General features: G+C 44.4%; 1 protein-coding gene across 6 annotated transcripts; it reads left to right on the top strand.

Moving 5' to 3' along the window:
* The first annotated feature begins 6,486 nt into the window (after window positions 1-6,486).
* Window positions 6,487-121,025, top strand: ST6GAL1 (ST6 beta-galactoside alpha-2,6-sialyltransferase 1). 6 transcript variants are annotated; one of them, XM_058662135.1, is made up of 9 exons: window positions 6,487-6,808; window positions 37,119-37,259; window positions 61,708-61,882; window positions 99,754-99,893; window positions 104,306-104,960; window positions 108,751-108,848; window positions 116,273-116,371; window positions 117,509-117,683; window positions 119,572-121,025. In XM_058662135.1, the coding sequence occupies exons 5-9, from the start codon at window positions 104,357-104,359 to the stop codon at window positions 119,811-119,813; spliced, it is 1,218 nt and encodes a 405-aa protein (XP_058518118.1). In that variant the 5' UTR covers window positions 6,487-6,808; window positions 37,119-37,259; window positions 61,708-61,882; window positions 99,754-99,893; window positions 104,306-104,356; the 3' UTR covers window positions 119,814-121,025. The 6 variants fall into 6 exon arrangements, with proteins under 6 accessions (XP_058518118.1, XP_058518117.1, XP_058518120.1 ...); XM_058662134.1 differs by lacking the exon at window positions 61,708-61,882; XM_058662136.1 differs by lacking the exons at window positions 6,487-6,808; window positions 61,708-61,882 and adding an exon at window positions 7,233-7,763.
* Window positions 121,026-127,777: the final 6,752 nt, after the last annotated feature.

Here is a 127,777-nt window from a genome sequence, read left to right as displayed (position 1 = left end):
TTTTGTGCCTCTGACTAAAGCACCTTAAGGGTGATGCCTGCCCCTTGTTTACCTTGATGTCTGTCTATGCTTGGACTCTGTTTGTCATCACTGAGCTCAATAAATGGGAACTGGAATTAAATACCATCTTGTCAAATAAAGGCAGGATCTCCTGTCACAATAACATTTCCAACTGCCTGTCCTTTCCCCAGGCACACAGTAAGTGGTTTACTGCAGGACTACTTATGATCGTGGAAAAATTGCAGGCAGCTGCAGAACAGTTGGCTAATTTATGACGTAGGTTGCTGACTGCCACTACTTGCTCCTTGCCAGGGAGTGTTCTATGCTCTATTCTTACAGCTAACTCATTTGCCCTTCAGAAAAAAAATTTTTTGAGGCAGATATCATTATTCTCATTTTACAGGTAAAAGAACGACCTCAGACAAGTTAAGTAATTCTTGAAGGCTCATGCGGCTGGAAGGCAGCAGAAACAGTATTTAAACTCAACCTGGCTGGAGAGTCCACACCTCAGTCAATTTGCTGATATACTCCTCAAATGCCTGCAGCAGCTGGGACTGGGTTGGGCTGCAACAGGACCCGGAAGTTTGAGCTAAGTCGTCCACATGACTGTCTTCCCAGTACTTGAGCCATCACCTGGTGCTTCCAGGGTGAGGATGTGCAGGAAGCTGGAGCTGAGAGTGGAACTGTGACTAGATCCCAGGCATCCTGAAAGCAATGCATGCATCCTAAGCAGCACCTCACTGGCAACACCAAATCCTGGCCCTGGGGCTGACACTTCTTTTTATTATTGTTATTGTTATTATGTTACCATACAGTTCCATAGACTTTTAGATTTCTGATTCCCGTCCCCAACACTCTTCCCTGTCTACTGATTTTTCCCTCTAGTGTTGCAATGGGTAGTCCTTCATGTAATTCCCACATTTCTACAGCAAATCTTATCTGCAAAACTGGAGGAGAGAGGAAACTATTAAAATTGATTTTTAAGAAGAGGAGAACATCCTATTTGTGAGTTTGGGACAAATCACAAACAGACATGAGCTGCAAGCATTTGTTAATTGCCAAGAGATTCTGTTTGACCTACATACACTCTTGCACAAAGCCTCAACCATTACTGCGGGTTATTCTGACATCATCCTCCACTGATAAGTGCACAGAAGGCAGCTTTCTGCTTTCGTTCCAACACAACCCGATCAAGGGAAGTCAATTTCCTGGATCCTTTTGAGGGAATGGATTCCGAGCATCTCTGCTTTGCTCCTATGTTTCCTGACACTGCTGGTACATCTGGTCTCCTGTGATAGCCCCAGGCAGTAGGGCAGCGGTTTTGGCAGCTGGAAGTTGTCACTGGCAGTTAGAGGGAAGTGTCCAGCCTGTGACAGCCCCAGAGTCAGAGATAGTATTCGAAGTTCCAACGCTCAGCTTAACAGTCGCTGGTTGACTTGAACAACTCCTTTTCTCTCTGTGTCTGTTTCCTCATTATAATAAATGGGGGTGATCAAGAGCCACCCCTAACTCTCAGGAGATTGTGAGTCTGCAGGGGGCTTGTGGGACTAAGATGCACGCGTTGAAGACCTGGTTTCACTGTCTTCATTGCCTTGGGGCTCCCCACTTTTTTTTCTCATATCTTGTGGGGTCACTGAGAGAGGTTTGTTTTTTCCTACAAGAGTAAAATTAGGGAGGGCACTTAGACAGGCAGAGGAGGAAGGGGCTATGGAAATGTGGTTCATGACTTACAGGAGCTGACTTAGAAGCAGGAGAACTGTGGATAAAGCCATGTCATCAGCAGCTCCCGGGAAGTCTTGCCTCACTGTGCTGAATATGACTCCATTCTGTCCTCTTAAGAGAACTTTAAGTGGATGGTACGGCGGTGCAGCAAGTGAAGTTGCTGCCTGTGCCAGTGACATCCCATCTAAGCACTGGTTGTAGTTCTAGGTACCACACCTCTGATCCAGCTCCCTACTAATGTCCCTGGGAAAGTGGCTGATGATGGACCAAATAGCCTGTGCCATGCACATGGGAGACTGATACGGAGTTTGGGTTCCTGGCTTTGGCCTGGTTCAACCCCAATCTTTGTGGCCATTTAGGAGATGAATCAGTGAATGGAAGAGCTCTGTCTCTTCCCTTCTCCTCTCCTCTCCTCTTTCTCTCTCTCTTTCTCTCTCTGTTACGTGTCTTTTAAACAAATAAATAAATATCTTTTAAAAATTTGGTAATGACATTTCTGTCTCATTGATGTTTTGGGGTTCAGATTTGTAGTCATCTTCCTGCCCCTTCTCTCTCATGCATGAATCTCATGCTATGATTGACCTCAAGGCAAGGAACTGTAGAAAAGCTTGAGATGACTTAGATCTACCAAGGTCTTAAGATTACTATTCATTTCCCAGGGGGGGCATTTAGTGAAAATATAGGGTGCTTTGCACACAGTCCATGGCTAGTATGTGGTAGCTATGACCACAATGAGCCAGGAGATCTTTTACTTAAAACACAAGTGGTTTGGGAATGCTGTCTTGGTTTCTCCTGGTATCCTCCCCAGTGATGTTATAAGGGGGTTGGACACTGAAGATGGTGGAGGTGAAGTCAATTCAGCTAAGTATGAGTCTGTCTGATAGGTTTATTTCTCTGACTTCTCATATCACACTATTCGCCCATATTCCCATACTTAACTTTGAGGTTTGGAAGCCAGAAGTTGTGGGTTTTTGTTGTTGCTGTTCTTTCATATATGTATTAGATTTTCAAAGGAAAGAGAGAGAGAAAGAGAGATACCCAAACAGCCTCAACAGCCAGAGCTGAGCCAAAGCCAGGAGCCAGGAGTCTCCTCAGCGTCTGCCACGTGTCTGGAGAAGGGTTTGGATGTCAGGATGAAGGTGTGCATGCACTTCTGTGCTCAAGCAGAAGCGGGGTAAGCAGGGAGAAGGCACGGGCTTTATCCATGGAACACCGACTTTCCCAGAATTAATATTTTCCACCTGTCTGTAGAAGACAATCGGGGACTTAAACCATCCTTTGCTGCTTTCCCAGGTCATAAGCAGAGAGCTGGGCCAGAAATGAAATAGTTGGGACATGAGCAGGCACTCATAAGGGATGCCAATGCTGCTAAGTCATGGCTCCAGCCCCTAGAGAGTCTGTGGGGCCAGCCATTTCCTTTATCTTGTGGTTGATGTCTCCCAAGACACTTGTTTCTAGTTTCCAGTCTCTATCTTCCAGGACTTTTTACCCTGCACCCACTCACCATGCACTCGCCCATCTGTGTCAGTCTGCTTCACAGTAGACAGGTGGGTGCTTAAATTAGAGATGCTATGATTCTATTTTTTTTTTTCACTTGAGCCGTGCAGACATAGTTGTGTGCACGTGTCTTCATCCTTAAGGTTGACAGCACTGAGGGCTGTTGAAGGGGCTTAGGGGCACCATGCTTCCTTCAGGTCCCCGAGCTTATCCTGGCATTGGGCAACCTTTGCACATGAGATGAAGTGAAGGAGACTTGTGCAGCTCATTTAAGGGTCTTGATGAACACCTATATTGGGGATGATGAAGAATTTGGGAAAAAGAAATTTCTACTGCCTCATACTTTCCTTCTCCCTGACACGACTTTCTACCAACATGACTACCAGTGCAAGAGTGCTATGAAAATAATGCCTGCAACAATAAAAGAAAAAAAAAGAAAATAATGCCTGGAAATGGATTATTGTAAGTGAGCATTATTTGTATTAGTAAACTGCCTGAAATGATGACAGAGAAAGGCAATTCCTGAAATATTATGTGTGGGCCAAGGTTGAACTTGGAAATGGGTGGAGGTGGTATGTGGAGTTTTAATTTGTTCAGGCTGTATGATGAATATACCTTATGTATCCATGGTCCATAAATAGGAATTCATTTTTTCTTATCTGGAAGTTAAAGATCAAGGCGAAGGCAGATTTGGCATCTGGTGAGAGCTTACTCTGCGATTTGCGGGTGGCACCTGCTAGCTGTGTCCTCACTTGGTGAAGGACCTCCTTAGCTCTCTCTAGTATCCTTCATAAGGAAGGTAATCCCACTGATTCGGGCTCTGTTCTTGTGACATGGAGATTTTCTCAAAGGCTTCACCTCCTTACACTGTCACCATGGGGGTAGAATTTCAGCATAAAGATCTTGGGGGCATATAGACATCTCAACCATAGCACAGCGGTGGGAGTGGGGGTTGCAGAATCATGATAGTGTCAAGTGGAAAGTTAGGGGAAGGAAGGCATGCAGCCTGGAAAAATAGGAGAGGAAGCTTCAGATGCAGGCTAGCCATGGGCTAGGGTGGACAGGACTATCTCTGACTAAGATCCCAGCTTCCTGCCTCTCCCAGCTCACAAGGCCTGGGCTGATGAGAGAGTAGTTCTCAAGGAAGGCACTGCACAGCGGCACCCCCCTGGAATTTGGCCAGGAGCAGTCTGGCCTGCCTGCATCCTTGCCTCAGAGCCCCAGGAACTTCTTGGGTTTGTCTTATTATCTCTGGTGATTATAGATAAACCAAGAATCCTGGATGGACCCATTGGGCTGCAGCTCTTTTTGAATAGGACAGGGAATCCTTTTAAAAGAGCCCATTTTCTGCTTTTAGTTCCTAAGTGGTGTTGAACAGAAAGTGATGATGAAGGAAATGACTAAGGATTTCAGTGAATGTGGGAGAGGACTCAGAATCCAGCTTCTTTCCTTTTCCTCTTCTATCAATGGCGACAAAAATCTCTGCCTCTCTTATGATAAGGCGGGACTACATAAAAAGCCAAGTGGGGGTGAACCCTGGGTCTAGCTGGTTAGGATGTTTATGCTTCATATCAGGGTATGGAAAGAAGCGAGCCATGGCTTAGGTGGTGAGGTCCCTATGTACCAGAGGCTGATGGAGTCCCCACCAGCAGACGGAAATGTTCTGTTTTTTTTCTTTTGAATAAGAAAACAAACAAACACATAAGGAAAGTACTTCTGCTTTCCAATGGTACCTATCATCAAGGTACTTTTTCTCTTGCCCTCTGCCCTTGTCACAGTTGTGCTCTTACTCTTGTGCAGTGATGTCAGCTGCCACTCTAGTCTCCTGGCTTGTGTTCCCTGTTCCTGCAAGCCCTTTTCCAGCATGATGCCTGAGAAACCAGTGTACAGCACAAAGATGCGTGGCATGACACTCCACATCATCTTTTAATACATGAAGTCTAAAACCTTCCATGCAGCTTCCCTTCAGAAACTCTCATGAGTTTGTCTGCTTCCACTCATTCATTCACACAGTTTACTATGCGTCAGGTAGCAGGCTCAGGGCTTCCCCAGAGAACATTCTCTCAGTCCTCCAGTTTACAGGTGAGGACAGGGAGGCTCAGAGAGGCTGTGAACCTTGCCCAAGAATGCATAGCTAGTAGGTCAGAGGATTGAACTTGCTAGGTCTGGAACCCTCTCTGCGTGGCGCTCTCTAAAAGAAGCAGCAGCAAGGCCTCCAGGGTAGTGGGGGAAGGGTCAAGGGGCAGAAGAGGCTAAGAACCCAGAGAGGAAACAACAAACAAACAAACAAACAAACAGCCTCTGGAGGAAGGGGACTGAGGATCTGTTAATGCAATCTTCCTTCTCCAGGTTGGGGTGGGGATGAATGACCACCTGGACTGGGAAGAGGAGCTCCGGCCCTGGGCTTGGCCTGCGTTCCAGACCTTGCCTTTCCTGAGGACTGGACTGCATTCCTCTCCCCTCCCTCCACTTTTACCTTCTCTCTGAGCACTCTATCAAGCCGACTGCCAGTAGACTTTGGTCTTCCAGTAGGTATTTGAGACAGGATTCTTGCCTTGGGGAGTCACAACCTATACTCTGGGCTAAGGAGGGCTGGAGTGGTGGCCTGCGGGCAGCTAGCGGCTGCCTTCTGTCCTGGGGAAGTGGCCTTGGGGGTCAGCAGGCATAGTCAGTAAGCAACCATGATGTTTGTTCAATGGACAGTTTTCCCTAACCTGCCTGGCTGAGCCCAGGTGGAAGACAGGAACTGCCTCCCAGCTTAGCTGGAGAGCCCGGTGGGGGTAGTAATCTCCCTGTGCATAAATTTCAGGTCACCCCTTCTCATCCTCCTTTAAGAGTTGTTGTCTTTAAGAGTGTCCACTACGTGCCATGCCCGAGGTTGGCACCAGAACCTATAAAATAGATTTGTTCTTTGCTATTCTTCCTAAGGAGAAGGTGAATTTTCAGAGAGGTCAGTGACTTGCCCAAGGTCATAGCACGAGGTGGTGGCAGAGTTGGAACCACTAAGCCCCACAGGCAGAGTGCCGGTGGAGGTAGCATTTTGGGGGTCCTTGGAGCCAAATGGCAGCCCCCTCTGCCCTGCCCGGTCTTGACCATTGGAAAAGCACGGATCTGCTTTACCTATTCCGCTGCACCTTTAACCTGAAAGCCTGCTCACTAGCGACCTCCGGAGGGCCCGGCTGGTTTGGGGCGTGTGCACCCAGGGGACCCACCTAGTCTTAGAGTCTGTATTTGCATAACGGAGACTGCTCGCTTCCTCCCCGCCCCTCTGGCGCGCTCTTCTTCCCTCCTTCCTCGGTCCCTTGCACGCCACATCCCCTGTCGCCCGTTCCCTCCCAGTGGACCCCTCCTCCCAGGGACTCCCTCGTGGAGCTCCCAGCGCTCCAGAGCTGTACAGCCTGAGCAGAGCGGGGATTGTGGAGGCGCCTGGGGGAGGGGAGTCCTAGGCTGGGCTGGGCTGGGGAAGGAGCCCGGGGCACTGCCCGGCGCTAACAAAGGGAGCGGGCTGCCGGCCGGCGTGGGCGCGGAGCCGGCTGCAGACATCGGGCGGGCGGAACAGCCGCAGCCTGCGCGGTCCCAAGCGCAGCCAGTGAGTAGGGGGTGCAGTGGGCGGCAGCGCGGCGTGGGCCCCCCAGAGAGGACTGGTGCTAAGGGACTCATGAGGAGCGCGGGGCGACTGGGCCCGGGGCGCGCCTGGGGCGCAGGGACCCGATCTGTCTATATCACTGCTGGAGCCGAGTTCCCCGTGTCGCCGGCCCCTTAGGGCCAAGGGTGTCTTTATTTCTGTCCAGGCCGGGTCTGTAAGTATAGGGGGAGGGCTGCCTTGGTTTCTGTAGCCTAAAGATCCACAACAAACCCACGTGCACGGGGCCTTCGGGAACCTTGCTTGCTCCAGGACACGGCCAGTTTGGGTGGGGGGCGGGAGTAATGGGGGCGGGACGCCTCGCAGGGTCTGGCTTCTTTCAGATCTTAACCGCTGCTTTTGCAGGTAAATAAACTGAGGTCCGTCAAGGGGGTAGGGGGAGGGAGCACAGGCACCATAACAAACACACGTGCACTCTGCCCTGGGATTTGGGCGCGCCGCAAGCCTTGTCCAGCCGTCCTTTGGGGTCGGGCCATTGTCTGTGCGGCGCGGAAGCCAGCGGCGTTGCTGGCATCTCTTGCTAGAGGAGCGCGAGGAGGACGTTCGAAAAGGTACCACTGGGGCACCAGACTCAACAGCCACACTTCAAAGGGGCAAAGCGAAACAAGAACGCAGTTACAAAAGAGGTTGCCCAAGCGGGGAGAGTGTGTCCTCGACCGTGGCGCTTTCCTCGGCGGGAGATGGATCAACTCCTCGCCTCCACCTCTAGGAGGATTGGTAGAGGTGTGCGTGAACTTGAAGGGTCTCTGTCCCCAGCCCCCAGCCCCCAAAGGAGCGTGCCCGGCACACCATTGTCCCCGCGCTCTGGCCACTGCCTGAGCTGGGAGACGGCGAGCGCCTCCCCAGCCTGCAGGAGGAACAGCGCCCAGTGCGGTCTTGGGTGTCGCCTGCGCCTAGCCGGGTAGGTCTGTGTGCCTGGACAGCTGATGTCACTGGCCTCTTAGGTTGTTCTGAGTTTTTACAGCAGGGCCGGCCTAAGGCTCTTTTTTTAGCTCTGTGTGTGTGTGTGTGTGTGTGTGTGCGCGCGCGGGGGGGGGGTGAGGCGGGGAAAGGGGGTGTCCTCGTTTCAGTTCTAAATTTATTTGGGGGGAAATTCTTAGGTTTGCAAACAGAAGTCTTTGTTTTGCCTTTTCCCCCCTTTGCTTACGTCTGCTTAGCAGAACTGGGTTGGCAGCGTTACGAGGGAGCAGCGAACGGATCGGCCTCTGGGGCGGCGGTGCCAGGCAGGAATCTGGCGGCAGGGCTGCGGCTGGACCTTGAGTGTGCTGTGCCGGAGGCCGGAGCAGACGTGTTCTCGCGCCGCTGCCTCCCTCAGCGAGTAGGGCAGTAGATGAACCTGCCCCTGCGGGGAGCTGGCCAGCTTCCAGCTCCGTACGACTCTGAAAGAGAGCATCTGGCAGAACTTTCTGCTTTCCCAGGCAGCAAGGCGAGGCCTGAGAGTCCAGCCCCTTGTCCAAGTTTAAAACTCGATGAAATCAGTAAAGCGGGACTAGATTTGAGTGTGTGTCTTCCACACTTCCAACCCTTGGAAGCAAAACCGGGGTGGTGCGGTTGACTTAAGAAGTAAGTGGCTTTAGGCGGAATAGAATTAAACAAAGAAAGCAATTCACATTGCGAACTGTACCCTTCGATGATCTCTTTCAAGAGTTCTTTATTCAGTTGAGGAAAGATAGATGTAGCAATTCCTTGCTCTCCTTGTAGCCTTCCAGGAGCTTCAGTTATTTTTCTCTCCCGACTGCTTTTTTCCCTTCAAACTGGAAGAGGGACAATTCTGGACACTTAGCTGCTTTGCCTCTCATCCTGGTGCCAGGAGGCCTTTGGGCAAAAGCATGAGCTGTTGACACCAATCGACTGGGGAAAGTGTCTCAGAGAGTTACTCCTGAGCCACCAGCGGGAGAACAAAGGCTTGTTTTCGTTGACTTCACTTAATTAATTAATTTCTTGGTGAGAGTCCCACGGAAGTAACTAATTATTTTTGGATTTGGCAGAGGAAAAGTTAGACAACCAAAAAAAAAAAAAAAAAAAAAAACAAACCACTATGAGGCGAAAGGGAGGGCAGGTTTCCCCAAAGTTAATGTGTTGTCTTCGCTCCTGTGCCTGTTATCTTAGAGTTGCAAGATGTTTCACTCTTGTAGTTCCACTTGGCACTGAAGTGTAGTTTTTTTTTTCTTTTTCAACCAGGATGCCAACCCAGTAAAGAACTTCAGAAATCTTGTGGCTGGATTCTGGTCCCTTTTGTTTTCCAGGTGTGAACACAGAAAACTTACTTGCCTGAAAACACCCACAATACACGCTTTACTGATAGAACTTCTTTTTGCGTAAAAGGGCAGCAACTACATTCAACAAGTCATTTTCGGCATCCCAGAGTATAGTCAGAGTTGTGATGGTTGTTATGACAACACTCCCTAGGTTGGAAGCTGAGTTCCTTACAGATTTGCATGGGTTTGGTTATTAAACAAAGCCAGGGATCCCAGCGGGAGATGTGGTGAAGGGGCTTATAGTCATCAGTGAGTTCACTTTCTGGGGTGTTCACCAAGTGGTTTGCTTTACTTCTGAACGGAACTCTCATATTCTGGGTCTCGTGTTTTTGCAGTCAGCTCCTTTGCTTGTCATGGTGAGGCAGATAATGGCAATGAGACGTCAGAACAGAGACTCCTTGCCTGTGCATGCTGCTTCACTTCATGAGCTCCTATTTTATGCTTTGTGCAGCACCTGCCCAGCCTTTGCAGAGCTATTCTTCTAGTGGGGTGGGCGTAGCTTAGGCCTTGAGGCAGGAGGGCACTCGAAACCTCTTCTCTTCTGTGTGATATCTGAACTGGCAGACTGTTTTCCATTGTACGATGTGGGAAGAATAATGCCTTTGAAACCCATGGAACACGTTACATTACACATGCTTGTAACTGGTCATGTTTTGGTAGGATGGGGTAGTCCTCAGCTTGGAAAACGGTGGGAGTGGGAGTAGGCAGTCTGCCCATAGGTTCAGAAACCTGCATCTCATATCTGCGTGCCTGGGCTCAACATCTTCCTTTGGTTCTTGACTCCACCTAAGGCTGACCTGGGAGGTAGTTGTAATGGTTCAAGTAACTAACTTCACTCATCATCCACTTGAAAGATCTGGATTGCGTTGCTACCTTCTAGCTTGGTGGGTCCAGTGCTGGCCATTATAAGCATTTGGGAGTGTTTTCTGTCTTTCTGACATTAAAAAAAAAGTGGTGAATGATGGTGAGAGAGCAACTTCATAGTGTATGCTCGAGTGCTGGGATTAGGAGGCTTGGCCAGACACAGAGGGATGGGAGTGCCTGTCCCACGCTGTGGAGGGGCTCTGAGTGCTCGGGAAGCTGTGCGACTGTGGGGTAATAGATCCAGTAAAAGACAAATTAGAAGCAAAAACAGAACTCTCACTGCTTCGTGAGTACTACCTTGAGTCCTTCCATAATTACTGACAAGCAGAAGGTTGGGGGTTCTAGAACTTCAGCCTGGGTTTACACAAAACTAGGAGATGCTTTCTGTGCCCTGAGGCATTGAGTGCTTTGCAAAGAGTCCTGGCCCAGCTGTACCATCCTTGCTGAGTACACTTCTAGATCTCCCTTAGAGACTAAGTGTCCTTATGGACCCATAGAGAATCATCTGGTGACCTCTTGGGGCTTCCATCTCTTCCTGGGTGAAGGCAAGAAGATGTGTTAATTGAGAGGGAAAGAGGTGTCTAAGAGAAAGTGGTTCTCCATGAGTGTGAGGATGTGGCTGTACTGTAAAATGGCAAGAATAATAAATTGAGAAAGCATCTGGAATAATACAGACCTGAGGAGTTGGGCAGATGGTCATCGCGAACAAAATAGTGAGGATTTTTTTTTTTTTGGTTACCCACAATTATACTTCAACTATATGACAGCATTCTGAGGCCTGTAGATGCACTTTTTGTAGGCTTATGTGGAACTATAACATATCAAGCAATAGAGTTACATGTGATTAAACTAGTGTGGTGATGCTTTAACTCATGACTATAAGGATGAGGTTAGCCTTATGAATCAAGGGTGTGATTTAAATTTTATTGTTCTAATGATTAAAACAAGCATGCTCCTCTTCACTTTAAAAATATGGGGAAATACAACAATAATTCCAAACAAAGACAATCACTGTTGAAACTTGGCTCTTTTCCTTCTGGGCATTTTATTTTTATATATTTTTATGGATCTGCTTCCTCTAAATGGTAGAGAGCATACAGTATTTGCAATGTGGTTCTTGCCTTTCAACTTCACCTCCTCATACATGAGTTTCATGGTTTGCATGCACATTAAAACTGCAGCCTTTCACTTGTCACCCATGTCAGCCACTCAACATCCCCAGGGTCCATCCCCAGGATCTGACCTCTCCCATTTCAGAGAAGGTTCGAGAAGGGCTGTGAGAGGATAGGCTCTGCCGTTCCTAACTCTGCCTCCAGCATTGGAACCCCATCCTGGATTTTTTTTTTTTTTTTTTTTTTAGCAGCAAAGGTACTGGCTACACTGTGGTGGGAGATGAGCCCTTCTGTTTTAGTCCGGTCATATGATCTCCATAAGCTTCTTTTAAAACCTTAGTTTTCCATTTCCACTGGGTTAAATGAGAAACCATGGTATGGTTTTTAAGTTCATTCATCATAGATTGAAATGTCTACTCTAAACCAAAGACGACTTAAAAGAGTTCAGCTTTCTGGAAGCTTACAGCCTGCAAGAGGATGCAGGGCTAATACGAGACGAGCTCAGGATGCTGTGCAGCCACGAGGCAGATGTTCATGGGACTGAGCAGTGGGAAGGTTTCCTGCACTATGGCCGCTGTTGAGCGGGGAAACTCTTCCTGATGCTTCCCTCTGGTACTTGACATTGTGATGAGCGTGCCTGTGAATGAATCTATTCGTTTTCCAATTTCCATGAGATAGGGTCTGCAAGATGGAATTACCATTTAAAACACTTCCAACAGTTAGCCCAATTATATAAACTCTTCAAGTCTGACTGTGTTGTGGGAGTGGTAGAAATTAAGAGTGCAGTGACTCAGGGTTTGAGTTCTTACTGATCATGAACTAGGCCATGCTTGTTTACTAAGCGTCAGTTTTCTTGCCTGTAGGGTGTAGGGCCCACAAAACTGTCATGTTAGAGGGAAGCTGCAAGCATTGGTTGAAGTCACAGGTAAAAAGGTCAACAGGAAGCTCTCCTCCACTGATGGCTTTGATGTTATGACTGGAGTTCTGCAGACCCTTTTAGCCTAGATGGTTTTTCTAACAATGGTAACAGAGCATTGTGTGGTTTGCTGTGGGGAGAGAAGTAGCAAGTTAATTGAAATGGAGCCTCCTACCAGGTGACAAATTGAGAGCGAAATCATTAGTGTGTGTGTGTGTGTGTGTGTGTGTGTGTGTGTGTTTTAAAAGCTGTTGATTATGGAAGAGTCCAAACAAACAAAATAGAAAGAAAAGTGCTGTGAACCCCATATCATATTATTTCACTTCAACTGTTATCAAAATCTATGGCTGGTCTTTAACCCATTCTCAACCCAGATGACTTTGAAGCTAATCCCAGCCTAGCCATAAATGCTTCACTAAGTCTCCTGATGCATATTTGAGGCATGGAGTTGTGCTGGCTCAGATCCTGTCTCTGCTGTTGCTGTGGCGCTGTGGGAGTGTGGGAGTGTGGGAGTGTGTGTATAGAATAGAGAGAGAAAGAGAGAGAAACCCAGAACTTTTTAAGTTTTACTGCTTGAGGAAGGCAACCCTGTTGCAATCAGGGTTACAGGGTGAAAGGGGCACTGAATTTGGAGGCAGGAGCCTGATTTTGAAAAGGGGCCCCACCCATCTCCAGTTGTATGCTTTTGCCAAGTCCCATTGCATTTCTTAAAGCCCAAAATCTGATGAGTACTGAATGAGGTCATGGATGCAGCAGCCCAAGTGGCTGACTATTAGTTGGACTTCAGACATGAGCCCAGTGTTTCCTCCCTGGGAAGCAGTTGTTATACGGGACTAAGGTCCCGGATTGACAGCTCGGTTTCCCCACAGCGCATGCCAGAGGTGTTGCTATCACCTCTTGGGCCGAAGATGAGTACTGGGCAAACAGAACACCCTGGGCCTACACATCCCCTTCCTGCTCTCTCTCACTCTTGAATCCCTTCCCTCAGCTCCTCTGCTGACTGGATGGGGGTGAGGGGCTCCAGAGAAGGTGCTGGTCCTACCATCTGTGCCTTGAGTGACAGGTGTGCTTGGTGGCATTTTTCTTCTGTGGGAAAAGATAGGCTCCCCTTTTCAATTCTGATGGATCTTGAGCTGCTTTAACTCACTGGCATAACTAAGATGGAATTTCTGCCTCAAATAAAGGAGGAAGGTTGATGTGATGTAGTATTCAAAGCAAAACCATCTCCTTCATTTATCATGGCTCTCATGAATTCAGGGCCAGGACTATGATGTGACATATGGCTGCTACTGGCTAGCTCTATGGTCCTAGACAACATAGATGCCAACCCAAGTTGGCATGGTATGTCCTGGGCTCAATCTTCAACACTCCCCAACCCCTTCTAGTTCTGATATCATCGAAAGCCATCTGTAAGAATGGAAGGATGTCTTTTTAAAAATGACAGAATTGTCTTGTAGGATACTTACGCAGGGTAAGCCATTAATCCCCTCTCTGTATTCTTTCCATCCTACTCTCTCTGAAGCCACTGTTAATTTATAGGTTAGTGTGAGTCCTCTCAGTACTCTTTGCCTGTATTTATATATGCCTTTGTGGTTATTTACAAATAGGTTTTTACAATTCAGGAAATGGAGTAAATTATACTTGCCACTTTACAACCTTGCTTCTTTTCTCTTACTATATGAATTAGAGGTATTTCTGTGTTAGTGTATACTAATTATTTCATTTTTATTTGGAAGGTAGATTTTTATAGAGAGACAGAGAGAGAAGGTCTTCCATCCTATTGAAAGGTTGCAACAATCAGAGCTGAGCTGAGCAAAAGCCAGAAGCCAGGACTGTCTGGGTCTTCCACATAGGTACTGGTTCCTAAGGCTTTAGGCCATCCTCCACTGCTTACCAAGGCCACAAGCAGGGAGCTGGATGGGAAGTGGAGCAGCTGGCACATGAACCAGCACCCATATGGGATGCCACCATCACAGGGTAGATTATTAGCCTGCTGTACCACCACACTACCTCCACTGATTCTTTTTTATGCCTGCATTGCTTTCCCAATTTGATTGTGTTTTCTTAACCAATCTTCTATTGTTAGATAATTATGTGTTCTCATAGTAATGTGTGCTGAGATGTCAAAAAACATGTGCAAAGATGACAGCAAGTGTCAGTGGGTTAAGCAGTGACTGTTTCTACCTCCTTGAAGGGTGACAAGAAAATGGGTGCAGAAACATTGAAGACCATGCTGTGGAAAACTGGATGGCAGAGTTCCTGGGAAGCTACTAAGAGGTTGGCTGTTGGTAGGAAAGGTGATTCTTGGAGATAGCGTGCCTGATTGTGTGCCCTCAGCCACCAGCGCAAAAACTGAGCTGCGTCATCACCTTCTCTTGCCTCTCCCCACAATCCAGGGCTGTCCGAGTTTGTTATTTTGTTCCCAGAGTCATAACTGGAGAATCTGAGGGAGGACTGGCAGTAACTGATAGGGAGGGAAGAAGTGCAAGGGAAGAAGGGAAGTGCTGCTTGCTCTCTAGCTTTGGAAGAGCGACTGGGACAGTTCTGCTTACAGGCTGGTTGTCCAGACTCATCTGGAGGGGCTGCTTCCTGGTTCAAATAAGGCATCCCCAGAAGGTGGGCCCCTTGGGTGACCAGGGATTAGCACAACCTGCTGCAGAGGCATTTGATATGGGTGAAGGACTAGAGTCACATGAAGTGGCTGCTGGGGAGCGAGCCGGGGTCGGTGGGGGTAGCTGGGGTGAGAGTCATCAGAAAGCAGATTAAGGACTTACCTAACAGACCAACCACCTGCAGCCACGGAGCCAGCTGCTGAAAGGTAGTGAAGTACCCATCATTGCATGTAGCCAAGAAAAAGTTGGAAGTGAACTTGTCCATCATCAGAGGACTCCCCCAGGGTAGGGGGTTCATAGAAGCACACACTGAGGCTCCATCCTGCAATCTAAAGAGTCAGTGAGTATGTGTCCTGAAGCAAATTGATATAAATTAGGACTGGGGGCTTGATGGTAGGGACGGGTTATGGGGAACAGTTTTTACCTGCTGCAAGAAGGTGAAATAAAAGCAAAGTCTTCAGAGACGTTTTCAACATTTTTTCCTTTGAATCTTGGCAACCCTTCCCCTGAGCTGTCCTTGGCTTCAGCTCTGCTTGACCTTACATTCATGAATTATTTCCACAGGAATAAATATATCACATACACTTCAGATGACCAGAAAGTCTGGCAACTGGAAAAGAACTACACGTCCCAAGAGGTGGACTGTAAATTTGTTTCATTACAGTCTTTCTAATTCTGCTTCCATGTCATGGTTTGTGGAGTTTCAGGCCGAGGCGTCAGGCAGCCTTAACTTCTGGAACATTCCACCTTTGGCTAACTGTCTAAGTTCCCCTGGAGTCGAATTGAGAGTGCCCAACCCTGTCCCTTTGTGTCCTGTAGGTGAAAGAAGTGCTTTTTGACTTAAGCCTTAGCCAGGTTTGGTAAAACAAGCATGGCAGAGTTTACCATCTAATGTGCCACCTTGTGTGTTCCTTCAAAGCAACCCTTGGTGTCTCATCACCTCCATTTTGCAGATGAGAGAACTAAGCTTCATGACTGACTAGAGGGTCCCTTGTGGTCTCACTGCTGCTGAGGGCGAAGCTAGGTGTTGGGTGTAGTCTGTTAGCCTCTTTTCTTGCATCTTGCTGCAGGATTTCCCAGTGCTGCACAGTGGAGGGGGTGCTGAGAAAGGCTTAGTCCTTGTGGCTAACTGAGGCCAAGCTGAATAATTCTTGCAGATCCTGATGGAAGCTTTTTATTATCCCCCTAAGGACATATGATGGAGCTTATGGGACAGTCATGTGCGGATAACATGACTTTCTAATCCCTTGTCCCTGTGCTCATTACCCTTTTGAGTAGGGTTGCTTGCGTCAGCAGTCTGTTTGCAGATTTTCCCCCTTGGCCCTTAAAGCTGTGATATTTGTGCTTGTTATCGAGTTATGACAGATGCCAAACACACCATTAGTGAATAAGTCTCGGGTTGGTGGGTACCATAGCTTGCCTCCCTTAAGTGCCTTTAAATTGTAATTGCAACTCAATATAAGTATTGTTAAGGGCTTATCTTGCAGCTGTGCTTAAACAGTTTCTTCTTTGATCTAGTGTGTTCAACTTAAACTTATTCATTAAATATTTATTGAGTGCTTATTATATGCTAGGTATTGGAAATGCCTGCAAAAGAACACACCTCGTGGATGGGCATACATGTGTATTCAACGTAACTGGCAGGGCCTTAGAAGTTCATTTGTAGACATACTCTTCATGTCACCTTTCTTCCTCTATTTTTAAACTCCTTGCTTTGTTCATTCATTCAATAAGCCTTGAATGCCTGCTGGTGCCATGTCCAGTGCTCCCTCCGATAAGATAGACAAGTAAGCCCAGCAGTTGTGCTCTTCTAGGGCTTAGTTGGGGTAGACAAGCACATCTTAGTTATATCTTTGGGGTGATCCATGTTGGTTTGGGCAGGCACAGAGAATGAGAAGGAAATACAGTGAGTTTGGAAAGGCTTTTTGGAAGAGGTGGCGGGTAAGCTGGGTCTCTGCAGTCATTGCTGCTGGCCTCTGGGGAAAGGGGTGGTGAAGGGAAAAGGGGCTGTGAGAATGAAGGGTGGAGGCTGAGGGCTGGTTTACTCTATGCCCAGGGGAGTGCTGGCAGCATGGTGTTCCTGGTGGGAGACGAGGTTGAAACCTATTATGTGCATTGTCTACTGTAATTTCCATAACCTTCCTGTTATTACCTCAGTGAGATAGGTGAGGAAGCAGTGACTTCACTGTGAGTGAATGGAGGGATTGTAAGCTTGTCTGCTACATCTGGAGCCCGTGCTCTGGGTCTTGGCCCCATGCCTACAGGGCCAGGCTGGGGAGCTCTGGCTTGCTTGATGCTTCTCTGAGTCTCTCAAGGACACCACCCTTTGCTGAATCCTCTTCCTGCCTCTTGCTGCTCTTCAACTTCTCATTAAATCGAATGACAAGTCTGATGTTGACAACTTCTTCAGTCTCAGTTCCAGTTTTTAAACTTCCTTCTTTATCGGCCAATCACTAGCCCCGAAATCTTCAAAGGAAGCCTATATATGGCTAACCATGTGCGACAAAGGAGAAAACAAAGGTTTATCTACCCTTTTATAAGTTTTAGGTTCATTGCAGAAGTCAGGCAATTGTGACAAGGTGATTTGAGAGAAGCCCTTGAATGGGAACAGTCAGCCTGGGCTGGAGAAATCTGGAACGTGTGGGTCATGAGCTCTTCCATTAAGGATGAGTTGGAATTGGGAAGGTAGACCCAGGGGAACAAAGCCATTCTGTTCCACTTGGTGAGGAATGAGACACCTTTTTTTTTAAAAAAAAATTTTTCTCTGTCCTTCAAAGGATTTCTGGGTTTGTATGACCTTTTCTGTAGCAGAGAGGATACGTTAACTCATTCAAAAGAAATCATTTTGAAAACAAATGAATGGAGAACTCCAAAACAGGGCCATGAAACTGCAGACTAAAACAAAAAGGGCCAATGCAGAGTGAAGAGAGAAGATTGAGGATACAAACAAAATCAGTGCCAAAAAAAAGGACCGGCTGGAATCCATGGAAAATGATGTAACTTTCAGTAGGAAGGCTTGAGGAAAATCATAGCCCACACTGAAAAAAAAGAAGAGATCAGAGATGTTAAAGTCTAGAAAACTGACCCCCCCCAAGAAGAGTTGGGGTCATTTCTGGAGGGTACTTGCCACTTTTGCCTCTGTTGTGTGGGCCAGCATCTGGGCTTCAAAGGAGGCTGAGAAAGTTTCCAGTTGGGTGCTGTACAATCTCTGAAAACTCAGATTGGGCAAGGTTTTCTGTTACTGAAAGAAGGAATCATGTTAGCTTCCATCTTGATCTACAGCAAGAGAGAGACTAGAAGTGAGTAAAGTACTGATGGAGTTCTGGGGGAAAGGCAATGGGCTCACGCACAGTAACATCGTACAAGCACAAGGCAGGCAGGCAGGCATATCTCATATGTACAAGAACTCAGGGAATTTGGCATGGATGAGCCTTTCTTGGGAACAACCAGTTGATAATGAAAGTGCTAACTTTCCCACCCTCACACTGTTGAAGTGAGGTGTGAAAGTGATGGAGTTAGCCTTTCAGTCAATTGTTTTTTTAAAAAAGGCAGTCTCCTTGCATCCTTCTCTCACCTGTTCTCTCCAGCCTTCATGCTCCATTTTATATGTAAATAAAAGAATATGCAAGGAATTTTAGTTATCTATCCTCCTAGCCTCTCTTTTTTCTTATGTATGGAGGATCTTGGGTGATTTTTAACTCTGTTTGGTTTTGCCTATTGATTGATATTTTAAAAATTATGAGCTGATCTTATTTGAGTAAGACCACTGGGGGTGTTCTATAAGGCATCATTCACTACTAATGCTGAGGGAGAGAAGGAAGGGTAGGTTGAGAAGCACAAAGAAAGGGAAAGACAATGTCTTTTCATGGGAGGGTATAGAGTCAATTATGTAAATATCTAACTCTGGGCAGAACAAAACACATTGTACACAAGATGAACCACTGGTTGTGGGGGCCCAGAGGATGATGGGGAAGGCGTCCCAGAAAGGGCAGAGTTTGGCCTGGGCTGTTGGAGGATGAGAGCACTGATAGGTCGGGAATGGGAGAAATGGTGCAGGGGGCAGCAGGAACACCAGTGTGGAGGAGTGAAAGTATGTTGGCCTGTCTGGGCGACCATGAGTCACTTGTGGTTGGAGCGCCAAGGATGAATGAAAGAATAGTTCATTCCATGCCCACAATGTACCAGACAGTACACAGATATCTTCAGGCTGCCCAGCAACTCTGTAGAGAGGTGGTCATTATCTCTACCATATGAATGAGGAGCCTGAAGGCACACATGGTGTGACTGTCCCAAGTTGTTTTTGTGTTGGTGCCCAAGGCTTTTCCACTGTGTTGTGACTTATGTTGAATTAGTTTCCTTTATGAAGTAGACATATCAAAATACAAATTCTTGTGAAGCGACTTTTCATAGGTAAATATTTTACAAGTAAATATTTTATGTATAGTTGACTTGTGTTATATAAGTAAATATATTCCACATGTTTATACAACTACATATTCCTATGAAAAAAATATGTTATGTATAAATTTTACAGGTTGATTTTTAGGTAAGTAGAAGAACTTCAGTTACGGTCTAGACTTTGCCAACTGGCAGCTGGATGGCCCCAGGCTTATTAATCATAATCCTAATCTCCTTATCCATAAAAGAGGATATAATTGTGACACTGCCCAGTCTCAGATTAACTTTCATGTCCTGATGAGATTGCAGCTGTGCCCAGGTGAGAAAGCATAGACAAGCCCCACCAAAGGGTTTGTTGTTGTTGACACAACCCCTGTTCCTCTGAGAGTGAGTGTGTGCACAAACACCCACGGGTGCCTGTAAAAACTCTTGCCATCACACATGGTCCCTGCAGGGTTGAGACAAACAGCTTGGTCAACAGACAAGAAACTATGCTCCGTGACTCATGTCAGATGGAGTGGAGTGGGATGAAGGGCCACTCAGGCAGCAGTGGGTCTGGCTCTGCACTTTGCCCCTGGAAGAAAGTACTCTTCCTGCCTTCCTAGGTGCCAGATAGGGTCTGGGCCAGAGCACTGGATGGAGTCTGGCGGACATCACTCCAGAGGTGAAGAAGGGTGTCCAGATATGCCACACTATGGGAAAGAGTATCAGAGGCACCAGCTGGGCAGGCTCCTTTTGGTGTGAGAGGCCCAGGAGGGACAGGAGGCAAGGGACTCTGTGGTTGGCAGAATCACCCGTGAGGACAAGGTGGAGCCCATCATTGGCAAAGCTGGGCTTCTGATGAAACACGCCCAGGAGGTCTGGCCGCCAGGCCTTAGCACTGGGCCACCAGAGCCTGTGGCGTTTCACATTAATTCCAGAAAGAATCAGGGTTGTTCTAGGGGTGGGGAGCTATGTGCTCTGGAGGTGGCTCGCAAAGCCCTTTTCACCAGGTGTGTCATTGAGTGGACTGCTGTGCAGAGACCTCAGCTGTTCCCCACTGTCAGACACACATTTCTTCCTCATTCTGCAGATCTCTGCTGTGGAGACCCAAGCCTTTCAACTTGGTCTCATCTAAAGATGAGTCCCCCTCATCTTCTTGGTTTTGCAAAGGACAGAGAAGACTTGTTGTCTCTTAGTGTATATGGGCTATGGCGCATCAAATTGGCTGCAGATGACCGTGGCCTCCAGGATGATGGGTACAACGCTTGTGTTTTGTTCACAGCCTGGGTCTCCATACAGTGGCCAGCCCTGGGAAGCCTTGTAAAGAGAGCTGTGGCTTGCTGACCCTCATGCTGGCCTGCTTACTGCCATCAGGCTACACCCAGGCACAAACGGGTATGTGCAGGTGCTCTAGGGAAGGGCCAGTGTAAGAGCAGCAAAGCCCCTAATGGGGAGCGCCTTGGGCCAAGGTGGGCGCTTCTGACCACCAGGCTGGTCTTTTTTTGCAATCTATCTATCAATCTGGCCTTGGCAGTAACAGCCAAGCAGCAATGTAGAAGAGGGGAAGTTCTGTGCAATGGTCCATGTTCTCTCTAAGCCCTGATGGGAGTCAGACTTGGGACCTTGCTCTGCTTGTCTTATTTGTTTGAGAACCGGAGTTGTAGGAGTTTGTCCCAGGTGAGGAGGGAGGGAGGAAGGCAGCCAGGGGCTCTGACAGGGTTGTCAGGTTGAGTCATCAGTTAGCTCAGGGCAGACTGCAGGGCTTGCCTTTGTCGGCTGTGCGGTGCCAGCACTGGGTGGAGCCTGGCTGGGGTCCCATGCTGGAGGTGGCTGATGACAGTGTTGAGAATAAACCCCTAGAAAGTGTTTCCTGCCAGAGGGCTGCGGTGGCGGCTCCCTTTTTTGCTCTGCACAATGAACATCTTATTCTAGGCCATAAATTTGGAGGAGGGAAAAGAACAAGGCAGAGAGCACGCAGACCTCTCCCAGAGAAATGTTTCTGCACTTGATGAGTCCTGCCCTTGTCCCATGACTCACAGTGGGAGGGCTGGGAGCCTCTTTACTGCCTGCCCATTGCCACTGCAAGGTCACCTTCCCCGGAGAACACTTATCATTTCCAGCAAATTCACACTGTGAACCCAGATAGACTTGGGTTTAAGGTTAAGATGCACCCCTTCTCAACTGTATGAACTTGGAAACTTCCTTGGTTCTTAGATTTTCAGCCTATGTTAATTTGCTACCTTATTGCACTGATGTGAGAACTACACGTTAGTGCTCAGCCAAGTGCTGGGGACATGACTGAAATGATCAATAAGCGGTGATTACCTTGACTTTCCCTGAATTTACTACTGGTTATCTCACTTACTGGTTACCCAATGGACCAGGCACTGTACTGCGCCTTGGAACCTTAAAAGCAACTGGGGTATAGCTTCTCTCTGGATATGCTCTCGGTTCCTAAGGAGGGACAACAGACAAAAAGAAACAAGAGGCAATAGCAGGTGCATCCACTTTACCTGTGTAAAAGGGTAAGAGAAGAGATGAAATGCCAAAGAGCTCTGAAAGATGAAGAGTTTTCCAGGCATTTGGGTGGGGGAGAGAAGACAGCAGTATAAGCAGACAGAAAGAAGGTCCCAGGTGAGATTTGCTGTAAGAACTACTCACAAGAGAGGGCAGGAGGTGACAGTCAGTAGAGGTTTCTTTGGCAGGTGAGCCTTCGTGTACCTAGTTAAAAGCAGGATAGAGTCTACTTTTTTCAGCAGGTGGGCAGATGTAGGTAAACAGTCAGCTAGGCTTGGTGGCAAAGACGGTGTTGAACTGGCACTTATCACAAGGCTGGATCAAGAACAGACCTCCTCAGGGGCATATAGGGGTAGATCAACCAACAGAAGTTGCAGATACAGAGTCCACTACAGTGCAGGCTTCAGGGTGGGAGGGTGGGAGAGTGGTCGGCAGAACAGAACCATGGCAGATGTGGGAGCCAGCGACTTCTGTAGTCTTTAGGAAGACTACTGACTCCAACTCTGATGCTCAGAATGAAATGCAATAGGGTCAGAGGAGACCTGCTTTGTGTTCAGGAATTACACTTGTGGTTTTAGTCATTCACAAGCAACTTCAAAACCCTATCAGTTATACAAATTCAGTGAATCATTTGGATGAGATAAAAACAGGGCTATATTTGCTACAAGGATGATGTGTGGTGCTTAGCTGATGTTAAAAATAAACATAGAAGCTTTATTTACTCAACTCTTACCATGTCTGGGCATGTTATGTACTTTAAAACATTTCATTTAATCCTGGTTAAATTTAGCTCCCTTTTATCCATCATTCTATCTGTCTAGCGTTTACCTTTCTATCGACCTGCCATACCTGCTCCACAAACCTGAGAGTGTAGAAAAGCATGCCACTACTCTAATTCATGACCGTGATTTTTTTTTTTTAGATTATGTTGTTAAAGGACTATTCTATTGTAATCATATGGGGGAAAACGGGGTGGGGTGTGGATGGGGGGAATTGGAGGGGACAATCCCTGCACCAATGGAACTGGATCATGAAAAACAAGGTCATTTATGTATCTACATATTTGAAAATCAGTTACAGAGAGTGAGAAAGAGAGAAAGAGAGCAAAAGAGGAGAGAGAGAGAGAGAGAGAGAGAGAGAGAGATCTTCCATCCACTGTTTCACTTTCCAGTTGGTCATAATGGCCAGGACTTAGCCAAGGCTAAACCTAGGAGCCATGAACTTCATCCAGGACTCTCATGTAGGTAATAGGGGCCCAAGTATTTGAGCCATCTTCCATTGCTATTAGCAAGGAACTGGATCAGAAGTAGAGCAGTTGGGACATGAACTTTCATCCAATGGGATACTGGCATTACAGATAGTGGCTTTATTCACCACACCACAAAACCATCATGACAATTAATGCAAGTGGATTTTGGTGTCAGGCCACTTTGCCACATTTCTTGATCTTGTGGGGCTCAGTTCTTCCTACCATTAGCATCACCTGGGAGAGATAAAAAAGTGCTACTGCCTTAATTACACCTCAGACCAATGAATTCCAAGACTCTAGGGGATGAGCCTGGGCATGACTATCATACTAAAAGCTCTACAGTTGATTCTAATGGGCAGTGATGTCTGAGTGCCATTGCCATTGTCTTTAACCTAGAAGATGGTGTCACATTGTTTTCTCTCTCTTCCATCCCCCTGTTTCGACATCTCCTTCCTATCTGTACTAGAGAAAAGAATTTTGAGAATTTTGTCTCAGTCTTATCAGGCTGCTAAAACAACACTGAGATCAATGGAGTGTCTTATATCAATTAAAATTTATTCCATGTAGTTCCTGACAATGGGCAGTCCAAGATCATGATTCAGGCAGATTCAGTGTCCAGTGAGAGCTCCTTCCTAGTTTATAGGTAGCAGCATTTTTTAAAAAAGAATTATTTTGTTTGAAAGGCAGATTCACAGAGAGAAGGAACCACACAGAGAGAGGATCTTCGTCTCCTGATTCATTCCCCCAAATAGCTGCAGTAGCCAGAGCTGAGCTGATCAAGAGCCAAGAGCTTCTTTTGGATCTCCCATGTGGGTGTAGAGGCTCAAGGATTTGAACCATCCTCTGCTGTTTTCCCGGGCTATAAACAGGGAGCTGGCTCAGAAGTATAGAATCTGGGACTGGCATCAGCATCCATATGGAATATTGATGCTGCAAGGCAAAGGATTAGCCTGTTGAGTCATTGTACTGGCCCTAGTAGCAACAGCTTGCTGTTTTTCTCGATTGGGGAAGGGTCAGCTAGCTCCTTTGGGCCTTTTTAGTGGAAACTCTGATCATGGTAATAATGGAGTCCTCCTGACCCAATCACCTCCCACAGGTCCCGTCTCCATCACGTTAAGGATTAGGATTTCAATGAAAGAATTTGAAAGGACAAAACCAGTCAAGACTGTGGTACCTTCCACCACCTCTGCGTAACATTCTGGATGATGAATTCTTTTAGCTCCTTTTAAGATGTCCCTCCCCAACCCCATTTGTGTATGAATCTTATTCCCTGTTAATTAAGGACATGACTCCATCAGCTCTGCCTTTTCTTTCAGATACTCTCTCTGTACTGTGCTATTCCGTGTCTGTCTATCTTCTGTTGTGTCTCCTACCTTCTTCTGCCTACATGCACGGGTACACACATCCTCTGCGGATCTCATCCACTCCCTTAGCTATTGCTTCATTTCTCTGCTCTTGAAGAGTTGTCTTCCCTTGTTTCCTACAGTTCTTCTTCCATTCTCATGTAATCCCAGTTTGGTTAGGCTTCTGTCCCTGCCACTCCACTAGATATGCACTCCACTGCGCATCGCCAAATGCAGTGTGGTCAGATCATCCTTACTGAAGATGCATCAGCAGTATGTATTCTCCTGCTTCTGAAACGTTCCTCTCTTTGTTTCTTTTCCTGCTGGTTTCTGCTCCTCAGCTTCTTTGACTGGCTCATCTTCTCTTGCTCACTTTGAAGTGCCCCTAGGAACAGCCCTTGAACTTGGCCTCTTCTCTTGTCTCTTTGTTCCTTGTTGATCTGTTACTGTCCGTGTGCTGACAACCTTCCATTTACATCTCCATTTCAGACCTTTCCCTGAACTTCACACTCATATATTCAACCATCTACTTAACAGTAGATGACCTCCTTGGGTGTCTGACAGACATCACAAATACAAGTCTGGTTGCTTTTGTCTGTAGAATGTATCAATAGATGATGTCTTCATTTTCCCAGTTGTTGGTTCCTAAAATGGTATTCAATCTACGTTCTTTCTCTCCTGTTATATCCAGTCTTTTGGCAAGCCATGTCAGTTATACCTTGAAAATGAATCAGGAAGCAGACTACTTATTTCTTTCACCAAATTAACACTAGCCCTACATAGCTGAATCTCCACTTTAGAATTTTTAGAGTAGCTTCACTGTGGATCTCCTACTTATAATCCTGCTTCTGTGGTTTATTCCTGACCAGAATGATTATTTAAAGATTGTATTGCCAAGTCCTTTCTCTGCTCAAAACCCAGAAAATCTTATTTCACTCAAAAGTAGAGTTTTTTAAAAATTTTTTAAAGATGTATGAAAGATAATGAAAGAGGAAGGTAGAAAGAGCTTCCATCTGCTAGTTCACTCCCCAAATGACTGCAGCAGTAAGGGCTGTGCCAGGCCACAACCAGGAGTCAGGAATCTCATCCTCTTTTCCCATGTGGGTGTCAGGGTCCTAAGCACTTGAGCCATCTTCCAGTGCCTTCCCAGGCACCTCAGCAGGGAGTTGAATCAGAAACAAAACAGCTGGGACTAACTGCAGCTGGGCTTTGTCTGCCTACTGTATATACCCCACAATTCTTACTGTGGAGTAGGAAAACTAGGAATATAAGATGTCAGTGTTGGCCCCCAAACCTGAGTTTTTAGAAGAGCCTCCTAGGTTTTGCACCACTTGACCTTCACAGTCTCATAGAGTTCATCTATTCCATCTTTTTTATTCTTGTTTCTTCTATGAGCTTTCGTTTATCTTAGAATTTTTGTACTTATGTTCCCTTTTTGATTGAAACACTCATCCTTTAGGTGTCTGTTATTTGCTCTGTCTCTTCCTTCAGGTTTCTGGTGTCACCTTCTTAGAGGTGTCCCTTGAGCGCCTGGTATAAGGTGCCTGTCTGCTTCCACCATTAACCCAGGCTTCTTCCCCTACCCCCTTATCCTGCCTTGGTGTTGTTCTTTCATATTATATCTGACCATCTGATTTATTTACTTAGTTTTTCATCTCACTAGGTGGTTTCCATGAGGGCAGGAACTTCACTTCTGTTGCTCACAACTATATTCATAGGGCTCTGAGCCATACCTCTGAAATAATAGGCACCATACATATTTGCTGTCTGAATTTAACTAAATCCTTACAATGATTAAAATTAGTTGGAAACCCAAAGATAATAGATAAGGAAATGGAAACTCAGAGAGATTAATTATTTTTCTTAAAATAACAGCTTGTTAGCATGGAACAGGGCCTCATATTTTCTAAGTATGCCTTTGTACTGTCTGCTTGTGGAGCCTAGACTTCCCCCAGTACCCAAGAACCTGGCCTTCACTCAGCACCCACGTCTCATTTTCTCCATGTGTCATTGCAAACAAGCAGCCCTATGGAGTCACAAAGTCTCTACAGAAAAAGTTGCAGATGTAGCTGCAGGTGTAGGAATTGCACACATAGCCATTGTTTCCAATTTCCCAGTCCAGAGATCTGTGAACAATCCAGTTTAACCCATTTGGTGGTGAAATTCAGTTATTTGTAAATCTATACCTGCAAAGTATTTCCTTTTATTTTTTCCCTTGATGACTACTATGTCTTTTAAGTACCTTTGCAGAAATATTCAATTTTTATCATCTTGATTGAGATCAAGCATGGCAGGCCAAGTTGAGGAAGGCACGTGTGAAATTCCAGGGGATATCAGTGGTAACAGCAGAAGCTTGCATGCTCATCTGTGAGACCCCAGATCCCTGTTCTTCCAATCTCCTTTCTCTGCTTCCTTCACACTGTGCTGCCGAAGCTGGAGTTCTCCCTGCTTTCCCTAGTGTTGCGATTACAAAACTCGTCTTGCATGAAGAACCCAAGAGGAAAGGCCTGTAGATATTGCTTCTTTGAGTTCTTCGAATACAATATCCAGATTACAGACCATTCCCACCTCCCAGTGATGCCCTTTAGGATTCTTTGACTTCGTGATGGTGCAAATGCAGTATGCATTCAGTAGAGACTAAAAATTTGGATCTTTTTCTGAGCCAGCGATATGTGGTAAGATGCTCTCATCATCTTGGGCAGATGCCAGCCCCACGAACAGGAGCGTAAACAACCAGTATTCTGCAATGAGCTGTGTGCTGAGCTGTGATGTTCTGTAGCTTAGATGTTTTAAGTGTCTTTTTGAATAGGATGTTTTCAGTTTATGATGGGTTTGATGGAATATGATCCCATTACAAATCAAGAGGCGTCTGCATAATCAATCACCTTCTAATGAGAGCTGTCACTTCAGCAGCCTTGTCCATGCAGACAGAGCATGCAATCAGCTTTGGAAAGTTTCAAATTTAAAACTCTTTCGAGCTAAGGATCAATAGATGTTTGAAGAAAGTTTGAAACGTTTAACACAGAAACGGACAGAGTCAACACAAGGACAACAACATAAAAAGAAACTCAAAAGAAAGGTAATCTGTCTCAAAGAGATCAGAGAAGATAGTAAATGAATAAAAGAAGAGCATTGTGCAATGCAACAAGAATGTGTTTTCAGAGAATAAGCAATTGAAAGAGTGATAGAAATAAATCATGGATCCGATGTGGTAGCCTAGTGGTTAAGGTCCTTGCCTTATACATGCCTAGAACCCATATGGGTGTCGGTTCTAATCCCGGTGGCCCTGTTTCCTATCCAGCTCCCTGCTTGTGGCCTGGGAAAGCAGTCAAGGATGGCCCAAAGCGCTGGGACCCTGCACCTGCATGGGAGACCTGGAAGAGACTCCAGACTCCTGGTTTTGGATTGGCTCAGCTCTGACCGTGGCAGCGGCTTGAGGAGTGAATCAGCAGATGGAAGATCTTCCTCTCTGTCTCTTCTCTCTGTATATCTGCTTTTCCAATAAAAAGAAATAAGTCTTTTTATTTCTAAAGAAAAAAATCAGTATAAGTTTCAGAATACAAAGTGAAGAAAACTTAGAGTTTTACAGAAGTCGAAAACAAAAGACAATGAAATGAAGCATAACATAGGGTTATTCTAAGAATTCCAACATCTAAATAGTAAGCTCACAAGAAAGAGAACAGAGACAGTGGTGGCTGAAAATGGCCAAACTAAGACTACCAGAAAGGAAATGGACTTCTAGATGAAAAAGCCTACTTAGATACCCAGAGCTGTGAAGGAAAAAGACACAGCTGAAGAATAGCTTTTAGACAGAACACACACGCACACACACATACACACATTATATATCAGAATAGGCCTCTGCTATCAGGTGTCTCCACAGCAACACTGGAAGCTAGAAAATAAGGAAGCCAGATTTATAAATGTTTTATCTTTTTAAAAATTTATTTGTTTGAAAAACAATGTTAGAGACAGCAAGGGAGAGAGTGAATGAACCTCCTTTCATTTGCTGGTTCACTCCTTAAATGGCCACAACCATGAAGGAGGGGCCAAGCAGAGGCCAAGAGCCAGAAGCTTCTTCCAGGTCTCCCTTGGGAACAGCAGGGGCCCAAGCAGCTGGGCTGTGTTCCACTGCATTCCCAGGTGTATTAGAAGGGAATTGGACTGAAAGAATTGGACTGGGATGCTGGCTTTGCAGGTGACAGCTTAATTCATTAGGACATAACATGGTCACCCAAAGCTATAAATTTTTTGAGATGATGTTATTTCCATGTGAGAATGTATATCCCAGCACAGTTTTCACCAAACACGAGGGCAGAATACACTTATTTAGAGATAAGTGAGAAGTCTCAATGATTCTGTTTGTCACACAGCCTCTCTGTGCAAGCTACTATGCATCAGAACCACATGGTAAACTAAGAGTCAATGCGATTTTCCTTTATGCCTGAAAACTACCAGGTCAAGTTAGAGTAGGAGAACAGAAAGTTCCAGAAAGCAGATTGTCAAGGAATTAAAAACAGAACAACACTGATTCGATGGTGGTGTTGGATTGTACCATGATGAATTTCATAATTTTGTACACAGATGGAGGACTGAGTTACTGACAGCAAGCAGAGGAGGCCCCAAAGTACTCCTGGAACAATATCTAAAAAATATACAAAAAAAAAAAAAGGATTCTAATACTCCTCATAGCTTAGTGAGGAACACTAAGTCATCTGTTCATGAGAATGTAACTTCTAGTGTTGACTCCATTAAAAATAGATAAATAAAAAGGAGAGCAACTCTGTTGGGGAATTTGGGTAAGAGAATAGGTAGATGAGTTGGTGGCAAAAAAAGAGAGAAATCCTCATTCTTTGTAACAGGGAGTTAATGAATAAAATCTAACCCAGAAAAAAAGGAGTCTTTGAAACAGGTGATATAGACATGCTGAGAGGAATGAGAAATAGATTAGGGACTTGGAAGTTGTGGCTTTTGGGCAGCAGAAAGGAAGGCTGTGGACCAGCAGGCCAGGACCTGTTGCTTCTCCTTGGAACACTTGCAGGACCACCGGACTCTCATAGTAGGATGTGTATATTGCTTTGCTGGAAAGAGGGCTCAGTGTCTTCCTGTGTGGGTCTTGCCATTGTTTGGGACAGAGAACATGGGGACAACCTGGTCAACTGCCTGAGCACATGGGACTCCCGTCTGAGTTCTTGCCTATGGCCACGGTAGAAGAACCTCCCGTTTCTGGTCCTTTGAAATAGATTCTTCCGCAATTTCTCTTTGATGTAGGACCTACTCGTCAATTTACTGTTCTTGACTGGACTCTTTTGGCCTGACTTTATCTTGCCTCTGGAGGAAATGCAGGTCCTTGCGCAGTGGGGTTAGGTGCGGAATTCTGCCTACACTCATCGTTGCTGGCTTTGTGCCTCAGCTCGTTACTAAAGCTCTTGCTACTACTTATGAAAATGGAGGAAATATTTTTTGCCTTAAAGGGTTGTGTGAAGAATAAATACGTAATTTAATGTACACAAAGTGTCTGGCACATAACAGTTCCTAAAAATACCTTAAAATGAAAAGCCTAAAGAACAAAGGGGCCATCTGTGTTTAACACTGGGTCAAGGACAGTAGCACCATAATGTTGGGTCTCGGCCCCATGCATGGGCCTTCAAGAAGGGGTGTTGAGCCCTGGTGTGGAGGAGTGGGGATGGGTGGATAGTTTTCTGATTGAAGCAAAGGTTCTTGCTGCACTTTGCCTGCAGTGTCTTCCAATTGGACTGCAAGGACTCAGCGAATTGGTAGAGACCCAGATCCTGGGATGTCTTATGCCCAGAATCTATAAAAGCTCTTAGCTAATTTCGTTTCCATATCCAGATGCAATCAGAACAATGCTGACATCTCAGCTCCTGTATGATGGCAATTTAGGGTGCATAAGTTCTACCCAAAGGCTTCTGCATGCCTGTTGGTGACTTTGCTCACTGAAGCCAGGGTCCTCCTGCATCAGATCGACTCATTCTCTGACTCTAGGAGGGCTTTCGTTAAGTTGCCCTGCACAGTGACACTGGACTGTGAAATTCTTTGGGTGTGTTTCCTTGGCTCAGCTTACATACTTATTTTGGTTCTGGGTGGATTCTGTAACTTTGGGCTCTGAGCCCATCATTAGTGCCTCACACACTGTCGTAAAAGTGAAGGGAACATTTGTGCTGGAGACAACAGAGGATTCTGAGGCCAAGGCGGCCTCTTATTGATCTGATTTCTTCCTTGGCTGTCTTCTGATGCTTCTGGCTCTGAGGGCAGGAGACAAAGGGATCAGCGGAGCTGCTACCAGAGAGTGTAAGTGGGTGGGTGGGCAGGTGGGCAGTGCAGAAGCAGATCGTGGGAAAGAGACCCAGAGCATGAGGAAGGGACTGGAAAAAATCTCAGCTAGTCCTCTGGAGAAAAGCTGAGAAGCCAAGTCAGGGAGCAGAGCTGTTGCTATAAGAGCACTGTGGGGATGTGGGTTGACTGGAAGCGGGGAGTGTGTGGGGTGGAGGCGTTCAGGTGGATCCTGTGGCCAGCTGAGTGTGTAATGCCCCGTAGGAGGACCCAAGGCATTTGTGTAATGTATGCAATTGATCTGTTTTCAGAATAGAAAAGTTATCAAGCTATACTTTGCATGTGGTCTTTAAGAAGTTTGTGGGGGAAATATGTTTTGTTTTTCAATTCAATTTCATGTTTCAAAATTTTTTGCACTCAAAGAAACTTTTCTTCTTTTAAGGTTTAGTGCTTAGGAAACCTTAAGGTTTTTTTAAAGACTGATTTATTTATTTGAAAGGAAGAATTACACAGAGAAAGAGAGAGAAAGAGAAAAAGAAAGAGAGAGAGAGAAAAAGAGAGAGTGAGATCTTTCATATGCTGGTTCACTAACCAAATGGATGCAGTGGCTGATACTGGGCTGGTTTGAAGCATGGGGCCACTCTGGGTCTGCAATGTGAGTGCTTGGACTGCATTCTGCTGCCTTTCCAGGCCATTATCAGAGAGTTGGATCAGAAGTGGAGCATCCAACAACTGAAGTTGGACCAGACCCAAATAGGGGGTACAATTCAATTTTGGTCTCCCACATGGGTAGCAGGAGCCTAAGTCCTCCAGCCATCACCTGCTGCTTCCCAGGGTTTATGCATTAGCAGAAAGAAGGGATCAGAAAAAAGAACAGGGACTTGAACCCACACAATGGTATATGAAATGCTTGGATCCAAAGCAGTAGCATAACTGTTCCTCTCTGCTGATTTATGAAGTACTCTGATAGCACTCTAGGGTGATCCATCCCACCCATTAGCTTTATCTATTTAAAAATCCAACCATGGCCCAGCGTGGTGGCCTAGCAGCTAAAGTCTTTGCCTTGAACACACCAGGATCCCATATCGGTACTGATTCTAATCCCGGTGGCCCTGCTTCTCATCTAGCTTCCTGCTTGTAGCCTGGGAAAGCAGTCAAGGACAGCCCAAAGCCTTGGGACATTACACACGCATGTGAGAACCGGAAGAGCTCCTGGCTCCTCGCTTTGGATTGGTGCAGCACCAGCCGTTGCGGTCACTTGGGGAGTGAATCAGACGGAACATCTTCCTCTCTGTCTCTCATCCTCTCTCTATATATACATATCTGCCTTTCCAGTAAAAATAAATAAATCTTTTAAAAATCCAGCCACAAATTTGGACACATGCTTATTTAATTAATTTTTAGGACTTTCAAAGGGACCCATATTATGGAGCAGCAAGTTAAGCTGCCACCTGTGATGGGTGGCATATGGGTTTGCCAGTTGAAGTCCTGACTGTTGTGCTTCTGATCCAGGTTCCAGCTAATGCACCTAGGAAAGCAGTGGAAGATGATCCAAGTGCCTGAGCTCCTGACACCCATGTGGGTGAGACTGACAGAGTTCTAGGATTCAGACTTCAGCTTGTCCCAGCCCTGGCTGTTGTGGCATTTGGGGAATGAATGGGCAAGTGACACAGTCTCTCCTTTTCTCTATATTATTCTTCCTTCCAAATAAATGAGTATACATTTTTCTTAAAAAGAGGTTTATTTATGTTGATTTAGAAGGCAGAGTGACAGTGTGCCTGCGGGGAGGGGAGAAAGGGCACGAGAGAGCAAGCTCTCCTATCCAGTGGTTCACTCCCAAAAAGCCTACAACTTCTGGGACTGGTCTAGGCTGAATTCAACATCCTAGAACTCCATTCAGGTCTCCTACGTGACTGGCAGGGACCCAAACACTTGAGCTGTTGTCTGCTGCCTGCCAGGGTGTACATCTACAGGAAACTGAATTGAAACCAGATCCCTGGCACTGTGATGTAGGAAGCTGCTGTCCCAAGCAGCTGTTTACCCAGCTGTACCACCAAATATCCTCCTCCATCCACCAGCAACTCCCCCTTTAAAAGAATTATTTATTTGAAATGCAGAGAGAGGGGGAGTTCTTCCATTTGCTGGCTCATTCCTCAAATGACCATAAGGGCTAGGGCTGGGCCAGGCTGAAGTCAAGAGCCACATGGGCACAAGTGCCCAACTGCTTGGGCCATCCTCTACTGTTTTTTCAGGCACGTGAGTAGGGGGCTGGATTGGAAGTGGGGCAACTGGCATCCACATGTGATGTGGGTGTTGCAGGCAGCGGCTTAACAAGCTGTGCCACAGCATCAGCTCCTGCCTCTTAATGATTTTTGGAAAGATTTTGAGTAGCCCTAGTGATGGAACCAAGCCCTGTCCTAGAGTTATAAATTGGCACTAAGAAAGTCCCAATGTCTTACAACTCCCTTAGTCTTTCATAGCCAGAGCCAGTTTGTTTTAAGAGACCAAGGCCTGTGCTATTGTTTGCTCACTTGGGCTCTCAGGCTGGGCTATTGGCAGTTTCTGTCCTCAGTGCCCAACTCTTGGGTTTGCATACCTTTGCTACATTGAACAGAACTGGTGAGAAATCCTGCTCTTACTCCCCGTTTCCTAACCTCAGATCGCTGCAGCTATAGGCCAGCAGTAGATTGATTTAGTCGGGGCAATGTGGTTGCAGCAAACAGAGATTGACCTAAATTCCGCCTACAAGGGGGTTTATTAAAAGGATTCAGTGGACTCAGGCTGGAATCAGTGCAGATGAGCCTTGCAGCTGCCTGTCACTTACTAAGCATCTGCCCTCATGGGGCATCACAACTTCCTGTCTGCCACTCCCTGGTAGGCAGTTTCTCACCTCTCACAGGAACACTGCAGCCCCATCCTTTATGCAGTGGGGGGTGTTTGCTTGTGCAGGTGCTGCTGCCACCTTTGCTGTAACTCCTGTTAACTGTAGTTTTTTCCCCTAGTTGCAGCTGTGAATTGCTATCACGATCATCCAGCACCTGGTTTCTGGATGAATTCTCCTCAAGTCCAAGTCTCACCCTTGTCCCTCAAGGGAGGCTCTGTGGCGAGTGGGGCAGGGTAGAGTGGGTAGGTGGCAAAACATGGCTATTTTAGCTGTGTGGGGCTGTCGGCCATCTCCCAAGGGAGTTAAACAGCAGAACTGGAGCTGTACATTCCATCTCAGGTCTGCCAATTGCCGTGGCTGGAGGGCAGGTGGCAGGCCAGGGAGGCTGGTCCCAGAGGGAAGGACATGCAACTTGGGTCCTCCCACAGCCGTAGGGCTGCAGAAACCCAGTAGTCTGTGTAGATAGAATATCTGAAGAGTCGTCCATTTCCTACTGAAGCTCTGGCCTGGAGTACAAGTAGGGAGACAGGAGACTGACTAGAGAGGTAGACAGGGAGTCTTCCTGTTAAGGAGGGGCTGAGCCAGCAGCCCAGGGTGCCCCTTCCCTGCAAGTGCTGTGCAGCTGTCCCCAGGAGACGCTCTCTGCTGGCAGCCCTTGCTGGCCGCTGCCTTTGCCTGTGTATGAATGTGGAGATCACCTGCCTGTCCGTTCTCCTTTGCCCATATCGTGATGCTGTCATCCAGTGTTTTGTTGGCATTGATTATAGACAACAGCAAAGTGCACAAGACCTTGAGGCGACATTTTTATTTTTCTGTCTCACCTGATACCTTTGTTGTTTGCCATATTGTGTCCCAAATCTCTGTGAGGCCTTGACATTTCTACCCCTTCAGATGGCTCATGTCAGCTGAATTTTATCTGATGTGAGTTCCTCTTAGCATCCACCCTCTCAGGCATGACTCTCATTGCCACTAAGGTTTCTGTCCTTGCTGTTCCTCGGTGGGTTTCTGAATTGTCTCCTGTGAAACGATTCTTGCTTTTTGGACCCCCTTCCTTTAGTCTTTGTTAGGGCAGCTCATTGCAGCATCACAGATCTTTCCTTAGACTTTGCTGAGCTGAATGTGAGTGAGAGCAGTTAAGGCAGACTCCTGGCACTTCACATTCATGTCCACTAGACATGGTGAGTGAGGATATGGATGGAGGAGGGGCCGGGGAAAGAGGAATGCCAGAGGAATGGGCGCATTTCTTCTGGGGAGGAGTTTCTAGGACAAAGTAGTCCTAGAGGTAGCATGCCAAGATTGTTCCAAATCTGAGGAATTTGGAAGCCTGACCTATCAAGTTGATTTCCAAGCCGGTATATGCTTGCAATGAGGGAATCTCAACTGAACTTGAACTGTGGTTATGCAACAGGTGGAGGAATCCACTGTGGTGGGAGGGTTTGGGGAGGGGTAGGGAGAATCCAAGTATCTATGAAACTGTGTCACATAATACAATGTAATTAATGAATTAAAAATAATAAATTAAAAAAAAGATAGAAAAAAAAGAAATTGTTGTAGCTCGTTTTTCCCCCTGCTGCTTTAGAGTTCATAGTTTTGGGGAAATCTTATTGGTTTGGCCTCTGGTAAGGTCTTTGGTCTTTCTGGTTGCATAACAACAAGGTCACTGATATTATGGTGTGGGCGTGTGAGAGAGGGAAAGAGCAGTTATTTGATGAGGAAGGAAGCCAAAGCCATCCAGAAGTGAGGTGTGGCCCTTTTCCAGTCGTTCTCATGAGAACTGACCAGCATCCAATAGAAATTACATTAATCCCTTCCAAACATAGAACCCTCAGACCTAGTCCTCTATACCCGCTCTGGCATAGGAATCAGCTGACCTTGGGCCAGCAGGCTTTTAACTGAGGTGCTATCTGTATTTCTCACACAGTATGCCAGTCTCTATACCAGTTTCCCTCTTGGAAACAAGTGGTGGATAACTAATTGTATTTTACTGTACCTTTGAAAATGAAACTTCTCTAAATTTATAGCAGGTGCCTGATCGTTACTTCGAAATCAATCATTCCCTACTAGCCTTTCCCTTGGTTTATGATAGATCATTGGCTTTAAGATTTTTAAAAAAGATTTATTTATTTTTGTTGCAAAGTCAGATACACAGAGAGGAGGAGAGACAGAAAGGAAGATCTTCCGTCCGATGGTTCACTCCCCAAGGGGCCGCAATGGCTGGAGCTGAGCCAATCCAAAGCCAGGAACTTGGAGCTCTTCCTGGTCTCCCACACAGGTGCAGGGTCCCAAGGTTTTGGGCCGTCCTTGACTGCCCTCCCAGGCCACAAGCAGGGAGCTGGATGGGAAGCAGGACTGCCGGGATTGGAATCGGCGCCCATATGGGATCCTGGCCTGTCTAAGGTGAGGACTTTAACCACTACACTATCGTGCTGGGCCCAATATTTTTTTAATGTGTGTTTTCATGAATCTGTTAAGTTGCAGTAGCCAACAATCATTGCACAAGTAAAATTGCATCCCCTTTGTACTTCCTGTGTGATTTGCTAGTTGAATACATTTTATATTTAGGTTGGATTGTGTATGTGTGGGTAAATGAAAGCTGTATCTATTTGATTTATCATTTAAAAATAAAGTTTCCTGGATATTTGATGCTTTTCTTCTAAAAAACAAAAAACAAAACAAAACAAAACAAAACAAAACAAAAAAACAAGAATCCTAGTCCTCTTCCATAGGCCCCACCATGCATCTCAGCATCGACACACTGAGAACCAGCTTAATAGTTCATACAACATTTAGGGCTACTCTAAAATTGTGGCGAAAGTAGTTATAAACTTGTCTAAAGATTTAGTTCAAACACTGCTTGTTATTGCAAAACAAAACAAAAACAAAACAACAAAACAACACTCTTCCCCCCAAAACCAAACCAAACCAAACCAAACCAAACCAAACTCTCAAAGCTCTCCCAAACAAAAATTGACCAGTTGCAAGTGTCCAGCTTTTGGGAGCTGGGTGCCATAGTTGGTATGGCTGTGTGCCATGCAGGAGATCTACAACTGAGGAAGCCATTAGAGTGGCATTGTAGAAGAGAGTTTCATGACACACCACTAGACCATACCTAGCACCAGGCCATGCTCATCTCTGCATTAAAAAAAAAAAAAGAGTCTGTATGACAACAAAATGGAACAAAGGAAAAAACCTGCTCAATCTGTAGTTCTGTTGGGTGGAGAACAAATGGATAATGTTATTCCTTCTACTTACTTAATTTGATGCTAAAATATATTGAATGAACCTAAATTTCTTTGGTCCAAGGAAAACAGTTACCTTAAAACTGAGTACTTTCCACTCAGATGGCTATGATAGTATATGGGTTGCAAATGTTGATGTCTGAAAGGATTTAGACGTTACATTCACACCTGTAAGGGAAGGAATGATGTATTGTGGGTCAAGGGAAGGCAGTGAGCAGATTTGATGGACTTGTGGAGGCTCACACCTTATACAAACACAAGACTTGGGCTGGCTCTTCTTTCCTTTATTCCTTACCACCAGTAGCAAGTAGCACCAGGATTCCATGGCTGATGCAAGAGTTTGTTTGTTTCATCTGCAACTCATTTTGAAACTGGGCAGCCCCAGAAAGGGTGGGTCTGAGTGAATGGATGACCCGCTGGGGCCCTGTAAAGGAGGTTGGTTGTTGGCAAGGAGGAGTTGGGCAGTGGTTGGGAAAGGGGCTTGGAAGTGGCAGGAGTCAGCAGGCCTGGGCAGGAGGAGGAGGAAGGGTACTCTCGGTGCTTCTGGTAATCAGACTGCAACGTTTTGCTTTGCTTGTTCCCCTGCAGGCAGGGCTAGAGCCAGTTGAGCACAGTTTGGCTGCAAGAACCTGGAGAGAAGTAGTGGACGTTACTGAGCCCAGCTGAAATGTACCGGCCCTTGGGAGCCTCTCCCAAGTCCTGGTGCCAGATCTCCAGTCCAGCACTGAGGTAAGATCCCTTAGACTCCAGCTTGAGCAGGAAAAGGACTATTGGGGGTGGGAGCAAGCATTCTTTCCTCTTCTAGGGCTCAGGAAAGAAGCAGTTGTTTCTGAAACAGTCAAGCCACCTGTTTTGGCCTAAGCCCACTGGGAGGCAAGGTCATTCCTGTAGGCAAAGATTTGTCAGAGCAGGTCTTTTGAAATCTTGATACTGATTCATATTTTCTCCATCGTCGGTGAAATCTGAACTCCAGCTGCACCAGATTCAGGTGAATGCTTAACTTCGTGCACCTGCTGTGCTCTGCAAGGGAAATTAAGCTCCTAGGAAACACATTCGACAACTCAAGGAAGGCAGGATAGAAATTAGGCAAAACACTCCAGTAAGCCGATTAAAAATGATTTCTGTTGCTTAGATATGTTCTGCGAATAAGGGCAAAATGTGCTCGTGGATTTCTGGAAAACTATTGACGTAGAAGCAAAGACAACATGTTTGAAATCTTGCCCCTGTTGGCAGTCCTTCAGGTCCTGCTCTGTGCAGGCTACTCTTTAAGCTGTTGCACCAGGTGGATTCCTCCTGCCTGGTGTAGGAAGGTGTGGCAGAAAGTACACTCAGCTAGGAGTCATGAGAAGTCTCCTCCAGTGTGGAAACTCTAGAGCTGGATTTGAAATATTTGGAGATTTTGCAAATTGGCTGTTTAAAAACTTTGTTTAAAAATTGGTGGTGGCTTTCAATCGAGCATAGGGTGTTGGTGTTGGAATTATGTCACAAAAGTGGACAAATGCTGGGAGTTGGGCTTCTGGGTGATGAAAATTCAGATGACACTAGCACATCTCTGGTTGCAATGGCCACACTGTCACACCAGGTGTGAGGCCTTGGGCAAGTCACTTCACCTGTGCGCTTCTTCATTCCTCTCGTACAAACAAGTACAAACAAGGAGTGCTCAGTGGGAGCTGCACGGATAGGCAAGAGCAAGATTTCTGTCCTTTTGAGCTCATGAAGACAGTGTCGAGAGTCCCCTAAGCAAATTCCAGCAAGCATGCTTTGCATCCTGGCCAACTTTCTGCCCATATAGGGAGGGGGCTTAATTGATGGAGAGAAGCTGACAGGGGTTCTCCCGTGGCAGTCTGTGGGTGACTGACACGCTTTCATAAAGACAGATGAAAACCCTCCATTTACTGACCAACATCTGGGGCATATTTCCTTCCTGGAAAAGTCAAGGAGTAGGTCAGAGAAGTGTAAAAGGGAAGCCTCAGCCACGCTGGATGTGAGAGCCAGGACTGAAATCAGAGCTTTTGACTCAGAATCTCCAATAGGGGTGAGGAAAAAGTGGTGGTGGGGGGGGGGATGAACTTCCTGCCAAATGTGAAATTTCAACAAAAGCCTCTTTCTTCTAGTCCCTGCTGTTGCTGCAGATTAGAGCTAATTAAATTAGCATAATGCAGCCCCAGCCTCTGGCCTCCTTCCTCCACTTTCAGATTTCCTGGTTCCCTAACCACTTGCAGCCTTCCCTATGTTGTGTCCTGGAGGAGCCGGGGGAGGCGTGTGTGATTGGTTAAATGCCAGTATATCTTTGTAAGCTTGACAAGTTAGAGAAGTGGAAAGGCATTCAGAGGCTATCTGGTCCCCGCCTTCTTCTTGAGCAGCCAGGTCACATACAAAGCTGGTGATTGTCAATGCCACCAGTGAAAGTATGTGCTCCTGGGGAGGTTGGAGCCTGGGGAGGGGGGCAGGTGACGCTTCACTCCAGCTACCAGATCATTGAACTCTTGGCATTCTCATTCCGAAGGCCACCTGGGTGCTTCAGCTGCCTGCTCTGGCTCCCAAACCCACCCCCATTTCCTTAGATTGCTTCCTGTACCTGCTGCCATGGCCACAGTGCAGTTCAAGCCCTCTGCTGTTCTGGCCCTAGGGCACTTTGTAAGATGCTCCTCCAGCTGGGAAGGAAGACCCCTTCCCCTTCAGGGCCACGTTGGTGTTCTGTTTCAGCCAAACTGTGGCGAGGAATTTGATGTGAAAGATGACAGTAAACTCTTGTCTCACAGGAAAGCAGAATTTTCACGTGGACAATTTCAGTGAGCAAAGCAAGATTTATTTAGGAGAGAAGTTTCCTGCCTTAGTAAAAGGGGTTGGGGAGGGCGTTCCAAAGGAGGAAAGGCCTGAGAAAATGATGAAAGTGGTGTCTTTTATGCACCATCCCACTGAGGGGGACAAATAAATCAGAGGGTGGAGTGAGAACTCATTCACAATGGGCATTGATCCTATCTAGTTCATTGTTCAAAACAAAAAGGCTATCGGAAAGGTGTGACTGGCCATCTCTTTGCTTTTGCGGTGACAATAACTCAGAGATGGGGATTGATATTTTGATTTTGTCCGTTGATTTCCTTCAAGAGGACTGCCTTAGAAAATGACCTTGGTAAAAATTTGACAGAGCAAGATACTATATTTTCAAAAAGTAGCTTCACCAAGGGATTGAGACCCTAACTATTGATTATCCGTCTGACTCACAAAACCAGCTAAGATTTTATCACTGAGGTCAAGTGTGTCCAAAGTTCATGGACGATTGTGTATTGTAAAAAGCTATGCATGAATTTCAATTTCTTTTTGCACCAAAATAATATTTTGCACTGTATTTTCTCACAAACTGTGTGAGACGCCCTTCTACTTACACGGAAGGGTGTCAGTTGCAGGTCAGTTGAAGGTTGCAGGCTCTGTTTTCTGTGCTGCCTCACGATTTCATTTCATTTGAGGCTATCTACCAAGGAGTCTACACCCTTGACTCAGATAGGGAAATTGAGCCTCAAAGGGATCAAGAGACTTCCCCAAGATTGCACAGCTCCTAAAGAACAGAGCTGGAAGCTAAGCCTGCCTGTGACCTCCAAGGTTTCTCAAAGCCCATGAGTGCTTCTTGCAGCAAGTATTCACCTGGGATCTCACCAAAAACAGTGCGCATGAGCAGAGTCTCTCCTTAGGGAGCATGCTCCCAACTCTGCAGCCACTTCAACAGCTGCAAACCTCATGCCTGGAGCTGTACAAAATGCTCCACTATTCCTCCCAGATCCCAAGGGCTTCTCCTTAAGGTGGAAGACAGCTTTGAGCCAAGGTGCACCTGTGGAGTCCCACACACATTCTTTCTGTACTCCAGGTGCCCCTTGGGTTGAGGTGCAAGGCCCCTGGACCCCCAGGGCTTCAGGTAGAAGCAGGTGGTCTTTCAGCCTCAGGAGCCCTTGCTGGGACCCACATTGGAAAGGATAGCCTTGGATTTCCTATGTAGCTAGGAAAGAGATTACTCCTCTGACAAGAGAGGTGTAATTTAGTTTCACAGATATTTACTGAAAGCCTACTCTTTGCTCAGCTAAGCATTCCAGGTTGTTGGGGCAAGAAACCTTGGCCCAGCTCTTTCTTCTGGCAGCAGCAGCAGGAGGAGGGGTTTTCCTACATAAAGATTGCAGAATGTTCTCTCTGTCCTACTTATCCTGGGACCCCTTCATCTCCAGCTTTTCCTTCTGGAATACAGAAGACAGCATTATGGCTCAAGTTGACTCTTCCTGGATTCCCAGGCGCCTAATGTGTAGAGATTTGGGCACTCAATCTGCCAGGTGGGGAAAAGATCAAAAATGGGGCTGGCAGTGGGGTCTGGTCACGGTCTGTGAAAGACTTCCCCAGGGCTTGGGAGGGGTAAGTTGAGCCGTCGCTGCATGTAAGTGGGGGTGCGTGCTCTGCCTCTGCTACTGGGATTGATGGGGGGCCTGGTGTGGTTTCATAGGTGATGGAGAATTTTTTTTTTCAGGTGTGGCACCTGCCCAAGTTTAGGAGGAGGAATTGTGTGGTTCAGCAGGGCACTCGGAGCTGTGTGTGTGGGCCGGAAAGGTTCCTGGGAAGGCTGTGGGTTAGCTTTTATGGTCTTCCTCAGAGGAAGTGGAGGCCCAGAAAGGGGAATAGCATGGTTTAGGCACCCGTGGAACTTGAGGTTTGTTTTTTTTTTTTCCTGAGACTGGCCCAGGCTGTAGAGGGATGGTTGTTCTTGCAGCAGGCACAGCTGGCTTGGCTGGCAGGAGAATTGGTGAACTGAAAGCAGTGCAGGTTTTCTCATTGATTCAGAAACCCTTTTCCCATGCTGTCCCTCAAACGCCCCCTCCCCGCTTTAAAGATTTATGTATTTTTATTGGAAAGTCAGAAATATAGAGAGAAGGAGAGACAGAGAGGAAGGTCTTCCGTCCAATGATTCACTCCCCAAGTAGCCACAATGGCCAGATCTGAGCTGATCCAAAGACAGGAACCAGGAGCTTCTTCTGGGTCTCCTACATGGGTGCAGGGTCCCAAGGCTTTGGACCTTCCTCCACTGCTTTCCCAGGCCACAGCAGAGCTGGATGGGAAGCAGGACTGCCTGGATTAGAACTGGTGCCCTACATGGGTGGGATCCTATGGCGTGCAAGGCGAGGACTTTAGCAACTAGGTTACCATGCCGGGCCCCAACCTCCTTCTTTACAGATCCTTTTTACAGAGATCTTAGAACCATTCTTCCTCCCACCCCCTCCCGCCCCGGCTGCCTCCACCTTTGTGCTGAGCATTTGCAGTGGGTGGAAGCATCACAACTCAGAGAACAGAATCCCCTCTTTGAAGTCAGTCTGTGGGTTTTGCTGGATGACCTAGGCTTTCTGACCCAGATTCCTCATGTGTTCAATAGGCCAAATAATGCTTACCTTGAATAAAGATCTGTAATCACTGATGTCCAGTTTTCCCCTAGAACAGAGAATGAGTTTTAAGTGGTACCTTTGTTATGTTGGTGCACTTTTGTTAAGGTCTAGTTGATAGACAAAAGCCTGCATGCGTTTAAATTGCACAGCCTGATGAATTTTGACATAAGCATACACTCAGGAAATCATTCCTAGTTCTGTTCTCCAGTGTGTCACCTCCCCCAACCTCTCAGAGTCTTCTTGCCTTCTCCCTTCCTCCTGCCACTTTCACAATCTGCCTCCCATCCCCAGGCAACCTCATGTCTGTTTTCTATCCCTATAAATTATTGTGCATTTTCTACATTTTCATGGGGTGGAATGATACAGTTTTCGTCTTTGACTCAGTGGGATTATTTTGACATTCATCCTTGTTGTTATGCTTGTGTCAATGGTTTATTCCTTATTGCAGAATTGTACCCCTTATTATAGATATACCATGCTTTATTCATCCATTCACATGTTGACAAGAAATTTGGGCTGTTTCTAATTTTGTGTCTTCTGTTTTAGATTTAATAATTTTTACTTGAAGTAGTTACAGAGAGAGAAAGAGAGACACAGAGATCTTCTGTCTAATGGCTCACTGCCCAAATGGTTGCAATAGCCAGAGTTGAGCCAATTGGAAGCTGGGAGCCAAAAGCTGCTTCTGGGTCTTCCATGTGGGTGCAGATGCCCAAACACTTGATCCGTTCTCTGCTGCTTTATGAAGGAGCTGGATTGGAAGAGGAGCAGCTAGAATTGTGACTGGTGCCACATAGGCTGCCTGCGTGGCAGACAGTGGATCATCCTGTGACGCCACCACACTGGTGCTCCAAGTTTGTCTTCTTAACATTGAATTGGAAGAGTTTCTTGTATGCTCTGCAGACAAATCTTTTATTGGAAATGCTTTGTAAATATTTTCTCTAATTCTGTGGCTTGCAGATGGTAAGAAACAAAAACAAATAATTACAATCTAGTTGAATGACGGCTTTGCACACAAGCGTAGAGGAGGAGCAGTAATTTTTGGGTGGGAAGTTACGGAAGCTGCTTGAAGATTAAGGTATGTAAATTGGGTCTTAAAGGAAATTAAAAGTTAGTGAGGTGAGGGAAGGGCAGCTTGGGGCAAAGTTCACATGTGCAAAAGCAGAGATGTGAAGTGGCATGACATAATCAAAACTGGGTCATCTGGCCTGGTTGAAGCTCTGGAATTTTGGATCAGAAGAATGAGGTCTGTGATCCTGGTCCTCTTATTTATTGGCTATGCAACTTTTTTTCATTAAAAATTCTTCCAATTATCAATCAGTTATAAATCTAAAGGAAGTTGTGTAGCTAGTACAGGAATTTCTGGGGCATCCTTCCCTTAGTTTCCTGCAGTGGTTTCGTCTTCATGATTACAGCACAATATGTAAACTAGCACTCTGGCAGTAGCATAATGTGTGTGCATCTGTGTTGTTCCTCATGGGTCTGGATTCATGTAACTTAAAGTGTACACTTAAAGTGCAGCACTGTTCCATCTCCACCAAGAGCTCCCATGTGCCATCCTTTACTGTCACACTGGCTTCCTTCCCCTGTTCTGCATGTCAACAATTTCACCCTTTTGAGAATATTATCTCTGTTTTAAGAATACAACAGGCTCTGCCTTTGGAGACTGGTACATGTCATTCCATCATAATGTCCTTGAGGCCCATGGAGATGTGAAGTGGGGTGGCTGAGTGTATCTGCGGTTTGCTCTTTCCTGATTTTTGATGATATCCCATGGTGTGAATGTTAGTCTAAATTTTGCCTGTTGAATTACTTTTTTCCCCCTTCAAACTGAGAATCAGAGAATAGTAGAGATGGAGGTAGAGTGAGAGGGAGTGCTTGTGTTGGTCTACACCCCACATGCCCGTAATGGCTGGGGCTAGGCTGAGCACAAATCTGGGAGCCAACCATTCAGTCCTGAACTTCCACATGTGTAGTAGGAAGCTTGAGCCACCATCTCTCCTCCCATGTTCTGTGTGAGCAGGAAATTGGAGTCCAGAGCCACAGTGGGGCATTGAACCAAGGCACTTTGGTATGGAACACCAGTTTCTTAACCACTAGGCCAAGTGTCCACACTGTATGTTATTTTGGTGATTACAAATACTATGGCTGAGAACAATTGTGTGCAGAGTTTTATGCGGAACAAAGATTTTATATGGGATGGAAACCCAGGGAAGCAGTTGCTGAGTTGCACAGATTTTTTGGGGGGAGGGTAAGATTTATTTATTTATTTTTGTTTACAGAGAGGAGAGAAAAAGATCCTCTTATCTGCTGGTTCACTCCCCAAGTGCTCACAACAGCTTGATTCAGAGTCAGGAACTAGGACCCTTCTCTAGGTCTCCCCCATGGGGATAGGTCCACTGCTTTTCCAGGCAACAAGCAGGGAGCTGGATGGGAAGTGGAGCAGCCAGGACATGAGCTGGCATCCATATGTGATCCTGGAGTTTGAAGGAGGAGGATTAATCAATTGAGCCATTGTGCTGGGTCCCCACGCTTTAGTTTTTAAAGGAAACACTGCACTCTTTTGCAGAGTGGTGGTGTTGTATTTACAGTACCACTGGCAAAGTGGTCTACTTCTTCCACATCCTTGCAGTATTTGGCATTGTCACCATTCTTACTCTAACTGCTCCAGTAAGTCTATGGGAATTTCTCATCTTGGTTTTCATTTGTATTTCCCCAATGGCTGGCCATTTGTCTCTCTCCTCTCCCCAGGCCTGGTAGTCTGAATTTGCACCCTCACAGCAGGTTCCCCACCTGTGGGAAGCAGAACTGTGTGGTCTCAGTTTCCCTCCCACGGTTTTCAGGGTTACCCTACAAGTGTGACTTCTTTGTTTTTTGATCTAGCTCACCATTCTTAGGCAAGTCTTCTTTATTTTCCTGGGTGGCCCCTGGGAAGTGAGATTTTATGGAGCTATATATTTTCCTAGGAAGGATGTTTTTACAGGTGAGCAAACAGCCTGTAAGTGATGGAGTCTTACATGCTCTCCACCCTGTCCCTTCCTGGTCCTGATGTGTCAACATTTGCATTTATGGATAGTTAAGGTGCAGAAATCTCTGGAGTTGGCCCAGGAAGACATGGGAGCATTGACAGTCCAAGGGCGGCTGCCATGGCCTCAGGCCCCCGACTGCATTTTTTGCTCTTTCTGCTTACAGAAGGAAGGACCGTTTCAATGTGCTGGGAAGAACAATGGCTGTTCTCAGTAACCAAGGGCTAAGTTTGTGGAATCAACATGTCATTTTGGTGCAAAATTTATAAGAGCTCTACAGTTTTTCACAATATGCGCTTTCGGTGAATATTATTACTATTTGAATTTTCTTTTTTTCATTATTTTCATTTTTTTCAGGGGGTGAATATTATTTTTAAAACAATTTATTTATTTATTTGAAGCACACATGTGAGAAATTATCTATCTGTTGATTCAATACCCAAATGGCCATAGGAAGCCAGGAATGGGAAACTCCATATGGGTCTCCCACATGGGTGGCAAGTCCTAAGTACTTGAACACCTGCTACCTTCCCAAGTACATCAAAATGAAGGTGAATTAGAAGCAGAGCAGCTGGATATCATTGCTTGGGTATGAGAAGCTGGTACTGTAACTAGTGGCTTAGCCTGATGTGATGCAATGCCAGTTCCTCCACAAACCTCTTCAAAACTTTTCATGTATTTCAATGATTATTACCAGGAAGTAAGTGTTATTATGTACATATTAATTCATTCAATCCCCACATGAATCCTGATTCATGTGCATATGCTATTTATTTCTTTATCTTATAGATGAAGAAATAGGAACAGAGGTTTTATAGCTGTTAAGGACTTAGGCAGGGTGACCATCATGGATGTCTTAATCATTATGTTGTTATAACTGGAGAAACCCTCTAGTAATCAGCTTTTCATTACTCTCATTAGACAACCTTAGAGGGAATGTCTTGGGGAAGGAAAAGGCCTCTTTTGGCTTACAGTTTGAGGGTCATACTTCAGATTTTCATTGGTTTTAAAATTCACAATACCTGCCTGGGTGGTGATAACCTTCCCATCCCACTCCGTCTACCCCTTCCTTTGCAGATGTTGGAAGTTAGCAAGGGGTTTCTGGCCTGGTAGGGCTTGGCTGGGACACCCTGGAAAGAGGGCAGAAGGGATATTTCCCAATTTCCAGGTTGTCATGAGGGCAGAATGGGAGTGGGGCCAATAAGTGCTCTGGGCTGCTCTTGGCTGCCTCTTATCACTCCTTGTCCCTTACTTACCCCTCTATCCCTCTCCCAGGGACCTTTGTCACGAACACACAGCTGCAGGGCCGGGCAGTATTGAAAGGAAATCGAGTGTGTGTGCCTTGCCCCAGTGTGGCCAGGGAAGTGTGTCCATTCACACAGCTGTTTACGTGAGCACCTGCTATGTGCTTGCCTCTGTAAGAGGCACTGTGAACAATGAACCGCAATCTTCAACTTCGCATAGTGTGTGGTCTGAAGAGAAGAATGTTCAATTGCAACACAGTCACATGTGAAGTCATGCGTGGTGGGGTGGAGGCCCAAAGATACTTCCTCAGGAAGTGATTCCTTGGTTTTGAACAACAGTCCATGGGGCACCTTTCATAGCATCAGTCAGCCTACGATGCGCTCTGTCTTGACTGTGGACTGATCTGATGCCTGGCCACTCCAGGGCACCTCCTTCGGACTAACATTCCAGACTGTTCTGAGAGGTTGCCCATGGCCAACCATTCACGGCTCCTTTGCCTGCTGGCAGGCTTGACTTATTGTTTTTGAGTGTGTTCATGACTCCACAGTTTATCACTCAGCTTAACACAGTGAGGTTTTTATCAGCTTACAGATTTTTAAAAAGCAACTATATAGGAGTACAATTGATATTTCACAAAATTGTACCCACCTTGGGGATATGAAATCCATTGCTTTTAAATTAAATATACTGAGAGATGCAGCCATGCTCAACATCACATATCAGAACAATCTCACCATCAGCTGGGTCACCTCCCAAGACAGAAGGTATGTGAATCATTGTCATTATTTTGTTCTGCAATGGGGTCCCTGCTTCCTGTAGGAGTATCTCAGTAATTAATTCAATTAGTATTTACTGAGGGTCTGCTGGAGCCCTCAGCTGTTCTGGGTTGCAAAAGGAAATTCAGAGATAAACAAGAGGCAGTGGCTGCTGCTGTGTGGCTGATGAGCTTGGTCCTGCAGATGCTCTGTTCTGTGTACCCTACCTGGGCAGATGGGATGTGGGGCCCTGCAGGATGCATAGATGTTTTCACCCCTTGGATTTAACTGAACGAAAGGCAAGCGCTTTGCTTCTCAGTACAGGGAATTACACCAAATTACTGGCTGAGCAGAGAAATGTGTTCTCCAACATCTGCAAATAGCTCTGAGCTTTGGCAGGCCTGCCTGCAGTATCTTGAAGAAAGAGAGGAAAGTGGCTGTTGTGCTCACAGGGCAGAGATTGGATAGGTGGGCTTGGAGTGCTGGTGCATCAGGGGAGGAAAAGGGTTTGTGCCAAGTCTGGGCAGCTGGCTGGGGCAGAACAACAGCAGATTAAGTGGTCTGGAACTTAGGGATGTGTTGCTTAGAGGCTTAGAAATAGGGTGAGAGGGATGGTCTTGTATGTAAAGACATGCAGTCAAACTGGAATGATGCTGCCTTAAGTCTGGGAATTGGAGATTTATTTCTCAAAACCTGATATCACAAGATGAATCTTGCATGAGGAGAGGCAGGCGGAAAGAGGTTGGAAGGTTGATGGGAGGTCTTTTGGTGAGATGTAGCCCCATTTTGGGTAGTAGGTGCAGCAAGGCAATAGAAGAAGTGGAGGGGAGACTGCCAAATGGGGAAGAATATTTTTCAACCCCCAGCCTCTTTTTGCAAGGTTCAAGCCTACCCTATCCATTTGTTTGCCTGTTGCATTTTGGTCCTTCAGACTTGACCTAGCCACAGCCCCACTCAGTAGCCTCCCCACAGCATTTTCCCTCTGGTCCTGCCAGCTTCCTGCTGCTACCCACTGCCCCTTGTCCCATTCCTCCCACCAAGGGGGAGGGGAAGAACAAAAATCAGCCAGGAGAGGCAGCAAGGACATAGTTCAGAGAGGTCTCCAGGGAGGGTGACCTATCCATGCTATGGACAGGAGTGAGGCTGAACATTGAAAGAAGGCTGGTACAAGAGGGATGCCACATGGATGGATGCCCCTGGACTTGCACAGCCCAGAGAATAGAGCATCTTGAACATTTTCTACCTGAGCTACTTCCCTTGCCTGGTCTTCATCCTGACCGTGGGTGGAACTGGTCACTGGGATGTCACTGGTGGCCTTGAAGAAAGCATTACATTGTGATGGTTCAGGGATAGGTGGGGCAGTTGCCCAGAAGAAAGTTTAACACAAGGAGTTGTGTGGGTATGACCCCTTGTCTCCCTACTGCCCATTCGAGGATAACACCTCAAGGTTGCCAAGGTCTTGTTACAGGTCCTGGAGTTGTTTGAAGACCATGGATGAAATCTGAACCCCTATCCCCACCTTAACAGAGACATAGAGAAGTCCCTGCGTTGGCTAGGGCTATAGAGGTGTAACAGTGCAGGTCTTTGCTTTCCTTCGATTTTTCATCTTCCATTATTCTGCACTCCTTTTATCAACTCACCCCTGGACAGCCCACAGCACTCCCACTAAGAATGGAAAGTTGAGGTTGAAGGCTGAACACTGAGGTCTGATTCTTGAAAGTCCACTTACTGAATGCTGTAACTACCAAGTGTCAATGTATGGGCTTTTACACACGAGTTTATTTAGTTTTCATAAGAACCACTCTAAGAATGTGTCAGTCTCCCATTTTCTTGATGAGGAAGCTCAGTTGCAGAGAGAACAAATAGTTTGCTTTATTTTGCGTAGTGGCTGTCTGGCTGGCTGGCTGCTGTTGTTGCTGCTGCTGCTCGGAGCCAAAGCCCAAGCTCCACCCTGCACCACATTGCACCACACCACACCACACCATACTACATCATATCACACTGCAGCACACCGCACTGCATCTCACCATACCACGTGTCTTTGCAGCCATCTAGCTTTTCTGCCAACCACTGACTGGGTGTCAACCAATGTGGACAAAGGGGACAAAATGCTGGCTGAACTGGCCCTGCTTTGTCCCCACCTTGTGAGGACAGGTGGACTCACTCTTCTTGAGGCCACCTGTGCTCTTTGCAGCCACAGTGTTGCTGTGTTCCATGGCTGTTGCTGAAATGAAGTTCATTTTCCAGTTCTCCACTTAGCCATGTGGACTGTTTTCTCTGTCCTGTGTCTCAGAAACATTTGCCAGAAACAGGATTTGCCCCACCTCTCCACCGCCATCTCTCCCAGACTCCCTCTCCCCTACCCCAGTTCTAGCCTCGTGGCTTTAGGGTTTCTTTGAGCTCCTACCCTCAGCAGAACTGAGTCACTTGTATGGTTTAGCCCTGACCAAGGTGAGTTATCTTGGCTTCTTCCACCCTGAGCCCCAGGGAGGATTGGGTCCTGATGTTTTCCCTTGTCATTGTAGACTGTTTGCCAGAGTTTGCGGAAAAAGACCTGTATTATTCATGCTCCCTGCTGGGAGCAGCTGTGCCTGGCCAGGTTGTCATGTGAGACCTCTGAGAAGCCCTGAGCTCCAGGCCCGCAGCTTTCCCTGGCCCTCTGGGTCAGCTGGGAAATATGATCCCACCGAAACTGCCAACAGCCCAGGAGGGCAGAGAGTGACTTGTAAGGGACTGGTCAGAGCCTCAGGTGGAAGATGCAGGAGGCTCCTCTGGGCTAGTGCGTCAATGGGACCGGCTAAAAGTCCCCTTGCCTTTTTTTTTTTTTTTTAAGACAATCAGTTCCATATTGTTTCCTTAATATATCTGATGTAAAAGGAGATTTTAAGGGAGAAGCCCCACCCAGTCTCCCACCCACCCCAGGTCCCAGATGTGGGGCATGCTCTGAGGGTCTTGCTCAAGTGGTTCTGATAGTTCAACAGTTCTGAATTGCTGCCACTCTCACCACTCCAAGCACGATGAGGTCGTTGGAGATTCTACTGATCGACATAGTCCATCATACAGTCTCTGTTTGCCCAGTATTTTCATTGCCAACATATAGCTGAGGTGGTTGATTGACTTGTTCTGTCCTCTGTCATTTGATGGTTGGTGTTCTGAGTCTGAAAGCTCGATTGGGGGGATCCCCAAAGAAACTTTGTTTGAGGTATTCCCAGACCAGATTCTTGTATGTACTAGCAAGCACAGGGCCCGGCACAGTTCATTGCCCTGATCAGCTGGTGGTTGCAATTGCTGGGTTGGTTCTGTTTCCATCCCTGTCTTCCACTAGAACCAATGGGTGTTTGTAGTCCAGCCTGGTTCTGCCCAGCACATACAAAGCCCTCACATAAACCAGTGGGAGCTGCAGCCCAGCTGGAGTGACCCACAATAACCCCAACCAGGCCTGCCCCCTTGCCTTTTAAGAGACAAACAAGGCTATTAGTGATCAGTTTGGTGGTATTGAGAGAGCTGCCATTCCTGTGGGTGGACCCTCTCCTTGCCACTTGGAATAGCTGATTTTAATTCTCAGCCCAAGAGTTTATGGTATGTGTGGCTCCTGTCTCCATTTACCAGATAATCAAATAGCCACAGAGAGGGCAAATAGATTAGCCAAAGTTATGTGGGTGGTAAAGGCAGTGGTGGGATTTGAACTGAGCTCTTCCTGGTTGTTGTGAGACACTGGACAGAATATTAATTTTCTGTGACTCAACTTCAGTTTGTCATTACCAAAGACCCAGCTCCTTCATCAGTCATCTTCATCTCTCCCCATTCCTGGTATTCCAGAGTGGACTTGACTAGGGTTCAGTGTCAGTGGGGCCAGGATATGTGGGGGTAGAGCTGCAGATCCAATTTGGAGCCATTGTCCTTCATTCACCAAAATGGCCCCTTTTCACTTCTTCATGGCTAATCAAAGTCTAATACAAGAGGATTTCAGAAAGCTCACAGAAAAATCAAATTAAAAGGTAAGTTTATTTCAGTGTAAAGTAATCTTGAAATCCATATACAACTTTTTCATAGCATGCGTTTTCCATTAACTTTTGAAAGTACTTTTCTTCATGTCATTTACTTGGTTAGAAAAGCCTCAGCTGGCCCCTGATCCTAATGGATCATGTGGGTTGAGAAAAACTTATGTCTGGAGCAGTTACCCTGTGTGGGCCTATTTTCCAGCATGGTAGTTCTCACAGCCTTACTTACCCCACAACTTCTCCCCAGCCCTGGGTGGAGTGTCCTGCTGTCTTGACTTGGCCTTGGATGTGCCTGCTAAACTCCTATTCATCCTTCAGAGTCCAAGATGAACTTCACCTTTGCTGACTTCCTTTAGGGTCATCCTTAGTTCCGAGTGACTGTATGGTTTGTCCTTCTTTGTTTATGGTCTTTGTCTTCCCTTAAAACATCAACAACAGGGCCTAGGCCAATATTGATCTTGTACTTGGGGTATGTTTGCAGCAAAACCTAACTAGACTCCACTGATCCCCTGAACATAGGGCATGTGTGTGTAAACAAATGTAGGAACACTTGTACTGAAGCCTACGGGAGCATGGGCAGTTCTGCTTTAACTGAAATGTTAGGTCAGGGGTATTCAGCAAAAGGAGAGGTAACGGGGCAAAGCCAGAGAGCTATGGCACTAGTGATGAGCTGATCTGTGAGCTAGGCACTATGCTGGCAATGTTATTGCCCACGACTCTCACAGCAGATCACAAATTCTGTGTCTGGCCTGCCTTTCAGGGGAGGAGCTCGGTAGGACAGGGCTGGGTCTAGACATGGAGCAGGAGTGGGGGCTTCAGGATGGTCCCGTGGAGAAAAGGCTGGACTATGTAGGAGAGAAGTATCAGCTGGCATGGGAAAGGTTTAAGGTGCACGGTCCTTTCTTGCTGTGGCCCTCTGGGGTGTGTTGCTGGCAGGAGTGGCTGTCTGATGCCAGTTCCCACAGGTGAAATCTAAGCATCAGTTTGGAGCCAGAACCTCGATTGATAAGTTGCTTCATTGCTTCATGTTACTGGTCCTCCTGTTTGTTTGATTCCTCTTTCCCCTCCTACTAAGGTTTATGGGAAGTCACTGGGTTTAGGCCCTTAGCACTTTGGAGAGGGACACATCTGGGTTTATATTCTAGTCTCAGGCACTGTAACTGCTAAATGCATGGCACTGAGAAAAAAAATGATAGGAATGTTATCTTTACGGGGTCGTTAGACTCGGTGGTGAAAATGACTCTCTGGAGAGATTTCCAGGTGCCAGGCATTTTGCTCAAGGGTTTATGATCATTGCTTCCTGAATACCCTGGAAGTATGAGAGGACTGCAAAATGTCTGTGGGAAAGTTGAATTAAAATCCATGCTCAACTGTTTCATAATATATACTTTCTGTGAAGTGTTTGAAGACCCCTCATGGATGCTGTCAGCATTTCGAAATCACAGATGCATACCTGAAGTTCGGAGGGACTAAGTAGCCTGAGGTCATACTACAAACATTGCAGAAACAATAGGGTCATGTCATGGAACCATGCTTGTCACACCTGAATCACTATGCCAATACTCCAGTTTGCCTGATTCTCACTTTGTAGACTCTTGTAGGAGAACAGTTCCCAGGCTTTTTCTCAGATTATGACTCAGCCCGGCTGCAGTGGGGCATGGACAGCGGTGGACATAATAGGCATGCAAGACGATATTAGGGCCTAGCAAGTCTAGGAAGCATTGTATTGTGTTTTGCTGCCTGTAAGATGTGGCTTATACTTGGCATGCAATCAATATTACCTGTTAGTGCTATGGCATGAGTTGACTGAAAGGATATCTTACTGTGAAAAGACATGAAGCTTTTAAAAAGATGGATAGTCCCAGGAGATCTTAAAGATACAAGTCAAGCAGAACTAGGTTCTGGGTCTGCAGATCTTTGAGTATATTCTAAAACTCTGACCACAGAGCTGTCTGTAAATGGAACAAACTGCCTTGAAGAGTCTCTGTTACTTTTCATCAGACAGTTGGCATCATGGTGTATTAGGGGTGGTCGGGACATGAACTCTCCTAGGGCCTGGGGCTCAGTCTGTGCCTGTTCTATGCTAGCATGCTGCAGTGTCCATCCAGGAAAACAGGAGAACTTCAGATGTTCCTGAAGAAGAGGGCGTGGCAGCTAAGTAAATGAAGGAAGGAACCCATCTCTGAGGGTGGAAGGTACGTGAGAGAGGAAGGAGGTGTTAAGAGAAAAGCTTTAAACAAGGTGTAGTTGGGGCTGGCTCCATGAGTCAATTGGCTAATGCTCCACCTCCAAGTGCTGACATCCCATACGGGCACTGGTTCATGTCTCAGATGTTCTACTTCCCATCCAGCTTCCTGCCTGTGTCCTGGGAAAGAAGTGGAGGATGGTCCAGGTGCTTGGGGGACCGGAAAGAAGCTCCTGGCTTTGGTTGGACTCAGCTCTAACCATTTTGGCCACTGGGGGAGCGAATCAGTGGATAAAGGGTCTTTCTCTGTCTCTTTTTCTCTCTGTAAATCTGTAAATTTACAAATAAGTAAATCTTTAAAAAAGGTAAATGTAGCTGTTTATCTGAGCAAAGAGTGGTTTATGAGTCAGGCAACAGTCAGGGCAGAAGGGGTTCAGAGGGCACCATGGCATGAGCTTTTATAGAAGAAAGATAAAGCAATGTATTTGACTGGCTGGAGTGGAAAGAGCCCAGGCAGAGGTTAGTTGGTGGCTTCTGATTGGAAAAGTCTCCAGTTTCGTGTGTTGCTTATGAGTAGGGTTTTGTTTTGCTTCTGGAGGAGCCTTGTTATAGAAGCCACCTCTGGCTAATGGCTTCCTTCTTGCTTGTTTTAGCAGAGGGATGACTGAGGCTGATGTAAGCAGCTCCTTCAGGGCTATCACTCCCTGCCCTGCTCCCAGGGGAGCCTGTTCTGAAGTCCCCTCTGCAGCCTTGGAGCCTCCAGACTCCTCACCATGCCTCCAGTGCACACACACACACTCCATCTTCCTCAGGGACTAATGGTTGCCAGATGTCTTTCTATGTCTCATTGGCAACCCAAGGGCAATAACTTAGAGAAGGAAGTCACTGGATACTGTCTCATCAGAGCCTGGACAAAACTCAGATTCTGCCCCTGTCCATTGACTGCATCTAATCTCAACCTTGGTGATGAAATTCAGTCACAGTGGTTTTCTCAAGATTCTTTCCCCTTTGGGTTTGGCATTTATTTATTTATTCATTTATTTATTTGTTTATTAAAAATTGCATTTGTTTGAAAGCTAGAGAGACATTGAGATAGAGCTCATCCACCTGCTGGTTCACTTCCCAAATGCCTACAACAGCCAGCAGGAAACTTATGTTGGAAGCCAAGCCAGGATTCCAACTGAGGCATTGTTTTATAGGCTATGGGCATCCCAAGCCATGTCTTAATTGCTGTATCCAGTACCTGCTGCTCAACGGAAACTTTCTTACAGACCAGGAGCAGTCTATAAGACACTGCTGAATGATGAAGGAAGTCCCCTGAAAAACTTGCCTTCTTCCCTCCCTGAGAGTCATCAGAGATATTTACCTGGGAATTAGAACCGATGTAATAGCTGCCACTTTGAACGTTGATGGTTGTGGGGTGCTTCTTGTATCTCTTTCATTTTTCCTCTCCATGGATTATAATCGTAGCCATGCTGTGATCCAGGTCCTGCTATTCCTATTTTACAAATGGGTCGGCTAAGATTTGGAGAATTCAGCTAAGTTGCCCAGTTAACAGAACCAGTAAACAGTGGAGTTGGACTATTAACCCAGGTCTGTGTGGCTCCCCATTTGGGAACTATTATACATGTGTCATATTACTTTATTCACATAATGGGAAGTTTGTTTTTTGTTTGTTTATTTTTTGTTTGTTTGGTGAGGAAAAAACTTTTCTAATCACCCTAGCTGATGAGAGCAAAGCTATCTACAGATAATGTCAAAGGGATGACATTCACATTTAGTCATACTTAATCTTTTGAAATGGGAATAACCATGGCCTTCCCCTAGTCAGCTCTTGGTGATTGCAGCAGAGATTGATTGCTGATTGCTTAGGCCTTTCACTGACGTGTGAGAATGGTGAGAATGGTAAGAATGGTGACAAGCTGTGGGCAAAGGTGCTGTGGCTTAGAGACAAAGAGGTTGAGGTCCAGGAAACTGACTGCTGCTGCTGAGAAGTAGTAAGGGCTGGGCAGGTGAAGTGGGAGGAAGACGGTATAAGCTGTGTGTCATTTAATTAGCTTGAAAAGGAAAGTTTCCTGAGTCCTTCCATCCCTGTGTGCTCTGCATCTTCTAGAGCACAGAGTTCATGTGTTAGGAAAGCAAAAATCCTGCAAGAGAGGCAGAAGAACTCAATGGCTTTCCCAACCCCAATTTTACTTTTGGTAGCTGTGTACACATATTTTTTTCGATTCACTTCATTCTTGTACTCATGTTAAGATCCAAGTTCCTCAATGCTAGTTTCCTTTTTGATGGCCTAGTTGTCACATTTCCTTCCAGCAGTATTTTGGCTTCCTATAAAAGCTTGGTAGACTCAAACATCACCAACTGTCTCGCCCGTTACTTCTCTGACTGCTGGTGATGTCTCCCATGGTTGGTGTGTGCACAAAAACCCTGCCACCGTGGGATCCTGATTCTCCTTGTATAGTATGGTCACTAACATAACTCTTTGACGATAGTGGGCTTCTGTGTCTCGGGATCCTGAATTTGTCTACCAAAACTCCTCGAGGGTGTGGACTTTAGTTGATAGGGAGATAGTGAGGGTTGTGTTTTAATTTCCTACAGTGTCCAGCAGATAATAGGTTGTCCATAAAATTGTTTTCCTGTCAGTTCAACAAATGTTTATTGGATGCTTAATATGGCCTGGGCAGTGGGCATAAAGGTTTCAGGAGTGTGAAGTTAATTATTATTTGATGCTTTAAAAGCTTAAAGTTTTAAGGCAAGACAGACATGGAAGCAGACTAGAAGATTTGGAGGGTATTTTATGGGACAGTAAGCTAAGCAGCTACTCACATGCCATGAGAACACTAATTAGGGATCTAGTTATTCCTCTTCAAATCCAGCCCCCTGCTAATGCACCTGGGAAAGGAGAGTGTGAGAGAGAGAGGGAGATAGGTAGATAGGTAGATAGATAGATAGATAGATGATAGATAGATGGATAGATACCTGTATTTCATCCATTGGTTCAATCCCCAAATGATCTCAATGGCCAGGGCTAGGCCAGGCCGAAGCCATGAGTTCAGATCTCCATTCAGGTCTTCCATGTAAGATACTTGAGATAGTCTTCGTTGTTTTCCAGATTGGAAGTGGAGCTACTGGGACTTGTACCGTGCTCTGATATGGAATACTGGTCTTATATACAGCCACTTAGCTCACTGTTCTGCAACTGTGGCCCCAGAAGGATATTTAAATTTAATAGGAATTATAATTGAGAGTTAAGTGAAATATATTGGAAACACATATGTAAAATAATACAAAATGAAAGAGATTGATGTAAAAAATTTTCTTTTGAGTAGAAATACTCATGGAAGAACTCCATGACCTATCAGTTTGGTTAGGCACTTTAATGGGGTTGTGCTAGGAGAAACGAGGGATTAGGATGGACAAGTAGCCATTCTAGGACTACACAGAGTGAAGGATGAGTTGAATATTGGATTAAAAAAAAGACAAGGGGATGGTATTGTGGTGCAGCAGGCTACATTGCCAGGTGCCATGCCAACATTTAGGTCAAGTGCCTGCTACAGTTTTGACTAGTCCACTTCCCATTTGGTTTTCTCTTCATGTGCCTGGGAGGCTACTGGAAGATGGCCCAAATGCTAGATCCTTGCCACTGTTATGGGAGGCTAGAATGGTTTTTAAGACTCCTCAAGACAGCTTCAAAAAGTGAAAGAAAAAATAGAATCGAAAGATAAGTTTATTTTGCGGTAAAAACATTAAAGTCTGGATAGTTAATATAATGTACAAGGTAATTCACATGAATTGTTTCGTTTCTCTTCAAACTAAGTCTGGAAGACAGACAGTTGCTGTCATTTCCTCCATTCTACAGGTGAGGAAGTGGAGGAGCTACACAGCCTGTGCCGGGTCACATAGCGAGGAGGTGGCTGAATCAGCTGAAAACCCATGCAGCTGGACTGGTCCCTCCCTCAGCTGATCTAGACCACCCGAGGGCCCTCCTGCTGATGAATCCCACATTTCTATCTGCAACCTGCTTTGTTCCCTGGTCTCTAGATCTCAAACATGCTGACAGTGCAACCTGAAACGACAATACCTCTGACTCAGCTTCTTAGTTTCTCCACCTCAGGTCTACTCTCCCCTCAGCTGCTTGTTTCCCATTGAACACATTTTTGCAATTGCCTGGGCCCCAAGCCGTACAATCATCCCTGATTCTTCTTTATGCACACCTGCAAGGTTTTCAAAGCACATTTAAAGTCGATCACCGTTCACCAGCCTTGCTGCAAACCTGTTGCTTCATACCATGAGTGTCTGTCAACAGGGTTACTACGCTGTGGTCTCCTGGGTATCTTCTAGTTCCTGCCCCCACACAGCAACCCAAAAAATCCTGAGGTCAAAAAAAACCCTAAGTCAGATTAGGTTGTTTCTCTGCCCAAATCCTAAAGCGGCACCCTTTTTACTCAGTGAAAACTAAAGTCTTGACATGACCCATAAAGCCCTACCCAGCCTCCTCCATGCCTTTGTGCCTGTTTTTCTACAGCCCTCTCTCTCTTTGGCTCCCTTTCTAATACACACTGGGGCGTTCCTGCCTGGAGACCTTGTGTGGATCCTTCCACCTGCTTCTGTTGCCCTTTCCCAGCTATTGCAGGGCTCACTCCTATAGCACCTTTCATTGTTTGCTCAGATGTCCCCTTCTTGGACTGCCCTTTTGTTCAGGGAAAGTGCTGTAGCCAACTGCTTTCTATGTTCCTGCTCCCCACGCTTGTCCTAGGCTCTCCTTGGTTCCCCAGAAGCTTAACCTCTTCATCTTTTTAAAGATTAATTTGAAAGGCAGAACAACAGGCAGATAAAGAGAGAGAACCTTCACCTGCTGGTTCATTTCCCATATGCTTGCAGCGGTCAAGTCTGGGTTAAGTTGAAGTCAGGAGCCTGAAACTGCATCTAGGTCTCTGGGTGGCAGGAACCCAAGCATTTGGGCCATCTTCCATGCCTTCCCAGGTGCTGGATTAGAAGCAAATCAGCTGAGACTTCATCCAGTGCTCCCATATGGGACACCAGCTTGTCAAGCAGCAGCCAAATCTGATGCACACAACACAAGCTCACTCAGCATCTTTTTTTTTTTTTTTAAGGTTTATTTTGTTTTTTTTATTGGAAAGTCAGGTATACAGAGAGGAGGAGAGACAGAGAGGAAGATCTTCTGTCCAATGTTTCACTCCCCAAGTGAGGGTAATGGGTGGTGCTATGCCGATCCGAAGCCAGGATCCAGGAACTTCTTCCAGGTGTCCCACACAGGTGCAGGCTCCCAAGGCTTTGGACTGTCCTCGACTGCTTTCCCAGGCCACAAGCAGGGAGCTGGATGGCTGCTGGATGGGAAGTGGAGCTGCCGGGATTAGAACAGGCAACCATATGGGATCCTGGCGCGTTCAAGGCGAGGACTTTAGCTGCTAGGCCACTCAGCATCTCTTAAGATACTAAATAACATGCTGCTTTGTTTCATGCAGTTATCTGAGTCTCCTTCAGCTAGAATGGAAAGCTCTAGGAGCAGTGCTCCTTCTCTGTTTTGTTCACTGTTACATCCTAGGCACTAAAACTTGTGCTGAACACAGAACAAATAATATATTTTTAAATGAAAAAATGTACAACTTAGTTTCCAAATAGTCTCCAGCTTAAATTTTTTTTTTTAAGATGTGATCTCTGTAGTCAAGGGGTAAGGGTGCCAGAGGGAGCTGACTATGAGGATGGGAGGATCCATGTACAAGGTGCACCAGGTCTCCCAAGAAGGTGGAAGTCCCAAGGCTGGTGGAGAACAGGTCACTGGAGCAGGGGGAGATGGGAGTTGGGGCAGGAAGTGTCGAGAGCACCTGGAGGGTAAGTGGAGGGAGTTTGACCAGACTCTGAGAAACCATGACTGAAGAATGGGTAGGAGGCAAGTCTGGATTTTCCAGTTAGAAAGGCCACTTCTGTGGAGTGCTGTGGCCTGACTTCAGTTATTTCAAGAACAAGCTGAGTGGGGGGAAGTATAAACAGTTCAAGACACCCTGCCCCGATGAAAGCAAGATGAAGTTGCTGCTTGAGGAAGTGGTTTGTTTCAGGGATTTTTTTTTCTTTTATGTGTGGTTGGGGAAGTGGGGTTGGGGAAGTGACACAGTAAGCTAACAGCATCCAGCCTGGCTCATGCAACATTCAAATGATAGCTGACTTGTGCCTTAGGCAGTTGCCACTGTCTAAACTCCTATCACGGTGTTTGGCACATAGTAAACCCATAGTAAGTTTTTGTTGAGACAAAAATGAATAGTGTAGAATAGTGTAGTGCTGGATTCCTAGAGTGTCTGATAAAGGGGGATGGCATTTGATCAACCAACTGTTGGGGTCCTTCTCTCCTGAGTGACACACTGTATGTACAAATCATAGTGTCCTTGTTACTGCACTCTGGTTGTGATTTTAGGAAATTCATCTTGACCCATGTGATTAGAATGAGGAACTCACTCATGGTGCTTCACAGTTCTGCAGAGGTGGGAGGGAGAGGAGCAAGAGAGTTGGCTGAACATGGCAAAGGCCACTGAACTCAAAGCCAGAGCATGGGGCCAAATCAGTTCCATTTTACATGACATTGAGCCCCCTCTCTGGGAGCTGGACAGTGACCCAAGATAGTCTCCTTTGGGATTTTAGAAAAAGAATAATGTCAGGAAAGGGGGCTGGGGAGAAGGAGCTGAGGCTTGCAAAATTATTTAGTCCCAAAGTTTATTTTTTATTTTCCTTTGTAAATAAGTGGTATGAAAAGAATGTAGGCTTAGGTATTCAATGGTGGTGAACATAATGTTCACAGCTGTCCCAGGAAAAAGCAGAACTATTCGACTCCTGTTTTCCTCTAACCTTCGTTAAAATGATACAGATTGGTAAACTGCACAGGAAACAGTGACAGAAAAGATATAAAACCATTCAGCTTATAAAATATTGTATGCTTTGAAACTGAGCCTGGCACACATGCACCTTGCAGCTACCCTATTGGGCAAAGAGCATTAGGTTAGTGTTCTAAGTAGGTCATGGCCAACAATGGGGTAAAGGACTAGAACAAGTATTTGGGAGAGAAAATAAGACCAATGCCAATGAGGAGTGAGTCCAAGAAATGTGGATCTGAAGACAGCCAGATTCCCTGGTGCCTAACACAGAGTCTCATTTTTTTGGAGAATCTTGAGAAGTGGTTATATATTGAAGGGAGTGTTGGTTTGAATGGGCTACCAGGACCCTAAGAAAACTTGGAAATGTTTTTCGTTGAAGTTCTGTTGAAGTCCTCAAGGTCTTATTAGAGAAGGAGAGAAACATACTGGGAGAAGAGTAGAATTTAAATGTTCAAAAGGGATAATTACAAACTAACAACACCAGGCAATAACTGAGATGACCAAAGTAAAATGCATAGCACATAGTGATAATTATGATTCTTACTGGAAATGTTAATTATCATTTGATAAACATATGCCTGCAGATTCTCTGCACCCTGGTACCTGAGACAGAATTATGTCCAGATTATTTTAATTTGAGGTTGGTGTTGGGAAAATCTGTGGTTTTCTCTATCCAAAACATCCTGTTCTGTGAGGTAATATCTTCCTGGTTGGTGGTCATGCCCGGCATCTGAACCTCCATTTTAGCTGCTCCCTGTGGTATCTGCACCATGAAATTTGCATTTGGCCCCATAACCTGTATTTGAAAGACAATCTCAAATAACCCTTCAAGGTCCAGACATTTTTGTGTAAAAGAGAAATATGGAGAAACTGTAATGTAGGTGACCTGTGATACGAATTCACTTAGAACTCTTCTGTTAGACCACAGACATCTCTAGATACTCAGTAACTGAGGGTTTATATTCTCCTAGACAAGACAGAAAATGTAGATTGCCTGGCAGTTCCAGTGGCTTGAAAGTACTTCTTTAGCTGTCATTAAAGGATGCTGATTTGTATTGTTCGCGGGGAGAGTTCCTTTCATCAACCCTAACCTGTGATTTGGCTGAATACATGAAGGAATGCTGATCCTGTTCCTGAATAATGTAAATCCAGCAGAGGTAGCAAATACTGCCAGAATTGAGATTTTTCTATAAGCTTGGTAGGATGTAAGAAGCATCCAGGGAAATGCTAAGGGCAGATTAAGACAGTGGGGAGGTGGACTGGTAGCAAATGGCTATGAGTTTGACTTCAGTGGATTGCTCAACTTAGAGTCGTTAGGATGAAACTACTCAGTTTACTTCAAGGAGATGTGGGCATCCTCCTGTTCCATACCAGATGAGTTGTGCCTGGGAAACATGCTTAGGTTGAGGGAATGATGTGGACACATAGGAAATGTCCCTGAGGAGGTACACAGGAAATTTAGGGGGCTCACAAACAAGATTATTTCAGAGGTAGCTTGAAAAAGAGAAATTTTAGAGTGGATACCATAGTCCTGAAGGATTGTTTTATGGAAAGAAGAACAGGAATTTGTTTTACTCTAGGGAATAGAATTGGAACCAGCAGGTAGAAGCTGAGGGGAGTAAGCAGGAGTACAAAGTGTGCCGTCTTTAATATTTGGTTCTCTGCAGATGGGCTGCCTTGGAAGAAGAGATTATCATTATGAGGTAACTTCAAAAAGTTCAGCGGGAAATGAAATGAAAGGATAAGGCCTGTTTGTAACAAACTTTGGATTCAACAACCAGATTTTCATAACATGCCATGTCCTCGAACTTTTGGAAAAGCTCTTGTGTTATAGCTGTGCAGGTATGCACTGACTGGCCATTTTACTGTTGCTGTTGAAGAAAATTAGCTTGTCAGGTGGAAGGCTGACCTGACTCCTTTTTCTTCTTCTCCTTCTCCTCCTCCTTCTTCTTTCTTCTCCTTCTTCTGTCTTAAAAAGATTGATTTATTTTTTATGGGAAAGGCAGATTATGGAGAGAAGGAGAGACAGAAAAGTGTCAATGATGGTGTTGCTTGTGATGGTTATTGATACCATATTTAACAACTGTATTCAACCTACCATGCATAGCCTCCTGACAGGAAGGATTTTATGGCTAGGGGATATCAGCATTGATGTAGCATTTACTGGTGTTCCCTACCTTCTTCACCAGTTACTCTCTCAAACCACTGCAATTATTTCACTCCAGGATTTCCCTTTTTCAGATTTCCTCTACAAATTTTTCAGAAAATAGCACAAACCAATTCCTGGCTTCTCTGAAAGCCACTGACTCAGATATTCTCTTTGGTTATCATGGTTGCCTATCTCCCTACTCTCTCCTTCCTGCTTCCCGGTCACCTGCGTGAACCCCACTGCCAGGCTTCTACCCCTTGTGCTTGGTGGTTACTGATTGGTTGTTATTTGCTCCTATTCCTTTCCACTGATGCTCTGAGTGTACAACACCAAAGGGGCAGAGAACACCTGGCTAGTTGCCTCTGCTGCACTTGAAACGATTTGGTTTTTCAGTCATGCTATGTGTTCATCTGCTCTTGGCTGCAGTGTGACTTTCCCAGTAGACATCCCATTTGTGCTTCATGTATCAGGGCATTCAAAAGTCAGTCTGCATCTGAAAGCATGTTGAGTGCCTGGGCTTCAGAGATGACTAAGATGTACCTATGGCTAAGACAGCACTCCTATTATATCCTCATGGAAGAGGCAGTGTAGAGACTGGGGGAGAAACTCTGTGTCAGACTGCAAAAGGTGCCAGGGAACACATAGGAAGGCTCAGATCCACCCTGGGGGCTAGGGAGTTTTGACTCCTGATCCTGAACTACTTCATTTTTAACATGCTGTGTATACCAGATGCAGTGCTTCTCCCCACACACTGAGTCAAAGGACACGCGGGACACTGGATGACCAGCTACTGGTCTTTGGGTACCCTCTGCCCTTCTGAGGGATCATCTTGTCTGGTATTCTCTGGGCTCACCTGTAAAGCTGTGCGTTCTTGAGACGCATGCTCACTCCCCTGATGGCCTTGTTCCATACTGCAGGCAGTGAGCTGCCCACACTAGTGCCTCCACCATGAGCCCTACTTGCCTTACCCCTTTGCTCTGGCGACCCCACTGCTGCTGATGAGGTGGATGTTGAGCTTTTGTGCAGAAGAGAATTCCATTGAGTCATAGGACTGACTCTACTCACCTTCCTTTAATAAGAGCCCAGATCCTGTTCCCTGGCCACCCTCCTCATTCCTAAGGCTTCAGGGTAACCCCTCATAATCTTTCAGCTTATCTGCAGGTCCAACTGATATTGGAAAGGGCTTTTGGATGATATTTTACCCTCTCCGAGCCTCCTTATCTCCTGCTGTATTCCTATATGATCAAATCAGTTCTAAGGATGGGATTCTAGTTCTTCAAACTGAGCCCTCTTTGTTCTTTGGGCAACCTGGGACAGTTTCAGTATCTAGCCAGAAGTATCTTGCAAAATCCTAAATTTATAGGGCTGGCACTGTGGTAGAATATGTTATGCCTCCTGCAGAACTGGCACCCTTTATATGTGCTGATTTCAGTCCCTGCTGCTCCACTTGTGATCCAGTTGCTTGCTAACATGCAAAGGAAAGCAGTGGAGAATGCCACAAGCGCTTGGGTCCCTGCACCCACATCAGGACCCAAAATGAAGCTCCTGGTTCCAGGCTTTGGTCTGGCCCAACCCTGGCTGTTATGCCATTTGGGGAGTGAACAGATAGATCTCTCTCCCCACCCTCTCTCTGCATCCTATTTCACTTTCCCCCTTAACTCTGTCTTTCAAATAAATAGTAAGTCTTCAAAAATATATAAATTTACAATATGAAATGTAAATGTGAGCTCATGTCCCTGCATGAGCTAGAACATCAACACTTTTTTTGGAAATACAAAGGTAGGTTAGACATAGTCCTTGTCCTCTGACACTCCCAGCCATTGCAGGTCAGTTAGTCCCCTACTGCTGGCCAGCACCTGTAAGGTGAACCCTTTACTAACCCACCCAATACTTCGAGAGATTCTTTTTCTGGATGGTACATTATAACTCATTCCATCCCTAACACTCCCTTCCCCTGACATCTGAGCAACCTGCCAGCTGGCCTCAGTTGACCTGGGGTGAGAGCTCCCTTTGCAGGCCCTGGAGGAACACATGATGAGGAATCCAATTCTAGTTTAAGGTTAATCTCCCTGTTGTTACATGGTTGGACGGTTATTTTCATGAACAATTGGTCTTGCTAGTTATTATATGGCCACGTGGATCCAATCAACCTGATATAAATTATCTAGTGCTTTTGTTTATTTTGCTTGTGGGCAATAAGTCTTTTTGTTTTGTTTGTTTTTGTTCTAAGCAGAAAAGTCATTGCCTTTTCTGCTGTCTCCAGCATGGCTAATTGGGTCAGGTGGCCAGAGTGGCCGGAAGTGAACCATACACAGTACTGCTGCAGATCCACCAAAGTCATCACTGGGCTTATCGAGCAAGGTTTGTCTCTGCTTGTGACACCATTGGAAAGGGCTTTTGCTTTTTTTTTTCTTTAGTGTGAAGTTTCAGAAAATACAGGGGTATACTTAAACAGCTGTGCTTTGGAGGCCTCTTGTCCAGCCAGGCTAGCAGCATGGCGGGAGAGAAAATGACAGGCTGTGGAATTGGATATGGATTCTGGTGCTGCCACTTTCTAGCTGTGTGGCCTTCAGGAAAGCATTCCATAACGTTGAGCTTTAGCCTCTCCCCTGTGAGATCATCAGCCTGCAGAGTTCTTTCAAGTGCCAAAAGCATCTGGCACTGCACTTGGTGAGATACGTGCAGTAATGATGGGAAGGAAGATCTGAATCATAGCCATTGGCTATCAACTCCTGCCCTCAGTGCCACTGCATATGGTAGACATGCTTATCTTCCTCACCACAGGGTCCTTGTGATCTGAGCCACTCTGTATCCTCCCTATCTTCCCGTCTTTTCATCTGTGTATCTTCAGCACTAATACAGAGGCTGGTATAGCTTCCCCCTGGAGATATAAAACAGGAACATCCACAGCACCATGGCAATTTGACTCTACTCAAAAAGGAGAGGAGGGAGGAAGAAAGAGAGAGAGTTATTGAAGCCATGTCCACAGGTATGTTCAGTCAGTTTAAGTACACCCTGCCCCTGTGCAGGTGGAGAAAAGAACGAGGGGTTCCTTCCACCTGTGGAAGGTGAGCATCTCTTTACGCTGCATTTTACAGTGTTGTACTAAAGTGAAGATGATTGCCTCCATTGGCATCTAAAAGAAAGCCAGGGACCTTCTGCAAGGTTGGAGGCTATCCCAGCTGTGCTGGATGTACAGAACAAACTTCTGTAAGTGTATGTACGGGTGTGAAAACAGAGTATAGAATCTTGTTTTATGGTTGATTTGAAGTAGGGGAATTTTTTGTTTAAATTACATATGCAGACAGTGAACTATCCATATAAAATAATGTATTATTTTAACTAAGTTCCAATTCTGTTATGTATGTTTTTAGTTTACTTGTAAATATTTCATATATGGGAATAATATAAGCATTTTCTTCAAAAAAATAGTCTCATTAAAACTCTACTTAGAGTCTAGTGTGATGGCTTAGTGGCTAAATCCTCACTTGCACCTGTCAGGATCCCATATCGGTGCTGGTTTGTGTCCCAGCTGCTTCGCTTCCCATCCAGCTCCCTGCTTCTGGCCTGGGAAAGCCGTAGAGGATGGCCCAAAGCCTTGGGACCCTGCACCCACATGGAAGACCAGAAGAAGCTCCTGGATTCTGGCTTCTGATTGGCTCAACTTTGGCTGTTGTGGTCACTTGGAGAGTGAACCAGCATATGGATCTTTCTCTCTGTAAATCTGCTTTTACAATTGAAAAAAATTCATCTTAAAAACAAAAAACCCACAAAACTCTACATCTACATAGTTCATGTTATCACCTTATTTTATGAGTTGTTAATAACAGTGTTAGAAATTACTTCATGTTCATCTAACTCTTACATTTCATAATCATAATGATTTGTAATATTTGTTAAAAATAAACATCAAAGATGATATAAAAATTTTTCAGTTCATATGTTTAAAATGGCTTAGTGACTTAATTTACATAAAATCATCAGATATTGAGTCAATAATCAAATTTTTCCAATTGTCATTTGCATGGATGCTAGTGGGTATATATATTGTGAATATATATATATATATATATATAATGTGGGTGCTTAAATATGTATGCATATTGTTTATGCATATGCATCTATAATTTTTGAAATGGTTTATATTTATAATTTATTCAAATTAGAATCCAGTTAGTCTCTCTGCATTGCAATATATAAATATGACTTTAAAAAATAAATTTATTTATTTGAAAGGTAGAGTTACAGGGGAAAAGGGAGAGACTGAGTGGTAGTCCATCTGCTGGTTCACTTCCCATATGGCTGGGACAGGCTGAAGCCAGGAGCTTCTTGGTCTTTTACATGGGTAGCAGGGGCACAAACACTTGAACCAGGGAGCGAAATCAGAAGTGGAGCAGTCAAGGCATGACCTAGTGCCGACATTAATGGCTGTATCATAGACACATCTTCACTTGCTGTGCCACAACACTAGTTTAAGACTTTTAAGATTCTTAAAACAATTTTCATTGTGAGTTTCTATAGGAAGAGAGAATTTCCTCTCCTGGGAGGTGGAAATATATAGCAGGTAAGACATTGCTTCGGATGCCTACATCTTCTACCTGGATTGAAAGAATCTAGTCAAAACACAAGTCAGCTGTAGAGTTTCCAACTTCCTATCTGTCCACGAAGCTTTGAACTTTTGCATTTGCTGGGCAGTTCCTTCCTACAAACCCTTGTATTTTTAATAAGAGTTTGCAGCTTAGTGTAATTAGAAGCAACCTGGCTCTTATTTTGGAATTGAGAAGAAACATGTTAAAACACAGTTTTGTACTTTCTATGTTTCTTGGCCCTGGGAAGAGGTAGGTAGAGTATAGGTGGTGAAGAGGAACTTCCTGGCTAAAAGTAGGAACAGGATGTTTGGAGGCAGGGGCTCCTGCATTCACCAGCCTTTCTGTGCAACTAACTAGCTGAGTGCATGTGGTTGTCACAGGTAGTGGGTAGTGACTTAAGCTTTTATGAGCTAGCTGCATGCATCCTTGTATGGATGCTGGGGAGAATTTGAATAAGCAAAGGTGGTAGAAAGGCAACAGTGTTCTGTGCACAGGAAGATCTATCAATAATACATTGACTGCTTCATGCTTATTAACACCTTTCCACCCTCCTGTTTTGCAGACATCTGCCCTCCAGAGTCCTTTCTGGGGCCCAGGGCTTTCTTACCCTGTATGTCTCACTCTTCTGCTTGGTTCCGGCATGCTTGATGACTCCATCACAAGCATGGCCTGTGTGGCATTATCAACTCATTTGCAAAGATATCTCCACTTGGAGTCCCTCAGGCCTCTTCACTTAGTACACTTTTGAGAGTTGGAGGGCTCTGTGGCAACACTGGGCTTGGGCTGTGCTAGGGACAAGGCTGGTTGTTCTTGGGACACTTTTTTTTGAGACAGAGAAAATCATTAACAGTGCACGATGGAAGACACAATATTAGGGGACACAGGCAGGGCTGCCCATCTTCCTCACTGTGTGAAATGCAACCTCTGACCCTGATTTCTGTCCTTGGCAGTTTTCCCAGCACTGTCACTTGTGTTCTGTCCTGTGCTGAACGGGGTGTCATTACCCTCTGTTTGGTAAATGACTACGCTGTGCTGCAGAGGAGTGAAATGTCTGTTCAGAGTTGCCTAGTTGGTCCTGGTGGAACCATAGCAGGAGCTGCGTTGGACTGGAGCTGGGCTTTCTAAGTCCATTTTGCTTTCTGCTGCACTTTACCTGTCCCAGGATGGAAGAACTTGAGATGGTGCTGATGATGTGGAGTTATCTTTGTGCCCAGGGAAGAGGGAGGCAGAAGTAGAGAAAGAAAGAACACTGAAAGAACACAATTACTGTGACCTAGAGCAGTGTAACAGAAATAGAAAGCAAACCACATATAGATTGTATCTATTCTTTTCAGTCCTGGCCAAAAAAAGAGACAAATGATGACGCTAATCCTAATAATACTACACTTTACTTAACCCACTATATACAAAATGTCACTTTATCCTATGGTTAATATAGAAATTATTGATCAGATTTCTAAACATTTTTGACAGACAAAAGAGCGAGCATTCTTTTTTTATTTTTTTTGATTGGTAAGTATAATTTAATGATGATTTTTGACTAACTGGTAATGCTTTTTTTTAATGTTCCAATACTGTAACTTTCTTCCTTTATTTTTTTTTAATTTTAATTTATTTATTTATTGATTTCATTGCATTATGTGACACATTTTTTTTTTATGCACTGGAATTTCCCCCGCCCCTCCCCAAACCCTCCCCTCCCCCACGGAGGATTGCTCCACCTTGTTGCATTTCCATAGTTCAAATTCAGTTGAGATTCTTTATCATTGGAGGTTTTGACCAATCATAAAGTCCAGCATCTTATTGTCCTGGTAAGTTCAATGGCTTCTTGGTGAGACCATCTCTGGTCTGAAGGTAGAACCAGCAGAGTATCATCCCAATCAAGTAAAAAACCCAACATAACATTTACAACCATTTACAACATTATGGCATTAATTGACGTGGTATTGATTAACCAATATGTTACTAGGGAAATGCAGGTTCTCGACCGAAACCTGTGACTTCCTCATAGACATTTCAATTTTGGTTAATATTCAACCATGTTCTATATACCTTAAAATGGCTATAGATTGCTATTCAGCTGTCTCTTGTCTATTTCAATGTTAATATTTAGCATTTTATAGCATTGAAGCATGATTTTGCTAAACCTGGTTGTTTTTCGGGTAGTCTAACTCTATAACTTTAACAGGACAAATGTCAACAGTTTAGGTGAACGTTTTTGGGAGGGGTGTGCAGAGAAATATTCAACACCCCAGAGAGGAGTAACTGATCTTTCTGTCCCACCCAGTGAGTTATAAGTGCATCCTGGCTGGCCGCTTCCTGTCTGTTTCCAAACCTTTCCTAGTTGTTCTCTGTCTATCTATTCTAGTTTGTTTGTTCATATGTTTGTTTGTTATGAGGGGTTTCTGGAGCAATCCTGATGGTCCTTACAAAAGAGGGTGGGGACCCAAAGTTGGAATCAGGCAAGGGCCAGAGAAAGCTCCCCTCCCTAGTTCCGAAGGAAGTTTACTGTTCTTCTGTTTCTGCGGACTGCTCAGGGATCCCGGTTGTCGTTCCGATGACCCTGGATCCTGCAAGGCAGGAATTGGGCTTCTTCCATTGTAGGTCCAAATGGGAATGGATGACCTCAGAGTTCTTGGCCTCTGAAGGCACTTCTTTTCCCCCGTGGTCTCCTTGGCAGTAGGGATGTAGTCCTCGGTGGTCGTACTGAAAGTCCTTGGTGAGGCTCCGGGAGTCTTCAGGGTTGGGATACAAGCCTCCTCCTGTCCCCCTGCTCCACTCTGGGGTCCCCCCCTGCTCTATGCATATGACCTCCTGTTAAGAGGTTGTTAGGACTGAAGAGCGAGCATTCTTATCTGCTTTTTCACACTCTCAAATTCCTTAGGGAAAGCCAAAACTAAGCTAGGCTGAATCCGGGAGTTGGGAACACATTCCAGGTTTCCCACGTGCATTCAGAAACCAAGTACCATTGGCTGCTCCCAGGGTGCATATTAGCAGGAAGCTGGAACGGGGAGCAGTAACTGGGAATCAAACCCAGGTACCCTGAGAAGGGACACAGGTATTGTAACTGCTAAGCCCAACACCCACTTCTAATTAGACATTTTGCATTCCATGTCCATATGAGATCTTGACATTCTGGTGTGTCTCTTTATGCAGCACATTTCAATTTATATTAGCCACATGTGGCTCATGGCTCTTACCCTGGGCAGCACAGTCATGGGCATTTTGTATCTAGTATTTCACCATCAAGTATTTTGTAGATCACACGAAGAATTCAATCTAGTACCATCGAATAGCTAAGGACGTGAAGCCAGAGCAGCTAGGTACCCTGCCTGGAAGACCACAGAGCTGAAGTCTGGCTTGGGACTGAACCTTTTCTTCCTAAGACTGCCAGCATGTGGAAGGAGTCATTGGATCTGGGCCTGAAAGGATGGTGAATGAGCAGGTGGGCAAGAGTGATGGCCTCGATGTTGGGAAATTCCCTGTAGAAAAACTTGCTGCTGGCCTAGCTGCTGTTGTGGGCAGTGGGCAAGGGGGCTCAACGTGAAGCAGAGCAGCTGATTTCTGCCCTAATGGTTGAAGAGGCCCTCGAAAAGGGAGATGGCAGGTCATGGGAAAATCAAGGAGCCATTGTCATCAAAGGTGCAGGTCAAGGTTAGAGGACCCCTTTCATGACCTGTGAGCTTTCCTAGGAAGAGGGGACTTGAGCACTGCTCTCCTTCTAGAAAGAATGTTGCAGATTGTAAGTCTTCATGAAAGCTCAGCTGTGCCTGTTCTGCTGGTTGAATGGGTTTATTCTCCTCTCTGTCCATGCATCAGATGGTGTGGCATGGGCCCCGTGTTACGTTTTTTTTAGGAAGACCACTCTCTTCTAATAGAGAAGTGGTGCATTACAGGGTCATGTGCCTGCTTTGTGGGCAACTGGCTTGGTTCAAAGTTTCTCTTGTTTTTTTACTTGTTGTGTTATAGTAGCATGAAACATACATTTTAAAAATTCTGACATCCTGACCCATTACTGTAAACTTTATTTTATTCCCCTTTCATCATTATCTATTACAAAAATGTCTGTTTATTATTATTATTATTTTAAATAAAATAAAGGCAAACTATAGATTTAAAGTATGCCATCACAAACACTAAAAAATTAGAGAAAGAGGGAAGATTGGTGGGAGAAAGGGAGAAAGAGAGAGAGGGAGGAAGAGGTGGAGTAAGGGCATATCAATATATTCTTAGAATTTTATTTGAACCATATTGAATCTGTTAAAAAATCAAATTTGTGTAAAAAAAATGCATATCGGGGAAGGGGAGATTGAGAGAGATTGAGAGATCAAGAGATCAAGAGATCGAGAGATCGAGAGAGAGAGAGAGAGAGAGAGACTTTCCATCTGTTGGCTCACACCCCAAAAGGCTGCAAAGCCAGAATTAGGCCAGGTCAAAACTAGGAGCCAGGAAATTGATCTGAGTCTCCCAGGTGGATGCAGGACTGCAAGCACTTAGCATCTTTCGTTGCCTTCCCAGGCATATTAGGAGAGAGCTGGATATGAAGCAGAACAGCTGGGACTTGAACTGGTGCCCTGATAGGGGCATCACAGGTGGTAGTTTAACACTGTGCCATGATGTCAGCTTCTATGATTATAACTTAGTGTTAATAAAATGTTGATTTTATTTTCCCCTCGTCATAAATATTTCTAACTATGTTTATACTGCATATAGTATGTCGGGGATGTCACAGGGGATCCTGTACCATAATTCACTTGTTCCAATGGCTAGCAAATTTAGAATATTTTGAAGTTTCTCAACATTGTTGCTACATCTTACTAACCAAAGGCTTATGTTTCTTTTCTAGTTTTCAACTACATTTTCATAACACATACCCCAGCTTTGCATTTCTCAGCTAGAACACAATTAGCATTTTAAAAAGTATTGATCATTTTTGGGCACTGATTCATTTTTGCCAGCCGGAAGTTACACCTGAGTGTCCCAGTTTCATGCCTAACACTGGGCATGAAAATTTGTTGAATGTCTTACTAAATTTAACTGGGGCAAAAATGTGCCAAACATTGGGGTGTACTTCCCCACCTAGTTCTCAGAACACTACTGATGTCATGGACCAGAATGGCATGTGTGGCGCTACAGTTGGGAGAGGACTGCTGTTCTAGAAGAAGGCAGATTGAACAGTGTTTCTTTATGGTCTCATGGTGAAGGTCAAACACAAGACTCACAAAATTCAGGCTGCCCATGGCACCCCTGTCACCTCTAATTCCCACAGTGGCCTAGACACAGCTCAGTACTCCATTCTCAATCATACAGCCAGAGGGAAGGGGTCTTTTGCCTATTTCCTTTCAAGCTCCTGATTTTATATGAATCTGTCACAGTCTTTGGAGTCAGAGATATTTGCCTTTGGACAAGTTATTTAATCTATCTTTGTCTCATTTCTTAATCCAAAGTAGAAATGACAGTGTCTTCCATGTAGATGTCAGGAATAAATCTGCTCTATTTAAAAAAACACTAAGACGAGTGCTGGGTGCAGAATTAGTAATCAGTAAATGCACTTGTGGGTATGAACCTCATTTGCAACACTTACAAGGATAGTGCCTTCGGCAACTTACTGGCAGGAACTGGCTGCCAAGAAACAATCTGGGTCACCCTCATGGGTGATAATGACTCAAGCACTTGAACTAGCAGCTGCTACCTTGCAGGGTGCACTTTAACAGGGGAGCTACAGCTGAGAATGGAGCTGGGACTCAATCCCAAGTATTTTGATGTGGGTTATGGTATCCCATCTGATGTCTTGACTGCTGGTACTAATGCCTGCCCCCATGGGGATAATCCTTGATATGATAAGTGTTTGTTATTCACCTGTGAGCTTTGGGTTCTTCTGGCTTATCAAAATTCATCTGGGATACATAATCTAACCTAACATAGTACTCCTCACTGGGAACCTAGTGCATATTGGACATTATCAGGAGTTCTACAACTCATATTTTAAGCACTCATACTTTCAGGACTGATGTTCTGAGAAGTGTGGCTAGATGGTGAAGCCAGAGGCATGATTCAATGATCGAAGGAGAATTTGACAGGCGCCAAGAAATCTGGATTCCATCTCAACTGTGTCACAAGCTGGTGGTGAGGCCTTGTCCTTTGTTGACATCTATCTTCTCATCTGTGAAAGGGGGAGAGTGAGACCATATTCTTGGAGTATTCCCTGTTACTCCCCACCTCCAATATGTTGGCTCCTACCTGACATGTTTACACCCATGCCCAAGTTGCTGCTGGGAAGACAGGGTAGAGTCAGTCTTCTCTTGCAGTGATTCTCTGGTCTCCCAACACAAAGATCTTCCTCGTCTTCTAACGTGCCTCCTACCATGTCAGTGAGACAGGAGACTATTGCCCCTCTGTATGAGGTCCTAAAATATCTTGATGTTGGCCACTTTCAGGTAACTTATACTTGGAATGTATGAAGTTGTGTTTATTCATGTCCCCTCTTTTATTACTGGTGCCACTTGTGTCCTGTGAAGCTCTGGTGTGGGTCAAGTTTATAAAGATAGTCTCCTGTCTTCTGAAGATTTCTAGTTTGGGTTTTCACATGTAAGTCTGGGACTCAGATGAATTTTATGCATAGAGTGATGGACATAGAGTTCAAGATTTTTTATTTTAATGTATGGTTATTCGTTTACTTCAGACTCATTTATTAATAAGACTATCTTTTCCCTACTGAACTGCACCAACATCAGTGTAAAACACTGACTGTATAGGGGAACCTGCGTTTGGATTCTTTTTGTTGATAACATTTACCTTGATAACTATGTTTTTGTAATAAATCCAGTGAAGTTGAGTATTTTAACTTTATTCTCTCTCAAGATTTCCCTTGCTGTGTTCAGTCCTTGGTATTTCCTTACAAATTTTAGAGCTAGCTTATTGATTTCTGCAAAATGCCTTCTGGGGTTATGATAGAGAATGGGTTAAAGGTATAAGTCAAAATATTAGGATTTTACAAAGAACCAATATAATGTGTGATTGTGTGTGTCCAAATGTGTATTTATATGCATATATATGTGTAAAAAGTAAGGAATTTGTTTACGCTTTCCTGGAATATGACGAGTCCCAGGATTTGTAGTTGGACAATGGAGACTCCAGTCTCAATCTGAATCTGAATGTCTGAGAGCCTGGATCGCTGATGGTGTGGTGTTAAGCCAAACGCCAATGGGCTTGAGACTGTAGAAGAGCTGATGGTTCAGTCCAGTCAGGCAGGAGGAATTAGTTCTCTTTTATGTGTGGGATTGTCAGCCTTTTTGTTTTATTCAGGACTTCAACTGATAGGAAAAGACCCCCTGTTGGCAACGCCCGTGTCGCCACGTACCCCGAGCTGAGCGGAGGGACTAGGGTTACATGAAAACACAACGCAGTGAGCCAACACAAGGCAACACGCAGTACACAGAATGCGGATCGATGATAGATTGATCTTTATTGCAACTCCAGGCTTTCTTTTATACTCTGCTTAGCTCCTCCCAGTGTTTATCCAGTCCTCAAGTGGCCACCTTAAATCCTTTGAGTTCCTCCCAGTAGTGGCCACCCTAAATCCCTTGAGTTCCTCCCAGTGTTTATCCAATCCTCTAGTGGCCACCCTAAATCCCTTGAGTTCCTCCCAGTGTTTATCCAATCCCTTGGCAGATAACTTGACAAATAGGAAGCAGGAACTTGCGGTTAAGCCAGTGGCTAGATGTATCAGGCCAAAATTGCCCATCCTGTTACCCTCTGAGAAACAAGCTAAGCTGTGGAGTTAATCCTTGGGAGACCGGGGCCTGCAACCCCCTGCATTAGGGGAGGCAATCTGATGTGCTCTGTCCACTGGTTCAGACTTTTGTTTTATGTAAAACACCCTCAGAGACATATCCAGGGTAACTTTTGACCAGATGTTTGGTTACCAGGTAGAACAGTCAAGTTGATACATCTCAATTATTTTGGGAAATTGAATTTGTTTTAAAAAGTTTTTATTTGAAAGAATGAGAAGAGGTGAGTGCCAGGGAGAGGGATGCTTTCCATTTGTTGGTTTATTCACCAGATAGCTACAGTGAAGCTAGGAACTTGGAGCTCTGTCTGGATCTCCCACTTGGGTAAGTAACAGGGGCCCAAACACAAAGAATGGACCATAATCCAGTGCTTTTTCAGGTGCATTAGCAGGGAGTTTAGTCAGAAACTGAGAAGCTAAGATTCAGACAGGTGCTCTGGTTTGGAATCCTGCCATTGCAGGCAGTGGCTTAACTTGATGCGCCATGTTTATCCATCAAAAATTGGCATCTTAATAAAACTGTACCCTACAACTCACAAACATGGTTTATAATCCCATTAATTTAGATCTTTTAAATTTTATCTCAGTAATGTTTTATAGTTTCCAGTAAAAGCTTGCTTTTCTTTAATTAAATTTACTTCTTGATATTCAATATTTTAAACTGACATTTAATAACTACACATGGTAGTTGATATTTTGTTATGATGAATCTTATATATTCTCCAACTGTTTGAAGCTTGTGCTTTTAAAGAATTATAATGCAGGATTGGAGAAACATAATTCCCAATCCATCAGAACTATGGAACTGTGCTTCTGGACATAGCCATTCATCATTACTGAAACATCCTTTACATCTGTTGGCCACTTTATCATTGCCAAAGCATTTTCTTCCTTTGTTCTTCGCAGAGGCTCCCAGAAAGACACAGAGAAGCTATTATTTTCTCTGCTTTCATATAAGGTCATGGGACCTCAGGGATGTCATCTCAAAGTCCTATGACCAGCAAGCAGGCAGAGCCAACTCCAGACCCAGGATTTTTCCAAAGAGAAATCCTATTCCAACACCAAGGTCACTGTATTTCACTGTATTTAAAGGTGGCCTTTTTGGGACTGCTATTGTGCACACACTTCAAAGGGGCCCCGTATTACGGAGAATCACCTGCCTGTGGCTTCCCTAGAAAGAGAAGACAGCAGCGGGAGAAAAGCGGACCAAGATCACTACATGTATAGGCAGTGAAGTGGGAGGGACAACACTGTCACTGGAGTTCATTTTGTGCTTTTCATGAGGAACAGAAAAGGTGTCCTTTCAGCTGAGGCCTGTAGGCAATGGTAACTTGTACTGTCATATGCTGCATTCAGGGGGAACACAGCAAATGCAGATCTTAATTATCCAGAAATTAATTAAGGAAGAAGAGCCTCCGCTAGTGAGTTTTTCTTTTTTTCCTTTTGAGAAACTCATTAAAAATACTCTCAATGTCGGCCCGGCGGCGTGGCCTAGCGGCTAAAGTCCTCGCCTTCAACGCCCCGGGATCCCATATGGGCGCCGGTTCTAATCCCGGCAGCTCCACTTCCCATCCAGCTCCCTGCTTGTAGCCTGGGAAAGCAGTTGAGGATGGCCCAATGCTTTGGGACACTGCACCCGCGTGGGAGACCCGGAAGAGGTTCCAGGTTCCCGGCATCGGATTGGCGCGCACCGGCCCGTTGCGGCTCACTTGGGGAGTGAATCATCGGACGGAAGATCTTCCTCTCTGTCTCTCCTCCTCTGTGTATATCTGGCTGTAATAAAATGAATAAATCTTTAAAAAAAAAAAAATACTCTCAATGTCGGCCCGGCGGCGTGGCCTAGCGGCTAAAGTCCTCGCCTTCAACGCCCCGGGAGCCCATATGGGCGCCGGTTCTAATCCCAGCAGCTCCACTTCCCATCCAGCTCCCTGCTTGTGGCCTGGGAAAGCAGTCAAGGACGGCCCAAGGCCTTGGGACCCTGCACCCGCGTAGGAGACCCGGAGGAGGTTCCTGGTTCCCGGCATCAGATTGGCGCGCACCAGCCCATTGCGGTCACTTGGGGAGTGAACCATTGGATGGAAGATCTTCCTCTCTGTCTCTCCTCCTCTCTGTATATCCGGCTTTCCAATAATAATAAAATCTTAAAAAAAAATACTCTCAATGTGATGCAAAATGGAAAGAAATCATCTATCTCTTCTCTGCCTTTTACAACTTTTCTAACTTCTGTCTTTTTTTTCCCTACATCACTTAGAAGTTGCTGAGTGCCAGGCCCTGGGAGTGAGATAAGTGAAGTAAGTAGCAGCACTTCCTAGGAGCTTGCTCAAGTCATACAAGCTCTTTTGACTTCCACCAACAATCAGGAATACATGTCATAGTACTATAGTTACTCTAATAATGTTACCATTTTAAAAGAAATACTCATGGAAATATTTATGAATGAAATGGTAAGGCATTTGGGATTTGTTTTAAAATTATCTAGGAGATACAAAATAGGTAGGAATACAAGCACAATACAATGAATGGCCATCAGTTGGTAAGTGTTGAATGTAGGTCATGGGTCATTTATTATCTGTTGTCCATCTACATCTATCCTTTTTTTTTAAGATTTATTAATTTTTATTAGAAATGCAGATATACAGAGAAGAGTAGAGATGAAGAGGAAGATCTTCTGTCTGATGATTCACTCCCCAAGTGACCGCAATGGCCGGAGCTAGATGGGAAGCAGGGCCTCCAGGATTAGAACCGGAGCCCATATGCGATCCCAGCACGTGCAAGGCGAGGACTTTAGCCACTAGGCTACCATGCCGGGCCATCTACATCTACCTTTTAATCATTTACATTAGACAAACATTTTATGAAACACAATTTGCTCTTATTATATGCAGTTAATTATAATATTAAAAAATTTATTTTATTCTATCTTAAAATCTAGTTAGTGTACTCTGAATTGATTTTTGAGGCCTACTAATATAAAATAGTTCATGCTTTGAAAAATATTGGTATAATGAAGGAGAGGGAAATCCCCCCTCCAAAAGTGATTTTGATCAGTGAAAGTGTGCTTCTATCGTGCACACCGAGGGCTGTGGGAGCAGAAAGAGCTTGGGACTGAGCAACAGGGTCCAACAGAGCCCGTGAAAGCCTCACAGAAGTCCACAGATAGTTGGCAAAGAAGACAAGGCGCATGCAGACCTGACAAACAGTGTGGGAGATATCTGAGCCTAAGGATGAAGGAGAGGGCATATGTTGGAAATGGGAGAGGGAATTGGTCAGCCTCGTTCAATGTGGCTGAAATAGGTGGGCTGCTCAGAAGGGCCCGGCGTGGGAGCCCAGTGGCTAAAGTCCTTGCCATGCATGTCCCAGGATCCCATATGGGTGCCAGTTTGTGTCCCAGCTGCTCCACTTCCCATCCAGCTCCCTGCCTGTGGCCTGAGAAAGAAGTTGAAGACAACCCAAAACCTTGGGACCCTGCACCCATGTAGGAGACCCAGAAGAAACTCCTGGCTCCTGGCTTCAGACTGGCTCAGTTCTGGCCATAGCGGCCACTTGGAGAGTGAACTAGTGGATAGAAGATCTTTCTCTCCTTCTCTCTGTCTTGCCTTGTGCCTGTAAATATGAGTTTACAATGAAATAAAGAAAACAAAACAAAGACTGCTCAGAAAGGAAGGTTGGAGGGAAATGACCAAGATCAACTACTGTCTCCCTCTACTAGTTTAGTTTACAACTAAAAGCTGATGGAATGCAAATGGCAACTACTTGAGAACTCTGAGAGGTAATTGTTGACAGATAAGGATATGAGGGGTGACACTTGAATACAGACCTAGAGCCACACTTGTCACATATTTATACACAAGAGCATGGGAAACTTAAACTCCCAGAGGCAACTGGCCAGCTCTTGAGTGACCCTTGTGGCAGACACATCCAAGTGTCATTCAAATGGCTTTGAAAACTGAACTGAAGTTAGAACTAACACTCAGAAAAAGTGAGACACAACTTTCAGTCTCACAAAATAATATTCAAAGGTCCAGGATACAAGTCAGGTTGACTCAGTATTAAAAAACCAACAAAACAGGAGAAACAGTACTTAACAAAGGGAAAGACAACAGGTGCTAACCTTGAGAGAATGCTGCTTTTTCATCTAGTATTTTCTTTGAGCTTTACCGTAACCCTCCGAAGTAAGGCTGATTAAACCCGTTTCTCATGAGGAAATGGAGACTCAGAGAGAGGGCGAGACTTCTCTAAGAATGCACAAGTGGTTGGTTTGAAGAACTTGGGACCCCCTGAATGTGCCTTAGCTTCTGGCCTGTTCCATTAGTGTTGTCTCCACAGTAAAACTGTAACACATTCATATTCTTTTTGCTGTGGAGCACTGTTTGAAGTAGTTTACACTAAATGTAGCATGCAGTATTTTTGTTGAGATGAATCAAGTTTTCATGTTTAATCAAAGAAAAATATTGATTCATGGCACTCCCAGGATGTTCTTTCCATCTTCTCAGAAATGAAGAACTCCTCTACCCAACAGCAGCTGGGCCAGCATCAGGCTGTCTCTCCTCCGCTGCTCCTAGTAGGTAGCTCCAAGTTCACATGCACCTGCCAGTGCCTGAGAGTGCACCATCCGTACTGCTCATCTTTTCAGCAAACCCGTGGGAGAGATGATTTTGTTCACATTTTACGGATGAAGAAATTGAGACCTGGAGTGTTCATAGCATTGGCCCCAAATCCCTCATGTGGGTAATCTGACTCCAGAGCTTGGTTCAAGTGACATTTGGCATCAGGTTTCTGAACAGAGCCTTGTCTCAGGGTCTCTCCCCATTTCGGTCCTGGTCTCTTCAGCATGCAGGCTCTACAATGAGATTTTCTTGGACTTTTGGCCTTCAATCAAATCTGAGTTGAGATCATGGCTCTGTTTCTCTCTCTTTCTCTTTTTTATTATTTATTTATTTATTTATTTATTTACTGGAGAGTCAGATTTACAGAGAGAAGGAGAGACAAACAGAAAGATCTCCCATCTTCTGGTTCACTCCTAAGATGCCACAATGGCCAGAGCTCAGTCAATATGTTGTCAGGAGCCAGGTGCTTCTTCCAGGTCTCTCACATGGGTATAGGGTCCCAAGGCCTTGGGTGATTTTCAACTGGTCTTCCCAGACCACAAGCAGTGAGCTGGAAGGGAAGTGGAGTAGCCGGGATTAGAACTGCCATCTATATGTGATTCTAGTGCATGCGGGGTGAGGACTTCAGCCACTAGTCTACTGCTCTGGGCTCTGGGCTCTGTCTTTTAATAGCAGAGCGATTGTGAGCAACTTCCAAGTCTCTCTGAGTGTTTGCTTCTTCACTTAGAAAATAGGTCAGTGGCCAGTTTTGTGGCACAGTGGGTTAAGCAGTATCTGCAATGTTACAATCCCCTGTTAGAGCACTGGTTCAAGTCTCAGCTGCTCTGCTTCAGATCCAGCTTCCTGCTAATGTACCTCAGTGGCAGCAGTTGATGACCCAAATACTTGGGTCCTTGCCCGCCCCTGTGGTAGATCTGAGTGAAGTTCCTGGCTCCTGGACTTCTGCCTGGCCCAGGCTTGGATGTTAGAGCCATTTGGGGGAGTAAGCCAGTGGATGGAATAACTTTCTTTGCGTCTCTCCCTGTCACTCTGTTTTCCAAATACATAAATGCATAAATTTTAAAAAGTAGATCCAGCAGCTACCTTCCTAAAGGGAGTATTTTTGCAGGTTAAAGGAATTATTATTTTGCAGGTGGTGCTTGCCATAGTTCCTGGCACATAGTGTCCATCACTTCCTTTCAGGGAGCAGGGAAGGGGTGCTGTGAGCACTGTGTCCTGCATCAGGCCTTCCCTTCTGATGAACTCATTGGGCACCTAACCCAGCACTGGAACTTCGTTTGCCTCTACTCTGAAGCTCATCATCTGCTCTCTACTCATACCTAACCTGTGCCACCTGATGCTCAGGATAGCACATAGAGAAGTCCCTGTGAGCTTCAACTCCTTGTCCCCTCCTGTACCTGCTTGGTTGCCTCACACCTCTTGTTATGTCCCTTGCCATCTCCACGTCACTCCCTGCTCATCCTCAGGTTCTTTCCTAGAGATGGGGATGAAGCTGAAATCTCATCCACCCTTAACACTTCTTTGATCTCAGGCTGGCTGTGGGTCTTTCTTCCTGGGCTGAGATTCTTAAGCACCTGTATAGCAAGAAGAAAAGATCCACACGCTTGGCAAATAAGGCTGAGCCACAGGCTCTGACGTGGGCGCTGAGGACACAGGGAGAACCAAAGGGCTTGAAGATTCACTGTCCATGAGGGGGTAGATGAAGTAAATACCGAGTGAGGTACTTGGGTCGCTGTCTGATTTTACATGGTATCTGAGACCATTGGCTTCCTCAGGCCAGGAAGAATTAGCTTTCTCTTGGCAGGAGGAATTAGCTTTCTCTTGGCTGGCTGTTCTGAACTCACTGTTACTAGTCCTTAGTTGCATTGATTGATCTGAATGGATACAATCAAACAGGTAAGCTCTTAGTTTGGTCTTTTCTAGCAGGTGTGGGGTTGGGAGGAGGGTAGGTGGGTAGCCCAAAGGTAGAAATTTCCATCTCCTTCTACCATTCCCATACATCACATTCTGTGCCTAGATCAGCATGCAAGAGTTAGAACTATTTTTGAGGATTTGTTGTTGAGTTGTGGAAAGGGAAGCAGCTTGGCTTCATTGCCAGATATTCTTTTTTTTTTAATTTTACTTCTTTTTATTATTATCATTTTATGATACAGTTCCATAGGCCCTGGGATTTTCATTATCCCCTCTCCAATTCCCTCACCCCTCACTGAGTTCCCCTATTTCATTACTATAGTATAGTTCTTCATACACAGTCATATGTCCATCATTGTGGGCATGGACAATGGCAGAGAGTCCAGCATCCTATTGTAAAGATATAGTAAACAGTTTCATTGTAACTCCATCTTTGTCTGGAAGTAGAGATGCATACTACAATGCAATACAATACATAGCCAGATATTCTTTGGCAAATCCTAAGATCTGTCTTCAGCTGTCCACGGTTGGACGGTAGACTACAATGCTGACATTTATGAGAAGTTTCTGTTGATATAATTTGGAAGTCACACTAAATCCTCGTCTTTATTGCCATCATCTCATGTATTGTATGCAATAGGCCTAAGATGGGGTGTTTTGCTTGGCATGAAGTAGTGAGTCATTCTCACACTACTAGAAGACATATTTGTTGATTTCTGTTCCTGAATAATAGATTCAATATGGGGCTGTGGGAATTTCTACACCTGTTAAAAGCAATTTAGCATGAAGGGTGGACTTTAACAGGGACCGACAGTTTGATTTCTGTGGAAAACCAGAATTTACAAGCCAACAGTTAACTTCTCTCATTTCCAGATGTAGATTCCCCTGTGCCCTGGTTTTCAATGTGGGTGTGTGCTCTCTTACTCACTTAAGGACTGACCCTTGTCAACTTTATTTGGCACATGTTTTGCAATCACTCCTGGGGAAATTAGGCTGATTTATATAAAAATCTCAAGTAGTCATGAACCAAAACGGTAATGTTCTCAATGCTCTTCTATCATCAGGGAGCCAGGGCTGCTGGGAGAGTCACTGAGATACGAAGTCCAAGGTTTAACACTCCAAGAGTACTCTGGGCTTGGGGCCTTCCTCATGAACTGAAACTTTTACTCTGTGGTTTTTGGATATGGTTGAGGTGGAAAGCGCCCAGGGCAAGCAAGATGATTGTTGTCATACAAGCAATCCAAAGACAGGCTTTTAGGCACACATGGCCTGGAGTTTAAGTCTTGACTTTGTTGCATTCTAGAAGTCTTTTAACCTTGTTGATAGTCAGCTTTCTTATTCAGGAATTTGGCAGGACGACAGTGTCAGTCTCAGCACTGTGGGGCATGTGGGATGCAGTGTTGTAAGTACAGGTTTGGCACAGCCAGTGCCTAGCAACTGAGAAATCCGTGGCGAGTGCTTACCATGACTTGTCTCTTCCCCCGCCCCCTCCCTACAGCAAGTGTTTTATGTTTGTTGATGATTTTGGTTCATGTCTAATACTATTTTCTTATTTGTAAATTAATTACTTCAACAATTCTTCCCCGATCCCTTGACTCACACACACCCCAGACACCCTAGCAATAGGTGCTGAAAATGGACAGAGGAGGGGGTGTTGATAATCTCTACCTTTGTATGGCTCAGTTTGATTGGGAAAATAAGATACACACAGCACCTGAATGATCATACAAGAGTGTTTGCTTGGGCCAGGAGAGTGAGTAAAAGTCTACACAGATTGGGGACTGCACCCTGGAGAGACTGGGAAGTGTCCCCCGGGAACACAGATCAGTCCTGGGTCCACTCTTGGGTGTCTGAAGTGAAGGAGGGTATGATGAGTGAGAGGTTCAGGGTTTAGATAACTGTTGAATGCTAATAGCTGTGTGTTTAGTCCCTAATATATATTCAAACCTTCCATTGGTTAACATGCTCCACCAGGCACCAAATCAACAACAGTTAACATGCATGGTAGGAAAAGGCAGCAAGCGTGAATACTCCTGGAGAAAAAGGAGGAAATGAGATGGGCCAAGAGCACAAGTGGAGCTCCAGCACTCACCAGTCTGCTCAGCTGATGGCAGCCCCCTTTGCTAGACAGGTTGATCTTCAGCATGTCTGTCATCTCATGACCAAATGTAAGATCACAATCTGGGAAAGACAAAAGTGAAAAGCTCACTTCCATGCAAGGGTTCCTGGTTATTTCTGTGCTGGTACTCACTCACCTGAAAACAGACATGCATTATTTGGAAGAGGTAGTTCCCTTTAGGTGGGGATTCCAGTGTTGATGACAATTGGTCTGAAATTCCAAGAAATCTGCATTGAGAATTTGCTGCTACTTTGGTGATTTGGGGCCATTGTCTGGCAGAACGTTCTTTAGGTTGTGGGAAGTTCAAACTAAAAGTGCCTTAATGTCCTGCAGGCATGAAATGCCTCATCAGTTAGTCATGTCATACTGGGCTGAGCTGGTGTTGTCCATGCTGTAGGGCCTGTTCTCCCTCCCATCCTGCCAAGTCCACCCTCTCATGAATGTCCATGTTCTTTTTAGAAAAGATTTGTTTATTTATTTATTATTGGAAGAGAAGATTTACAGAGAGAAGGAGAGACAGAGGGAAAGATCCACCATCAGCTGACTCACTCCCCAAGTGACTGCAATGGCCAGAGCTGAAATGATCCAAAGACAGGAACCAGGAGCTTCCTTTGGGTCTCCCACATGGGTACAGTGGTCCCAAGGCTTTGGATCATCTTCAACTGCTTTCCCTGACCATAAGCAGGGAGCTGAATGGGAAGTGGATTAGCTGAGATACAAACTGGTGCCCATGTGGGATCCTGGCACATGTAAGGTGAGGATTTAGCTATTGAGCCATCACATTGGACCCAAATGTCCATGTTCTTCAAGAATTTTGTTGATGTTATTGGTCCAGACCAATTATATCAGAATCTGCTGAGGATAGTATTGAGTATTTAAATTTTAAAAATGCTTCTTAGGTGATGTTAATGCCCAGGCAAGGCAGATAAACTATGTTCTAAGTAGTTCCTTTCACCTTGCCTGGATGGCTGTGATTCTTGGGAGTGGGAGGGTAGGGGCAGTTCTGAAGACAGACTCCAAGAGAATACTTCTTTCTGCATTCATTTCCCTTTCTTCATTTGGCCCTGAGCTGAGTCCCAAGAAACGCATCAGAGCAGTAAATAGTTGGCACCTGGGTGATCTGAAGGAGAGGAAGTTGTATTCCAGTGAACCTGGAATTCAGGAAATGTCAAGGAATATTGGCCCTTTTCACATCCAGGTTGGTAACACTAAGGTGGAAGGAAAGACAAATCTTGGCATGACCTCAACTCTGAAGCTCCTGGAAGAAATACAATTAAAGACATTGGCAGACATTCTTGTCCTTACTAAAGACAGTTAAACTTGGATTGCAAGAAACACACTTGGGTTGTCAGACCGTTATTAGTAGCACTTAAGAGAAAATTCTTCATCTTGGGTAGTGTCAATAGAAATATGTCCCTCTTATGTTGTCACACAGCTTTCCCTTGCAGTTCACCAGGAGAATTCTCAGCTACTCATTGTGTTGCCCAGTATCTTTACCTGCTCCTCAGCAGTCCTAAGGGAGGGCTTCTTTCTGATGTAACTGCTGTTCTGTTTTCACTTGCTGTGCACTGAGAGGGAAGAGAACTGTATCTGATCTAGCAGTCACTACAATCCTGGATTGACATTACTGCTCTGACTTCTCCCCATCTGAGGCCATGTTTTCTGTTCAAGCATAGAATGGCTTCATCTAAATAGTTGGGTCTGTTGGAATAGTTGTGTAAGTAATTGTATTCTTAGGAAACCATACATTTATATTGTAGAATCTGTTTGGAAGAAGAAATGCTGAGCGAAGCTAGGCTATTGCTAGGATCAGAAAGTTTGATTGATTGTGGTGGACTAGATGCACCTGAATACCAACCCAGGGTCTCCAGAGGCCATGAAACACTCTTGGTATTTCAAAAAGATATTTCAAAATGGAAGAAGCACATTGTCCAAAACAAGTAGGCATAGCCAATGAGATCATCTGTCTGTGGTTACAGTAATAATCACATGCATGTCAAGATCGGACAACAAAATTTGATAATAAATACGAACTCAAATTCTTTAAGTGACAACATCTTTCAAAATTAGAGAATCATGTTGAGGAAGCAAAATATAGGAGATAGCCTTTTTTTTAAGTTATGGAGAGCTTCTTATTTTTTTTAAAAGATTTATTTTATTTTTATTACAAAGTCAGATATACTGAGAGGAGGAGAGATAGAGAGGAACTAGAGCTGCCGGGATTAGAACCAGCAGCCATATGGGATCAAGGCGAGGACCTTAGCCACCAGGCCACACTGCCGAGCCCCGAGCTTCTTATTTTATATTGCCACTGAAATGTTGGGATCAGCAGAGATGAAAAAAAATCTGTAGTTAATAATTCTGATGAAGATCTTAGACCAGAAGAAATAAATATTCAGAGGGACAGTATTGTTTTGTAGTGTGCAGTTCCTGTACTGCCTTGTTCTGCTTCTGATCAAGCTCTCGTCTAATGTTTCTGGGAAAGCAGCAGAAGTTGGTCCAAGTGCTTGTTGACCTGTTATCCATGTAGTTTCATCCTGGCCCAACTCTAGTCATTGTGGCCATTTAGGGATTAGATGAGCAGATGGAATCTCTCTTTTTCTCTCTGCTTTTCAAATAAATAAACAAATCTTAAGAAATAAAGCAAAGAATGGGACTGGTGTGGTATAGCAAGCTAATCTCTGCCTCTAGGACCAGTATCCCATATGGGTGCCAGTTCCACTTCCCATCCAACTCTCAGCTTATGGCCTTATATGTTAGCAGAAGCAGAAGATGGCCCTTGGGCCCCTGTGTCCATGAAGGAGACCTGGGAGATACACTGACTTTCAGCTTCAGATCAATTCCGCTCTGGCCATTGCAGCCATTTGGGGAGTGAATCAGTGGATGGAAGAACTCTCTCTCTTTCTTGCATCTCTCCTCTGTCTTAAATCTGCCTTTCAGATAAAAATAAATCAATCTTAAGAAATAAAACAAAATGAAGAGTTCGGGAAGTCTGTGCTAAAAAGTTCTGTTAGATAATCACCTTAGCCTAGAAGAGATAAACACTTTAACTCACATTTCATCACTGGTATTAAATAAAATGTTTAGAAAGAAGGTGTGTATATATTTGTGTGAGTGTATATGTGCTTATATCCACTTGCTTAAAAGTTGAAACCCTGTGTGGGTAGTGATTTATAAAGAGTGGCTCTATAAAGTGAAAAGCAGCAAGGTTTTACAGAGGAGCCAGCTGTCCCATGGCATGAAGAAATGCAAAGAGGAGTTGGCAGAAGTAGTATGTTTTTGGTGGGGTGTTTAGCTCTCCCTGACGTGAGGAAATAGAAAGAAGAGTCATTACCAGATTAAGTGCATCTTAGGTAGCACAAATGAAGAGCTTGGATGTCATGGAAGGGGGTGCCTATCATAGCAGAGTCTAAGAGGAGGTTGAGCCTCATGGGCTGCATTGTGGAGGTGCTGGGGCTGGATGAGATAACCAACCCTTGTGGGCAGCAGAGAGTCACAGTCTCTGGGGCCAGAAATCCTAGATTCGAAGGTCCATATGAGAGTGAGGTTTGCATGCATGTGAGAAGCAAAGATCCAGGCAATATAAATAGGTGTCATCAAGGTGACAAGCAAGTAGAGTTGATATGGTAGAGCAGGGAGGTTCTGCACAGGCCAGTTTTGGAAAGCATGGTCAGGTGGCAGGTTAGAATGATCCAGTTCAGGCTCAGTGCGGTGGCCTAGTGGCTAAAGTCCTTGCCTTGCACGTGCCAGGATCCCATATGGGCACCGGTTCTAATCCCAGCGGCCCTCCTTCCTATCCAGCTCCCTGCTTGTAGCCTGGGAGAGCAGTCGAGGACAGCCCAAAGCCTTGGGACCCTGCACCCATGTGGGAAACCTGGAAGAAGTTCCTGGCTTTGGATTGGCACAGTACCGCCCGTTGCGGTCAATTGGGGAGTTAACCATCGGATGAAAGGATTTTCCTCTGTCTCTCCTCCTCTGTATATCTGACTTTACAATAAAAAATAAAATAAATATTTTTTTAAAAAGGAATGATCCAGTTCACATCCCAGTTTGGCCGTTGACAGTCTTGAGCAGATGACTTCGTCTCCCTGAACTTTCATGTCTTCATTTATTCCTGAGAGTCGTTAATACTCCACCCCACAGGGTGAAAGCCAGGGTTAAATTTGGTAGCATACCTAAAATACTAGCCATCATTTAGAGCTCAGTGAATGGTGTGTGGGTCTTTCTCATCAGGATGGTTGAATTAATTTCTGGAAAGACCTTCCTGTTTTTACCCTCCCTGACCTGCTGCCTACCGCACTGATTCACAATGCAGTACCCAGAATGATAACTTTCAGACATTAAGTCAGCCAAGTTCTATTCAGAGTGAAAGCCAAAATTCTTACACACTCTGGGACTCTCCTTGATCTGATTTCCAACACCTCTCCAGACTCGTGGGAGACAACCAACTCCTCACCCACCCCTGCTGCAGGTCTTGACACTGTGTTCTTGAAATCTTCTAGTCATGCTCCTCCCTGCCTAGGAGTCTTCCTGCTGTCTCCATCAAGAAAGCTGGTCCCTCGGTAATCTATGGAATGGGTGGTGTGTGACCTGGTAGATTAAGCTGCTGCTTAGGAAGTCTGCATCCTAGGCTGATTGGGGTGCCTGGGATGGAGACCTCTCACTTCCATTTCTGTTAAAGCACCTGGGAGGCAGAATATGATGACTCAAGCACTGGGGTTCTGCTACCCAGGCAACTGAGGAGTTCCTGGCTTCTAGCTTTTTTTTAAGATTTATTTCTTTTTATTAGAAAGTCATATTTGCACTTCTCAAGTGGCCGCTTCCAGATCTCCCTTGCAGGTGCAAGGCCTCAAGACTTTGGGCCATCCTTGACTGCTTTCCCAGGCCACAGCAGGGAGTTGGATGGGAAGTGGAGCAGCTGGGACATGAACCCACACCCATATGGGATCCTGGTACATGCAAGGCGATAATTTAGCCACTGAGCCATGTGTCCAAAGGCATCTTTAAAAAAGAGAAAAGGAAAGAAAAAAGAAATCTGCATGACCTCTTCCTTCACCTCCCTCCAGTCTTTGCTCGAATGTCTTTTCAGTGAGACTCTAAGACCATCCAATTTGAAACTATACCCACCCTCCACCCAAGTTGTCCCCATCCTTATCCCCTACTTTAGTTTTCTGTACAGCAGTTATTTCATTGCAAGGCACCTCATATGTATTTCTTTTGTCTGCCTTTATTTACCTTCTTCTAAGAAGGCAAAGTGCTGGGGGATTAGAGTTTCGGACTAGTCTCCACACTGCTGTGTTTCCAGCCTGGCTCACAATGAGCATTTGCTGAATGAATGAACCTATTATGCATATTGGTGTGTGTTTTCTTACAGACCCTGGGATCCCTGCAAAGTAGACAAGCCGCTGGGGCCTCCAGTTCCTTTTCCCCACCACTAATTCTCTTAGACTATCAGGGCTTAGAGATCTTTTTAGAATTAAAAAAGAAAGGAAGAAAAGAAAAAACCTGGGAGAACCATTGAACTTGAAGCCACGGCGTCTCAACCATCCATGAAATCCAACACTCGGTTAGCAGGAGACACAGAGTGAAGAGGAATGCGTTGAACTCCATGAGAAAGTCATCAGCCGGATTCAGAATGCAGCACATTCTAGAGGCTGCCAGACTTAGTTTCCTCAACAAATACATGCCTTGAAAAAGGAAAAACACATAAGTACATAAGGGAGTCAGGAACTGGTGGAGATGAAAACGGTATTAAAATGGCCTGACATTCAAACAAAATGTGCGAATCTCATTTGAATCATCAGTGGATTAAAAGACAAATTTGAATGAATTAGTTAAAACTTTGAATGTATTGGATTTTGTGATCATAGTTAATTGTCTTATAGATTCATGTGTGTCTGGAAGAATCTGATGTGTGTATATGTATATGTGTGTGTGTGGAGGGGGATGGATTGGAAAGAATAGAGAATTAAATCTCATGCAATTATCTAAGGGCCTCTTGTCTCAGTTCTCCCCGCCCCCAAAAGGTTCAATTTTAGATGCCAGTGTTAACACATTCTGTACCCTGGATATCCTAGGAAGAGCCGGTGGAGAGTCACTGATGTGACACCTGACATTCCCTTTCAATGACTCCAAGGACGTGAGGGATGGCAGCAGGGGGTTAGTAAAGTTATGAGGAAATGAAACAGCCCTTCCAGAGTAGGAGGCTGACTTGTTTTTCTCTCTTACTGTTTGTAGTGTAGAGGGTGTGGTGTAGTGAGGGGAGTGGTAAGAAGAGGGGTGGTGTGTTGTTGGGGAAGTCCTTTTTATAGGCCCATTGACTTGCTCTTCTCTGCTTCTGTTTGATTTACTGAGCTGAGTACAGATGAGTGCATGTCTTCAGTGAGGTAAGCCTGGGGAGATGGCTGCTGGAGCTGGGGCTAGGGTCTGGGCATTAGAAAGCAGAGGAACTGGTACTTGGGTGAAGCCCAACATATGCTGTTGAAAAGATCAGCAAGCAATTCCACAGGTACAGGTCCACAGGGCACAGGGCTGGAGAAAGCAAGCAACTGGTGGCTGTGATGCCCTTGGCCCCAGCTCTGCTAATCCTGAATTCAGAACTCTCCTGACTGTTCTGAGGACTGTGTATGATTAGGGACTGATGCCCTCTACCTACCAGGGATGCTCCATGCCCACAGATGTCTGTTCTCCATGTTCTTTGCAAAATTCTTTGGTGTTTGAGAGGATGTCATTATCTTCTCCATCAGTCCCCAATAGGCTAATCCCAAGAGTCTAATCCCTGAAAAGTCTGAAAGAACTAGATCAGGCAAGAATGAAGAAATCCCCTTGATCTCAGGACTGTGGTGTGGGCTGGATCTCCCCTGCCTCGCTATCACACTTTTGCAGTCTGGCTGCTCCTCTGCTTGACACTTGCAAATACAGCTTTTTAGATGTTGCCAATCTTGTGGGCTTCCTGCAAGAATTTCTCACACTCACACAGCTACAAGTTTGTTTCCTGTTGCTTTTTGCGTTTCTGACCTATGCTCGCTTCTTGAGCAAAACAGGGACTTTTTAGAAGCATTTGACAGAATTATGAATGGTTGGGTCCATGCTGGCTCTCACTCAATAGAGTGCTCAGTGGCCAGGAGCCAAACAGTCTGGTCCAGCTCCCTGGAGGTGTTGGGCAGCTGGTGATAACTACTGCTTCAGGCAGCAGGTTACTGTAGGAATTGGATCAGCATTACCAAATTACGGAAGCTTTTCTTGAATAAAATACTTAGCACATGGCTAACACGATGATAGGAATCTATCCTTCCATAGCTAACACAATCTCTGTAAACTTTAAAGTATTATGATCCATACTTGCGAACACACAAGGCAAAGAAGTTGACTAACTGGCTCAAGATCATATCACCAACAAGCAGAGAAGCCGGAATTGTAAATGGAATTTTGAGATGACAGGTTGAATGAGTTTTCTTCAAAGCCAGAACCTCTAAAACTGTTGATAGTAAATGACTGTGTTTCACCCCTCAATTTCTCATGCATCAATAGCTTTGCTAAGTGCAATAAACATGGATTGTAGAATAACATAATGAAAAAGGGTTATCTAACACACAGGTGCCATTTTAAAAATTGTTAGATTCAACAGGCATATAACTGTTTTCTCAATTGCAGTAAAACTTGCTTATGTTCAATTCCCGTGCTTTTTGCATCCTAACCTTGAAATGCTTTCTCAGCCTGGCACCTGTCTGCAGATCTTGCTTTGAGTGGAACAGCAAGACCATCTCCTTCTCAGACTGAGGTATACCATGTGACCACTTGAATCAGAATCACCTGCAAAGCCTGAGTAATGAGCCCCACTCAGAATTTACTTGAATAGGAATGATTGAGACAAAATTCAGGCACCTATATTTTAACAATGCTGTTGTGCTCCAGGAACTTTCATTCTCTGCCAAGTGCTTCCCTCTTACACGTAAAAGATGAGAGGTTAAAAAGAGACGTGAACTCCACGTTTTATTTCAGTCCCCTTTTCTCACACAGTTTTCTTTTTAAATGTTTAAAGGCTTCCTTTCCGCTAAAACTCACAGAAACTGTCTTCTGAACTCACTGAAGTGCACTTCAGCAAATGTATACCAAATGTATACCAAGCTGCAGGGTGGACAGAGAGGAACTGAACCTAAGATGCGCACCGAGGGAGGAGGCAGGATCAGTGAGTGTAGATAGAGCCAAGTGAAGAGAGCCAGGAAGATGGCAAGAAGCCAGCCACAGAAACCCATTGATAAGGATAGCCAGGGAATGCGTGGTGTGGTGAGTTAGGATGAAGAATAAGGTTGTGGACAGCTGTGTGGAATACTACTGATCATTTGAGTCAGACACCTGCAGTGACTAAATGAAACAAAGATGGAGCTGTGATCATCTGCTTAGCAATGTGGAGGCCATAGAGATGGGGGATGCCTGATTGGCATGAGTTTAAGTGGCAATGGGGAGGTGGAAATATCAGATAGGACCTCTGGACAGTCTTTGAAGGAGTTTTACTATAAAGTAATGAGAAATGGAGCAGGAAACAGGAAGACAAAATGAGCTCAGTAAGTTTAAGGGGAGTTGTAGAGAAACTCCTAGATGTGACTTTCATAAAATCATATTTGCATGTATTTTTCATTGATCTTCTAGTAGAAAAAAAGTGGTTTATTGTAACTATTTAAAGCTCTCCCTACTTCTAAATGATATAATTATTTAAGATGAAGTTGTAAATTGATCATGTACTTTGACACAGCTTTATTTGAATATATCCAAAAAATGGCTCATTTTTTTCATAGAGGTTTTAGTCTGTTTTTGGCTGAAATATTTTAAAGTATATTTTATCTCTTATTACTGCACATGCATAGGACTTTTTAAAAAAGAAATATAACTATTATGTTACACTTAATAAAATGTACCAAAATGGTCTCATTGTCATATGATAATATATATTCAGGTATCTCAATTTATTGCCAAAGGTGTTTTATTCCAACTAAGATTCAAGCAAAAGCCACATAGGACATATTATGAGAACCCTTAAGCCATATTCTTCATTTTTATATTAATATAAAGAGAATAGATTTCATGTCATCTGTTTCATAGATACAACTCTTTAATTTTTAAAGATTTATTTATTTATGTTGGAAAGTCAGATATTAAGAGAGAAGGAGAGACAGAGAGGAAGATCTTCCATCCAATGATTCACTCCCCAGTTGACTGCAATGAGCTGAGCTAAGCAGATTTGAAGCCAGGTACCAGGAGCTTTTTCCAGATCTCCTACATGGGTACAGGATCCCAAGGCTTTGAGTCATCCTCGGCTGCTTTCCCAGGCCACAGGCAGGGAGCTAGATGAAAGTGGAGCAGCCAGGACATGAACTGGGGCCACTATGGGATCTCAGCACATGCAAGGAGAAGACTTTAGCCACTAGGCTACTGCGATGGACCCCATAGATACAATTCTAAGAATCTAATGATACTTCTCTCTCTGTCTCTCACTGTTCTTTCTTTCCTTTTCAATTCTCTGAAATATACCTCTAACTTATTTTATACTGAAAAGTAATGCTCAACTAAATATAACATTCAACAAGTGGAAACTACAAAGAGCACTGTTCCATAAGAGTATAGACAAAAGCTATAAACAATAATCTAATCACAGGATGTCAATTTCATTCTTGTACGTTAAGTTTTTGAGTTTGACTTATTTCACTAATAATAATGATCTCCACTTGCAAAAGACAGAATTTCATTTTTCTTTATGTCAGAGTAGTAATTCATTGTGTATAACTACCCTTTCTTCATCCGGTCATCAGTGGATGAACATCTGGTTGATTCCATATTTTAGCCATTGTGTTTTAAAATGCTATAGGCATGGAGTACAGGTTTCATTTCCTTTGGGTAAACCCCTATGCTTGAGATGATTGGGTTATATGATGGCCCTGTTTTCGGATTTCTGAGCCATCTTCCTACTTTCTTCCATAATGATTGTAATGGTTACTGATTAATTGAAGGAACCACTTCAGTTTTTTCATAGTAAGGCATGCTTATCTGATAACTGCTCTGTGGTGTTTTTAAAGTTATTCTTCAGAGGATTTCATAAAATCTGGAATTTCTTATGCTGACTTGACACTGTATAAACAATAAGGGTTTGGGCAAGAATTTTTCATAGCTATGCTGTGCTAGGCATAGTGCATCAGGTTGGAAGGCATGTGTTATCCGAGTGTCTTCCTGTTAATGATCCTGAGACTGATGAAGGTCAAGGGACGGCTACTCATGTCATGAGAGGTGTTGTGCTTTCATCTTTAAGCAAGGAGAACAGCAATATGCCAATGTGCTGATGAGAATGATCTTTGGGAGAGAGATACTTATTGATGCAGAAGGCAAAGGGAGGTTTTCTAGAATCATTGTCTAATTGAATAGGAATGTGTAGAATCTGCTGGGCAAGTACTGTTTGTTGCAAGTGTTGGACACAGGCAGTTAATCTATAGTAACCAGAGACATAGAGTTGTAACTGGCAGTAACGTAGGGGACCTCAAGAAACACTATTCTGATAGCTTCCTTTTTCTCAATGAACAAACCACTGGTTCATCAGGGAAGAGTAAAGATGATGGGAGGAAGTCAAAGGTCCTCTTGGAGAAAGATAGGTGAACAGAAAACTAGCAAAGGATTGATTGGTGGCAAGCTCTAACAACTTCCTGGCTGTTTGTGATGAACTTGAAGTGAACTCAGTAAGATCACTGTATGCTTTCTCCAGCCATGTTTTGCTGCATGCTTGCAGTGTAGAGTAGGAGAGAGAATTGTATTTAGCCAGCACTGGATTTTACCCACCCATGTGTAATAAGAAAGAGAGCGCAAAGAATAACGATTGATCTGAAGCTTAAGCTGGATAGCAAAGAAAATAAGGATTTGAGGCAAGTGAGGAACTACAAGAAGGTGGTAGGATGACCCACAAGATTGATGGAGTTGGGGTATGAGTTGGAATAAGCTTCAAAGATAGGGGTAATAATGGGAAAAGGGATGCCTAAATTGGAATTATGGAGAGAATAGTTTTGGAAATGACCAGGTCAGAGCTATAATCCTGGGATTGAGTGACTGATGTCACAGTCTTTGGCATAGAAGAGATCAAAGAGTAGTGAGATCAGGGTACAAACATATCCTTTAAATGTCATTATCACTGAAAATCACAATAAATAGATTGAAGAGAATTACACTGAATGCTGAATCCTGAGCTCAAATATTCCAGGAATGCAAAGGAGTGTTCTGGGTGGGGAAGAGGACAGCTGAAGCAAGTCAGGTGGGGTAATAGGTGGCAGAATCTGCAAAAGGTTGCTGCAGGGATGAAATGACTTGATGCAGGTAAGTTCTCAACACCAAGTCTGCCTATGTATAGTGTGGGTTCGACCACAGCTAACAGTTCTAAATCGGAGCCTGCGTGGATCCAGAGAACAGAGCTTCAACCACTGGGTTTAGTTGTTACAGGGAGGTGTTCTTTCATTTTGAGAATGTTCTAAGAGGCAGAGCAACCTGGGGGAGTGGTGGATTCTCTGTCACTCAATGTATGCAGCAGAGAGAGGGAACATGTGCAATGACAGTGCTGCAAAGAGATTGGTGGTGGGGGAAGGTGATTCAGACCGTTGAAGGTAGTGGGAGAGGGACACAATGGTGTTGTGACTGGGCATTACCTAGTTATAGCAAGATGAGGAGACAAGTTTTTTTTTTTTTAAGATTTTTTTTATTATTATTGGAAAGCCGGGCATGCAGAGAGGAGGAGAGACAGAGAGGAAGATCCTCCATCCGATGGTTCACTCCCCAAGTGAGCCGCAGGGGCCGGTGCGCGCCGATCCGATGCCGGGAACCAGGAACCTCTTCCAGGTCTCCCACTCAGGTGCAGGGTCCCAAAGCCCAAAGCCTTGGGCCGTCCTCGACTGCTTTCCCAGGCCACAAGCAGGGAGCTGGATGGGAAGTGGAGCTGCCGGGATTAGAACCGGTGCCCATATGGGATCCCGGGGCGTTGAAGGCGAGGACTTTAGCTGCTAGGCCACGCCGCCGGGCCCGAGGAGACAAGTTTTAAAGAAATTCCTGATTTGGTTAGGACAGACCTGTAAACAGATAAGAGTCATGTAGCTTGGAGAAGTTCTAAATAGGCACATTAGTTATGTTAATCTTACTTGAGCCAGGGAAAAGTGTCAGCATCCAGGGGCACTAGAGCTGATGCTGGGGACTCAGTAGGTGTGGGTCCATGTGAACAGGAGGGAAAATACAATCTATGTAGAAGGACTTCATGTATAAAGCTAAAAGGTGTGAATGTCTAGAATATTTGGAGTACCACTAGTGTTGCTCTGGGCAAAAGGCTTCTCTTCCCTACCTTATTTTTCCCATTTGCAAAATGTATATAGAAATGGCATCTACAGAGTAGGGGATGGCGAGGAATAAGTGATGTAGTCACAGTTACTGTCACATCCCATTGGGAGTGTTCTTTCTCTTATGTTTATAAGTAACCCTTTGAGATAGAATATGGTATTTTCCCCCATTTTACAGATAAAGAAGTTGAGTCATAAGGGATTGAGTAATTTACCCAAGGTCATGTCATTGATGAGAAGCATAATTTGGATCCAAAAGTTGTACTCTTTAATTTTTTTTAAGATTTATTTTCATTGTAAAGTCAGATTCACAGAGTGAAGCAGAAACAGAAAGATCTTCCATCCGCTGTTTCACTCCTCAAGTGGCTGCAACGGCCAGAGCTGAGCCGAAGCTAGGAGCCAGAAGCTTCCTTAGGGTCTCCCACGCAGGTGCAAGGGCCCAAGGCTTTGGGCTATCCTTGACTGCTTTCCCAGGCCACAAGCAGGAGCTGGAAGGGAAGTGGGGCAGCTGGTACACAAACCAGAACCCATATGGGATTCTGGGCGTGCAAGGTGAGGACTTTATCCACCAAGCCATCCTGTGATGGGCCCAAAAGTTGTACTCTTACCCACTAAGCTATAGCATGTCCTTAGCATGCAGCTAGTATTCATTCAATAAGCAGTAGCCACGGTGGTCATGATTGTGAGTTTCATATTCACTGAGCTGAGGTTCTGACATTGCCTCCACAGCTGGCTGCAGATCCCCCGTGCTGCTATCTCATCAGCAGCAGGGACTATTTTTGTATGACCCTCATCCCCACAGCTCGACTTAGACAGCTGCTCCTCCTTTCACATGGTTGCTTTTGGAAACCAAGAACGAAGAGCGATTTTTATCTTCTCAGAGGGCAAATCTTTCTGCAGAGGTGTAGCCAACATGAGGGAGGAAGGGCTGGGGTCTCTGCATTCTTCTGAGGTCTGTGGGCTGATCTTAAACATCCCAGCTGCCCACACATGAGGCAAGAGCAGCAAACCAGCATGCATGTGCAAGAGGAGTCATCCAAGTATCAGAGACCTGAGAGTCTTTTCCACTCAGGGATGTAAGGGAAGCAGAGAACTCTAAAGATCTGTGAGATCTCTCCTATTACTTCACTTAACAAACACTTATTAAGAGCCTACTATGTACTGGACTTTCTCATTTAGTGCCTGGAGATAATCACTGGCTATCGTAGTGAGGAAAGCTGAGCTTTTCCCTACTAATGGAAAGAGACAGACCATACTCAGATAACAAGAGAAGTACATGTATAGTTACAAATGCACAGGCAGTAAAGGAAACAGCTCTTGAACAAAGAGGCTGCTTGAAAATGAGTCCTCCTGTGTTGATAATAAAAGCTCTGAATTTTTTTAAAAAGTTTTTTTTTATTTGAAAGGCAGAGTTTCAGAGAGAAAAGGAAAGACAGAGAGAGGTCTTCTATCTGCTGATTCACTCCCCAAATAGTCACAACAACCAGGGTTTGGCCAGACCAAAGCCAGGAGCCAGAAGCTTATTTTGGGTCTCCCATGTGGGTGCAGGCACCCAAGCACTTGGGCCATCTTCTCATGCTTTCCCAGGCACATTAACAGAGAGCTGGATCAGAAGTGCAGCAGCCAGAACTCAAACTGGTGCTCCTACAGGACGCTGGTGTCGCAGGTAGCAGCTGTCAGTCCTGTGCAAGGGGTCTGATTGCCTCCCTCAGTCATGAAAGGCTGAAGCACTCCCAACCCAAATTCATGGTCTTCAAAGGAGGGTTTTTTGGGTTTCATGGGGTGAGGCCAATCATATCTTGCTTCTGGTTCTGGTTGTGCTAGATCCTTAAATTGATACGTGAAGTTGAAGTTGGAGTATCTTTGCAACAGTGTCCCCATGAGTTTTGCCTTAATTACTCAACTAATATGATAGGAACACAAGCAGTCAAACTGAAAAGAAAGAAACTAGTCTCTACTCAGTTTGCTCATTGGAAAAAGCTTTCTGGGTCTGAACCACACACTTTTTTTTAAAGTGTGTGGGCAAACATAGTCACATTAGTGTGTGCACAGGTAGTGTTTTCATGATCATGTATTTTCTTTCTTGTTGCTACATAAGATTGTACCCAATTATATATATTCTCTCAACTGGATGTACCATGATTTAATTACTGTAGGAAATTTAGTTGTTCACAGAACTCCACCATTATAAATGACTTTGTAATGAAAAACTTTATTATATGCATATTGCTCTTTAGAACTCAACAATCTTTATCTCATTAATCCATCTACAGTCCTCACCAAGATTCTGTAAATCAGTGTATTATATTACAGGTGAGGAAGCTAGGGCTGGGGTGCAAGATCCAGAGGTTAAATTGCCACTTGCAACTCATGTATCCCATATTGAAATACTTGGTCCAAGTACTGGATCATGCCTTCTGATTCAGCTTCTTGGTCATGCACACCCTGGGAGGCAGCAGGTAATGGCTTAAACAGGTGATGGCTTAAGACCTCTCTGCTGCTCATGTGGAAACCTGGATTGAGTTCCAGGTTCCTGGAACTATTACAGGCATGTGACTGAGGAGTGAGTCAGAGGAAAAAAAATCTCTCGCTCTACCTTCCAAATAAAAATGAAAAGCAAATAAATTTTTTAAAAAGAGGAAATTAAAGCATGTGCTCTTATTCCTTTTGAATTATTTATTCAGTCTTATTTCCTGAAAATATGGTAACTTGTTTAGTAGTCATGAGCTCTTAATTCTGTGTCCTGAATACTTTCTAGGAAGGCTTAATTAATTTCTACTGTTCTTGTGAATGTGTGCCATTTTTATTGCTGTCTGTTCAGCAATGAGTACAATCATTTTGAGAACGATTGACCGATATAAATCTTGTAAAGTTCTGTCTTAGAATTCGAGTAAGTTCTTGGAGTTCCTCTCAAAATTTACCATAATGTCATGCGTGTTAATTGTGTTTTCTTTCTGTGCATGTGTGATTTGTCTGTTCACACTGATTATTTTGGAAAGTCTTACTCTGCTAATCCTTTTTGTACCTTAACTCTGCACTTGATCTTAGCCAGAAGGCCGAGAAGTGATTGTACCTTAAATCTAATTAAGTATTTTATAAATACTTTATTTTCATAAATAGATTTATAAATCTGTTAAGAATTAAGTATTCTTAATTATATTTTAATATTTGTGTTTTATTAAAAACATGTATTTGAAAGAGTGGCAGAGAGAGAGGGAGAGACTGGGCCGGGGGAGAGCAGAGACAGTGAGCTATGTCTTCCATCTGGTAATTCACTCCTCTAACAGCCAGAACAGCTAGGGCAGGGTTGGACTGAAGCCAGGAATGAAGAACTCCATCTGAGGCTCCTACACGGGTACCAAGTGTCCAGGGACCTGAACCATCTGCTGCTGCCTTCCCTGGCGTACTAGCAAGAAGCTAGATCAAAAGCAGGGTATCCAGGACTGGAACTGGCTCTTAGAGATGAGATGTAAGTGGCTGCTGAGTCTGTTTTGCACAGCAGTAATCTCTAGTTGTAGTATTTTCTTGGTAAAGAAGTTGTTATTTTCTTGTGGTTGAATCTGTCAAATGTTTTCTTTGCTAATTTTCTACACTGCATGAAAAAGCAGAAATAGATGGCACATATAAAAGTGTGCTTTCATAATAATTCACAGAGTAATCCATATGTATTTTAAAAAATTTGGGATATACATAAGGTAACAAAAAAATTAAAGCATCCATTATTGTACTGTCCTGGGTGGCTCTTCTCCTCTCTCTCTGATTTATGTATTAACTGCATCTTCCCCCTGAATTTACGTAGCATTGAAATCTATTACACTGATTGAGCTTTCTTGTACCTTTAAATATCCTTTGAAAAAAAATTGGGAAATTTGTCTTGTTTATTTTGGGATTAATCTAATTGGTTTCTCTGATTCCTAAGCCAAAGATTAAACAACCTTTTTTTTTTTAATTGAGTTGGTTGATACACCCTTCTTGAACCTTGGAGCAGATTCTTACCTAGCCTGTCTCCCATTGATCTATTTCTGGTTTATCTAAACTGTTCACAGATCCAGGGCATTGCGTACCTGCAATAGGCAAGTCTCTCTCTGAGCCTTCAGGACCTCTTGGGTTGCACCTCTGCCTCCTGTTAATGTTTAACTCAGCTTCTGCCAGAAAACAGCTGTTACCTCTTTTCTTTGTTTTTTTTTCCTTTGCAGATGTTTTTGGATCATCCTGAGAGAAATGAGCCTTGGCCTCCAGATCCAGTAACGAGAACCTGTCTCCCATGGAAAGTTGTGCTACTTCCTGAGGACCAGGAGGGCCTGCAGCCCACAGGGAAATAAATCGCCCAGAGCAGGTAAGGGGCACATGGAAGCTTTGCCTGCAAACTATATTCCTCAGTGAAAAATTGAGCTATAGCGTTTTTCTTCAGGTTTTGGTTACAATATGTTGACTATAGCTGTGCTGCTTTTTTTTAAACTACGCATTTATCTTATAGTACTCTTTAATCAATGATCCGTTGAAGGGTTGGGCTGAGTGGATTGACAATTCCACAATCTAAATACAGGGTCCGACTTATTCTATAACTCAGTTGACTTTTGTTAGTATGTGCTCGATATCAAACCCTGGATTTATGTGGTACAGAGCCAATAATGCTGAGTAATTCTTCCCTTTGAGACTTTTCTCTTAGTTTTAGTGTTGGCTTGGTTTCCATAGATGACAGTGTGTGTTGTTTGTGTGTTCTTCCAGAAACATCACCATAATTGGAAGAAGTCATGCATCTAGTTGTGTTAGTTCAGAAATCTTTGGTGTCCTCTCTTTGTGTCTCAGGTGCTGTGCTGGGTACTGGGGTTTCAGAAATAATGCCAAGGGAAGTTCTCCAGCAGTGAGTCAGGCAAACAAAACAAGCATTACCAAGCCTGGCTTGTGAGCAGCAGGGAGCAGGGTGCATGCTGAAGGGAAGTTGAGCTCCAAGGAGGCAGAGCAGAGAGGTGATGCTATTCATAGGCAATTGGAGAATGAATGAGAGAGGATGCAGCAGTCCAAATGCCTAGAAGCTTTACAAAATCAACCTGGATGATTAGAAGACTCAAAGCTTGGTGTATTTTTCCAAAGAATTTGTGGAGCAAAGCTTGCTGTGTTTTGCTTCAGTTGGGTTGTATAGATGAAGCTTCTTCATTCTGTCTCTAGAACAACTTGAGCAGAAGAGTGAGTCCTATGTGCCTCTCTCTAGAAACTCCCTCCAGATGGTGGACTTGGAGACTCAACGCAGGAGATGGTGAGGGACTAAATAGGTCTTCCTGCTCTGGAGTCATAACAGAGCACACGCTGTGAAGGCTGGGCACCCCAGGAGCTTGCAACACTGATGTTGGGCTGTCTGGGGAATCTGTTCTTTCCTGAGAAAATCACCTTGCAGTGCAGGTGTGGACAGGAAGCCAACCTCTACACTTGATTGATCACAGCTCCTTTCTGCTGTCTCCTTTCACTCACAAATATAGAAATCAAGAAGAAAGATGCTCCCCCGCCCGCATTTTCAAGTTACTTATGCAACTTGGGAAATTACTTCCATTTCCAAAACTTCCCTTTCTGTGATTACAAAGTTAATAAAGTCTCTGGTTACCTCACAGTGTTAGAGTGGGTCTAACGAATCCTAAGCAGAAGGAAAGGGCTTCCCAGGTGTTGAGTCAGAGCGCCCTGGTGATGGCTGGGCAGGACCGATGGTGAAGCTGGCTTTTCTGCCCCTGTCTGATGGAGCATTGTCTCTGGAGACTCTGATTTTTTAATCCAATTTCCTCAGTGCTGACTCTACACTGTTCCTCATCACAGGCCCCTGACCCTTAGTGGGAAGACCAGGAGCTTTTAGAGTTAAACAGATGTAGCTTGGAATCCTAATTCCACCACCGATTAGCTCTTGACCTTGGAGAAGCCTTATGACCTTGCCAAATTTCCTTTTCTTTCTTTCTTTTAAAAAGATTCATTCATTTATTCATTAAAAAAAAGAGTTGGTGGGGTGGTAAAGAGAGATCTTCCATCTAGGGGTTTAATCCCCAGATGATCACAATGAGTGGACCAGGCCAAAGCCAGGAGCCAGGAGCTTCATCCAGGTCTCCCTCCCACATGGGTGGCAGGAGCCCACATACTTTTACCATTTATCACTTTCCAAGGTGCAGTAGCAGGGAGCTGGATCAGAAGTGGAGTAGCTGAGACTTGAATTGGCATCCATATGGGATGCTGGCATTGCATATATTAGCTTTACTAGGCATGCCACAATACCAGGCCCATCTTCATTTTCTTTCTTTTTTCCTTCCTTCCTTCCTGTCTTTTTGTTTTTCTAACATTTATTTCTTTTCATTGGAAAGTCAAATATATATATATATATGCATATATATATATATATATATATATAGAGAGAGAGAGAGAGAGAGAGAGAGAGAGAGAGAGAGAGAGATATCTTCCATTCACCAGTCCAGTCCTCAAGTGGAAGCAAGAGCTGGAATTGAGCTGATCCGAAACTAGAAGCCAGTAGTCTCCTTCAGGTCTCCCACATTGGCATAGGAGCCCAAGGACTGTATCTATCCTCACTGCTTTCCCACCCGAAAGCAGGGAGCTGGATCAAAACTAGCACCGATATGGGATTCTGGCACCCCAGGAAGAGAATTAGCTTGCTATGCCACTGTATGACCCCATTCTTCATTTCCTCAGATAGGGTTGCTGTACTTCCGCCCCTTGTGTTCTGGTGTGAACTGCAGGTAAAGTGTCTACCTGCAGTGTGAACTGCAGGTAAAGGCCCTACATACACTGCTACTTCCCTTTGCTTCTAGTTCTGCAGCTGTCACGTGGTCATGTGGTTCATTTTGTTGACTCTAAGAGGAAATTGAATGCCTTGATTTTCAGATATTATCACAAGCCCTCCTACCTCCCCCACTGTGATCTTAGGTCTGAATTCTTCATCTTGTGTGTATATTTTGCCACTTTCAAAATTTCAGCAGCCCAAGGTAGGAACTCATTCTAGTTACTAAGTTCTGGGACCATAGGAGATATCATTTTGGCTAGGATCCCAAGAACCTCATGAGCATCAGTAAAATAGAATCTCAGGTAAGGACCCTGCATTCAAGCTGAATAGTGGTTCCAGTGCTGCACTCTGTCGCGTTTCACTACCCCACATCCCCTTCACCTAACCCCCAGGCTGAGGGGTTGCTTCTTCTCTGCTCAGACCTTCTCTGGTGTCTTTGCATTTACCTAGTTCAAAGCCTGTTACCAACATCCTTCCAGTTGAACGTCTCAGCACTCTGTGAGATTTACAGACATAGATATTGACTTCCCCAAGAACACCAAGAATAAAGACAAGACTTCAGATTTTGTGAATAGCCAGCAAAACACCAAAACACCTTTTTTTTTTTTTTTTTTTTTTGCTCTGATATCTTTAGATGCAGACTCCATGGGAAGGCACCTTAGACTGCTTACTGGTAGATTATCGGTCCTCTGGTAAATGAAGGTAATTGCTTTATCTTATTATAGTAAATAAGGCTAGTGATCGGGAAAGAATTTGTTTTCCAAAAGGAAAAGATACTGTTTGAGTTCAAAGTGCTCTCATCTTGCATTCAGTTACACAATAAATTCTGAGAAAACAAAGTGGGTTTTTACCCAGAGGTAAAGGCTCTATTTACTTTAGTGAAATTTATTTTTCGGAACTTTCAGCAGTTCAGCACATGAGGAGAGGACATGGGTTATGGAATTGAGTGCCCTTGGAATTCAATCTCTGTGCAGCCATTTGAGGTCCTGGGCATTCCCTTAATATCTCATAGTATCAGGTTGCTAATGCATAAGAATGGAGATTGTAATTTCATTCCCATGACTTACGACTGCTAATGACCACAGCCTCTTTGGCCAGCACAGGAGGTGCCCATCATACTACATGATGAGTATGATGCTTCCTGGAGCTGCACACCATACTGACTCTGGATAGGGCGAAATTGGAAATGGTAAAATGCAAAAACATCTAATATGCCTAATACACTTTTATTTTAATTTTGCTAATTGGCTACCTCTCTGGTGTTACTGAGATTTCCTGTTTTGTATCACAAAATTGCTTAGTTTTCTATCTTTTATTTCCCTCATTCCATCTCTCTCTCTCTTTCTTTCTCTCTTTATTTATTAGATAGGACACTACACAAACTAGAATGTCATATTATGGAGCTAAAGTTTACTTTTCTTCTCAGAAAGTAGTATAAAATCACAGCTCTCAGAGAGGTGCACCACAAATTAAAGGCAAGAGGTCTTTTATGATTTTTTTAAAAAAGGATCCATGACCCCTTAGAATTTTAGAGTTTCCTTTCTGTGAGGTACACTGATCAGGCCTGCCCCCTCTTTTGTTCTGTTGTATTCAATTATACCTGCCTTCATGTACCAGAGGATCACAGTTTCTGAAACCAAATAATACATAAGATGTAGTTCCAGACCTCAGCAAGCTCACAGCACAGTCAGGCAGCTCGCCCAAGGCGGCCAGAAGTGACAAGGCTGAACATGGTAGTGGTGGAAGGATCCAAGAAGCATCCGAGGGCTCAGAGAGAAAGAGGAGAATGTCTGAGGGAATACTTGTGACATGCAAAGAACGAACTGAGTTTGATTGCAGAGTTGGAGGGAGGCAAACCGGGGTTGAGATCTGTCTCCTCATTCTAGATGCATGGATCGGCTGGTTACCTCCCCAAAGGCCATGTGTGGATTTTTGTTGCATCATTTCCCCCCACCCCCTTGTTTTTACTTTTGTAGGCTCATTCTCCTGCTCAGAACGGAGTGGCTTTCCCCAACACATCTTTCATTATGATCCATACCAACCTGAAGAAAAAGTTGAGCTTCTTTTTCCTGGTTTTTCTCCTGTTTGCTCTCTTCTGTACGTGGAAAGAAAAGAAGAAAGGAAATTACTATGATTTTCTTAAGTTGCAAACCAAGGTCCAAGTGCTGAACAATCTGGAGAAACTGGCTCTGGGGTCTGGCTCCCAGGCTGCATCTTTAAGTAACACCCAAAACCCCCTCAGGAGTGGCCAGACCCTTAATAGTCCCAAGGGCTCTGCCAAGGCCAAACCAGAGGCTGCTTTTCAGGTGTGGAACAAGGACAGCTCATCCAAAAACCTTATCCCCAGGCTGCAAAAGATCTGGAAGAATTATCTGACCATGAATAAGTACAATGTGTCCTACAAGGGCCCGGGGCCAGGCGTGAAATTCAGTCCCAAGGCCCTTCGCTGCCATCTCCGGGACCACGTGAACGTATCCATGGTGGAGGCCACAGATTTTCCCTTCAACACGTCTGAATGGGAGGGTTACCTGCCCAAGGAGAACATCAAGACCAAAGCTGGGCCATGGGGCAGGTGTGCTGTGGTCTCGTCAGCAGGATCTCTGAAAGCCTCCCAGCTGGGCCGAGAAATAGGTATGTTCCTAGGTGGTTTTTTTTGTTTGTTTGTTTGTTGTTGTTCTCTGAACCTTAAGTGACAGCCAGGGACAAAGATGCAAGTGTGGCTTGATGGAGCAGGAGCACATGTGCCTGGCAGTGTTTCCAACTGTCCGCGATGCTGTAGGGCAGCTGAAAGAGGTGGAAGTGGGGATATAGGCCCATAGCGCCTCTATTAGGGAGGATATTTTTAAGCTGTTTCACGATTGGTGTTGCAGATATTTTCATTTCAAAAAAGAGTTCTGCCACTATCAATAAGCAAAAACAAACAAAACAATAACAGCAAACTATCATTGATCTTTGAAAGTATTGAAAACATAGATGTCTACTGCGCTTTCAGGTTCTGAAAATCTGTTGAAGGAAAGATCATGTTGTCTTCTCCTAATGGGCTGATGTTCTGTTTTTCTCTTTGAAAATACTTGGAGTGGGAATTCTTAACTTGGGAGCTCTGGACCAACTGTAAAGGGTTTATGAGTCTGTAAAATTGCATGCAGGGGTGTCTGTGGATGAGGGGCATGTGTGTTTGTGTGTGTAAGACTGTCTGTGGTTTTTCCAGAGACAGAGTTCACAGTTGAGTCTCAGAGACATCTATGGTAAAAAAAAAAAAATTCGAAATCACTGGTCAACATTTAAAGATAGAAAGTTGATCCACATTTGTAGAGCTGTGCAACAGACAGCTATGGGTTTACTTAGCGCCTCTTTTTGTTGTTATTTGGAGAGAATCTGTTTTCCATCACTGTAAAATGAATCAGACTAAAACAAGCAAAGTGCAGGAAGCCTTGCTTCTCTGTCAGGCCAGAGGGACTGGAGCAGGTGAAGTTATTGGTCTCCATTTTTATTTCCTTCATGTGACTGCCAGGAAAAATGGTCTCAAACCAAGCACAGGCTCTCAAGGAAGAGGAGTTGACCCAAATTGGAATCTCTAGAGCAGAGAGAAGTGGTGAGATCACATTTTCTACCTCCCCAAACAGGCAGTGTTTACTCATAACAGCTGCCAAATGACCAGTTCTACCTGAATGAATGCTTTTGCCTTTTTAGTTTCTTTTTCACTTTGTTTTCAAGAAACTAAATGCATTTGATTTTTGTTCATCCACAATGGAACTAAATTTCATTCTTCCCCATTTTTGCCATATAATAGCAATGTTTAGGCTATGCCAGGTGGTAGCTGCTCCTTCTTCTTCATACCAAGGTATCATTGCCATGCCTGGTTGAAATTATGAATTTTGACACCTAGCATGAGAACTCTGAGAACTGTAGCTATAGTGTGGTTTTTATGCTAAAGGTTTCTAGTGATTTTTAAGTAATCAGTTTTTGTTTTTCTATTATTCATTTTAAAATTTTTATTTTTTCATTTGAAAGGTAGAGAAAGAGAGTGGTTAGTCAGAGATCTGCCTAGTCACTCCCTAACTGATCAATTCATCCAGGCCTGGGAGACAGGAAGTCAGGAGACAAGAACTCAGTTCAGGTCTACTACTTGAGTGGTGGGCGTCCAAGTACTTGGACCATCACTGCTGCATTCCAGAGTGCATATTAGCAGGAAACTAGATAGGAAGGAATGGAGCCAGGAATGTGGGTGTTCCAAGTGGTGTTAAGACCATTGCAACAAACACCTGCCACACCTTGCACTGATTTAAAATTTTTCTGTAGACTGCTATTTCAATTTAAAATACATACCAAGGGAGAACTTTGATCCTGGTATATAATAAACATTTGTTCTTTTTCTTTTTTTTTAAAGATTTATCTTTATTACAAAGTCAGATATACAGAGAGGAGGAGAGACAGAGAGGAAGATCTTCCGTCCGATGATTCACTCCCCAAGTGAGCCACAACGGGCCGTTGCGCGCCGATCCGAGCCAATCCGATGCCGGGAACCAGGAACCTCCTCCAGGTCTCCCACGCAGGTGCAGTGTCCCAATGCATTGGGCCGTCCTCGACTGCTTTCCCAGGCCACAAGCAGAGAGCTGGATGGGAAGTGGAGCTGCCGGGATTAGAACCGGTGCCCATATGGGATCCCGGTGCGTTCAAGACGAGGACTTTAGCCGCTAGGCCACGCTGCCGGGCCCAATAAACATTTGTTCTTAAACATCATATTTTCTATCTTTTATAGAGTGTATCTTCTATGCGTTTACTAATAGGCATGTTAAGGCATTCATTCATTTATTCTTTTTACTCATTCATGAAGTCATTCAACATTACAAAACAAAAGCTTAGAACATTAAAGAGAAATGCCGTTTATTGAATTCTGGAAATTTCAGGCAGCATATCAGTGTCTAAGACTTTCTACTATCTCCAGAATTTATTGAACCTATTCCCAACTATTGAACATATTAGATAATCTTAACTTGTTTGGTCTTACAAATAGTAATGCTAGCAAAGTTTTTGTGTGATAACTTGAGAAACTAAACCTGCTTTTCAATGGGAGTAATATTCATACAAATGGGGCTTGAAAACTCAAATCTGCTAGTTCTATGACTATTTAAAATTTTCAAAAATTTATTTGAAAAGCAGAATAAGAGAGAGAGCGAGAGAGCGAGAATGTTCCCATCCACTTGTTCGCAATGCCTGGGGCTGGGCCAGGCTGAGGCTGGGTATTTCAGTCCAGGTCTTCTCTGTGTGTGGCAGAGACCCAGCTGTGTGATCTAGCTGCTGACTCACAAAGTGCTCATTAAGAGAAAGCTGAGTAGACTGACATTGCGGTATAGCACGTTAAGCTGCTGCCTGTGATACGAGGATCCTATCAAGACTTCACTTCAAGTCTTAGATTCTCTACTTCTGATCCAATTCTCTACTAATGCACCTGGGAAGGCAGTGGAGAATGGTTTAAGTTCTTAGGCCCCTGCATCCTCACGGGAGACCTGGATGAAGCACCTTGCTCGTGCTTCAGCCTGGCCTGGCCCAGCCCATGCCTTGTAGCCATCTGGTAAGTGAAACATTGGGTGAACCAGCTCTCTCTGTATAGCTTTTCTACTCTCTATAATTCTGCCTGTCAATTAAACCTCAAGAAAAAAAGAGGATGTGAAATGGGGTGCAAAGTTGTGGAGAATTTTTGGGCAAAATTTTGAAATCCGTATGTTGTTTTCATAATATGCATCTCCATGATTTTTTGAACACCCCTTGTGTATTGTTTGTGATATAATTCTTATTAGAAATAATGAAAAAATAAGACATGTGATTTAATTTAACCCTATGACCTCTTGTGGCTTTTGTGCCATATCAAGTTGCAACCCTTCCTTGAACCTCAGGTTTCTGAATAGAAATAGAAGACAACTCTTAGATATTGTCTTGGATGTCGCAGTGATTTGTTTCCATTGCCAAGTGCCGCTTGCTTTTCATGGCACAAAGGGGTAATTTGTAGTGTTGGGATAAACTAGATATATGGTAGCATCTTCACTTTTCCAAAGGTCTAGAAATACAGGCCTCCTGGTAACATGAAGAGAATATCTAGTTTGCCGTTTGATAAATGGAGCATGAGTGAACTACTGAGTAGTTCATTGACTCTGCTCACTTGGTGTTAACCTTGGTGCACAGGTATCACTGAATGGATTTTAGGAATGTCATGATATGACTCCTATAGCCTTGGCAATGGTTAGTAAACAATAATTACTTCTGCATATGAGCTTTGTCTAAGCACCAGACAAATATTGTTTTCTCTGTGTATGATGATGGGTACAGATGGGGAAATATTATTCCCTTGCCCTTGCCTTCTTCTGTGTCTTACTGTGTATCTCCAGGACTTAACACCTCCTTTCTGTTTCTTTGTGGTTTGTAGATGGTCATGATGCAGTTCTGAGATTTAATGGGGCACCCACAGCTGGCTACCAACAAGATGTGGGCACAAAAACTACCATTCGCCTGATGAACTCTCAGGTAAAATTTCTCCCATGCAGATAGGGAGTGAGAGAAGAACTGCCATGTGTGTTGTACAGCAGAATGCATCTGCTGGGAGTACATCAGACATGCACCTTAAGCTTCTTGATCTTTCTGAGTTCTGGACTCCACACTGAAGAAGGAGAAGACAGGGATTCCATGTCTCAGCCTGGTGATATGCTCATCAAAATCCCCTGTGAATTTCATCTGCACCCAAGAATTTATCTAATGCCTAGGGAAGCAGAAATTTGTTGTCTCTGTAGCTTAAAGGTTGTACCTGGACTATCATAGCAAGAACAGGGAATTCCAGAGGGAAAGTGAGGAATGTTATGAAAAGTCAACGAAATATTACATGTAGCAGCTGTAAAAGTGTTGTTTAAAAACCATGTCATTGCTTGATTAGGTGTAATTCGGCATTAAAATTTGTGTGTAACCCCATGAATTCCCTTAGATAATTAGCTTCCTGAGGTATATTGAGGCAGTGCACACTGATTTCCCAGTACCAGTGAAACCTTCAGAAACATTCTTGTCACTAAGTTATGTTAATAGATTTACTTCGTGGGTAAAACTGGATTGCAGATCTATCAAGACTGCACTAGAGGGCTGTACACCTGCTTGCCTCCATTGTGGTGCCTAAACATTTGCCTTGTCCTGAGTCAGCAGAGGAGCTCTGGGTATTTGGGGCAATGTTTAGTCTCTGTGTACTTTGTTAGGTCTTCTAGAAATGAAGTGAACCCTGGACCTCAACAGAAATCATCTTTCAGAGCTGCCCCCTCATAATGTGTATCTCTTCTCTGCTATGGCAGGGCTCCGCTCCTCTTCTTTCTCTGTACTTCCTGATTTCCGGGAACTCACCAGCTGGGCAGATTTGCTCCCTGCATAGCCTGATTTTTATTGTAGGACAACAACTATAAGAATATTCCTATAATGAGATGAGGATTGAGGAACTTAATTTGTTTAAAATGGCCACCATCCTGCTTTTTGTTCTTCCTCTAATACTTTCTGCCTCTTAAAATAGAAAGAAAGAAAGAAAGAAAGAAAGACACTTTATGTCAGTATAGCATCCTCTAGTAGTCGCCCATTGTTTTGAGACGCCGATATGCCTATTTATCATTCAATCTTGTACTTTGGGTTTTTATACCTATGTTGTTTGACTTACGGGGTTATACCTTGATAAACCCATTGTAAATTGAAAATATTTTTAAGTAAAAATGCACTTCATCCATCTAACCCAGCAAACATCACAGCTTTGCAACATGATCCACCATATAGGAGAGGCTGCTTCCTTTCATGAACACATGTCTGATTGTATTCTGTCCTCTATGGGGATAGAGTTAACTACCACAATAGTATCCTATCACTAGCCTGCGAAAAGGCCAAAATGCAAAATGTGGAGAATTGTTCTGTAAGTGTGCTACTTTAAAAAAAAAGATTTATTTATTTTTATTGGAAAGGTGGATATGCAGAGAGGAGACAGAGAGGAAGATCTTCCATCCGATGATTCACTCCCCAAGCAACTGCAACAGCCGAAGCTGTGCCAATCTGAAGCCAGGAGCCAGGAGCTCTTCTGGGTCTCCCACACAGGTGCAGGGTCCCAAGGCTTTGGGTTGTCCTCGACTGCTTTCCCAGGCTACAAGCAGGGAGCTGGATGGCAAGCAGGGCTGCTGGTATTAGAACCGGTGCCCATATGGGATTCCGGCACGTGCAAGGCGAGGACTTTAACCATTACACTATTGCGCTGGGTCCAGTATGCTAGTTTTGTAAAGTCAAAAGTTTGTATGTTGAGTAAGTTGGTGACTGTATTACTTTCATTGTAACTAAAGGAAGGAGGGTTAAAGACAGGGTTTGATTAAGCATGAGACTCTGGAGTAAATACAGTTAGTCTTTGAAAGACAGGCAGGATTTGGAGAAATAGCAATAGGGACACATTTAGATAGTGGAATTGGCAGGACAAAGGTATGTGAGACCTCCAGGTCTCTGCAACTTTATGGTTGCCTAGACTCTGGCCGGTCTAGAAGTTGGGCACAGCTTTGCCCCATTCTCTTTTCATGTCCCAGTTACAGAAGCTTAGCTGTCAGAGTATGTATGAGTAACGGGAGAAGAGTTGAAGCTGCAGTTGGTTTCTGACTCTTATAACCAACTAAAATCACTGAGATTATTTCTTGGGGGTGATGGCTAAAGTCAAGGAGGAAGGTAGAGATATGAATCACACTACTCTGGTCCTAGGGATGACTAATCTGAACTATGTTCTGGATCTCCATGAAGAGATGTGAGGTAGACCCTTGTATAAATGTGGTTGGAGTTTAAAGTCAGGTCTAAACGAGTTGAGAATTAGTATGTCATCTGTGTCTTTGTAGCAGTGAAACCATGGTACTGAATGGCTGCACCAGAGAAGAGTGGAATGAGGAGAGGAGTCCCGTCTAGGAGCTTTGGGTAGCCAAAAGAGAAGCAGAGAGTGGTTGTCTGTGTCAGACGCTTCTAAAGGGCCAGCTTAGATGAAGAGTCAATAACATTTGCCCTTTTTGGCAAAAGGGAGGCCGCTGGTGATCCTAGCAAACATTGTGTGAGGAGAGAGATGAAGCTGGAAGCCAGACTGCAGTGTATCAAGGGGTGGCTAGGAAGAGTGAAATTGGTGGCCAGTAACTCTGATTCTAATGGAAGGCACACTCTCTTGTGAGAATTGAGGATTTCAGGGGCAGTTTTTGTTCTTTTCATTTCCTAGGACTGGAGAGTATTGAATAAGCTTAGCAGTCAGTATGGGGTGGGATGGGAAGGGTCCTGGGAAGATGGCAGAGTGGGAAGCACCCCAGCTTCCTCCCCACCTGGACAGCCATTGCACTGGCAGAATCTGTCATGTGACTGTTTTGGAACTTTGGAGTCTGGTTGAGGGCTTGTAAATTCCTGGAAAGGGTTTAGAAGGTGAATTGCAGATCATTTAAGCTGTTATCAGAGTAGCATTCTGTCCTACCCCTAAAGTCTTGTGCTGTGATTACTGGTTCCTACTGGCCAATAAGTATATGAAAAGGTGCTCAACATCACTGATTGTCAGAGAAAGGCAAATCAAACTACAATGCAATACCACCTGACCAACATTAGAATGTCTTCTGTGAGGAAAATTGCCATGATTCTTTATTGGTGGGAATGTACAATAGTAACTTTTGTAAAATGATGACAGTTCCTCAAAATATATAAAAATAAGATTATCATATGATCTAGCAACTCCTCTGCTTTGTATAGTGTTAAAAGAACCAAAAGCAGAATATGAAGACATATTTGCCTACCCATGTTCAGGGTACTGTTATTCGTAATAGTTAAACTGGACACCCCAATGTCTATCAATGAGTAAATGAGTGAGCAAAGTGTGGTGTACAGGTGTGATGCATATAATGAAATAACCCTCAGTCTTAAAGAAGAAGAAAGTTTTGACACATGCTACAGCATGAAGCTACACTCAATGAAAGAAGCCAGCACAAAAAAGACAAATATCACAAAATCTCACTAGTATGAGTTACCTGGAGTATGAGTCAAAATCATAGCTACGGATAGCAGAATGGTGGTTACTAGGAACTGAGGGGGAGGCAGAGGAGTTGCCGTTTAATGAACACAGTTTCAGGATTGAAAAGATTTAAAAGAATTCTGGAGATGGATACTGGTGAAAGTAGTAAAACACTGTGAAAATACTTAATACCTCTGAGCTGGACTCTTAAGCTTGGTAACATGGTCTATTTTAAATTCAAAATTAAAATTTGGAAATAAATGTCAGTGGAGGAGATAGTCACAGAAGGACAAATACTGCAAAGTTTATGTAAGATACTGGCAGTAGTCGCTCATACGAAAAGGAAGCAGGAGGGAGGTTTGGTGATGGTAGTGAGGGGTGTGTAACAAGGGGCTGTAATTCAGTTTGGGAAGATGACAAAATTGCAGATATGGATGCTGGGACTGACTGTACTTTCCCAAATCCTAAGTGGCCGGGTCCCTTGTTTCCCAGCAGGGACAATGGGCTGCCTTGGTGCTCCTGGACAGTGCTCACCATAAGAGACACAGGACTTCTCTTCTGCTTATTTTCAGAAAACAGTAAGATTATGACTCTCATGCAAAGGAATCTGTGGTTAAGATTTTAATATACTCACATGAGAAACTAGGTAGAAACTAGAGCTGGTTCAGAGGAAAAGTCAAAACAGCATTAACGTGAGGTAAAGGAATCAGGCTTGTTTTCCCATGAGATAGTAAAGGAGGAAGTCAGTCGATCGAAACTCCTCAGGGCTGAACTGAGTCAGCGTGTCTGTCGATTGCCCACAATCAGAGAACTGTGCGATGGCTCCTGCAAAATCTGACTCTGAGCGGGGACAAAGGTGTGCTACAGACAATTCTGTTTTCCACTGAAGCACACATTTTCTCGTGCTTCTAGAGCTCTGTCCCCCACAACAGGGTTGGGAGGAAGATGCTCCGCTTCACAGGGAACACTGTCCACTCTCAAAGAAATCCTTTTTGTTGGCTTTGGGACACTAGCCGTTCTTCCTGGTCACCTTTAGAGAAGGCACTGAAGAGTTGGGCTGTCCCTTTGATACTCTGGTCGTGGGCAGCTCCTTTAGAGCACTTGGGATTGGAGTCTTTCCTTCATTGTGCGTTCATGATGTCCTAGGATGCTGAAAGGCCATCCTCCCTACCTTCTGGTAATTATGCCACAATCTCGTGTCAGTGTCTGTGTGGGAGCAAAATGAGCCCACACCATCAGGCACTGCAGGCACCTGGCTTTCCAAAAGCACTGGAGGTGTGGTGCTGCTTGGGTGGAGTTCTGCCCTGGACCAGCTCCTTCTCTTCATGGACGGGGAGCTCCTGCTGCCAGCAGCCATCTTCTGAGGGCAGCAAGGCTGCCTTGCTCAAGATCCTGTTCCATACATAGCTCAGAGCTGTCTTTTATGCATCTGGACAATGATGACACCACGGAGAACAAAAAGGGGTTTCTGGTTGAGAAGATGGCTTTTTATAGAGAACTGTGTCATACCCGGGTTTCGGCTCAGCAAACCTATTCAGGTTCCCCGTGCCAGGTGTGGTTCTGAGATGCAACAGGAAAAATTTTAAATATGGGGCTTTAATGATTTCAGTTTTGACTCTGAGTATAGGAAGGTTTCTGCGAATCTCAACTGAGCACCTGCTGTGTTCACTGGGCCTGAGAGAGAGAAGACAATGACAAAAAAAAAAAAAAAAAAAAATCCGGTGGCTTCCTTAGAAGCTTTGCAAGAGCTGCAGAGAGAAAACCTTGTTTGCTGTTTGCCTAGTGTCAGGACACCTGGCTTTGTTTGGCTAGTGAGAAGGCCTCCTGGCTGGACTTCAACCAGGTCATTCCCACATGACTTAATGGGGCTTCTCCTGAAATAATAGTTGGTCCCATTTATTTAATATGTATATAGTCAGGCATTGCTTATTAATGAGGGCCTATTCTGAGAAATGCATTGTTTCAAAGCACAATGATTTGGCCATTGTGTAAACATTGTAGACTGTAAGACTATGGAATATGTGTGTGTGTACACATGTGTGCCTGTGTTCATATGTCTATCTTATAGCCTATTGATCCTAGAGACATGATCAGCAAAATCAATATGAGATTAAGTCAAACTCAAGAAAAAGTGCATGTGCTGGGCTTTTACATGACAGCAATCCTATAAGGTTATAATGGAGCGGAAAAACCCATTGCCTGGTAATGCTGCAGCACAATGCATATTTGTGTGTGTGCATGTGCTGGTGTAAGCACAAAAACTGTGCTGCCAGTCCTTTAAGAGCCCAGCACACACAGTTCTACACAGTATATAATACTTCATCATGACGATAAATTACTATGTGACTACTTTATGTGTTTGCTGTACCGTACTGACTGTTGTGCCCAACCAACCGTGCCTTTACTGTCACACCATGACAGTTCAGCTACCCACTTTCCCAACCAGTCTGTGACTGCCTGCAGGCAGGGGCTGTGTCTTCCCTCTGGCTCCTTTACACCCAAGATGTCTGCACAGTCCCTGGCTGAGGTGGGCCCATTATCTTCATTTCTTGTTTCAAAGATACACTGAAGAAATGAAGTTACATTCTTCAGGCTCTTGAGGATGTCCTACACCTGTAGCTGGGCTGGAGCTGGCTCCATTGGTCTTAGAGGCCAGCCCAAGCCATCTCCATCCTGTGGCTGTTTTCAGATGCTACCTTAACGTGGGTTAGCTCTCGGCCTTGGTGATGGTGGTCGAGGTAGGAGGGATTATTACTGTGATCATCTTGCTCTCTTGACTTCATCTATGAAGTTTGTGTCTATCAGTGTTTTAGGGGCAATGTCATCTCCCATTTACCTTTTATTAAGGTAAAGGCCTGACAGCTGATCTCATATGCCAGGCTTGGCTTTCTTAAGAGGCATATGGCTCCCTTGTTGCTAAGCCTTAGGGTCACTGCTTTTGTATTTCTCATTCAATCTTGGCTCCCTTGTGATCTGGAAGCTCTGTTGGAGAAATCAAAGCAAATTCTTTTTCCCCCATTCACAGAAGAGAAAAGGGAAGGCATAGAGATAACCTCCCAGTCACAGGATAAGTTCAGCTCAGACTTTCTGGTATCCAATTGAGGAGGCTTTCACTTTCTGTTATCATACTTTCCTTGTTTTTGATAGGCAATTTAATCCACATAGTTTGTGTAGAATTTCCTGTATTCAGCTCTTTCCTTGACTTTGAATTCCTTGAATAGATCCCCCAAAATGGAATTATTGAGTCAAAGAATACAAATACAACTTTTAAAAAGGCTTGTGGCAAATTCTGCAAATTGTGCCCAGATGGTTGTCAAGCTCAAATGGTAGTCACATACCCGTGGTTCTCTTAGCAGCCTGGTGAGGGTCTCCTGTTTGAAGGTGCATCATGGTTTCATGCACACACACCACAGTCCTTTCACACCACAGTCCCTTCACATGAGCCAACTACTTTCTCTGATGCTCAAACAAGACATGCTGCTCTGGTGCACTCTGCTGTGGGCTTCATGAGAGAGAAAGAGAGAGAGAGAGAGAGAGAGAGAGAGAGAGAGAGAGAGAGAGAGAGAGAGAGAGAGATTGTGTTGGACCTTCTGTATGCTAAACTTTCTAGTTGTTCGAAGGGTTTCCCTAGCTCATTGTAGTTATATAGGATTCTGACTTTAACCCTTACTACCCAGTCTCCCAGCACCCTAAACAAGACATGATTCCATGAGCTAAAACACCTTGCTTTTCTCAATATGCCGTTACTCCATGGGACCAGTTCTGCTATATGACCAAAATGTCCTCTCAGGGTCACACAATTCAGGTTGTCATTTGTAACTGTTTTTTGCTGATATTAAGTATTGCTCTATTCTGATGTGTCAGTTACAATTCTAAGTTAAATGTTTACATGGAAGTCAAGTGACAGCTTGTCTCTTGCTAACTGCAGCTGGTCACCACTGACGGGCGCTTCCTCAAAGACAGTTTGTACAAGGAAGGCATCCTAATTGTGTGGGACCCCTCTGTGTACCATGCAGACATCCCAAAGGTAAGTTTGTTTCTGTGGGAGACACACATTAAATCCTTTGGTTGCATATTTATTTTCCTGAGCTCCTCAATTCTCAAGGTTCTGGGTAAGCTGGGCCAGCCTTTGAGGGCTTGTTCTTTGAGTTGTAGGATCCTCCATTATATCTGACCATGTAGATATTCCTGTCTCATAACAGCTGCCACCTATGCCCTGCCTGCCCTGCATTTACCTTCCAGTTACATTATGTACCAGGAGTAATCACAGCTGTATTTCTCACCCTCTGGGCTAGATTGTGTTCACAAAGGCAATTATTCCTAATAAGCAAAAACAGACAGTGGTTACTTTTCTTATAAATAAATAATAGTAGCACATTTTGGTCCCACATTCCTAGTTTCCAGAATTCTTAATTTGACTCATCTTAACAATGAGAAAGTAGATGGAAGCATTGCTTGCTTCCGTTTTACAGATGGGGAAACTGGAGTGAGAATGGAACAGTCTGCCTGTCCTGGGATATAAAGTACTAAGCAGAGGGCCCAGATCTGCATCATCTATTTCAGGGAAGGAGATAAGAGTCACTGGTGTGCCAGCTGATCTGTTCCTGAAGGAGGCTGCAGTGGCCATTTGAACAAATGGCTTTAAGGAGGATGGTCAGAGCGTACTGTTCTTGGGACATTTCATTCTTAAGCTGCATCCACTACTAGCTGAGCAGTTCCCTGATGAACCCTGGTACCCTCACTACCTTGGTTTCTACAGTTTTGCACTGATTTCCCTTAGGTTTCAAATGATGAAGAAAACCCTACACCCACAGATATGGCAACCTGTATTTCAATTTTGCTTAAGAAATGCATGATGGGACTAGAAGGTTTCATGGCCCCTTTCAGCTCTGCTGCCATTCCTAGAGGCTGCATTCCTGAAACCTGAAGCTACTCAGGTTCCTCCTTAAGCTCCACATCCCTTGTAAGCACAGGTTACATGCTGTTCTCCCTCTGCTATGCAGAGAGATCTGTGATGTAGTGGGAAGTTGGAATCTGCTCCAAGGGCTGTGCCTTAGTATCCTTCTGTGGTCTTCCTAGTCCTCTTCTGAACATGACTGGGCAGGAGTGTGTGTGAACCCTGGTGCATTTCTCCCCTTAACAAAACACTGTCCTTCTGTTCCAGTGGTACCAGAACCCTGACTACAATTTCTTCAATAACTATAAGAGATATCGCAATCTGCACCCCAGCCAGCCATTTTATATCCTCAAGCCCCAGATGCCTTGGGAACTGTGGGACATCCTGCAAGAAATCTCCCCAGAAGAAATTCAGCCAAACCCCCCATCCTCTGGCATGCTTGGTGAGTCTGTCTGAGGGCAGAGCATGTGTATGTGGTTCTAGAAGAGTTGAGCCTCTGCTGGGGTCTCATCCATTCATCCAGTCACAGTTCACCAAACACCTGCTAGGATTTTGCTAGACTAGTGTCCTGTGTGAGCAGTGAAACTCAGCTGGTGATGGTAGTGGGAATGTATGGGGCCATAGGGTCCGATATGGGATTAGCTGGAGGCAGAGTGTAGGGAGTCCTAAATGCAGGCCAAAGCTCTCTTCTTGGACTTTTTCACACCTTCTGTCTGCCTTTCTCTGAGAGTTTGGCTGGCCCATTGAAACACTTTCCTATTGTTCCAGGTGCTGTGTGCATAGTGATAAGCACCTCTCTCTAGTTCCCCACACTGCTTCCCACCTGATGGTCCCAGCCACTCTGCAGTGTGGTTCTTTTCTATCTCTCACATTGAACTACTGACTTTCAGGGTGGGGATTTTATTTAACATTCCTTAATGGGTCAGACAAGGAATGGCCCTTGAGCAAATGTTCCCTGAGTCAATGAATAAATAAATGTTAACATAAAGCATACTTTTTATAGAAAGAGGTCAGGGCATCTTCTTCATAACCTTTTATTTATCCTTTGAGTGGGTGCTTCCTGGCACCCTTTTGAGTAGGAGTAGTTGGCCTCTGGCGGAATACACCTTTCCTTTGCCTCTCTGCTACCTTTACCCATACTGTAACCTCCATCATCAGTCCTCCCTCTGCACCCTCCATGTCCGTGGTCCCTTTCACCTCTCACACCAGTGCTTCCCAAAGGCTTCCTTGAGTCTTCTCTCATGGGAAGTGATGCTTCTTGTAATTCCTAAGGGCATCATCTATGTCTACATCAGTGACTGACAGAGCTGACTTTTCTCTCTCATTGAACTAAGGGTACCCAGGAGTTTTCACCATCCCTGATTTTTTTCTAGAACAAAGTTGATAAAGGTGATTTACAGTTTGGCTGTCAGTGAGAACTGCTCCATCATTGAGTGAGATTTCCTCTATGAGGATACTTCAAAAAGTTGGTTAAAAAAAAAAAGAAAAAAGTAGGATTAGAAGATAATTTTGATTACAAATAAAAGTTGAAATCCACAGTTTTTCATAATGCATATCCCTCCCAAATTTAAAAAAATTCATACTTATATTGGGCAAAAAGTGATCTTAAAATCATGATGCTGTTTCATCCTTACAGTGGTCTATGCGGTAGGTCATTTGGGGTAGGTACAAGCTAGGGGCCCATGGAAGTGATGCACCCTGCACAAGATGACTCAGTGATTGGGGCCTATCATGGGTGGTAGCATGAGCCTCTTACCTCTTGTTTGGGCTTATGTCACAGTGTTCTGTACCACTTCCCTTGAGGACAACTTCCACTCCACTCTCTCTGAATGAACCAAGTTCATCAGTGCTGACCATGGGCTACTTCTGGTCCAATTGTCTCTTCTCTCAGCTAATAGAAGAAAAGTGTGGCTGCCCACACAGATTCCTGCCAGGACTGGAAGAGACAACCTTCTTCTAAATTCTATCATCCAAGAGGCTCCTCCAAGATATAAATGTGTTAGAAGATGCTAGTTACACCAAAATGGCATTGTCTCAGTTGTCTTGTTCTCTTTCTCCATGGAGCTGATTCCATTGATAAGTCATTGACAGAACAGTGGAGCCTTGAGATCTGCTAGTGTTCAGGAAAGGCCTTTCAGACACCAGACCTGAGTCTGGATCCTGGAGATATGAAGATACATAGTGCTCTTACAGCCCAGAGAACAGTCGGCTGGGCTAGACCAAAGAATTCAACATGGGGATCACAGAAGTAAATAGAGACTTTAGTGTAAGTGTGGGGTCATAAGCTGCTGAATCCACTGGGCGTTCCTCACCATTGTTCCCTTCCACAGGTATCTTCATCATGCTGACGCTGTGTGACCAGGTGGATATTTATGAGTTCCTCCCATCCAAGCGCAAGACTGACGTGTGCTATTACTACCACAAGTTCTTTGACAGCGCCTGCACCTTGGGGGCCTACCACCCACTCCTCTTTGAGAAAAACTTAGTGAAGCATCTCAATGAGGGCACAGATGAGGACATTTACCTGTATGGTAAAGCCACACTGCGTGGCTTCCAGAGTACTCACTGCTGAGACAGGGAAAGAGGACAGATCCTCTTTTTTTCTCCTTCATTAGGCATTGTATGACTGGTTTGGTGATCATACTAGCCTACGAAGACATTTTCCTGGGCTGTCCGAACCTCCTGTTTTGCCCTCTAGGGGTCTCTGTCAGCAAGAGCCTGGGATTTTAGGAACCTGGGGGAAGGAACCAGGTGTGATCTTCCCAGTAGGCACAGGGAGTGAGCAAGCCTCACCCACTTCCTGTTCATACTGATGAGCCAACATTCTCTCCAAACATCAGCCTCCCCTCTTTCCACATTGGTGGAGGCAAGACCTGCCCTCCCTCTTTCTGCCAAGACTGCCAAGGCTGGCCTTTGTTTTGCCTTGTTCAAATGATGTCATGCTTGCAAACCAGTGCTCTGTGTGGCCAGGAGTCAGCACCTAGATATTGATTTCATGTAAAAGAGCCTTCACAAATTATGAATGTGTCAAATATAGGCTGACTCTGCAGAGCAAGTAAGTAACACAGAGTATTAGACATATGCCTGATTGTTTCAGAGCAAAGTTGCTGCCAGTGTCCTTGCCCATAACGCTTGTTTCTATCACTCTAGGGATAGTTGGGTTGGTCCCTAGCCTGTGTGCTTATGTGCAAATGATTTTGATGGGCTCTACTTCACTCTCAGGTGGAGAAAAAAAGTTTAGAAAGATACAACTCCAGTCCTGGAGTTCTTCACAGCTGAATGGAAGAGAATGACATGTATGCAGGCTTTTGAGATTCAGTGGACTTAATGTATGTGGGCATGTAGACAAAAGGTTGTGTCTATGGATTATAGAGGGCTTCAGAGGACTAGACCATAAAGTGAGTCATAGAGAAAGAGAGAAATACATCAAGCAGGTTTTGACTTACTTGAACTGTACTTTCCCTTCTTCCTTTATCAACTACATTATTGTAAGAGGCTTGTCTGGGCTTGTTCTTGGAGGTCATAGCCAGTCCTCACAAGGTGAGAAGTTACTGCATGCATGTTCCTGGAGGTTGCTGGCAGCATGTAGTGGCATTGACATGTCTTCCACTTGTACAGTAAGAGAGCATCACCAAGATTCTCAAGAGGCTAGCCCACTATGGTTGGCAGATGTGATTCTCAAATGATTTTACTAAGTCCTCTTCCCACAGTAGATCCGTTACAGCCCTGGCATGGAAAGGTTAAACAACTTACTCAGGGTTACAGAGTAGAGCAAGTCCAGGATTCCCAAGGCTGGCCCCACATGCTCAAGGAACTCATCTTGCACCTGGCTTATTCATTTACTGCTAAACCCTTTATTTATGTGGGTAAGAGCACTGGATAGAGAAGTTTCAAGTTTTCCATTTGGTGCACCTCTACTTACCAGATGTGCCATTTTGACAAAATTCTGTTTCCTGAGCCTTTGTTTCTACATCTGTAAGATGGGGTGATGATCCTACCTCGCAGGGCTATTGTGAGGTTTGCATGAAAGCACCTGTCCAAGTTCTGTACTAGCACGTAACAGGTAGTTAGTTTCCTTTCTTTATGAAGGACTTCACTGTGCTTATACCTGGGCTGTTCACTGCTAGGAAGGAAGACAGGCAGGAAGTGGCTGTCCCTGTTGTGAGTCAGCTGTTATTTCACAGGAACACCCATAAAACTGAGGCAGTGGATGGTGCAGAGCATGCTTGTCCTCCTCTCTGCCTGCCTTCCAGATCCAATTCTGTGAGGACATGGGTGGAGCATCTGGGCTGTTTAACTGCTGTATGGGGCAAGTCCTATACTCTTGTCTGGGCCCGTGCATTCTTGCCTTGCTGCATGTGCTGATATAACTTACTGTAACTTGGACTCATGATCATTGAGTTCCAAGGAGGGAGGCAGTTGGTCAGCAGGAGATACATTTTGGCATGGAGATTGAGACTACACTGGGTAGAATCTAGTTTTTAATTGTTATTAATATAAGGTATCAAATTAATTTAATCATGAATCTGAGGTCTACAGAACTTATAATTCTGTGCTCTCTAAATGTGAAAGCTTTGATAAAATGCTTCCACATTTTGATAAAATAAGATGTGGATATTGTTGTGGATCTGGTGTGGTGTCTGATGTTTGTGCAGATTATTTTAAAATTATGAAGGATGCTGCGAGAAACCTTTCATCTCAGTGGGTTCTGTCTTTAGCAGCCACTTGCTCATCCTGTGTCATGAGGTCCTCTGACTCTTCCACCAAGCAAGTAAGCTAGTCTATTGGTTTGGAGTTGAGTGACTGATCTTTGGAACTTTTGAAACATGCCTAAATTAATTCTGAATCACCCAAAGATTATGATTATGTACAGTTTTAAAATAAATATGCCCCTTTTTGTAACAAACGGTTTCTTGTTTTTACTTATGACTGCTGATTGTCTATGGTTGTGAAGAAAGAAAAACAGCTGGGATGCTAAGAAATTCCACTCTGACCATCTTCCACTACCTCCCTGGCCTCATCCTTCTGCAATTATTCAGATAGGATATGGCTTCTGAACCCATGCAAATATTTAAAGTTTAAATCCAGAAGTCCTCTGTTAATCCTACTAAGGAAGGTGGAAACTTGATCAGCATTTGGAGGTGGACACATGAGAGGTCCTTAGGTCACAGGGGGCTTGCCTTTGTGAGATGATGGGTTATAAAAGTCGAGTTAGGTCTAGCCTCTTATTCCCCATGCTTACTGGTTCATCAGAAAACCACTTATCTGCATATGCACTGCCAATACTGTGCTCACCAGATTGTCACACCAGTGGAGACTACTGAATCTTGGGCGGTGAGCTTCTAAAACCGTTAACTAAGATCAACCTTCTTTCTTCATAAGTTGTTTGGATCCAATGTTTGCCTGTAGTGCTGGATGGAACTAATACACCTTTCTCTTCCATACTGCTAGAAAAAGAAGGGGTACTTATTTAGATGGAGAATAATTTAAATATCAACTGATTTTTCTTCTTTTTACTCTTGCATGGGTTCAAATAACTAAGTGGCTATTCACTCAATACCTCAGGGAAGGGATGCAATAGGGCAGAAAGCAGAATGAAAGGAAGGAAGGACCTTGCTTCAGTTCCTGAAACTCCCAGAGGCGTAATTGATGGCCCGTGGTAATAGCCAAAATATTGGGATAAAAAAATTCCAGAAGAGGATCAGAAGTTAGGGGATAGAAGATCCCTGTTCCTTATAAATCCCCCACTGCACAGATACCGCTCGAGTGTGTCCTAACCCCTAATACTGTGGATGGTGGCCTCACTACAGATATAAGAGTTCAAACTAGTTCTAATCCAATGTGACTGTGGTCCTTACATAAACAAGAAACTTGGAAATATATACTCACAAGGAAAACATCATAGAAAGATGAAGGCTGGGATCTGGGAGATGCTTTTGCAAGCCCAGGAATGCCAAAGGATTGCCAACAAACTATCAGAAGGTAGGGCAAGGCCTGGAAAAAACTTAATAGCACTCAGAAACAAATTTACTCTGCCAATATCTCAATCCCAGACCCATGAGATAATGAGCTTCTGTTGTTTAAGTTGTGTAGTTTGAGGTGCTTTTTTGGTTTGCCATCTTAACAAGCTAATGTGCTGCCCTCCCCATATCCCACCTCTCTTACTCCTGCCTTTGTAACTTTCCATTACTGGAATTCCCCAGTTATGTCTGCTTAAAGCCTGGTAGCCTGATTCCTGGCCAGAAACATAGCTGACCTGCAAATCCTCTGACCCTGAGGATTCCTGTGACTGCCATTCTGGGCAGATGGGACACTAGGGATTCTCTTCCTGATGACCTAATAAACAAGGGACACCTCATTCAGGTACTGAGTGGCCAGCTTACACTGACAACCATCTCCTTAATCCTGCAGCCATGCCTTAGCCTTGTGAACTCGCTGGAGTTCAGATGTGTGAAACTAGTCTTAGTCTCAAACTAAGGCTGAATTTCTATCTGAATCCCAGTAGAAGGGTTGGTGAAAGCACCACTTGGAGAAACACAGTTTGCAGTTACTTTGGGACTGTGATTTGTGCTTGCTGAATTCGCAGGGTCCTCCATCTGTGTAAGGTTATTTCTGCTGGTGAACTGGACGTACCAGGCCCCACCACTGAAGTCTGAGCAAAGATTCCTGTAGTCACTTGGTACTTCTCTTGTTGCCTCCCCCTCATTCTGGTGTCTACATCATGTTTAACATGTTCATTAGGGGTAGGGAAGAAAGGGATGCTGGCTCCTTGGAAAACTGGAAGGAGGAGTGAGCCAGAAAGGAAAGGACTAATAGGGAGAAAAGTGCCTAACATGCTCCCCACAACCCCACCCTTCACCACAAGTAGGGCTGTCTTCACCCACAGATCCCATCTCAGTGTCTTAAGAGGATGCTCTGACTTGGTGATGTGTTGATCCCACATAGGCACCCAGCTCCCTAGACTACAAGAATGATGTAGAGACAGGATGTATTGGGACCTGGTGACTGTATCTCTACCTTAACACCAGCTTCTTGTGCTCCCTGTGGCTTTGATTTCTACTTCCCTTCTGGCCCTTAGGGAAGTCTTTTAGGACAGGTTTTCATATGACAGAGTGTACATTGTGGATACAAGGAGTAGGAATCTTGAAACCTCATTCTTTAGTGCTGGGACAATTTAAAGATTAAGGGGTTATCTGTGGCACAAAGAGGAGATGGGCTTGCCAGTATCTCCAACATTTCATCACCAGATGCTGAAAGCCACCGGCACTCACTGGAAAGCAAGTTGACAATGAGAAGAGGGGTTGTCTTCAATCCAGTGAATGCACACTGAGTTTATCCCTGGGAGGCAGAAATTAAGACCCACAACACTTCCTTGCAGGACAAATCTGTCCGAGTGTGTGACTGTTACAATGCTAACATGAGAGAAGAGTGATGTCATCTTCTAGAATGCTAACTAAGCCTGGATAACACTGCTTTAACTAGGCACACACTCATAACTACCTAGAAGAAAAAAGCTAGGCAAACATGGAGAGATGTGATAATACGAGACAAACTATGATAATGAAGTATAGAGGAAAAAGACTGGCGTTAACAGGGGATTTGAGTCTTAGTAACAGTTTTGGGGTTGAGTGGGATTTTCCCTTTTTTCTTTATGTAAAATGCTTTCTGTGATATGAAAGTAATACATATTCATCATCAAAAGAGCACAAAATTAGTAAGGGGGTAAAAAGCCGTTTCCATATCCCACATTCCAAAGACAGTGTCTAGTAGAAGTTTCTTTTTCTAGTTTTTAAGCAAGTTCCATTGTTGTTGGGGGGAGAGGGTTAATACTATGGATTGCAGAGCGCCCTTCTGTGGACATGCATGCGAGGAGGCAGGGCCTGGGCACCAGCTGTCACCTGAGGCCGAGCTTTGAGCAAGAAGCTCTCAGAGAACCTCCTGCCTGCCTCCCACAGCCATCTACTCTGGGTTCATCCTCTCAGTCACCCTTTGCCAGTGACCTTCGACCCTTTTCTCGCTTCTAAAGGAATGTCCTATCAGATCAAGTGCTATTTCCTCACAGCACATCTCATCTCTTCTCATCATTCACTTGTCATGTGTTTCCTTGGCCACCAGGAGCCCTTTGCAGGTTGTTGCTGCTGACAGGCCCTAAGGGAGGCCACACTGTGGTTGGAGCGGATGGAGAAGGGGGACTCAATTCATGGCTCCCATGATGTGGCTTTTGTGAATAGTGTGGTAATGAACATGGGAGTACAGACATTTCTTCAACCAACTCATTTCAAATCTTACGGAAAAATGCATGGAAGATTGCTGGATTGTATGATAGTTATTTGTTGAGGAATATTCACATGGTTTTATACTCATGTCTGCACTAATATATAATCCCACCAAAGATTTATTTATTTTTATTGGAAAGGCAGATATACAGAGAAACAGCAATGCACAGAGAAGGAGATACAGAAAGATCTTTCAATCCCTGGTTCACTCCCCAAGTGGCCACAATGGCTGGAGCTGAGCCAATACAAAACCAGGAGACTCCCACATGGGTGTAAGGTTCTAAGGCTTTGGGCCATCCTCTACTGCTTTCCTAGGCCACAAGCAGGAAGCTGGATGGGAAGTGGAGCATCTGGGATACTAACTGGTGCCCATATGGTGCATGCAAGGTGAGGATTTAGTCATTAGGCTATTGCACCAGACCCCTGATATTTATCTTTCACGTTTTTGATAAAATCTATCCTCAGAAGTATAAGATGGTTCTTAATCATGGTTTTAGTTTACATTTCCCTAATGATTTGCAATGTTGAATGTTTGCTTATGTATTTGTTTGCTATTTGCACGGCTTCTCTTTGGAAGTGTCTATTCAGGTTTCTTGTTTTATCTTCTTATTATTCAATCAATTGAGTTTTTGTATATTTTAGATTTTAATACACTATCAGAGTATGGCTTGCAAATGTTTTCTCCTAATATATAGATTGTCTCTGTTACTAGTCATTTCTTCCTTGGTTGTGCAGAAGCATGTTAGTTTAATGTTTTCCCATTTTCTATTTTTAGTTCTGTTGCCTGTGCTTTTGGTGTCAAATCCAACAAATCACTGTTCAGACCAACATCAGACAATTTTCCCAAGAGATTTCTCTTTGTGGTTTTACAGTTTCTGCTTTTATGCTTACATCTTTAGCTAGCTTTGAGTTGGCTTTTGTCCATGGTATGAGATAAGGTATAATTTCATTCTTCTACATGTGGGTATTGAATTTTCCCAGCACTCCTTATTAAGTAGAATATTCTTTATTGTGTGCTCTTTGTCAAAAATCAACTGACCATGTATATGTGAATTTGTGTCTGTGCTTTATTCTACTGCATTGATGTATTCATTTGTTCAGTTACAATGTTTATAGTAGAGTTGGGGGCGCAGCATGATAGCATAGCAGTTGAAGTCCTTGCCTTGAATGCGCTGCGATCCCATATGGGCACTGGTTCTAATCCCGGCAACCCAACTTCCCATCCAGCTACCCGCTTGTGGTCTGGGAAAGCAGTTGAGGACGGCTCACAATCCTTGGCACCCTGCACCTGCATGGGAGACCTGGAGAAAGTTCTTGGCTCCTGGCTTCGGATTGGCTCACTCCAGCCGTTGCAGCTGCTTGGGGAGTGAATCAATGGATGGAAGATCTTCCTCCTCTCTGTATATCTTACTTGCTAATATAAATAAATAACAAAATCTTTAAAAAAATGTTTGTAGTAGAGTTGGAAATCAGAGCACATTTTACCTCCTCCATTTTCTCTCTTTTTGTCCACAACTGATATTTGGGATTTTTTGTGTGTGTGTGATGCAATATGAACATAATATTACCTTTTATATTTCCATGAAAATGACCTTGGAATTATGATACAGAACATGTTGTATCTGTTGATTTCTTAAGATATTAGGGACATTTTAAACGATATTAATTCTTCCAATTCATTGAGCATGGGTTATCTTTCCATATATTTGTGTAATGTTTAATTTCTTTTATTATCATGTTAAAATTTTCAGTGTTCAAATCTTTCACATCAGTGTTGAATTTTTAAATCTATAATTTAAGTTTTAAAATTTTATTCTGTATGTTATAACTTATTTTTTGTTAGTTATGGAACCACTACTGATTTTTGTTATTTGTATCTCCTGCAACTTTATTGTACTCATGTGAGTTCTAACCAGATTTGAATGAAGTCTGAAATTTGAGTTTTCTTAGTGTAAGATTGTGTTGATAGCAAAGAGTGACACATTCATTTCTTCTTTTTCTATCTGAATGCCTTTTATTTCTTTCTGTTGTGTAATAGCTCCATCAAGGACTTCCAACTTAACATTGAGTAGAAATAGTGAGAGGAGGCATATGTCCCAAATCAAGTTATTGGTTTTGAATATAATGTTAGTGGTCTTAGTAGAGTTGAGGTTCATTCTGTTTTTTAAAGAACATTTTTGTAAGGATTGAAAGTAGAAAATAATAATACAAAGGATCAGGAAAAGTAAGCAAACAGAGAAGACCAAAAACCTACTATTTC

This window comes from Ochotona princeps, chromosome 3 (assembly GCF_030435755.1).
Source record: "Ochotona princeps isolate mOchPri1 chromosome 3, mOchPri1.hap1, whole genome shotgun sequence".
Taxonomy (NCBI): Eukaryota; Metazoa; Chordata; class Mammalia; order Lagomorpha; family Ochotonidae; genus Ochotona; species Ochotona princeps.
Note: the sequence above shows the minus strand (reverse complement) of the source record. Positions and strands in the feature narration are given on the sequence as shown.

Coding starts and splice junctions, on each gene's coding strand:
- ST6GAL1 (XM_058662137.1), top strand. CDS start 104,357: ATGATCCATACCAACCTGAAGAAAAAGTTGAGCTTCTTTTTCCTGGTT. Junction 108,849..116,272: donor TTCGCCTGATGAACTCTCAG/GTAAAATTTCTC, acceptor TGCTAACTGCAG/CTGGTCACCACTGACGGGCG. Junction 117,684..119,571: donor CCCATCCTCTGGCATGCTTG/GTGAGTCTGTCT, acceptor TCCCTTCCACAG/GTATCTTCATCATGCTGACG.